Source organism: Tachypleus tridentatus, chromosome 5 (genome assembly GCF_004210375.1).
Source record: "Tachypleus tridentatus isolate NWPU-2018 chromosome 5, ASM421037v1, whole genome shotgun sequence".
Classification (NCBI taxonomy): Eukaryota; Metazoa; Arthropoda; class Merostomata; order Xiphosura; family Limulidae; genus Tachypleus; species Tachypleus tridentatus.
The window spans coordinates 56181154-56325332 of NC_134829.1; the positions used below are offsets into that span (position 1 = coordinate 56181154).

Genomic DNA, 144179 nt, shown 5'->3' on the forward strand with positions numbered 1-144179 from the left:
TTATCCATAAGTTTCTTCATGTCATCTGCCTTAGTTGTTGATGAAAGAGGCTTACAAAATAAAACAATCTTCTTTCATCTCGTCGTTCTTCACATAGCACACGAATACAACAAGCTGGCTTAAATTGGAAACGTCGGTGGTCTCGTCGAGTTGAAGGCTGAATGTTGCTGGTCTTGAAATCAGATCTGCAACTACTTGAGCTAAGGAGTCGTCGCTCATGTCATCTATTCTGCTGCTGATGGTGTCATTTGAAAGAGGAATTTGGGATAACTTATTTTCAGCAGCTTTTCCCAGCATGATGTTCGCCATCTTCAACGCAGCTGGTTTTACGAGTGTTTCACCAATGGTGTGTGGTTTGCCCTGCTTTGCGATCAAGTACGCAACTTCGTACGATGCTGTGAGGATCGGTTTTTCGATGGGTACAAAACCGAGAACAGACAAAGTAGCCTTTTCGTCGAACCTGGCTCTCTTAACCTTGAATTCAGCAAGCGTTGTGTTCTTGTATTTCCCATCTCCATGCAGCTTTAGGGAGTGTTATCTTAGTTTTGCCGATGCTAGACTAGAATTGCTCAACTTGGCATTGCAAATCATACATTGAGGACGCTGACTCCCATCATGTTCCGTTATACACGTGAATCCATATTTTACATATTTGTCCAACCACTTTCTGTTTTTGCTCAACATAGTTAGTATGAAGGGATTGAAAGATTAGGAAAAAAATCACAAATTACACACGATTACTACAGTCTCAAGTCGACTACTAAGTGCAGCACAGATATTAAGGCCAAGTGATTCTTTGTTAAAGAATGTGACAGGTACGTATTTGATTCTCTTTAAGGGTCTGTAATTAAATAAGATTGAATGCTGTAAGACATTATGCTTTGCATGAGTAATAACTATATTATAGTGAATAATCTACATGAAATTACATACTTCTTGGAGAGGTGGTAAATGAACTAGAGAGCAAATGTCACAATTCTGATAATAGGATGAAATTTATTTTTTAAATATTTCATTGCATAATGTAGAACTTAACACTTATATAATATTACAGTTTGGTTTATCAATGTTTATTTGTAGGTCTTCATAATAAGTCACCATAATTACATTTTATATGTAATTCTAAGAAGTTGTAAAGATATACTTTGACCCGAGTTAAAATATGCCTAATGACACAATATTTACTGGTGTATCAAATGACTGCATAATTTTGTTAGATAATTCAAACTTATCTACTAAGAGAATATTCATGAAATGAACTTGTTGCAATGCACATTGTTTCAACAAAATACACTAGAAAGTGCATTACAATTGTCTTTAGCTGGTTCAGCATTTAGCAGTACTTTGTTTTGTCTTCCTTTATAAATAAACTAATCATATAAATGCACACACACATAATGATATATATTAAACTGTGAAACACAATTATTTATTTGCAACTGAAAGAAAAATAAACTACACTTTTAACTTAAACTCTTATGTCCAAGAGAAAACACGTTTTTTTGACTGACAGATTAAGTCATCGCTATTATTGAGTAAAACAAGTTATGAAACACATTTTCAACAAAAACAAAGCATACCAGTAACAATAACTTAACATAGTGATAGATGGGGAAAAAATATTCAAAGTACTTTTTTTATTCTCAACGTCCATCTTCTTTTCTCGGTAACAAACTGCATGGCTAATTTCCATTTCCATCTTCTATCTTTGTTTCAGCCAGCTTTAAGCACATTATAAAAAATAATAATAAAGACCATTCAATAAGAAAGATATCTTTGAAATTACCAAGAACCACTGCTAGTTCGTAAACAAAACTTGTTTCAATTTGTACTATTACTACTTACAGCTGGTGTATCAGAGAAATATCTTTAAACACTAAATATAAACAGATATACATTCAAACAAACATGTGTCTACAGTGTGGTAAACTTATTACCAGGTAAGAACTGTCATCTTGGCCAATGTTAACACTTAGCCAACATAGGTTGGACTTAAACCCGTAAACTAAGTTAACAATATGGAAGTTTTATTCTCAAGCTGTTAGAGCTGGGGCATTACTGGTATTTGTTAATCAACCAATCAGTGATCCTGTGACACATAAAGATTGGTTAAGTAATCAATGTAATTCTGATTGCAGATGATAAATCAGATCATTCCAGCTGTTCTTCAGTTAGGATGATTTCACAAAGTTTAGTACAGTTGTGCTGAAAACGTGGCAATGAATGATCATCTGCCCATGTGATTGTTTTTTTGAAAACTTGAACTACAAACTACTAATCTACTTTGCTTGGCCTAACCAATACTTGTATATCTTCATGTCCTTTCACAATACAATTTTGCTGTTCTAAATTAGCCATCTATAATCCAAGCATAAAAAAAAACTAAAATGATCCACTTGTACTCTTAGGTGAAGTTGCGGTAAAACATATACACGAACAGTTCATGTGACTTTTTGCACAGGCATGTGCAAAACTTTAGGTCACAACTGAGTGACTAATATTTACACCACACGAAACTCCCAATTGTCGGTTGTAAAATCTATCAGTGGATCAAGTTTAAAAAGAAGTATATTTTTAATCAGTTTCCATAGTTTTGGGTGCAAAGAAATAAAAAGGTAGAAAATCAGTATTAGAGATGTTACATCTCAGGTATTTCTTAATGGATTGCTTTGAAATTTGGTATGTGGGGTAAGAGTCCAATAGAGTACATCCACTATAACAATTTGTATTACCACAATTCCAGGTGAAAATTGTTAAACTGGCACTCATGTTAATAACAGACAGTGTGTACTGCAGGTTGGTTTTGGTTTTTTTTCTGCATAACACTACCATGTGTCTCAATACATTATCAAAAACAGAAATCTACCTTTTGTTTCAGTTCTTCAATTTCCCTCCTGGCATCTTCAAGCTGTTGGTTTGTTGTGGCTAATTCTCTTTCTATTGACTCCTTCTCCAGTACATCAGGTGAAGCAACACTTAGCTTTTCTTTAAAATATCTAGATTGTTTTAAGGAACTCAATCTGACTACACTACACATCCTTCAACAAAAAGGTGCTATGTTTTATAACATAGCTACATCAAGCAACACAGCTTCAGATGCACAGCATATCCTTTAACATCTTACATCAACCAATGTTTAGAAAAACTATTCAGATGTTATGTCTATAATTTCATACATCCACAGGGAGATATATCAACATTAATTTATCCTTCAGTCTACTTCAAAGGTGTTGCATTGTTTGTTGACGAGATAAAGTTAGACAATGGTGGGGAGAATTGTAACATTACAGAATATAGTTTAACTACAAAAACAGGGTACACTTTTTAAAGAATATATCACGAGATATGGAAAAAAAAAGTATATAGATATGTAAATACAAAAAAACATTGAAAGCATTAATAAAAATATATACACATTTAGTAATTTGTTTCTTGTTTTTTCTTTGGAAAAACTTTCTGAAATATATTTTTTTATTATGATAACAGTGGATGTGAAGAAAACTTTAACAAAGAGAACCATGTTGGTTTACTGTGAAAAAGATCTCAATGAATATAAAATTATAGTACCACAAAAATCTACCTAAACTACAAAATTATACAAGAAACCTTAAATGCTTGGCAAATAAAGGTTATCAAATCATCTGAAATTATTACTACTTGTACTACATTTAAAAAGTAGAAGTATATATTTTCCTATAAAAAATATCTTGTGGATTTCAAAGTGCAACCACAAATGACAACATACACAAATTAAATAAGTTAGTATATGAACTACTTTAAAAAGGATACTTTAAGGCATCTTCTGGTTTCTCTGGTTCTTCGTATAAGCTAACCAAAACTGGAAAACCATAAGGCATTTTTACGTTTCAGTAACCAATGAATCCAAACAATTTTTTCACATTATATAAAACATGCTTCCACTTTAATTTTCACTAAGCATTTTGATAACCCTGCAACATAATCATTTTACAACTAACCATGCAATTAAATACCACATTGGAAATTGCAATTCTACATGTCCCAAATGAATACAAAACTAATCATAAATGTGCATGCACAAAAGGAAAGAAAAATTGTGGACATGTGATGAAACTGTAAAACAATCAAATTACTAAAATCCAGGTGGAGTTACAATATCTGAAAACAACACTGAAACGTTATTTCAAATATGAAACTCATCAAAATAAAAACATTTTTATGTTACATAGTGAAATCCTAAAATCCCCAACAACTTAAAGAAATGCCACAAGTAACTTCTGCACCACATCAATGAGAGGAAAAACTAGAGAATATATTGAAAAAATCATTTTAAAAACAGTATTTGAGAAAGTTCTATTCTATTTGATTGTCAACATGGTTTCACTACGGGAAAATTTTGCTTTTAAGTCAACAAGGGTCAGGATGTAGATTTGATGTACCTGGATTTTCAGAAAGCATTTGAAAAGATGCCACATAAAAGGCTTGTAAAAAATTGTCTGTATAGGTGTGAGGGATAAGTTAGTAATTTGGATGGAAGAGTGACTTGCTGAAAGGAAACGGATGATTATTATAAATGGAGGTCAGTCAAACTGGATTAATGTTACAAGTGGAAGGTACCTCAAGGCTCAATCTTAGGATCATTACTATTTTTGATTTACATCAATGACAGGCACAGAAGAATAGTTGATAAATTACTTACATTTACAGATGATATTAAGGTCTTGGGTGTCACTGGCTGTGAAGAGGATGCTGCTGGTTTACTAAAGGATTTAGATCGTTAAATGAGTTGGGCAAATAAATGGCAATGAGTTTTAATTATGATAAATGCAAGATATTACAAGAGGGTTAACAGTGTCATGAAAGAGAGGAATCTTGGTGTAACAGTTGATCAATCTCTTAATCTCTCCAAGAATTGCATCTCTGCTAATGGTAGGATTTTAGGTTTTATCTACAGAAATATTGAACACAAGTCTAAAGAAGTTATAATTTCATTGTACAGGTCATTGATTAGGCTACATTTGAATACTGTGTTCAGTCTTAAGTTCCTCACCTCAGGAAGTACAACAAATTACTGGAAAGTGTTTGGGAAAGCATTACTAGAAATGGTGACTGGAATGAAAGAGTTGTTAAATGAAGAGAGGATGAGATCTCTCAAACTGTTTTCTCTTGACATAAGAAGAGTTACTGGAAACCTGATTGTGGCATTTAAGATTGTAAAGGGAACTGACAGAGTTGATGAGTCATCTTTTTCAAAATTTAACTGTGAGAATAGTAGAATTAAAGGACACAAGTATACATTTTGGCAGGGTAGGAGTCATCTTAAGTTACGACAGTTTTATTTTTCTAACATGGTTTTTGGTCTTTGGAATGGATTGTCATCAGATGATGCAAAGGCAATAAATTGAAATGAATATGAGAAAAAAATCTCAATAAGCATACAAATGATAAGAGTTTTTGTTTTAGTTTAAAGTGTGAAACAGCCAAGATGGACCACAATTATATGTAATGTTATGCATTTGGCTATACGTTTATAAACAGAAACAAAAGAGAACTCTACATTTAGTCACGAAAAAAGAAAATCCTTGACAAAACATCTAATTTTTCTCTAACAAAAACAATACATACTGATAATTAATAATCTTCAACATGACACAAATATTTTCACTTCACAAGAGAAATGTTATTGTAATGCTTTTAACATGGTAATCTATAAGCTTAATTAAAGTTTAATGTTAAGTCATTGGAGTTTATTTTATATCAAGGTTATTGATATCTACATAAAAGAACAGTAAAGAGGAAAATAATAATTAAAATAAAGGATACCATTAACCAACAAATAACTCTGATAAATGTCAGTGATGGTTAATTAACACATAAGATGATGGCTATGATAAAGGGAACTCATAACTAATACAACAGTGATAATTAATAAAGGATACTGATAATTATAAAGAATGAGTAACATAAACAATTAATAAAGGATACTGATAATTATAAAGAATGAGTCACATAAACAATTAATAAAGGGTACTGATAATTATAAAGAATTAGTAACATAAACAATTAATAAAGGATACTGATAATTATAAAGAATGTGTAACACAAACAATTAATAAAGGGTACTTATAATTAGAAAGAATTAGTAACATAAGCAATTAATAAAGGATACTGATAATTATAAAGAATGTGTAACACAAACAATTAATAAAGGGTACTTATAATTAGAAAGAATTAGTAACATAAGCAATTAATAAAGGATACTGATAATTATAAAGAATGAGTAACAAACAATTAATAAAGGATACTGATAATTATAAAGAAAGAGTAACAAACAATTAATAAAGGATACTGATAATTATAAAGAATGAGTAACAAACAATTAATAAAGGGTACTGATAATTATAAAGAATGAGTCACATAAACAATTAATAAAGGGTACTGATAATTATAATGAATAACATAATTAATAAAGGATACTGATAATTATAATGAATGAGTAACATGAACAATTAATAAAGGGTACTGATAATTATAAAGAAAGAGTAACAAACAATTAATAAAGGGTACTGATAATTATAAAGAATGAGTAACAAACAATTAATAAAGGGTACTGATAATTATAAAGAATGAGTTACATAAACAATTAATAAAGGATACTGATAATTATAAAGAATGAGTAACAAACAATTAATAAAGGGTACTGATAATTATAAAGAATGAGTAACAAACAATTAATAAAGGGTACTGATAATTATAAAGAAAGAGTAACAAACAATTAATAAAGGGTACTGATAATTATAAAGAATGAGTAACAAACAATTAATAAAGGTACTGATAATTATAAAGAATGAGTAACAAACAATTAATAAAGGGTACTGATAATTATAAAGAAAGAGTAACAAACAATTAATAAAGGGTACTGATAATTATAAAGAAAGAGTAACAAACAATTAATAAAGGGTACTGATAATTATAAAGAATGAGTAACAAACAATTAATAAAGGGTACTGATAATTATAAAGAATGAGTAACAAACAATTAATAAAGGATACTGATAATTATAAAGAAAGAGTAACAAACAATTAATAAAGGATACTGATAATTATAAAGAAAGAGTAACAAACAATTAATAAAGGGTACTGATAATTATAAAGAATGAGTAACAAACAATTAATAAAGGGTACCGATAATTATAAAGAATGAGTAACAAACAATTAATAAAGGATACTGATAATTATAAAGAAAGAGTAACAAACAATTAATAAAGGATACTGATAATTATAAAGAATGAGTAACAAACAATTAATAAAGGGTACTGATAATTATAAAGAATGAGTCACAAACAATTAATAAAGGGTACCGATAATTATAACGAATAACATAATTAATAAAGGATACTGATAATTATAATGAATGAGTAACATGAACAATTAATTAAGGGTACTGATAATTATAAAGAAAGAGTAACAAACAATTAATAAAGGGTACTGATAATAATAAAGAATGAGTAACAAACAATTAATAAAGGGTACTGATAATAATAAACAATGAGTAACATAAACAATTAATAAAGGGTACTGATAATTATAAAGAATGAGTAACAAACAATTAATAAAGGGTACTGATAATTATAAAGAATGAGTAACAAACAATTAATAAAGGGTACTGATAATAATAAAGAATGAGTAACAAACAATTAATAAAGGGTACTGATAATTATAAAGAATGAGTAACAAACAACTAATAAAGTATACTGATAATTATAAAGAATGAGTAACAAACAATTAATAAAGGGTACTGATAATTATAAAGAATGAGTAACAAACAATTAATAAAGGGTACTGATAATTATAAAGAATGAGTAACAAACAATTAATAAAGGGTACTGATAATTATAAAGAATAAGTTACATAAACAATTAATAAAGGATACTGATAATTATAAAGAATGAGTAACAAACAATTAATAAAGTATACTGATAATTATAAAGAATGAGTAACAAACAATTAATAAAGGGTACTGATAATTATAAAGAATGAGTAACAAACAACTAATAAAGTATACTGATAATTATAAAGAATGAGTAACAAACAATTAATAAAGGGTACTGATAATTATAAAGAATGAGTAACAAACAATTAATAAAGGGTACTGATAATTATAAAGAATGAGTCACATAAACAATTAATAAAGGGTACTGATAATTATAAAGAATGAGTAACAAACAATTAATAAAGGGTACTGATAATTATAAAGAAAGAGTAACAAACAATTAATAAAGGGTACTGATAATTATAAAGAATGAGTAACAAACAATTAATAAAGGGTACTGATAATTATAAAGAAAGAGTAACAAACAATTAATAAAGGGAACTGATAATTATAAAGAATGAGTAACAAACAATTAATAAAGGGTACTGATAATTATAAAGAAAGAGTAACAAACAATTAATAAAGGGTACTGATAATTATAAAGAATGAGTAACAAACAATTAATAAAGGGTACTGATAATTATAAAGAATGAGTAACAAACAATTAATAAAGGGTACTGATAATTATAAAGAATGAGTCACATAAACAATTAATAAAGGGTACTGATAATTATAAAGAATGAGTAACAAACAATTAATAAAGGGTACTGATAATTATAAAGAATGAGTAACAAACAATTAATAAAGGGTACTGATAATTATAAAGAATGAGTAACAAACAATTAATAAAGGGTACTGATAATTATAAAGAATGAGTCACATAAACAATTAATAAAGGGTACTGATAATTATAAAGAATGAGTAACAAACAATTAATAAAGGGTACTGATAATTATAAAGAATGAGTAACAAACAATTAATAAAGGGTACTGATAATTATAAAGAAAGAGTAACAAACAATTGATAAAGGGTACTGATAATTATAAAGAATGAGTAACAAACAATTAATAAAGGGTACTGATAATTATAAAGAATGAGTAACAAACAATAAAGGGTACTGATAATTATAAAAAAAGAGTAACAAACAATTAATAAAGGATACTGATAATTATAAAGAATGAGTCACATAAACAATTAATAAAGGGTACTGATAATTATAACGAATAACATAATTAATAAAGGATACTGATAATTATAATGAATGAGTAACATGAACAATTAATAAAGGATACTGATAATTATAAAGAATGTGTAACATAAACAATTAATAAAGGGTACTGATAATTATGAAGAATGTGTAACATAAACAATAGATTTAACAAATATTGACAAGATTTTAATGATCAAAATAATTCTCTCCAAAAAACAAGATTACCAAAAGGTAACATGATCCACTTATTACTAATTGTCTCATTAATGCTTAAAACAGCTTCAGTTTGAGAAGTTTGGCTAACTAAAGAATTCCAGCTTTGTTTGTTTGTTTTGAATTTCACTACACAAGGGCTATCTGTGTTAGCCATCCCTAAATTAGTAGTGTAAGACTAGAGGGAAGGCAGCTAGCCATGACCTCCCACTGCCAACTCTTGAGCTACTCTTTTACCAACGAATAGTGGGATTGACCGTAACATTATAACACCCCCTTGGCTGAAAGGGCAAGCATATTTGGTGCGACCCTCAGATTACGAGTTCAGTGCCTTAACCACTTGGTCATGCCGAGCCATTCCAAAGTTGACAGCTAAATTTGACTGTTACATACAAAGGTTAAAGATTATAAATTAAATGCAGCTAATTAAAATAAAAAAAAGCCATCATTCAGATGTTAATTACCAGTAATGATGTGCTCATAAAATACATTTCTTTCATCAACACTGCTTTTACTTGGTCTCTTAACAACCTTAATCAACAGAAATTCTTTCACTGCATAAACAACTGATGAAAATAATTAACTTCTCACTGATGATTTTTTTCAGATGCAGAGTAAAGGAAAAGATTATAATTTATATAAAATATAAGAGTATTTTGTTTTTCTTTGGTTTCTGACTCTCACACAAAGCTGAATGATATCCGTAATTTAGCAGTGTAAGACTAGAGGGAAGGCAGCTGGTCATCACCACCCACCACTAACTCTTAGGCTACTCTTTTCCAACAAGTAATGGAATTAACCATCACATAATGATGCCCCATGGCTGAAAGGTTGCACATGTTTGGTGTGACAGGGATTTGAACCCGTAACCCTCAGGTTAGAGAGTAAAACTAAATTTACACCAGGTGAATTTTAATATATTCTTGCCCTTGACAACACAGATGGAGTCCAAAGCAACCACATACACTACAATACATACATCACATACAAATGTTTAATTTCAACTCTAACTATTAAGTATTTACACCAAGCACCCTGGAACAAATCAACATTTCAGTAGCTTATGTGGAACTTTATCAGGCTTGTCTCAAGGTGCATTGCCAATGTCTTTAGTTCCCTCTAAAAGTATGCAACTATGATGAAATATTCCTAAGGCTTACCTGTGCTATACCCTTATAAGTTTTGGCTGCATGAAAGACAGATGTATAATGCAATTCTATGAAAAACTGAGTTTGAATGTACATTAAATCAAGTTACACCTACAGTGCAGTGAATAATTTAATTTTATAATGAATAGGTTTGTTCTGAATTTACTTACTGGTTAAATATATTTTACTACAAGTTACAAATTTTGCAGTACTTGTTCTGAAAACAAATCTTACTTTAAAGTAATAAAAAGCAATTTTACAATGTTCGTACTTTTACAAAACTCTTGAACCCAGGTTATGTCACTAGAACAAATGGCCACAAAAATAATAGTGAAATAGAAAAAAGCTATCAAAATTATTTTTGAACTGAAACAACAACAGTTAAAGAAACATTATATATCACAATGTTCTTTTTGACAGCTCTTAAAACTTTTATTCCAGAAGTAAGGTTTAATATAATGAACCAGGTTATTTTTTATCTTTTTATAGAACTCAAACCTACACAACAGGCTATCTGTTTTGTACCCACCATGGGTTTCAAAATTTTAGAATTATAGAACTTTATAGTTACTGTTCCATTAGATGGAACTAGTAAGGTGAGAAGCAACATCTATCAATCACAAATTATAATTTCAAATACAGTAGGTAACCACAGTATAAATTATGTATTCTATAGAAGGGTAAAGCAGTTTCTACCAAAGGATAAATATTTTCTATATATTCATATCTTCATAAGATATAGGAATAATTTTTAAAATATTCAGAGTTTTGAGTCGTGGAAAAATGACAAAAATTCTGAAAGAAAATCAGAAAAACAAGAATAGGGTAAGAGAAACTGCCAACTATTTCAAATGATTGAGTGTAATGGTTGTAGATACAGCCCGTACAGATATCGTACAACCACTGGATACAGTTTTGAGTCATCAGTGTCTGTGGATCCATCTGTGGCTAAACTGTAAACACTGTTAGTAAGCATGCTTGAAATCATTTTGTCATCTTCACAACCCAACATTTGTACAATGGTTGTAGTTTTGATTCTAGCACAGCCATATTTTTTTGCTATATCAGAGTCTGGGAACATTTTTCTGAATAGATGTCCTGCATGATCGGCTACAGCTAGGGGTAAATTACGAGCAATGACAAATTGCGTAAACATCACTTCTGCATTTATGGTTTCATATTCTGAATTCTTATTCATAAATGTCGTTATCGGCATTGTTTTTGTCTTCGCCTCAGCCTTCTGTTGGTGAGATGCTGATTTTGTATGTCTGGAACAATCATTTATCCCACCATGCACCACAGAAAAATCAATGTGACAAACTGTACAAAACGCATGACTGTCACTGACTTTTGACGCAATGACTGGATATTTTGCACTATACTCTTTCCTAAATTTTTGATTTGCAGTTTTAGTCCTTTTAGATTTGCCAGAAAGAAAACAATCTGGTTAACGTGGCCTCTTTTTATCCATTTTGTGAACAATCGCATTGATATTTCTATACTGCTTAGAAAACGAGAAATACCCATCTACGCAAGAGCTGATTGGCTGACAAGCACTGACGTAACTATGGATTCCCCCACGTACCCTGTATGGAGAAGCACCACACTCAAACTATTGGTAGATGTCAGAGATGCAAATATTTTTTTATTATTTCAAGCACAAACATGATTATCACAAGTAGCCATTTGGACTATGTCTTTTATTTATTATCAAAATATATTTGTATCTCACTAGAAATTTTCTTTTCACCCCTTTCAAGCCCTGGGGGAAAATTTTTTCACTTTATTGTATAGGCCTATATAATATATAATAATTTAGGAGTTGCAACAAGTTGTAATATTTGTCTGTATGAGTGTATAGTCGTAATGTATACACCAAAATCGTAATGCTTGGCATCTCTGAAACTGTATACTGACTACTGAATTTGTTACTGAAGAGATGCCTGTACGTTTATTTTTAATTTCATGCAACTCTACACAAGGACTATCTGTCATTCCTAATTAAGCAGTGAAAGACTGAGGGAAGGCAACTAGTCATCACTACTTACTTCCAACTCTTGAGCTACTCTTTTACCAATGAATAATGGGATTGACTGAACCCTTATAATGTCCCTACAGCTAAAAAGGCAAGTATGTTTTGTAAGACTGGAATTCAAACCCTCGATCCTCACTGTGAGTTGAGTGCCCTAACCACCTGGTCATACCAGGCCATAATGCCAGGACAGCTTGTTGAAAAATTAAAGAAGAAATTTGAAGTCTTAATTGAAGTTATTGAAAAATCTTCAGTTCTTTTTGAATAATTTTCACCCCTGTTCTAACACTTATTTTTGTTTTATCATTTTTAAATACAAAGATACCTGAATTCCTTTACTTAAATACTGATACTTCTAACTCACTGTAGTTTAACCAGATGCAAACATACAAACATTTATGAACACACATGAAAGTATTTGACAATAGGGATCATGATAAAACAAAACTGTAGCCATAAAAATTACCAATTTAAAACTACCTTTAAAATGTCTCAATATTAATGACTATCTAAATGCATTTCTGATAGGTACTCAGCTGCTTTGTATGAAGCTATCTGTGCTTGTTTACCATGGGCATCAAAACCCAGTTTCTAACAGTGCGAATTTACAGACATACTGCTGTGCCACTGGGAGGAGCATCACACAAAGCTGTCTTGATTTTCTTTCTGCCCCCTCAACACTGGTTTATGTACCCTAACAATTCTGTGTCTACTCTCCACCAATAGTATTGTGCCATCTGTACTAACACAGCTAGCTCCCTCTGCTATTCCAACTCAATCCACACTTTGGCAGGCTCTAGAATAACAACAAAAGGATAAGGTAGGAAGTGTGTGAGTATAGGTAAGTACCAATCAAAGATACATTTTAAATGTTAAGAAAATGTTAACTTCTGATATAGTCTCACCTCTTCCTACACAAAGCTAGAATCCCACACTTCAAAGGTGAAGGGACCACTCTAGGCAATCAACATTGAAACCAAGAATAAAAGCAACCATTCAGAATGGATAAGTATGCTCCAAGATGACACTAAAACAATTGCACAGGGTATGCACTACCTCCGAAGCAGATGAGCTCTTCACTCTTGAAGCAGGAAAAAGGATTTGCACAAGTGCAATTCATTTGGAGGTACAATCTACAGTAAAATATAAATTGAATGAACTGTATAGATACCCAACATATTCCAAACATATGAGGTTCCATAACTCTTCCTCAGGGTTAGGTTGAAAATCAAAACAGATAAAAACAAATATATTGTAACAAAATTAGTGTGGGGCATATGAACCATGACACATATGCTTATCAACTCCAATTGTAAGTCACAGAATGTCATATGACAACTAACCAGAATTACAAAGAGGAAATTAGCATTCAACCAAAACTGGACAAACTTCAAAACCATCATATGGGCAAGAAGTACAACAAAGTGCACACCAATACAACAATTTTGTTATCCCAATCACAGGACCCTGCATAATCTACTCTTGCTCCAACTGAGAGTTGTCAACTTGGCAAAAAAATCTTAACAGTAGAAATGGAAAGAGGGAAACCAGCTTTGCCTTCATTTCACTAAATGGAAAATTTCAAGTATAAATAGTAAATTAAATTTCAACAATGCACTTAGGAGGAAACTTGCATGGTCCACCATCACAGTAAATGGAAAATGATAAAATAATAAAAAAAAGGGTGAAGTAAACGTGGCAGGCTGACCAGAAGAAAGTCACACCAGAGAAAGCACAATGGGTCTCTGCAAGCCCCTATTTTAAAAAGATGACTGACCCTGATTTATTCAATCAAAGAGTTGGCAGGAATGGGCAGAAATCCCCTTCTGCTTTACTTATGAAGCCCATGAGTGATGGTCCACCATTTATTGGAACTTTCTGATATCTAGAAACAAATGCATACAATACTGAGTATGACACCAGTAGTTTTATGGAATACCCTATCTCTACAATGAGCATCATAGTTTAATCAGTAAACAGTGCAAGTTTGAGGCAAAGCACACATGCCCAGGCAATATCCACAATGGAGTTGGATCCCATTATCAGTGGTTAGAAAAAATAACGTCCTTGAAAAGAAAACCAAATGCAAGGAAGCAATAAAACTTACCCCAGTCAAAAGCAAACAGATGTGTGTAGGAGAGAGATGATATTCACCAGAAATGAAGATACAGTCAGGTCATGTAGAAAATAAGCAAAGATATTTTGAGTATTCCATATTCCAGTCTGAATAATCTCCAATGGACAACAAAGGCAAGCAGCCACAGAAAGGTTGTAGAGATGGCAATCTTCCATAGATATATATGTCTGAATATGCCAGCCTACCGACTTAATGAACCCAACCACTGAGGTAATGGGAGAGAGCACAGTAAACAGAAGAGTTCCACGGAATAAAACGTTGGTAACATGAACTCCGAAAGAAAGCAATATATGTCACATAACACAGTAAAGGATGAACCAAACAAAGAAGCCAATCAGGACAAGAATAGGTGGAAAATGGACGGTAAGGAAATTAGTGTGAAAGCCAAACTGCCTTCATAGGTAGCAAGGACAGGTTAGGATATTGTATAAGATGAATGGTAGAGGATGAAGATAACATTGATGGAATAGATATGTGATCAATGAAGAAGGAATAAGTAAAATAGAAGATGTTTAACAAAGCTGCCGAATTGCTAAACATGATCAAATTAGACAAGTCTTTGTCAAAAAACATGGTGATCAATAGGGAAAGATGAGAAGTGGAAGGTTGGGAAGGACAGAAACTATATCAAACAAATAGAAAAGATTGAAGGCAAACCATCGCCTTCCATAAATAGGTGTGGATGAAGGCCTGATGGAAGTAGAAAGGAAAGATGCAATGTGTGGAGTCAGTCCCTCAGCTGGTGCAAGACTTGACAAAAGGAATGCATGAAGACAAAAAGTGGTTGTGTTTGTATGAACAATGTTTGATTGAGGTTGATGAAATAGAGACTGAGGCAGAGGTAATGGCACAGGAAGTTGTACAAGTCAGAGCAGTGAGAAAAATAGTTGTGTTGGCCAATATGGAGCCATAAGTAGAACTAGACATGGAGTGGTTTGGATTAGGGATAAAACTCTGGAGAGGAGTGAAATAGAAGGGTAAGCATAGAAGTAAAGACTCCTCCTATCTTGATTGAATATATTCACTCTAGAGTTAGTAGGTAGAACAGGAGACCAAAAGAAAAGAGGTTTGATGTACCAGTGGGTGGCAAAGGCATATATATATATATAAAAGATATCCCCAGCAAAGAACACATCTAATGAAAGACGTGGATTAAGAGACCACTTTAGAGGTAGAATCTACTTGGGCTAAGATAATCAATCTATAACCAGATTCAAAGCACCAAGAACATGGCAAACTAAGACAAAAATGCAGTAAATGCAGGTTCATAAAAAAAAAGAGAGATCCAGGACATGAAAGCACAGACACCTGGAGTTGGTACAAGTTACCACTGTGGTGTTGGAGTTTATCAAAACCACCTTCCACTGAATGAGAGAAAATGGGACAAAACTAAAATATGGTAATATGGAGAGAGACTAAAAATCTCCCAACCTAGTAATGAGTCCATGAACAGATGTAAATATAGATAAGGTAGAAGAGGTACCCATGCCATTGTTTGGTCTCTGTTTAACCACCAAGCCAGGGTAATCCTAATCCAGGAATGAAGGGTAAAAATGGAGGTCCAATTATTTAAAATCGAAGTTCCAGCGATCTAAGTGTCTATTAAAGGGAATACATAAGAGCCCAACCCATTGAAATGAGATCTTCCTATATTCCCCAAAAAAGACAGAAATTCTAGAACTGGAGAGAATTTGAAGTGAGGGCCTTGTGAACTGCTTGCTCCATATTCTGAAGATGAAAAGGAGGTGGTTGGGCCCAACTGAATCAGAAATAAAGAAAACCTCCAAGTGAACAGGGAATTAAGTAGGAATTAGAATTCAGAGGAGAAAATCAAAACAACACCAATTAAGAATCACTTCTCTTTGTTTAATATAATATATGAATCATTCCTTTCTCTTATATGCGTCTTTTCAATGTCCAACAATACAGTGAAAGTGCCATGACATTTCAGTTTGATATACCACACTCAAAACTGATATTCCTTTCTCAAAAATCCCAGTTAAATGGCACAAAATTATTTTCCCACTTTATTATGAGCATATTGCAAACATATTTTCTAATAGTCTGTTCATGATACTTGGAATGGGCATGGTTGATGCCTACAGCCTAGCCAACTAGATTACTTACATAAAGTGCACTGCAATTTGAGCTGGTGTGAATTCTCTCAATACAGGTTTGATCCCTAGGACTGATCACGTGACCATTTTTATTTCTATACAGTTTTAATATTATAACTTTCATTGCACATTAAGTCACTTGTACACAAAAGATCTGTTTTTAATTAAGTATTTTTATTAGAGGTTTGTCCATAAAGATACACTTTTTTATCAGTTCGAATGCAAAATGATTTTCATGTCATGATTAAAAATACGTTTCTCTATCTCAAAAACATTTTTTCAGTAAGATTTGAAATTTTTTCTGCAATTTTCTCTGTACAAGATTGGTCAATTTCATCATCCTTGTAACCACAATTTTTTTTTTTAAATTGCAATAAATAGAAATTATTCTTTCTTTCTAAAATGACTTCAAATTGTAACATTTATACTAAGTAGCTTTAAACTCTTAACAGTAAGATCTATTTATACTTAAAATTCATTGTTTTATTGCACTTTGAACCACATCTAGATAATAGTACTATTCATGCTATTATCGTACAAGTTGTAAATCATCTGAGGTATATGTGGTTATTGAGTCACATTATACAAGAGCTCCACACAGCTGTTCATGCTTTGTCTCATGAACATTTTTTATTATATTATTATCAATTATTTTACTTAAGTTAAACATATTTTTACATTTTAGGTTCTTTTATAATTATAAATAAAAAATGAATACAAAGAACAAGAAATAAAGTACTTACCTAAGCCTTCTTTTTTTAACCCTACTTTTTTGTAGTAATGGTAACAGTACACTAAATTTTTATGTAATTAAATAATACACCAAAAAAACAGAATAATAACATGTAAAAAGCAGATAATGTCCAGAAACTATCACAATTTTTCTGGCTTTTTAACAATGTAACAACATTCATTACAAAATCATCAAACTATTCAATGTGTTTCCCACAAGAATGAAGCTTGTACTGAAAATGAAATTAATTTTTTGTACATTATTTGATAAATATCATTGGCTTACTGTTGGTTAACAATAATAGAGTATTAAACATAAAACTACTGACAAATCCTGAAAGAAAGAATCTAGCAGGTGGATATGGCAAGAGAAGTCTGATTTTCTATTTAATGGCTCTGTAACCAAACAAAATTTAAGGCTATGAAAATGATGCTTTACCTGAGCAATAACATTACAATAAAAACTTGCATTAAGTATCCTACTTCTTAAAAGGGTTGTAAATAAATTAGAAGATAGGATGCCTAGAGATAAAATGTCACATTTCTCATAATAGGAAAAATTAAGATGTTAATATTACCCTTTAAACTTCAGAACTTTAAAACTTGTATAAAGTATGCTCATGGAGAGAAATTACTGCTGAAAAGCCATTAGATATTTTCTTCTTCAAAAAGCTAAGGAAACCATGTTGTGAAGAGATTGATGAGGTCTTACCAAAGAAATAAACTAGATTAATTAAAAAAGGAATTGTAATAACCTTGCTCAGTTGCAATATCTTCAAGTCACTTCCTCTGGTTAATTGATGGTTGCATTATTTTGGTATTTCTAGCAGTTTTGAAGTTCCACTTTATGTAACAATTAAATATTAGGGTTTGAAGATGAACAAGAGTGCTAATAGTATAGAAATATACCATTTACCTCTATTGTTGTCATTGGTGGATGTCTTTACAGAGAGTTAAAACTTTTAGTGCTGGATTTAGTGGTCACAATCTTTCAAAACAAAGGTTCAAGACAATATTTGCTAATAAAATTCAGTACTAATTAGCAGGAACTGCTAATTAAGTCCAACTAACTATTATGTCCCTGAGAATAAACTTCCACTTTTCATTGGGAATCTCACCAGTGCTGCTTCTTGTAGAAACAGAAGAGTATGATCTCTGAAGAGTAAACAGGAAGAAACAAGCAGTAACGATAAGTGTGAACAGTGGAAGATGCTGAGCAAGAGCTGACAAAACACTCAACCACATTATTGATATAAGGCCCTGAACTGAAATACACAACTCTGAGACATAAATGACTACCAACAACATGGGCACTGTGTGGATAAATCAAAAATTGTAGATTACAAGTAGAATATAGGAAAAGGAAGCAGAACGTGCTCAGCCATACAAACAGGAAAGAAACACACCAGAAATATAGTAAAGAAAAAAATTACACCATACACTGATTAAAAGTAGTGTTATAAGTCACATTAGTTAACAATTACCACAACAAATTTATCCAGATAGAACAAGAATTACTTGTTAGTAGTGGTAATGACATGTACCTTATAAATTACAAGAACATACCTAGTTAATCGAGTACTTATTGATATCAAATTCACAAAGCATCTAATTTTACCCACTCCTTAAAGTACATAAAAATACAAACCAATAAAACTTAATGAGAATACAGATTGAAAATCAGTATGTAACTTACAGTTTGTATAAATTAACTTACATGACAGAGGACACAAATATCTGACTACCCAAAGTCTGAGCTCTGACAGTACTTAAAACTTCTGTGTGTAGAGGGTAGTCACAAAAAGCCACACCCACCATGTGTGAAGCATACAAATAAAAAAACTGACCACTAGAGAACTAGAAGCAATATCAAGAAGGGAGATGACCAACACTGAGGCACAGTAACTGGACCAAGAAAAGAAAACTAATACAGTCACCCACATATCAAACACACTGCAAAACCAGTACATGCGTCGACCAAAGACCTTTTTAACTAGATGTAAAAAGAAAGTAAAGCTGCTGAAGAAATGCAGATTGTGACAGACCGTAATTAAGAGGTCCCAGAAAAAGAAAATCCAAATAGTATTCTCCCTCAGAAAAAATGTCAAGTGGAAAAGAAGAAATCATGAGATAAACATATGAATCTATCTCCTTGTGAATTAAGGCCTGTGTCTCCTCCACAATTCCTTTATCAGTAGTGTTTAGAGTATAACAGGAATTTCCATATTCAATACACACAGAATTGCACATTCATACTAAGATCTTTTAGAATTCAGTAACACAAAACAATTGGTAAAAAGAAATGTGTGAACACACACACACAATAAAACAGTTGTAAGTAAGAAAAGGTACATACCTAAACAATCAAGAAAGGGATGATTGAATAAGAATAGCAGATGGAGGTAGCTGCACCAATGTAGTGCACTGGTCCACTAAGTATGATAAACTTTTCACCAATGTAGTGCACTGGTCCACTAAGTATGATAAACTTTTCACCAATGTAGTGCACTGGTCAACTAAGTATGATAAACTTTTCACCAAGTGCACTGGTCAACTAAGTATGATAAACTTTTCACCAATGTAGTGCACTTTTCACCAATGGTCCACTAAGTATGATAAACTTTTCACCAATGTAGTGCACTGGTCAAGTATGATAAACTTTTCACCAATGTAGTGCACTGGTCCACCAAGTATGATAAACTTTTCACCAATGTATAAACTTTTCACCAATGTGCACTGGTCCACCAAGTTTGATAAACACTGGTGGTCAACTAAGTATGATAAACTTTTCACCAATGTAGTGCACTGGTCAACTAAGTATGATAAACTTTTCACCAATGTAGTGCACTGGTCAACTAAGTATGATAAACTTTTCACCAATGTAGTGCACTGGTCAACTAAGTATGATAAACTTTTCACCAGTGTAGTGCACTGGTCCACTAAGTATGATAAACTTTTCACCAATGTAGTGCACTGGTCCACTAAGTATGATAAACTTTTCACCAATGTAGCACTGGTCACTAGTGGTAGTGCACTGGTCAACTAAGTATGATAAACTTTTCACCAGTGTAGTGCACTGGTCCACCAAGTATGATACATTTTTCACCAATGTATGATAAACTTTTCACCAATGTAGTGCACTGGTCAACTAAGTATGATAAACTTTTCACCAATGTAGTGCACTGGTCAACTAAGTATGATAAACTTTTCACCAATGTAGTGCACTGGTCCACTAAGTATGATAAACTTTTCACCAATGTAGTGCACTGGTCAACTAAGTATGATAAACTTTTCACCAGTGTAGTGTGGTCCAGTAAACTTTTCACCAATGTAGTGCACTGGTCAACTAAGTATGATAAACTTTTCACCAATGTAGTGCACTGGTCAACTAAGTATGATAAACTTTTCACCAGTGTAGTGCACTGGTCCACCAAGTATGATAAACTTTTCACCAGTGTAGTGGACTGGTCCACTATGATAAACTTTTCAGCAATCCTAATATACAATATTAAGACAGTTTTGTGTGAGAGACACAAGACTGTATCAAAAGATTCCTTTCATGCACTAGTATATACACACACCAAAGAGATGATGGGCATATAATTGGACTTGAGAGTAAGTTGTTAGAGATCCTGATGAGTAATAAAATCAAACTGGGTATAAACACATCCATTGCTTGGTATTGCTGGTGCAGAAAAATATAACTTGTAGAAAGAAAATAATTAGATAAAAAATTTTATAAAGACAATTAGCAATCAATATATATGTTACCAAGTTAGCTGCAGTAATATAAAGTTTTAATGCTGGGAAAACAGCAATGAGTTACTTTAAAAAAAACAACTTACTTTAGCTCAGACTACCATAATTATAGTGATTCATCAAAGTAGGGATAACATTTGTTTAAATATTACATAACTCTGTATTTGTGGTTTTGATTTCCTTATATAAGAATTTTAAGACTAAAATTTCTATATATAACCAGGGTATTAATCTTTATGTGGCATACATAGTTGTTGTTTTATGCATCGTTCAACAATAATTAATGTTTATTTTAAGATAAACATTTTTTCTCTCTAGTCTTCTACACAAGTTTTTTCCTACCTTTGGTAATTGCATCCAGAACTCCTCCTTTTTCCAAATATTTTTTGAATTCTTCACGTTTGGAGTCCTGTGGCTGAGTAAAAGCCTGAATGAAATAAGATTACAAAAAGAATGTTATAAACAACATTCTAATCTATAAACCTAGAATTCTGTGTTGAAAACTGCTGATAATCATATTGATGCTGTAGTTCTATATTATGAATATTCACCATGTTTTTCAGATTATAGAATTCTGTCAATTTTTCTGATAAAGGTGGAATATGAAACAGAAAAGAAGCAAGCAACATGTAACACAGAAACGATTGTTTGTTTCTTTTTGAGTTTCACGCAAAGCTACTCGAGGACTATCTGTGCTAACTGTCCCTAATTTAGCAGTGTAAGACTAGAGGGAAGGCAGCTAGTCATCACCACCCACTACCAGATCTTGGACTACTCTTTTACCAACGAATAGTGGGATTGACCATCACATTATAATACCCCCATGGCTGAAAGGGCATGTTTGATGCAATGGGGATGCGAACCCGCAACCCAGAGAAAAGAAATGACATTCATTTGATATAAGAGCTTTATAACTAGTCATTATTTTCTGTATATGACAGGTTATTGTTATTAGATGTTCGGTACTACAAATACAAGAATTCTCATAAATAAATCAAGTATTATGTATTGGTAAGCTGTTAAAATTTTAAAGGTGTTCTTATTTATTATGTAAGTAAAAGGATAATCCATTTTCATTATTGTTGTTGTAAGTTTATTCTTTTGAAGTATCTAACGAAAATATTCCATAATCCAATCCAAGTAATAACAAATTACTTTATTTCTTCCTTCACACATTTAACATGTTTGAAGACTGTTTAAACTTGTTACAATTACAGCCATCCTAGATTTAGTACACTAATGCAAAAATAAACATGTTTGTACAATAACACTCACATATATATAGAATAACTAACATGGGCACAAATATACTATTATCTAAAATTTGGAATGAACAAAAACACACAGACCAATTATATCTTCTTAATCATATTTAAGCAACTCAATAAACTTTGCATTTATTATCTACTCTCTAATTTACCAGAAAACATGACTTCAAATTTTTAGAACTTTCTAGGTGTTCTAGGCCTATCTTAATATTTTTTTAACTCCCTGTAGTTCCCTCTAGCTAAAAGAAATTACATTAAAAATATATCTTAAAAAATTATTAGTTTTTACACTGAGGAAGCTTATTTTAATTTATGATTCACAATTAAACTAAGTTAAAAGAACATTGTGAGTTAGTACTTTAATTTTGACCAAAACATAATGAGAACACCCAATCTGCAATTCCATATGTTATAACTACTTTGTTTTCAATTTTCTTATTTAATGTTATTTGTATCACTAAGTAATATATGCAAGTTTGCCATACTGAATTGGTTTCATACACTTAAGAGCAAAATACTAAATGGGCTATCTGTGCTTTGCCCACCAGAAGTATCAAAGTCCAGCATCTATCATTACAAGTCCACAGATTTACCATGGTACAAATATGGGGAGATGTCTTGATCCATTTTGTTTGCTAAGTTTTAATATGAAGTTTCAATATTCACAGAAAATACTTTATACAATGATAGAAATGCTCTTTAATATATTTCAGAATAAATTATTCCTCATTAACTTGTAAAGAAATATGAAAAATATTGAATCACTTGTTACTAATTAAATTAATATGAGGTCACATACTTTGTAATTCTACAACACAGATTATGAAGTAAAAAATCAAAAGATTTGAAAACAGCAACTGTAAGTATATTGTTCTCAGCTGTGCTGGAGTAGATATTTTTGGTAAGTTAATTATTGTGTATATGGATGACTGAAAGATTTAGTGTTACCAAATTTTAAAATCTACACAAAAATATACAAAACTTTCATTATACAATGCACAAAAACTTTACTTTGAAAAATGTACTTTAAATATCCTTTTGACAACTCTGAAAAACAAAAACAAAGGTACCACTGCTTTGTATGTGCATTCAAAGTTCACAATGACTTAATTACCAGAGTATTTAGGCCTGCTTTATTTCATTCTTTAACCAGTTAAACATTCTCAACCATCACACAAAATATGTTATCAAGCCAAACAAACTTAGTCCTACCAGGTGTGAAATACTCCATAAATTATAAAACCATTCTAATCTAATGTTTAGCACGTTTCTGTGATCTCTTGTTTATTAGTTAATTTTTAGTGTTATCTTAATGAATAAAGTTTCATGATATGTGTGTGTGTATATATATATGTATGTATGTATGTATATATATATATGTATATATATATCCACAATATGCCAATAAATAACTTACAAACCTTGAAGGAGAATCAGAATGAAGTAATGTATGGTTTTAATGAATTTATTCATTCATTAACTTTATTAATAAAATTTTGTAACACATACATAGAAACAGATGTTATTATCAAAATACTTTACAATAAACTAAAATGAAATTTCAAAAACACTGTATTATAAACAACAGAGGCAAACAAACAATAAGTGTCTTTCTTGAATGAAAATGACAAATCTTTTGTACAGTGAAATTCTGTGTATTAGTCAAGATTAGTACCATGGTAGTAACTTATAAAAACATAGCATAAAAGCTTTATTATTATACTTGCACAAAATGTTAACAGTTGTCAACAGCATTATGAAAACTACCAGCTAAGCAATTTAAAAAAAATGAACAGTTCATTTGAAGTTTCATCACAACTTTAACCGGGTTAAAAAAAAAATCATACTTTAATTACAATAAAAGACAATTATTATTCTGTTTTTAGAGATAAAACTGTATCATACATTTTTCTATTTGGTTCCATGAAGTATATAGGATATTGTAACCCTACCAACATTTGTAATAATTCTAGGACTTAACTACACCAACAAGTGGTCCAGTTAAACTTCACAGGCATAAAGAGTTAGCTTGATAAAGTAGGGTGATTAGGTTTAAAACAATTATAAATTGATTTATCTGCACTGAAGACATGTTAAACACTAGTATTTACAGTATCTCTTACATGTTCAAGTAACACTAATAATCAACATTGACAATAAGCATGAATGGAAAAATACACCCAAACTGGCCATATATGCTTAACAGATCATTACATAGTTAAATTATTGGGAGAAAATTCACTGACTAGTTAATTTGTGTTTTCACAAAATACTAAATTATAATGTTGAACTTTCTTCAGTGTAATTGACAGAACCTTACTCAGTCAGCTTTCAGACATTGTATAAATATTTATTTTGGGTGTAAATCAAAACAGGCAGATATGACATACTTGTATTTCCTGCTTAGGTAACAAGAAATAGCATTACTATTCTTAGACTAGAGATTCCCAAAGCATAGTGACACAATCAGAGAAAGACTTCATATTTCATGTCGCACATATCTACTACTAATAATAAAATGTGTTTCATGAGGTGAAGAATCCAGTTGATATAGTTGACAAGTAGGTTTACTTTCTGTGATATTGAGAAAGAAAATGGTGGATTTTCCTTCTCAAGACATTTTACTCTTTCTGTGCTATTGTTTTGGTCACTGTTGAAGATGACTAGAGAAGGTCAATTGGAAATTTAACCTCTTCCTCCCACCTTGGGAGAGGTCAAGCTGAGGCTGAATTCATTCCACTCAATGTAGTCAATTGCAAGATATGAAAGAAGCACATGAAAGTACATGGGTATTGATCAAAGTTGAAGACTAAGGAAATTTGTGAAAAGAACCACTAAATTATTGTTTAAATGTGATTATATTCTAACTTACATAGGATGCAATTATATAGTAAGATTGCATTTGGTGTTACTTAGACATTAAGCAGTCTTAGAATGAATCTTAATAAGAAAGAAGTACTTTATGGTTCAGTCTTATGACCTTTTTTCTTTCTGATTTACATCAATAACATAGATGAAAGATTGGTCAATAAATTACTCAAACTTGTCAATGATATTAAAGTCCTGAGTGTCATTAGCCATGAAGAGGATGTTGCTGATTTACTAAAGGATTTAGTTTGTTCAGTGACTTGGGTAAATAAATGGCAGATGACTTCTAATTACAATAAATGCATGTAGGTTATCATAATTTGAATTATAATTTGAATAGGAATAGCCTTAACAATGTCATGAAAGAAAGAGATCTTGATGTAATGATTGACCAATCTCTTAAGCCATCCCCAAGCAGTGTTCTGTTGCTAGTGGTAAGGCAAATAGGATTTTAGGTTGTATGAACAGAAATGTTGAATACTGGTCTCAAGAAGTTATAGTTTCATTGCATAAGTCACTGATTAGGCTACATTTGGAATACTGTGTGCAGTCTTGAGCTCCTTAAGAAAGACAATAACCTGTTAGATAGGGTTCAGATGAGGGTTACTAGAATGGTACCTGGGATGGAGGGGTTGTAATATGAGGGAGATAAAGAACTTTAGAACTGTTTTGTCTTTAAAAAAGAAAAGCTCAGAGAATCTGATTGAGGTGTTTAAGATTGTAAAGGGAACTGACAGTGTTAATGAGTCATCTATTTTTCAAATTTAACAGTAAAAATAATAGGACTAGGGGACAAATATAAATTTTAAGACAATAAGAGTCATCTGAAGCTAAAACAGCTTTATTTTTATAACACAGTTGTTGGTCCTTGAAAGGGTTGCCTTCAAGTCCTGTAAAAGCAGTAAATTTAAGTGAGTCTAAGAAAAAACTTGATAAGTATATGAATGATAATGGCTGTCTTTAAAAGTTTTTAAAAATTAATTTATAGAATAGTTTTTAGTTTAGGAGATGACAGCCAAATATGGACCAAAGGTCTCTTGTTGTTCCAAAACATCACATTAACCCTGTGTTATAAACATAAATTCATCACTTTGGAGATAATTTTAAAGGTTTTTCAAAGTTAATTTGTAGGGTGTTGAATAAGTACATCTAGAAACAGTGAAAGGTTTGCAAAATTCTGTATAAACTTGTTTGATCAAGGATACTCTATTAGTCGTGCACAACAGTTTATTATTTTGAAAGATTGAATTAAGCCACATTACGTCATGTTCAGCAAGTAATATTCAACTGTCAAGTACAGATATATGTACAGCTTAAAAATCTTAAAATATCTTATTTTCTTACATAAATTAAAATGAATTAAAATGATTCGCTACAACTGAGGAGTAAGCTTCGCTGGATTTTAACTGAGGAGAAAAAAACTGTAGTCGATTATTGATCTGTTGGAGGTTCTTCATATGTATATATTATTACATTTACATCATTCTTCAGTGGATAGTAAAATTATACGGACTTGAAACTGACAGTTAAAGGAAGCACTAGAAATAATAATTATTTGGACTCTTCAGTTCCAGATTCCAAGCAATCACAATCTGCAAATTGTTATTGAGGTGGAATACAATTCATTCAGTAATAACAATCTAATAACATATATAAAATAGGGTTAGCTATTCTTCTAGAAATACTTATAAGTAAAATTAAGTGCCTAAATTAGTATTTACGTATCTGATCGATGTGTGACTTAATATTCATTTTTAGTTAAGACTAAATCGTGTAGAAGACTGATCGTGAATTTTATGCAATACTGAAGGGCATTTTAAATCAAAAATGAGCATTATTATGTATTTAACCTATAAATACAGCGTTCAAACATTGTAACATACCGCCATTGAAATATATACATACCACAAATTAAACCTAAAAACATACCCTGTAAGATGTCATTTTTCTTACGATAACGATACAGCAAATCCACAAATTTCCCGCTTTTAACTTTTATCGCCATCTTCTGTTTTGTAACTCAAACACAAAGCAGCTAAGTTAATAATATAATTTTCATTTCAGTTTAAATATTTCATTTCAAAGGGAATAAGAATCATAAATATTGTGTATGTGGATTCAACAGCACGAACTATGTGTATTTTAAACCAACAGCAGGTATGAATTTCAAGTCAATTTTATACTAGTCTCAGAATGCTCGCAGGGCGACTATACATACAATGATAATGAAAATAATCCGTCTTTACAAAACTCCGTTGTTTAAGAGATAATAAACTCTTCAAAGGCTTCAAAAATAGTCTCCTGATTCCTAAATGGGCCTGGCATGGCCAAGCGCGTAAGGCGTGCGACTCGTAATCCGAGGGTCGCGGGTTCGCGCCCGCGTCGCGCTAAACATGCTCGTCCTCCCAGCCGTGGGGGTGTATAATGTGACGATCAATCCCACTATTCGTTGGTAAAAGTAGCTCAAGAGTTGGCGGTGGGTGGTGATGACTAGCTGCCTGTCTTACACTGCTAAATTAGGGACGGCTAGCACAGATAGCCCTCGAGTAGCTTTGTGCGAAATTCCGAAAACAAACAAACAAGATTCCTAAATGTTTTATTCCGGAAAAACAGCTACAAGTGCCGAAAAAGGTGATAAACAGTTGGAGATAGGTCAGGTGAGTATGGTAGATGTTTAAAAGTTCATATTTCAATTCTCCCAATTTTGAAATAGTAATTTGTAAGGTGTAGGGTTTAGCGTTACCTTGTAGCATAATCAGTTTATGCCTGTTTACCAGTGATGGCTGCTTGATGGTTAATTTTCGATGCATTTTATCAATTTGTTGGCAGTAAGATCGTGCTGTAATTGTGTCATTTGGTTGCAGAAAGGAGTAATGGATAATTTTTCTCTGCAGACTACAATACTGTTGTCATTACCCTTTTTGGATACAAAAGCGGTTTAGGGGCATGTCTTGGAGATTCACCTGCATCTAACCATTGTCCTTATCTCTTCCGGTTGTCATATAGGATCTACATCTCGTCGCAGGTAACGATTCGCTTCAAGAATGACTCCCTCTTGTTCCTAATTAGTTTTGCCTTTCCGTCAATTCTAATGGTACCCATTTGTCCAATGTTTTATATCTTTCCAATTTCAGACAGGTTACGAGAAACAGTTGCACTGAAAACTTCTAAGTCTGCTGCAGATGACTGAACTGTCATTTGTGGATTAGCTTCCGCAATAGTCTTTAATCTTTCCTCATTCACAACAGACTGAAGCCTTCCTCTGGATTCATTCTCGAAGTTTATATTCCCACAACAAAATTTCTGAAATCAATCCCAAATAGACCATTGAAAAGTAGTCCCTTGTCCAAGCGCTAAATTGTTGTTTTTAGAGGTCTCGGCTACATTTTTTCCCAATTTAAACTCATAAAAAATAAGTATTCTTAACTCTATTAAAGACATAATCTTGTATAGGATTCCAAAAAAATACAAAAACAATTATAATACATCCTGGCATGTCAGACAAATGAAAAGAACAGTACTTTCTTCAATAAGGGATAGCATACAGTAATTTCTTCAATACTGGATAGCATACAGTACTTCCTTCAATATTGGATACAGTCATTTTACTGTATTCAATTTATCTCAGTCGCAGTCATTCTTCATCTAAACGAAAGTCGGCCATTTCATATGAAACGACCAAATACTTTAGTATTTCATTTCATGTTTATAATATTGTTAACTAAAACTAATCTTATACTACTACCCAGTACTACCACTAAGTTCATTTACCTGTACTGAAATTAATTTCCATGTGGTACTAATAGTCTCGTAGCTACAAAATTAATTGTTTCAATTGTACAAAAATATATAGACATATACACACGTATATATATATATATGGCCAAAGTATGTGGACACGGATTCTAATTAGTGGTTTCGGCTACGTCAGCCACACCCATTGCTAACAGGTACATAAAAATCAAGCATACAGCCATGCAATCTCCATAGACAAACATTGACAGTGGAATGGGTCGTGCTGAAGAGCTCAGTGACTTTCAACGTGGTACTGTACCAGGATGCCACCTTTTCAACAAGTCACTTCGTCAACTTTCTGCCCTGCTAGAGCTGCCCCAGCCAACTGTACGTGCTGTTATTGTGAAGCGAAAATGTTTAGGAGTAACAACAGCTCAGCCACGAAGCAATAGGTCACACAAGCTCACAGAAGAGGGACCGCCGAGTTGTAAAGCGCATAGCGTGTAAAAATCGTCTGTCCACAGTTACAACACTCACTACTGAGTTCCAAACTGCTTCTGAAAGCAATGTCAGCATAAGAACTGTTCGTCGGGAGCTTCAGGAAATGGGTTTCTATAGCCGAGCAACCGCACATAAGCCTAACATTACTATGTGCAATGCCAAGTGTCGGCTGGAGTGGTGTAAAGCACACCGCCATTGGACTCTGGAGCAGTAGAAATACGTTCTCTGAAGTGATGAATCACACTTTACTATCTGGCAGTCTGACAGACGAATCTGGGTTTGGCAGGTACCAGGAGAACGTTACCTGCCTGAATGCATAGTGCTAACAGTAAAGTTTTATGGAGAAGTAATAATGGTCTGAGGCTGTTTTTCATGGTTTGGGCTAGGCTATTTAGTTCCAGTGAAGGGAAATCTTAATTGTGTGCTTCTAACTTTGTGACAACAGTTTGTAGAAGGCCCTTTTTTGTTTCAGCATGACAATGCCTCCGTGCACAAAGCGAGGTCCATAAAGACATGGTTTGCCGAGGTTGGTGTGGAAAAACTTGGCTGGCCTGCAATGAGTCCTGACCTCAGTTCCATTGAACACCTTTGAGATGAATTGGAACACCGATTGCGAGCCAGGCCTTCTCGCTCGACATCAGTGCCCGACCTCACTATTGCTGGGCCCGGCATGGCCAAGCGTGTTAAGGCGTGCGACTCGTAATCTGTGGGTCGCGGGTTCGCATCCCCGTCGCGCGAAACATACTCGCCCTTTCAGCCGTGGGGGCGTTATAATGTGACGGTCAATCCCACTATTCGTTGATAAAAGAGTAGCCCTAGAGTTGGCGGCGGGTGGTGATGACTAGCTGCCTTCCCTCTAGTCTTACACTGCTAAATTAGGGATGGCTAGCACAGATAGCCCTCGAGTAGCTTTGTGCGAATTTCAAAAACAAAAACAAACACTATTGCTCTTGTGGCTGAATGCGAGCGAATCCCTGCAGCCATATTCCAAAATCTAGTGAAAAGCCTTTCCAGAAGAGTGGAGGCTGTTGTAGCAGCTGAGGGTCACCAACTCCATATTAATGCCCATGGTTTTAAGCACATATGGGTGTGATGGTCGGGTGTCCACATACTTCTGACCACGTAGCGAATATCTGAGTTAAACGGAATATAAATATCATTCATAATTTGTGATAACGATACAGTCTATATGTAATATCGGAATTCATAAGTTTAATTGCAAAATTAATTCAATAATATATTGTTAGAAAACTAAAAAATAAAAAGAAGAACCAACATTTCAGAGGGCGCATGAAGCAATATATAGAAGTTCGAGAAAATAAAAGCCGTCGTAAATGCAGACATTTTGTGCATAATGTAGCAACAAGGATTCAAAATATACATTCTTGTATTTATGAGGTATGCAGAGTATTAATGAATAATTAATAATGAAGTTAATTCAGTGTCAGTTAGACAGTAAGAGTTATTGCAGAGGCCTGGCATGGCCAAGCGTGTTAAGGCGTGCGACTCGTAAACCGAGGGTCGCGGGTTCGAATCCCCGTCGCACCAAACATGCTCGCCCTTTCAGCCGTGGGGGCGTTATAATGTTCGGTCAGTCCCACTATTCGTTGGTAAAAGAGTAGCCCAAGAGTTGGCGGTGAGTGGTGATAACTAGCTACCTTCCCTCTAGTCTTACACTGCTAAATTAGGGACGGCTAGCACAGATAGCCCTCGAGTAGCTTTGTGCGAAATTCCAAAAACCAAACCAACTACTTCAGACGTGAAAAACTTAATATTTCTTTTGCTCATTTCGTAGAAAATATTTAGGGCAAACTGATATTATATAAGATGATATTTTGGTTTTTGTCTGACAAAACTTGAAAATTCAGTTAATACTTTATTGCTAAACATTTATTGTTACAGAGGGGCGGATTGTCCCTTTAGTGCAGTTTATCGTTTCCTAGTTAGGTTTGATTCCCTGCGATACCAAAAAATATGCTTTTAATTAAGTAAATAATTTGATATCAAAAGACATAAAGATTAAAATAAAAGAATTTTTTTAAAGTTTATGGGTAATTGTTTGTTTGTTTTGAATTTCGCGCAAAGCTACACGAGGGCTATATGTGCTAGCTGCCTTCCTTCTAGTCTTACGTTTGGTCTACTCTTTTACCAACGAATAGTGAGCTTGAGCATAACATTATAATGTCCCCACGGCTGAAAGGGAGAGCATGTTTGGTGTGACGGGGATTCGAACCCGCGACCCTTGGATTATTATGTACCCATAAGTGATTAATAAACAAAGATGTCGGACATTCTTTATGTTACCTCACACAGTACGGGGGTATAAACAAACCGAGGTCGTATTTCTAAAACACGACTAGAATTAAACATGTTAGCTGTTTTTTTTTTATTTTTAAATTTAATTTCTTATGTTAAAAAGAAATTGTCGGTTCGAGGTTATATTCCAAACATCTACAAAATTAGGTTGTTATAAAGTATGTGTTTTTCGTAAAGCAAAGCCACAACGAGCTATCTACTCAGCCCACCGAGGGGAATCAAACCCCTGATTTTAGCGTTGTAAATCCGGAGACATACCGCTGTACTAGCGGGAGGCAGTTATAAAGTAAACAAGTGCTTTTATTATTCCAATACCAATCAAACCTCGGTCCCCAAGCGAAGGTATTTGACATAACCTTAAGCTGATCGTACAGGTGACGCATATTTCAAGTGTTTGCCTTATCAAATATCAATGGTGGGTTGCGCTCTAGTCGTTATCATAATGGAGTAACAGGGTTCGATACTGGAAAGGGAATCTGATAAATGGTTTACCACATCCAAAGAAGGCAGCAGGATCGTTACTTACCCACTATCAGAACGGGGAGGTAGTGACGAAAAATAATGATATGGGACTCTGTTGAGGTTATCAAAACTGTTTATTATACATTTACACTTGCTCGAGATGTTAGTTTTCTCTATCAACAGAAATTGTTTCACGATATCCTTGAATTGCATATACATATGTGATAACTTATCAATACTAAAACACAGACCGTTTTATAAATACAAGAGGCCCGATAAACTGATTGCTTTTATTGTCTCGATTGTGGAAATTTCTTATTTTTAGATTGACATACACATATTTAATTGCTAATAAAAACTGATTTAGTCTTTAAAAAATACGACCAGATGTGTTGAAAAATAAAACAAAACTTCTAATTCGCTTCACACGTAAAGATTCGTCGTTAGATGCCTTAATATTTATTTAAACTTATTTTATCAATTTCGCTTATTGTTACATTTTAAAAGTTAAAGAGGAGTAAAGAACTTTAAAATGAACCCTTCTATAGGGTTCTTCAGGTGTTCGTTAGATTTCCCTAATCGAATATTTGATGGATGAAAGTTACTTAATATTTCATAAACCTAGTTTTCAAGTAGAACACAATTCATTGAAACGTTTCTCATAACACTACCTAGTCCACGAACATGAGAAAGTCTTCATATTTTGACTTAATATATTTAAATTGATGATCTTACGTAAATTTAGCAGAATTTCCCAGATGTTTGTGAAAGCGTGATGAATACGGGTAAATGTTTTCCATACGGAAGTTACTAATTTTCTATTGGTTATGCCTTAATATTAAAAAAGGTGAATGTTTTCCATACGGAAGTTACTAATTTTCTATTGGTTATGCCTTAATATTAAAAAGGTGAATGTTTTCCATACGGAAGTTACTACTTTTCTATTGGTTATGCCTTAATATTAAAAGGTGAATGTTTTCCATACGGAAGTTACTAATTTTCTATTGGTTATGCCTTAATATTAAAAAAGGTGAATGTTTTCCATACGGAAGTTACTAATTTTCTATTGGTTATGCCTTAATATTAAAAAAGGTAAATGTTTTCCATACGGAAGTTACTAATTTTCTATTGGTTATGCCTTAATATTAAAAAAGGTGAATGTTTTCCATACGGAAGTTACTAATTTTCTATTGGTTATGCCTTAATATTAAAAGGTAAATGTTTTCCATACGGAAGTTACTAATTTTCTATTGGTTATGCCTTAATATTAAAAAAAGGTGAATGTTTTCCATACGGAAGTTACTAATTTTCTATTGGTTATGCCTTAATATTAAAAAAAGGTAAATGTTTTCCATACGGAAGTTACTAATTTTCTATTGGTTATGCCTTAATATTAAAAAAGGTGAATGTTTTCCATACGGAAGTTACTAATTTTCTATTGGTTATGCCTTAATATTAAAAAAGGTGAATGTTTTCCATACGGAAGTTACTAATTTTCTATTGGTTATGCCTTAATATTAAAAAAGGTAAATGTTTTCCATACGGAAGTTACTAATTTTCTATTGGTTATGCCTTAATGTTAAAAAAGGTGAATGTTTTCCATACGGAAGTTACTAATTTTCTATTGGTTATGCCTTAATATTAAAAAAGGTAAATGTTTTCCATACGGAAGTTACTAATTTTCTATTGGTTATGCCTTAATATTAAAAAAGGTGAATGTTTTCCATACGGAAGTTACTAATTTTCTATTGGTTATGCCTTAATATTAAAAAAGGTGAATGTTTTAAAGACCGAAATGTAGTACCAGGGAAGAAATATAAAAAAATCATCACGTTACAAAGAGAAATCGTACAATATCTGAGTTTCATGAAACACGGATGAGGCCTGACCATTAAGACAGACAATTTAACTAATATACTTGTAGATATCTGATCTTAAAGTGCTAGTGAAGAATATGGTTCGAATTTAAGTTATTTTTCTAATTTTTGATTTTTCGAGAACTTAGTGTATATTATCGAAATTTTTCTTCATTTTCAATAGTTATAATAAATGACGCTAGTCTTCAATGATAGTTTCTTATACCTACGTCATAACATAATAACAATCTATTAATTATATGTTTGTATAAAGTAATATTCTTCCAGTAGTCGTCGTAACTGATGAAAGTGTAAATGGCCAAGTTACAGAAGTAAACACATACAAAAAAGCTAAACTTTACGGTTACGGGCCATAAAAAGTCGTAATATTATTACAAACAAAAAGTAACAAAGTTATATATTTATGTCTTCACGTATAGGGTTGAAACAAGGTACAAAGACAGGCATGAAAAAATTGAGGTGCACTGTGACAATTACTCCTTTCCTTTTGTCGCAGTTGAGATTACGCATCAGTGTTTATTTCTTGATGAGTAACGTGGTCTGTAGATGTCGCTGTTCACGGTGAAGTAGTGAGAGGACATATCGCACTGCACTTTTTGTGGCCAATCACAAGTCAATAGAGCTTGATTAAAAAGCGTTCCATCCGGGCACAAGAAGTCATGTTGTCTTTTGTTTAGCTCACAGACATGAAATGCCTTCAATAAATAAAATGTAATGTTCAAACGTTTTAACCAAATAAAGTCCAAAATTGTAAGTATGAACAAAATTCAATCAAATTGTTTATTTATTATTATGAAATAGAAATAGACAACAAAACATTTCATTTGTTCAATTTAATAAGGTAAAAGTTGTGAAACTCGTTTAAAATTATTTAACAAGGATTAACACAATCAATGTAATAATAAAAAAAAAACTCGGTTTGTTTGTAGTTAAGTACAAAGCTGCACAATGGGTTATCTGTACTAAGCCCACAACGAGGTTTAGTGTTATCAAACTTCAGATTCTTTAAAAGCTGATATTTTCTGCGTTTTTTTCTCTGTTAGAGCAGTGATGAGAGGCCCAGCATGGCGAAGTGGGTTAAGACGTTCGACTCGTAATCTGAGGGTCGCGAGTTCGAATACCAGTCTTCCCTCTAGTCTTACACTGTTACATTAAGGACGGCTAGCGCAGATAGCCCTCGAGTAGCTTTGCGCAAAATTCAAAACAAACAAAAACAAACAAGCAGTGATAACTGACCAAATTATTAATTTGGTACAAAGGTTTACATATAATACAGTTAATTAAGAACACACAGATCTTGATACAAACATATAATTCACATTAAATATAAAAAAAAAACTGTAATTTTACCTTACATCCTGTCTCTACATCTGCATAGTAACCAGGTACTTTGTGATCTCGACAGCTGAAACTGGTAATAAGAGTTGGTAAAATGTGATGCTGACCAGCTAAGTGAATGCCGAATATTTTAAGCTGTGAGCCAGCCCTATATCTATTACTCAAGTCACCGAATTCTTCCAAAGTCGCATGGTTTTGGTAAGAATGTTTGTTCGCCAGTTCTTCAGAAGTTGCGTCGCTGATCGGGGTCATATGTTCATCAGGTGTAGTAACTGATAAAATTTCTGTAAGAATCTTTTTAGAAAATGGATGGCCTAGGCTGATTATGGACACTGGGGAACGTTCGTTTTCATCATTTTGTGGACTCCTAATAACTTTACCTAACTTTTCTGAAAACTCATCTGCGTTACGCGAGGGGATTTTGATTACTAACGAAGAAGCATCAGATGAAAAATGTGCTTTGGAGTGCTGAGACGGAATGGTCGAACTTGAAATCGAATATTTTTCAGAAACGGGAAATTCTCTCCATGCGCTTGACGAAGGAGAATATTTCAAAGTATGAATTCGAAAATTTGATGTGTGTCCTTGTCTTTCCAGACTCTCTGTTCGACGAGCATTTTCCAATAAATCTTTTAAAGCCCTTTCCAAAGAGACAGATATTTCCTGTACTTTTCCAGTAGAATAGGAATTAGATGAATGAGGTTCTTCTGGTATGTTATTTACACCTGTAGAAGGCTTAATGTTTCCTTGTCTGACGTGGTGAACTTTCTTGTTCACAAAAACCTCTCGTTGATTTGTACCTGACCAATCGTTACCATTGTGCCTATTTTTTATTAGTACGTTTTTAAGGTTTTCTATCAAGCTACTTGGAACTTGTATAGCTTCATAACCATCTTCCAAATGGTCAGCAGATGCGTGGTTTGTCTCTCTCAATTTTCTACTACGGTGCTTTATTGTTGAGTACGTCTCAAGCTGGTAAGGCTTAGATTCAATTTCTTGTAACTCAGAGAACTGACTGTTACGGTTATTCTCTAGCTTTAGGCTATTTAAATTTTTAAAGTGTGAGGAAAATTTTGACTCTCTTGGGTTACTGTTTTTCTTGCTGGAAGACATCTGGAGATGTGGCTTAAGTATAGGTCTCCAAGATTCTTCATCTGGTTGTTGTTTCTACAGTTGTCCAAAAATGATTAACAATGAATGAAATCGACCTTTCTTTACGAAACAAACTTTGTCCTAAATATTGTAGTTTAACACATGTAATCTACTTAGGCCTTTCAATTTTATTTGCACACTATATAAATAATTTGATTTTTCACTGCAAGGAGGTTTAAAATAGACGTTTTAAGAAAAATAATGTTTGAAAAGAAAAGAAAACAAATACAATCAAATATTATAATAAAATTATACATAAATGTTAATAAGAATATTCTATTGCTGTACATTTTACCGCGGGACTTTTATCTTCAGGTGCTTTTCTCGAGCCTTTAATTAGTGTTGATGAAAAAATGATATTCTTGTATGATGTGCGTTTGATCATGGTTAAAGTTAAATATCGTTCATTAATATCTAAGATAATTTGTAAGCCTTAAAATATTTCAATGATTTTTAAAAGTTCTACTCTAACAACATTTAATGTTAAATAAATAGCTAGAGTTGTAGATAGATTGAAGTGATAGATATAATACTTACGAAAGATGAGAATGTATCTTACCCTAAAAGTAAGAACGATGTTTATTAGAAAACTATTTAGTGTTAACCGTGCCTGGATGTTTGTTAAAAACTATTCAGTGTGAAATGTGACATGTGTGGGTTAAGGCGTTCGACTCGTAATCTGAGGGTCGCGGGTTCGATTCTCTGTCACACCAAACATGCTCGCCCTTTCAACCGTGGGGGCGTTATATTGTGACGGTCAATCCCACTATTCGTTGGTAAAAGAGTAGCCCAAGAGTTGGCGGTGAGTGGTGATGACTAGCTTCCTTCCCTCTAGTCTTACATTACTAAATTGAGACGGCCAGCGCAGATAGCCCTCGTGTAGCTTTGCGCGAAATTCAGAAAACAAACAAACTTATTATGAAGCCAACTACTATGGCATGACTTTGTTAGAAATTCAGCTAGTTTTAATCGTGCAAAGATCCATTCAGATTCAGTCCTGCTGTAATGGAATCTGATGATTTTTACATTATATGAACTATTAAGAGTTTGACTGGTTTGGTTTGTTTTAAATTAAATACAAAGCTACACAATGGGCTACCTGTGCTCTGCCCACGACGGGTATTGAAATCCGGTTTCTAGCGTTGGAAGCCTGCAGATATACCAATGTGCCAGTGGGGGGCAAGCTATTAAATAAATAAGGACACTCACCTCTGCTTGTGATGTTACGGCAAGGTAAAGACCTGGAATAAAATAGTAGTACATTTGGAAAGTAATATATTTTTAAACTGTTTCTTATCTAACTCGACGTTTTATTAAAAACAAACAAACAAACAAACCATAGTACAATAAAAATTTTACATTTATATCTTGTAAGCATTAGCCAAGAGGATTCGATATATAATTATTGTTATTTAGGGTAGATATATATGGCACATATCTTATCATTATGTATGGCAAATACATGGTATATATATTTTATTATTATTCATGGAAGTTATGTCGTACATATTTACAATTTATTTTTCTTTAATTCTAAGTCCGTAGATATACTATTGTAATATTGAGAGTTAAAAAATGGCAGTAGTGCTATTATTACCTTGTATTGCCAGATGGTTACCCTTCCAATTACTAACCAAGCCCGAAATTGGGTGTCTACGGGTATCAGATGAGATCTGAATTTTTCCAATGTGGTATGAACAATCAGTATATGTGAATTTTATCTAATTTTTACAATGTTAACAATACTCGACGCGTAAAATACATTGAAAATATTATATCAAAGCTACTTCATGGAGGTTAGGCTTTCATTATATATATGAAGGTGGATAATACTCGTGTTTATTCATTTACAAAGAACTAACAACAAACAGTTAACAGCTGGTTGATAATGCGAAAGAAAACCATTTATGAGTGGTTTGATTGTTGTTAAGAGCAAAGCTTTAAGATGGGCCGTCCGTGTTCTGCCCATAACGGGTATCCAAGCACGAATTTTAGCTTTGTAAGCCCGAAGATTTAGTGCTGGGGAGGGGGTCGTTATTAATGACAGTATATGATTACAGCAAAACCTGAAGAGAAATAAGAAACGGAAACTCACCCAACAGACATAAAGGAAGAAAGCAGTGCATGACGGGAAATATTTCCAATGAAGATGCTATAAGAGAAATAATTCAAGCTATAAGAAATGAGAACTTTATCAACAACATGTTCACAGTAAACTCTTCACGAAATGCTACAAATTACAGATCGTCAAACTAGCAAACTTAAGTAATGCTGTTTCACTTTCCCAAAACTCGTTACCGACTCCATTAACAAACTGTTTATCGAACGCTTGAAAGTATGGCTACCATAAACAAAAATAAACAAAGGCTACAATAAAAATATATAAAATTAATATGTAATGGTTCTATTTCAAGTTCTTGTATTCAACTATTTCAAGAGTATACAAAGATAGTATATTTATGATGGCACTATATCTTGTAGAGTTTTTTGTTTGCTATTTTAAATAAACTGTAACAGTGAATAACACCGATTGTTAACCATTTTTTTACGTTGGTACAATCTATAAACGTAAGTATACTTGAGAATCAAATGACTTACAGTTTTCTGTGTCCCTCAAGGTGGAGTGAAAATCAGCTACACTAAAGTATCGACGTAAATGGATTAACTCTCTTTCGTCAGGTTAAGTGTGAATTCGAAAAGCACGTGTGTTTTTATATCTTCGTACTTCTGACCAATCTTCTTCTGAAATGGGTCTTAGGGTCACTCACTAACTAGCGCTTAATGAGCACGCACCGATGGTACGCACAGAGTCATCAATAGAGATCCGTTTTAATGATACAAACGCACGCTCAAGCCATGTGTATCCATTATTTTTAGATGCATATCTTTACTGGTTTGTTTTTACCGATTGTTTCGTTTACCCATTGTGATGTTGGTTTCATATTCGTTTCCTGGCACCTTTTAATTGTATGCTGCTCTGCTTGAACTGGTCAGAAAGGGAACTGGTCATAAAAAGAATGTGAAACATCACTTCAACTGATTCCATTCAAAATGGAATATCGGACAACTTTCTATGGCATCTGGCGAACTGGGTTAGAAAGAACTGTTTTTACTTTAATCTAATGTAAAAGAATTAGGCTTAAGTTCTAGGCTTCAATGATAGATTTTTTTTTTTAACAACACAACACCCTCTTGGTACAGTTTTTGCTTTCATGAACTCGTAGAAGCCATTAGTTACTGTCAGGTGTTGAATAGTCTTTGAAACTGACCTTTAGTTCTATTCAAAGCACTAGAAACTACAGAAACCTCTATAACAATGTTGGTATTGAAATATATCTATTTATGTATGTAAATAAACTTACTGTTGTCAATAGTGGTTCCAATCAAATTTACCTTGCCCATCCATAATGACTGGGTTTTTGAGTGCTTTTAATTTTTTCAAATATGGTTGTTTCGATATGTTGTTTTTATGTCATGACATTTCAAATTTTAAATGTTAATATCATATTATTAATATTGTTGCAACTTGGTAATTCAAACGTAAGCTCAAAGGCTCATAATGATAAAAGTGGAGTTTGATCCTTGCGATGAATAGTATGTAGACATTCCATTACGAAAAGTTGGAATTAGCAACATACGCCAGCAAAAAGAAATTTGGAATTTATATTCACACTTTTATTCCATAATATATTCGCACTTCAAAGGTTATTTATAAACAACAGCAGGCCCAGGCATGGCCAGGTGGTTAAGGCACTCGACTCGTAATCCGAGGGTTGCGGGTTCTAATCCCTGTCACACCAAATATGCTCGCCCTTTCAGTCGCAGTATGAACAACAGTAAATACTGGAGCTGTGTATTTAATCGACAAGTGAAATATAAACTATCTGTATGAAAGATATAAGTGATGTATTTCTACTACTTGGGTTTCTTTCTACAATTATCTGATTACAGAGAGTTTTTACATCAATGAGCAAATATAAAAATTTCAAGTAACTAATTGATAACTCTTCTTGTGGAGGTTTATGTTTTTAATTAAATGAAACATTTAAAACTACATTGTTTTAGCTTTCATTTTGTTAAAATTCTCTTTTGAAACATAGTTAAAATATGTTAATCTAGTTAGTTTAAATTTCGCGCAAAGCTACCCGAGGGTTATCTACGCTAGCCATCCCTAATTTAGCAGTGTAAAATTAAAGGAAAGGCAGCTAGTCATCATCACCCACCGCCAACTCTTAAACTAGTGTTTTACCGACGAATAGTGGGATTGATCGTTACATTATAACATCCACACGACTGAAAGGGCAAGCATGTTTCATGTGGCAGGGTTTCGAACCCGCGACCCTCGGTTTAAGAGTCGAGCGCCTTAATCACCTGGCCATGCAAAGCCGGTGTTAATCTATAAATCATAGAACTGTTTTACACTGTCCGCTTCAAGGAGGGATTCAACATATTAAGTCATTTTAAATTTTTACTTGTCATAAGACACATTATAAAGAATTGACCATAAACTCAGAGAAATCACTCATTTTCCATGTAAAATACATGAAATGCTGGAGATATGTTTTGTTCACATTTTTTGCGATTTTTTTGTTGTTGTAAGTGAGGAATTACTGAAGCCACAATTTTTTGCATATATATTTTTTTATAAAAATGTTTTTAGAAAATCGGCATGATTACTGGTAATGAAGGTGTCGGTGGTGTTAACCATGATTACTGGTAATGAAGGTGTCGGTGGTGTTAACCATGATTACTGGTAATGAAGGTGTCGGTGGTGTTAACCATGATTACTGGTAATGAAGGTGTCGGTGGTGTTAACCATGATTACTGGTAATGAAGGTGTCGGTGGTGTTAACCATGATTACTGGTAATGAAGGTGTCGGTGGTGTTAACCATGATTACTGGTAATGAAGGTGTCAGTGGTGTTAACCATGATTACTGGTAATGAAGGTGTCGGTGGTGTTAACCATGATTACTGGTAATGAAGGTGTCGGTGGTGTTAACCATGATTACTGGTAATGAAGGTGTCAGTGGTGTTAACCATGATTACTGGTAATGAAGGTGTCGGTGGTGTTAACCATGATTACTGGTAATGAAGGTGTCGGTGGTGTTAACCATGATTACTGGTAATGAAGGTGTCAGTGGTGTTAACCATGATTACTGGTAATGAAGGTGTCGGTGGTGTTAACCATGATTACTGGTAATGAAGGTGTCGGTGGTGTTAACCATGATTACTGGTAATGAAGGTGTCAGTGGTGTTAACCATGATTACTGGTAATGAAGGTGTCGGTGGTGTTAACCATGATTACTGGTAATGAAGGTGTCGGTGGTGTTAACCATGATTACTGGTAATGAAGGTGTCGGTGGTGTTAACCATGATTACTGGTAATGAAGGTGTCGGTGGTGTTAACCATGATTACTGGTAATGAAGGTGTCGGTGGTGTTAACCATGATTACTGGTAATGAAGGTGTCGGTGGTGTTAACCATGATTACTGGTAATGAAGGTGTCGGTGGTGTTAACCATGATTACTGGTAATGAAGGTGTCGGTGGTGTTAACCATGATTACTGGTAATGAAGGTGTCGGTGGTGTTAACCATGATTACTGGTAATGAAGGTGTCAGTGGTGTTAACCATGATTACTGGTAATGAAGGTGTCAGTGGTGTTAACCATGATTACTGGTAATGAAGGTGTCGGTGGTGTTAACCATGATTACTGGTAATGAAGGTGTCGGTGGTGTTAACCATGATTACTGGTAATGAAGGTGTCGGTGGTGTTAACCATGATTACTGGTAATGAAGGTGTCAGTGGTGTTAACCATGATTACTGGTAATGAAGGTGTCGGTGGTGTTAACCATGATTACTGGTAATGAAGGTGTCGGTGGTGTTAACCATGATTACTGGTAATGAAGGTGTCAGTGGTGTTAACCATGATTACTGGTAATGAAGGTGTCAGTGGTGTTAACCATGATTACTGGTAATGAAGGTGTCGGTGGTGTTAACCATGATTACTGGTAATGAAGGTGTCAGTGGTGTTAACCATGATTACTGGTAATGAAGGTGTCAGTGGTGTTAACCATGATTACTGGTAATGAAGGTGTCAGTGGTGTTAACCATGATTACTGGTAATGAAGGTGTCGGTGGTGTTAACCATGATTACTGGTAATGAAGGTGTCAGTGGTGTTAACCATGATTACTGGTAATGAAGGTGTCAGTGGTGTTAACCATGATTACTGGTAATGAAGGTGTCAGTGGTGTTAACCATGATTACTGGTAATGAAGGTGTCGGTGGTGTTAACCATGATTACTGGTAATGAAGGTGTCGGTGGTGTTAACCATGATTACTGGTAATGAAGGTGTCGGTGGTGTTAACCATGATTACTGGTAATGAAGGTGTCGGTGGTGTTAACCATGATTACTGGTAATGAAGGTGTCGGTGGTGTTAACCATGATTACTGGTAATGAAGGTGTCGGTGGTGTTAACCATGATTACTGGTAATGAAGGTGTCGGTGGTGTTAACCATGATTACTGGTAATGAAGGTGTCGGTGGTGTTAACCATGATTACTGGTAATGAAGGTGTCGGTGGTGTTAACCATGATTACTGGTAATGAAGGTGTCGGTGGTGTTAACCATGATTACTGGTAATGAAGGTGTCAGTGGTGTTAACCATGATTACTGGTAATGAAGGTGTCAGTGGTGTTAACCATGATTACTGGTAATGAAGGTGTCGGTGGTGTTAACCATGATTACTGGTAATGAAGGTGTCGGTGGTGTTAACCATGATTACTGGTAATGAAGGTGTCAGTGGTGTTAACCATGATTACTGGTAATGAAGGTGTCGGTGGTGTTAACCATGATTACTGGTAATGAAGGTGTCGGTGGTGTTAACCATGATTACTGGTAATGAAGGTGTCGGTGGTGTTAACCATGATTACTGGTAATGAAGGTGTCGGTGGTGTTAACCATGATTACTGGTAATGAAGGTGTCGGTGGTGTTAACCATGATTACTGGTAATGAAGGTGTCGGTGGTGTTAACCATGATTACTGGTAATGAAGGTGTCGGTGGTGTTAACCATGATTACTGGTAATGAAGGTGTCGGTGGTGTTAACCATGATTACTGGTAATGAAGGTGTCGGTGGTGTTAACCATGATTACTGGTAATGAAGGTGTCGGTGGTGTTAACCATGATTACTGGTAATGAAGGTGTCAGTGGTGTTAACCATGATTACTGGTAATGAAGGTGTCAGTGCTGTTAACTCAGTGGCTTGCGCATCATAGTTTTTTGAAACGATAAACGATAAATTTCAGTTTCTCTGAAATAAATTTTCCTTTATGAGAAGAAACGCGAAAATAAGAAACCTTAATTTATGCGTATGAAAACCTCATTTCAGTCAATCCCCTTGTAACACAGCGATATGTCTGAAGGCTTATAACGCTAAAATCGGGGTTCGATACCCATTGTGGGCACTACAAATATAATCCGTTGTGTAGATTTGCACTTAACAACAAACTAAGTTTTAGTCGCGTTTAAAATTTCAAAGATATTTATGAAATCATGTTGAAGAGACGTTAGTTTTTATTGTAGTCATAATTTTTGAATTTCGCGCAAAGCTACGCGAAGGCTATATTTACTAGCCGTCCCTAATTTACCAGTATAAGGCATCTAATCATTACCACCTACCGCCAACTATTGAGCTATTCTTTTACCGACAAGTGTAGCATTATAACGCCCTCCTGGCTGAAAAGGCGAGCATGCTTAATGTGATGGGGATTCGAATCTGCGACCCTCAGATTACCAGTCAACTACTCTAACCATCTGGCTAGGCCTGTTCCGTTATTTTTTGTCCTCTGGATTTGTTTTTAAGCACAGTTGAAACAAGCCATAACTGTAATTATAGGCTTAACGTTAAGAATCTAATAACATATTACTCTTTGGCTCAAAATATTATTAGCAATTTTCTTTCTTTAAGAAAATCTATGTTTCATAACATCTGTTTGTTTGTAATTAAGCATAAGGCTACACAATGGGCTATCTGTGCATTGCCCACCACAGGTATCAAAACCCGGTTTCTTGCGTTGTAAGTCCACAGACATACCTCTTTACCACTGGCTGACATGTTTCACAAGAACTGAGCCTGGCACAACCTGGTGGTTGAGGTGCTCAACTCACAATCCACGCCATTGAACATAACCATCTTTTTCAGCCGTGAGGGCGCATTATAATGTACAGGAATCCCTTCACTTGTCAAACAACAGAACAGACTGCTTAATCTGGTTATTCTTTATTTGTTACCTAATATCATTATTGTGTTTTCGAAAATACGTTTTTATTTAGCCTTTAGGTATTCACTTGTTTGTTGTAAAGCACAAAGCGATTCAATGGGCTATCGAACCCCGGATCCTAGCCTTGTAAGTCGGCAGAAATGCCGCTGTGCTACTAGAGGACCCCGTTTTAGATGACGTATATTTGTTTGATTTGTTTTCAATTTCGGGCAAAGCTACTCGAGGACTATCTGCCGTAGCCAGCCGTCCCTAATTTAGCAGTGTAAGACTAGAGGAAAGGCAACTAGTCCTTACCACCCACCGCCAACTCTTGGATTACTCTTTTACCGCCAAAAGTGTGGTTGACCGTCACATTATAACGCTGAAAGGGGAAGCATGTTTGGTGTGATGGGGATTCGAACCCGCCACCCTCGGATTACGAGTCGAGTGCCTTATCCACCTGGCCATGCCGGGCCGTTACATATAAAGTGCTATAAATATTTCGTTTGTCATTTTATTGTTCTTTAGGCCAAACTACAAATTTACATCGTAATACAATGCAAACTGTTCTGAAACAAATGTAGACAAATTTCCTAAAATTGTGAAATCAGATTTGTACACAGAATAAAAAAATAAAATATTTAAATTTTGAAAAACGTGAGAGATGGTTTTCTAGAATCTTTGAGTTTGATTTGTTTTGAACTTTACAAAAAGTTGCATGAGAGCTGTCTGCGTTGTCCATTCTTAATTTAGCTGTGAGGGACTAGAGGGAACGCTGATCTTTGTGCTACTTTTTATCAACAAATAGTGGGATTGACTGTCTCAATAAAACGCTCCCATGGCTTAAAGGCGAGAGCATGTTCGTTGATAAGGATTTGAATCAGCAATCCTCAGGTTGAGAGTGAAACTTCTTAACCACCAGACCTGGCCAGGCCCATGTTTGAGCTACTGATATAAAAATAAAAAAAGTCTTTGAATTTAGAAAATATCATAGATTCCTTCTCTAGGGACGTTGAAATAATGGCATGTTTGTACAAAAAATAATACCGTTGAGTTATTTAGTGTGCATACTTAATCAAATTGCGTTAGGTGCTAAGTCTGTAAGTAAATAATGATTGGTCGAATACATAACAAATTAAACTTCTGTTGGATACAAATGCAATATAGTGAAATCATATTGGTTACAAACATAACAGCTTGAAATGGTATTAGTTACAAATATAACAACTCGAAATCCTATTGGTTAAAAATATAACAACTCGAAATACTATTGGTTACAAATATAACAACTTGAAATACTATTGGTTACAAATATCAAATTCAAATCCTCTTGATTATGAATAATAGGTTTTGGTCTCGAGAAGAGATGCTGGGGAGGGAGGGTTAGTGCCCTTAATATTTTGGTTGAGTTTAGCAAAGGTAGGTTCTTTTATTGGCCTTCCTTATACTATTTTAACAAAAACTGGTTTGAAATATTAAGTTTGGTTGGTTGTTAAGCACAATGCCTACTATCGGTATAGGAAACTCTTTATTGACATGATCCACAGAGTTGCCACTGAGTCAACAAAGGTCAGAACATTAAATACATTACCAAACTTCTTGAGTAAACCCTTACTGAGTGTGCGTGTGTGTTTTATTATAGCAAAACCGTTTCGGACTGTCTGCTGCGTCCACCGAGGAGAATCGAAATCCTGATTTTAACATTTTAGATCCGAAGGCTTTCCGCTGTCCTCATTGAATTCTACATTTTATTAAAAAAGGCTAACAGTGCTGTCTCTGTGCGATGTAACCTTTGAGTGATTTGCAACTGTGTGATATTAGCTCTGAGCTTGACCTCATGTGATATAGCTCTGATCTTGACCTCATGTGATATAGCTCTGAGCTTGACCTCATGTGATATATCTCTGAGCTTGACCTCATGTGATATAGCTCTGAGCTTGACCTCATGTCATGTGAGCTCTGAGCTTGACCTCAGGCTTAAAATTGGCTGTCAACATTTGATAATGTGAAGTAGACAACGTTTGCTAATGTAGAGTATAGAACGTTTGGTATAATGGAGTAGGAACTTTCTGGTAAAGTGGAGTTGACAATATTTTGTATAGTAGAACAGACAACGTTTGGTAAGGAGAGTGAACAACGTTTACTTAGGTGAAGTAAATACAGTTTGGTAAAGTAGAACAGACAACGTTTGGTAAGGAGAGTGAACAACGTTTACTTAAGTGAAGTAAATACAGTTTGGTAAAGTAGAACAGACAACATCTCGTGAAATGGAGTCGACAACGTTTAAAATAAATTGAATAGCTAATGTTTGTTAAAGTGGAGTAGACAACGGCTGGTAAAATGAAATAGACAATATTTGGTAAAGTGAACTGCATAATGTTTGTTAAAGTGAACTAGACAACGTTTGTTAAAGTGAACTGCACAACGTTTGGTAAAGTGGAGAAGATGATCTTTTCTTTTTGGTCTTTTCCTTCTATTTTAAGTTCCTTATACTTAAACTATTATTTTCGTCATTGCTAACATTGCTTTTAACACGACCTCAGGAGCTAAGGGGTGTTTACCCTAAAGGTTTTTAAATGTTAAAAGTAAGTCCAATTTGGAAATTCCCAAAGATGGTGGTTTGAATGTATCTTTATTTATGTTTATGTTTGTTAGTCGATAAATGTTTTTAGTGAAATATAACAACTTGGAGTATATTCAGTGTGTATCAGTAAAGCTACATTCTTAGCATCATTAATTAAGCAACTGCTAACCTTTTATACTATCACCTTTCTATGTTTAGCTTTCAATTAAGATATGAACAATTTCACTTGTGATTCGGTAGGGTAGGTTAAAGCATCACTACAGTCAGCAGTGGGATGAGCAGACAGGAACACTTTGAAAGCAGCTACTGATGTAATATTGAACTCAGCTTGCTGCACAATATCTACAAAGGTGGTTCTAAACGTTTCCTGAATATCTCTGTATGTCATTTGGAGACTTCCATGTATTTTGTTCTTGGCCGTTAAGTTCGTGATGCACTGAGAGGTTTCAGTCACCTTTCCACTTCAAATCACTGTTGGCAAAAACCAACACTAAAAATGTCCAAACAAATTCAGTTCAAATTAAGAAAAAACGGCAGGGGTACTTTGCTTGTTTTTCAACAAAACTGTTCCCCAGTGGCTCGTGAGGGACTAGTTAAAAATATCTTATTAGACATATTAAACCATTTTTTTTGTTTCACCACCTGCAGTGAAAGAGGTTTTAATATGGAAGAAAAAACATATATTTAATTGATATTTTAGAATTATATTACAAATAAAAAAAATTCTTTCAAATTTATCTCTCGGTGGGACACCTGATAGTTTACGGACTTACAACAGTGAATTCCGGGGTTCGAGTTTTTGTGATGGGCATAACAGATAGCCCAATGTTAATTTACGATATAAAATTACGTATACACACTCTTAAAGGTTTTAGCTACCAAACTTTGATATCATAAACAATAACACTTTCAGTCTTGAGTAATATACGTCATACTTTTGTAGTAATCAACTAACTTGCACTTAAATTATGAGATCCATGAAAAATACATACAACACAGTCGTGGATTATTACAAAACAATGGTATAAAAGTAATTGTTGCTGTTAATATATTTATTTACACTATACTTAGATTTTCAAAAAATAGCATAGTTTATGCAGGGGATCTTTTATTTCTACATTAACAAAATCTACTTGAAGGTAATGCACACAGTGACAAGTTGTTGAACTTTATTTTGGCTAAAGTGCAAACTATGTGCTAAAGTGGAGTGAACGTTAGATACATATTCTTAGTTTATAATATTTACAGAGCCACAATTCGGGACTGAATCCCTGTGGTGGTTTGGCGTTGTTATCCCATTTTACATCATAATACTATAATTAAACTCTTACTTATATGATACTAGAAAAATGTTTTTATTACGTGACGTGCAACCCTAATTTTGCAACATTTTTTATCCTATGTGCATGTAGATCCGCAATAGGGATCACGATTTTTTTTGTTTTAACTCCGTTTTCTGTCACGGAGAACTTTATTTTTTTCCATTCTCAGGGTGCAGATATAACGTTGTAATAAGTCACGCGGATCTAATGCACTGGCGCAATGGGTAATCAGCTAGTTGCACTAACAACAAACAAAATTAATGAATAAACATCGGAAATGACAATATTGTTCTACACAAAAACTTAATGGAACACAAAAGCCTGAACAATAAAGTTAATGCTACTGTTGTAAAGTTGGATATGGGTTTCGACTCGATCGTGCTACAAGATGGAATTCAAGTATGCTTAGATTACTATTAGACATCAGCAGACAAAATTAATTTTAAACTATTGTTTAAAATGCTCCAAGTCTTCCTAAAAATTCTGAACAAAGGTTCTATGTGGTTTAAATGTTGTAATAACAAAAAACTTCCAGCTGTTCCACTCTTACCCTAACTCTAAAAACAGTTGTGATGAATTAACAGTAATATGTTTAATGAATGGAAATAGGTCGAAACTAGTGCTCAATGTTTAGTAAAACAGGAAATTCCAACTTATCCCTGGTGAGAAAATTACGAGGTATATTTATAGATTCATAAAGCAGAACCTCCCACCTGTTTGATGCCACAAGTTGTTGCGAGTCGCTAACAGAACGGAAGCGATCGAGATTTTCCTCACATTAGGGTTAATAAGTAATTTAGATATTGTACTTCAGAGGGCGGACGGTATAAATAATAATAAAAAAAAAAAATACAGTGAGCCCATATCACAATTATGTATTAATAATACACTGAAATGTTCATGTAAGAATCTAGAAATTAATGCTGTTTATATGCAAACACAACTACCTAATTAACAAAGTTCGAAGATATAGTTAACACTACAAACTGTATTATTTCTTTGTATTTAATGTGCGACGCCATTTTACATTATTGTTCGTTCTGAATATCAGATACGTTTTTTTGTTTTAAATATATACTTCCTGGTGACGCGATTATAAAACATGACACTCACCCACACATACCTCACAGATATATATGTTTTTTTTACACACCTGTTTTATATAAACAAAGAACGTTGATGAATAATAAACTGTATTTGTCAAAGAAACACAGTGGGAGTGACGTTTCGACATATGGCGCTGTTGTCCTACTTCTTGTAGCAACTGTTAAATTAACAGCTTATTGAAAATAACTCACTTTCTTTTGTTAGAGTCGATCTTCAGAATTGTAGGTTTGGTACAATATACGTCCAGTTTATAATATTTTAATATTGTGCTAAAGTAAGGAGGCATGATCAGTATTGTAATTAAACCATGGTTCTGAGGCCACCCTCTCGCATCTCTTTGTATATATTTTATAATGACATTGCTACTTCAGCCAACATAGAAATATGGTTATATATAAATGTTTCTTTGCTGTTAAGCGCAAAACTGCATAATGGTTTGATTGTGTTCTGCTAAAAGCAGGCATATAAATCAGATTCATAGTGTCATAAGCCCTCTAATTCACTGCTGAGCCAGCAGGGGGTAGAAATGAGTGTGGTTGGTGACGTCGTTTTTGGTATAATAATATTAATGAAAAAAACAACAAACGAAACCTTTAATCATGGGCGTCCGCAAGAGGGTGCAAGAGGGGTCCTTTTATCCCCTTGCATTTCACAAAACATTCCGCATGCAATGGTGTAAACTTGACATCGTAATAAGACTGGAAATTTGTTTGCGTTTAAGAACACGTTATGTTTAGTATGCTGACTTACACTGTAAGATCTACTCTCAAACATACACTTTTTGAAACCTCCATCCGAAAATATATTTAGGGGCACCTATGTCGATAATTATGGAAAAATCAAACTGTATCCCTGTTTAATTATCGTACGTTGGTGGGTGTTTCATAACCATTTTTAAATTATCATTAGTTGGTGAATGTTTCAGATCTGTTTAATTCTCTTAGATGGTGAGTGTTACAGAACAATTCTAAATATATAAACCTGATATTTTTTTAAATGCGACTCGAGACTTTATATTTTTCACTTTTGGGGTCAAAATCCATTTGTGCTTAAAGTTAGGTTATCACTTTTTATTATGTAATATGGTTTCTCCTGATAGCAACGTCAACGAATTTGTTTATAGTCTTATGAGCAATTCACATGTAAACTTGATAACATTGTATATCTGTTATCTTTTCAACTATGAGCAATTCACATGTAAACTTGATAACATTGTATATCTGTTATCTTTTCAACTATGAGCAATTCACATGTAAACTTGATAACATTGTATATCTGTTATCTTTTCAACTATGAGCAATTCACATGTAAACTTGATAAGATTGTATATCTGTTATCTTTTCAACTATGAGCAATTCACATGTAAACTTGATAACATTGTACATCTGTTATCTTTTATGAGCAACTATGAGCATCTTTTCATCAACTATGAGCGATTCACATGTAAACTTGATAACATTGTATATCTGTTATCTTTTCAACTATGAGCGATTCACATGTAAACTTGATAACATTGTATATCTGTTATCTTTTCAACTATGAGCAATTCACATGTAAACTTGATAACATTGTACATCTGTTATCTTTTCAACTATGAGCGATTCACATGTAAACTTGATAACATTGTATATCTGTTATCTTTTCAACTATGAGCGATTCACATGTAAACTTGATAACATTGTATATCTGTTATCTTTTCAACTATGAGCAATTCACATGTAAACTTGATAACATTGTACATCTGTTATCTTTTCAACTATGAGCGATTCACATGTAAACTTGATAACATTGTATATCTGTTATCTTTTCAACTATGAGCGATTCACATGTAAACTTGATAACATTGTATATCTGTTATCTTTTCAACTATGAGCGATTCACATGTAAACTTGATAACATTGTATATCTGTTATCTTTTCAACTATGAGCAATTCACAAGACTTATTTTTCAAGTCTTTTCAGTTCTTGTGTAAAGTTATTTGTTCGTTTATTTATTTTAATACAAGTTACAGCTTTTTCAGTAAGACTAGTTCTTAGAAAAAGTACCACGATTCGATCACTGGTGCCATCATTATCAGAAATTTTTTTTTTATGTAAACGTCCCCTTCCCCCAATATAATCTCAACGAAAACGTATTGCATTTACAAAATGTAATATGTATTTAAAGGCATTTTCATTCATGTGCCCTCCCCCAAGTAGCTCAATGAGGACTTAATACGCTAAATCTTGGCTTTGACACCTGCAGTTGGCAGGGTAAAGATATTCTATTGTGTAGCGTTGCACTTAAAACAACCGTTTATTTGTTTGTTTGAAATTAAGTACAAAGCTACACAATGATCTGTCTGTACTCTGCCCACCACAGGTATTGAAACCCGCTTTCTAGCGTAGTAAATCTGCAAACATACTACTGTGTCCCTGGGAAGATGGCTAAAACAAACGAACAAACAAAAATATTCTATGTAAAACTACTTGCTTCCTTGTGGGTTTTTTTATGTGAACGCCTCCACTTTAACCCTAACAAAGCATAACGCTGTAGTTCGCCTGAAACATACACATTAGGCTATTTGTTACTTTAACCCTAACGAAACATAACGCTATAGTTCGCCTGATACATACACATAACAAAAACATAACGCTGTAGTTCGCCTGAAACATACACATTAGGCTATTTGTTACTTTAACCCTAACGAAACATAACGCTATAGTTCGCCTGAAACATACACATTAGGCTATTTGCTACCGCTGAACCAACATATGGGGTATAACACGTGAACAAAATATTTGATGTTTAGATTATATTTGTGATGTTTTATTCTGCACTGGGTTGACTATTCTAATTCTTGTTTTTTTAACAGCGTATTTTGTTATTTTACTTTTTTCTCTTCGTATATTTTTGTTCCACATACAAATAACGGAAGACATCACGAGGAACGCCACTCAGTTAACTGACTCAGTAATGTTGATTTGCAAAACGTTCCGAAAGACATTTCGGTTTACTTATTACCATACATAAAAGTTGTAACAAAACAGGAGCGGGTAACGATTAGACTTTTTCGTTTATTGCGCAGGCTCGACATTTTGTTACCAAGCTTGTGCACGTGAGAGTGACGCACTTCTTTCCTGATTGCGTATGTATATATTTCACGTGAGTGGAGTAAAAAGAGGTAGCGTGGGCTCTTTTATTCTTCAGAAACGATTGTGTTTTGTTTTGTTTTGTTTTGCGACGTTCAAACAGGTTTTCTTACATCAGGAAAATACTTTCATCTCTCCAAAACGTTTCTGTAGACGGGTAAAGATGGCAACACGTAAGAATCGTTTATATATTTCCATGTGGGTCATTGATTTATTAATCAATATGTTACATTTTACAAATTGTTTATTAGTTTTACTGTTTAACCTGTAACTGTATTAATGACACGTTGGAGATAACACACTGATTTTAAGTGAACCAGAAATTATTAGAAGAACATTTGAATTGTTCAGAACCTGACAGAGTTTCTGGGTTATTTAAAACCCACATAATACTTTGTGGTGATTGCTTGTGGTACCTCTTTCACGAATGTTTAGAGTAATAAACACGTAACTCTAAAAACTTTACCATTCATATGGTTAAATGCCTCTAATTATCTAAGGCTAATGAGTAACTATTTAATAATTTAGTATCTAGTTATAAAAACGAACTAATTAATAAGTCAGACTTTGGTAAAAGTAAAGGCTCTGACAATAAGATCCAATCGTTACAACCTTACTTAGGAATATTTACTCTCTTGTTCCACCTAAAAATTTAAATCTCCTATTAATTACAGTTTAATTCTAACTTTTCGATTTAAAAGTTGACTTTAAAAATCGAGTTTCATTTTCTATTAATTTTAAAAAAATGTCTGTCCTGTTACACGGAATCCTCGAGTTTAAGAAATACACACAATTACCACTGTATCCGTATGTTCACTTGCCTTGACCGACATGGTTTGTTTTGTTTTGAATTAAGCACAAAGCTACACAATGGGCTATTTGTGTCCTGCCCACCATCGAAACCCAGATCTTAGCGGTGTGAGTCCGAAGATGTGCCAATGAGGAAGGGGGAGGCGGACCAACGTGGGATCCGGTGCTAAACTGCAGTTTAAGTGTTAATACACACCCCTAGAAACAGTGCCAATCCATCTTTGTTTATCCCCAGATACACCATTTGCAACTGGGAAGTCTAAAGAAATTGGGATAACGTGTCTTGCTAAACGCCAAGAAAACAATAATCGAACAAGCCTTGTACTCGCAACCTCCCGTTTGTTTGGTTTGAATTTCGCCCAAAGCAACAGGAGGGCTAGCGGTCGTTAACTTAGCAGTTTAAGACTGGAGGAAAGACAATTAGCATTACAGCCCACTTTTGGGTTATTCTTTTATCAACGAATAGTAGGATTGACTATCACTTTATAACGTTCCCAAGACTAAAAGGGCAAGTATGTTCGGCATGACGGGGAGTCGAACCCTCAACCTTGACATTACGAGCGGAGCGCTCTCGCCAGTTGTCCATGCCATCTGACTACCAGTCCGAAACAGGTCCCCCTTACAACAGTGTTTTTTTGTATCTCGGGAATATGCTCGAATTCTCCCTTTTAGTAAAATGTGTATTTATTTTTTATCAGGGATGGATACAAAGGGGGGGATGCATCCCCCCCACTAACCATACCAAAATTGTGTAGGTTAATGGGAAATCAGAAATATAAAGTACTGATCATCTCAATTATAATATTTTTGCTGTATATTTACTTGTAACATGTTATTTGGGAATATATGAAAGTTCATTGTAACATGCACTATGTTGTGTGATTCAGTATAGTGCTGTACGATTACTTGTAACATGCACTATGTTGTGTGATTCAGTATAGTGCTGTACGATTACTTGTAACATGCACTATGTTGTGTGATTCAGTATAGTGCTGTACGATTACTTGTAACATGCACTATGCACTATGTTGTGTGATTCAGTATAGTGCTGTACGATTACTTGTAACATGCACTATGTTGTGTGATTCAGTATAGTGCTGTACGATTACTTGTAACATGCACTATGTTGTGTGATTCAGTATAGTGCTGTACGATTACTTGTAACATGCACTATGTTGTGTGGTTCAGTATAGTGCTGTACGATTACTTGTAACATGCACTATGTTGTGTGATTCAGTATAGTGCTGTACGATTACTTGTAACATGCACTATGTTGTGTGATTCAGTATAGTGCTGTACGATTACTTGTAACATGTACTATGTTGTGTGGTTCAGTATAGTGCTGTAAGATTACTTGTAACATGCACTATGTTGTGTGGTTCAGTATAGTGCTGTAAGATTACTTGTAACATGCACTATGTTGTGTGGTTCAGTATAGTGCTGTAAGATTACTTGTAACATGATATTTTATAATAAAATCAATAAATGACAGTTCATAGTCATATATGTTTCGTTTCTTTTGTTTCTAAATTAATTCCATGAAGTTTCCGTTTCAGTAACAAGGAAAAGTTTACTTGGGGTCGGGTTTAAGTCGCTGTTACTTAGTCGATCATCCCCTCCCAAAAAAAAATCCTGTATCCACCCCTGTTTTTTATATCAACTTGTAAAACTAAATTAACTTGTATAATTAAATTTAGCTTTTTTTAAATTTAAATATCACGTAAGTTGTATCAGTCCATTTTAAATTTAAATTTGTAGACACGCCAAAATTATGTATTGATATCCGATTAATTTTTAATATTTGTACCTTTTATATTTTAACTTTCACTTATTGTATTCCTTCTGAAAATAAGATTAAACGTATATATCTATATCAAAGATAAATTAAGTAAACGGTAAGCATAGGAACTTAAGTTACTTTGTGTCAGAGACAGAAGGGCGGGGGACGTTATTGTTTGCCCATTTCTGACCACACTTAAAATATGTCTCTTTTTATGAGAAAGTTGTAATGCTATTAGTAGTACTTGTAAATACCACAAAAACAACTAGAGTTACACACTACTGATTCTAAGAATTTGTAAGTCACATGCTGAGCGGTTATTTCCCCGAAGATATATTGTTTAATTCTAGCTGAGTGACGTACGTACGTTTTACTTTTAGCCCAACAATGCGTTTATTGGCAAAGGTGTTGTAGTTGCGTTCTACTGTACGTTGTTAAGGTTATGTCTTAAATTATTCGTTATTTTAAATATTTTCTATTACAAATTGATGTACAGTATTTTTTTAGCAAGAAAGATAATTCGGAAACCTAAATTATTTAACATACTCCAATAGTAATTATATTGAGTGATCGATATTATGTTTTTAAAGGCTGCACGGATCACCAACAGTTAAATAAATCCTTTTATTCTGTTTATTTCGTTTCTGGCCACAAATTTCCACATCCTTGAAGGGGAGGCCTCGTTTTGAGCAAAATCCATGAATAACAAGGGATATTGTATCTTAAGGTTATTGTTACTGTATCAACAAGCCCTAAACATATTCGTTATCCTTGTTTGCTTCTAAGAAACAAAGGTTATAGAACTTATAGGTAAAATGTAATCTTCTATTTTTATTAAAACATGAAACGATTCTTTCTATTTTTCTTTCCAGTTTCTGATGGTTTTGGGGGATGAATATTTACGATATTGATGTGTGTGTGAAATACAAAAATTTATACTAATATATATGTTGATACGCGTGAATGTGAAATAGTAGAAAAATCCAAACCAATACGATGCTTGTGAGTGTGAAGACTAAGTCTGTACTTACACGATGTTGACGTGTGCGTGTGAATTAGGATAAACTTATACTTTGACATTCGTATATATCTACGTGTATGAAATAAAACTAAAATAAGCCTGAGTTTCTTATTAGAATTGACAGTATTAGAATGATGTGTTAAAATACTGCGTAATGGAAACAACATGAGATGCTAAATACGTCTCTTCTTTGTGCTTATAAATTTCGACCCAACGTCTATGGGTATTACATGACGTCATACACGCAGTGGATCACCCACACGTTTTATCTTATATGTAAATTACCTTTCTTTGTATATCTTTGTTATCAATAGAACGGTATTATAGTCAATGTCCTGGTTCAATAAGTAAGATTGTTTTTGTCTTTACCTGTGAAGTTAATTATTAATTAAATGTGTTCATTATGCTTTTAAGAATCTAAATGACAAAACGCTTAACTCGCTACCCTTCTAATAAAATAAGAAAATCGGTGACCCGCGGTGGGTCAACGATACGTTTATGAACTTACAACGCTAAAATCCTGCTTTCGATTCCCAGCGGTGTACGCAGCAGATGGTTCAGTGTGTCTTTTAATTTGAAAAAAACAAACAAACAAGAATGGTGTGGACATTTGTTTTTATTTATTCTTTGTTATTTTGTGCTCGGTGATAATTGTAGGTTTCGGAAGAACATTTGTGAAAATCAATCGATTAAAACGCACAACTTTAACGTCATGGAATCTTCATTTTTTTCAATCAATATCGACGTAAGAAATGCAGTAATATTCGATAATTTAACCTGTTCGGTGCCACGGACGAGTTAATTCGTTCTGAATAATACCTAACTTCAACTCTAGATGACAGCACCATACATGCATTTGACCTACTTAGAAATTGTTTCACTTTCGATCCAAAATGAAGAAGCATTAGAGTTGTATTGTAGTAGCTGAAATACTTTGCAGTCAACAGGTTAAACCTTAAATCATTGCCCGAGTATGTTCCAAACCTTTCAGCTGTAATTCTAGATTTTGTACACATTGCATTCATAGCTGACTCAGTAGACCCAGCATGACCATGACCAGGTGGTTAGAGAGCTTGGTTCGTGATCTGAGGGTCGCCCTTTCAGCAATGGAGCCATTCTAATGTGATGGTTAATCCAACTATTCGTTGATTAAAAGAATAGCTTTAGAATTGGAGGCGGATGGTGATGATTGGCTGCCTTCCCTCTAGTCTTACACCGCTAAACAGTCATGGCTAGTATAGGTAGCTCTCTGTAGCTTTGCTCGAAATTTAAAACAAAGAAACGAAGAATCTAATGATGTTCAGTGTTGGATTGAAAAGAAATGATCTGAAGCCTTCGTAACTCGCATTTAAACATTAAAACTATTGAACTGCTTAATGATGTATGAATTTAGTAATCATTGTACGAGATCACTCATAGGTGGATGAAGCAGAACTACTTTCGGTTAATGTATTCTTCCTCCAATCTATTTTAGTGAAAATAATTACATATTAATGAAGTTAAATAAGTACAAACATAAGGAAGGACTGCATTGAAAACAGCAAATCTAAACATCTGACTTGTTATATAATTTATTTTAACTCAAACAAGCCGGAACGAAAAAAATCTTTATTAACTGAAAAGTGTTTTGTTTATTTGCTTTTTGAATTTCGAGCAAAGGTACACGAGGGCTATCTGCGCTATCCGTCCCTAATTTAGCAGTGTAAGACTAGAGGGAAGGCAGCTAGTCATCACCACCAACTCTTAGACTACTCTTTTACCAACGAATAGTGGGAATGACCGTCACATTATAACGCCCCCACGGCTGAAAGGGTGAGCATGTTTGATGCGACGGGGGATTTGAACTTGTGACCCTCGGATTATGAGTTGAACGCCTTAATCCTCCCTGATCATGATCCATCTCAGAGTACAAACTACAATGCGGGATCTTGTCAGTTGATGCTCATGCCGGCACTAGATCCATCCCAGAGTACAAACTACAGTGCGGGATCTTGTCAGTTGATGCATCGCTTTTGTTTAACTTATTTCAGTTTGTTTTTGAGTTAACAAATTATAGAATTAGTCTGAGGTTTGGATTTTCTGTTTGTATGTGAAATTACTTGAAGCCAAATAAGTAAACAAACAAAATCGTGAGGAAGGACTGCGTTAAAAACGGCAAATCTCAACTGCTGATTACTTATTATAACCATAAGTTTTTAAGCCATAAACTAATCGTATTAAAATTAAACAAAACACGCTCCATATTTTTGAAAAGATCCCAGAGTACATACTACAACGTGGGATTGTAAAATGTATTCTAGGTTGTGGAGGTGACTCGAAGGTAGGACCCACATTGTGGTGGAAGTACATCGTCTATCAGTCTTAACCTCCAATTCGCTGGTCACATAAGAGGACTAGAAATTATGAGAGCGAGATGTGGATGCTGAAGAAAAATTAATAAAAATGTATATTTAATGATTATAATGCTACTTTGTTTGGAGCAATACAAGTAATATCGACGTTGTTTTAAGTACCTCTAAAAGCTATTATATTTAATTTCATGTCCATAGTGACATAGTATTTACAATACACCCTTGAATAGACTCGGATTCGGATTCGAAACATGGTAGAAATTCAACCAGGTAGTATGTGGTATCTATAAATTCTTTATTTCTATGGCTTTATAAAGTAAATACTGAATTTTTAGGTTTCAATTTGTTTCGTTTTCATAAATATTTTTCATTGTATTTGAATATTCGTCATTTATTTCCTGTTTCCCCTCAACCCTCAGGGATCAAGGGTACGTCTCCGGTCTTGTATCGCTATGTTTTCTTTCTTGACACAAGGAGTAGCCTTCCCAGAAGAAAATCACTGTTACGTCATCCACATATAACATTACAAGTGTATTCTAGAAATTTCTATAACATCTGGTTCGCTGTGTATGTGTTTTTAAAAAGGACGTCACTTATGACTTTAAGTAAAGTATAACTTGTTTTCCAGAGACTACGGTTGTTGTAGCTCAGCCCGCCTTGTTCGGAGAGGCACCCTGCCAGACGACATGTCCGAATTGCAGAAATACTATAGTTACAACAGTACAGAGAGAAAGTGGAGTCTGCACGTGGATCGCTGTTGTCGTTGTATTATTGGTTTGGTGAGTATGATGGAAAAAAATGTCGGATATTTATAAACGCTCTCTCTCAGAAACCCACATAACAAAGAGAGACAAGAGGTCCATGTGTTACTAACATTATTTAAGGGACTTTCTAATATATTCAGTACGTTACCCACAACGAACACATATCTAATGTAATCGATTACGGTGTCAGGCTAAATACTCTGGTCGAGTGCACGTAATAATTTGCTGGTGCCTGTACTTTCTTTTGTCGAAATCTGAAAAACAATAATAAGCGGATCTCGTCGAAACCCACTTCTTTTTGTAGTGTCGTTGGGATTTTTTCATCATGATATATTAAGATGTAACCCTCCCACACTTTTAACACAAGTTGTACGGTTATACTGTAATCGTATTTTAAAGATATATTATTTTCAATTTGCTACTTATTAACTTGCAAGATCAAATCATTATAGACGGTGGCGAAAATATGGAAATATTCCTGCAAAACGTATAAACAGGTAAACAAAAACGATAAGTGGAATTTAAAGATAATCGAAGTAACTGGGGTGTAGGAATACACGTTTCAGACAAAGATAAATAGTCACAAAACTACAAGTTTTGAGTGCCACCTACAAAGATAGATTGAATAATAAACAAGGGTTACTACTCGCGTGCAAAAATCTGATAACCCTAAAAAATCACTAATTACGAATGAAAAGAGATAATAATTATTAAAAAGACATAATGAATCTGCTTTACCTTTTACGGTGGCTCCCCCTGTGTTAACAATAGTGACACATTTAATATAGAGACTCTGGTTTATCTTATAGTATTGTACGAACATTTATCAAACTTATACCAAGAAAGTCATTGTCAACTGTAACCAAGTAATATCAATCTATTGAATTTAACCTCTAATCGCAATTCTGACCCGGCATGGCCAGGTGGGTTAAGGCGTTCGACCCGTAATCCGAGGGTTGCGGGTTCGAATCCCGGTCGCCCCAAACATGTTCGCCCTTTCAGCCGTGGAGACGTTATAACGTGAAGATCAATCCTCTATTCGTTGGTAAGAGTAGCCCAAAAAGTTGGCGATGGATGGTGATGACTAGCTGCCTTCCTCTCTAGTCTTACACTGCTAAATTAGGGACGGCTAGCGCAGATAACCCTCGTGTAGCTTTGCGCGAAATTCAAAACAAAAAAGGCAATTCTTTACTGGCCAGCTTTATCAACACGTTGTAAAACGGTTGTGTTATTAATATAAAATTTTCCCCTAGTACAGCGGTAAGTCTACGGATTTACAGATATGCTAGTGTGGTTTTGCTCTAACCCCCCCCCCCACACACACACACGCGGGGGGGGCACATTGTGGTAAATAAAACAAAACAAACAAAACTTTCTATTTATGAGACACTTGGGAAAACGCAATTTATTTTGAATAACTTCTGTAACTTTCTTTCACTTAAATTACTGTTAATGTGTGTTCCTTATAGTATGGTATTAATAACAATATCTCTTTTCATGATAGTCAGTTTGAACAGCATCTTCGTATCTGCTCGGACCTCTTTTGAAGTCAAGTTTGAAACCTTGTGTAACAGGGTAATATTGTTCTAATGTTCTAAGCATCGAACAGGTATCAATTGCACTTTGGAAGATGAAAAACACAACACTATAATATTTAATTGTTTAAATCATTAGAAAAAAAAAACCCTTTACATTTCGTATATATGTATATATTTATAGTAACCAATGTTTCACCTGTGCGGCTTCCTCAAGATTAATATGGAAGACAAAGGCGAAACGTTTAAGATATATCTGTAGCATATAATTTCTATATTTATTTTAACTAGAGTTTCGCTTTTGCGATTTCTTTAAGGTTAATATACAGAGGACAGGCGAAACGTCGGTTAAAATAATATATACAGAGTAAAAACGTCGATTTCCCTAAAATTGTTAAATGTTATTGGCTTTTTCTTTCACTTCGTTTGCGTTTAAAGATCAAGGATCATATGTTAAATGAAACGTTTTAATCGCTTATTTAAATTAGATTCTTCGGTTAACGAATTACCAAATAAACATCCCATCAAGTTCGTTAATCGTATTTAGACTCGACCTGTGAGGTGGAAGTTCCTAATTTTCATTGTTTTTCGTGCAGTTGTCCATGTTTTTTCATACCACTTGTAATCGACACTTGTAAGGATTCTCGTCACATGTGTCCAAGCTGTAACGCTACTGTTGGGATTTCGAAAAAGATTTAACTCAACTGAAGATTTTCTATACGACGTTTCTGACGTGCGTAACGACAGCAAACTTTAGGAAAAGTTTTGATTTTCTTTCAATTCATGTAGAATTTTGTATAAGAATTTAATTTTACTTATAGGCTTAAGAAATCCATGAAAATTTTAAAAGAAAAGAATCGTGTTTTTTTGTTTCTAAACGTGTATTTTGTCTTTCTGTGTACATGAAATAAATTATGGAATATTTTTCTATAAGTTTCTAATTGAAGTGTTCTCACCACTTACCAAGAGTGCCAAGATGTCTTCGATAAAAATTAAATAATGTTTGTTTTAATTTTAAGTGTTTTTAGGAATAAAACCACGTGACACACGACTAACACTAGGTTGTGTTGTGAAAGGTTTCTAACAAGTGTAGTGATTTAATACTTTACTTTGTGTGTGTGTGTGTGTGTGTGTGCTATCATTCTAATTAAATCTATAGTCTTATTACTTTTGAAATGTATAGATATCATTGATTTTACATTTGTAATTAAACTGTGTTTAATAACATTTTGTGTGTATGTTTTTATTAATATTAGTTATCAGTTTTTAAATAATTAGTTTCTTATTTAACGACTAAAATTAAATCAGTTTACTTTTCACGCTTTTAAAATGTCCACTAAAACTGTCCAATGTAATATATTCTCAAATTGTCTGGAAAGGCTGTTATCATTTCCTAGTCCATTAGAAACAACTGTTACTGTGAACTCCTATTACAAGCTGGCAAATCGTTCTTGTAATTAATTAATTACAAGTGTAACAAAAGGTAAATAGGAAATTAGGAAGGAAGAATGAAACACCGAAAAGTAAGGAAACCTGGCAAGAAAGGGCGGGATAATATTACAACACTTCATTGTTTTTGATCCAACTAAACTTCACGTGGGTGTGGCCATCGTTTGTCCATTTTTACTCTGATCGAATCATAGACTTGTTGTATCATTATCTAACTCTTTCTACACACTTAACTAATTTAAAAACTTCAAAAATTGGCGATTTTGATACTATTTTGTTGACCCACTCCTTACCAGTCAGGTAACTATAATGTCACCCACAACCGTATATGACTGTTGGAGCTTCTTGTCTATTTCCAACGAGCTCATGACTGTCGTTAGGGTCAGCTAATCTGATTATGTACATATGTCCGTACTTTGTTGATGAAAGAAAGTTTACAATAGAGAAAGCTTGTAAAAGGCTTTCTCATCGTAACAACTGTTGAATGAATATTATCCATTATTAATATTATGAATATTAAAAAGTACAAAATCACTTTTAAAGTCTGAATTTTCAATTTTTTATCGCTTTTTAAAAGACTATTACGCAGAAATCCCCTCGTTAGTACAGCTGCAAGTCTACGGATTCACAACGTTAAAATGGGTGAACTTAGCAGTTAGCCCTATGTGACTTTGCTATAACACACACACACACAACGCAGAATGTATTGAACAATTACAAGTTTTTTGTTCTTTAATCTTGCGCAAAACTACACGAAAGTTATCTGCGCTAGCCGTCCCTAATTTAGCAGTGTAAGACTAAATAGAAGACAGCTAGTCATCACCACTTGCCGCCAACTCTTGGGCTACTCTTTTACCAACGAATAGTGGGATTGAGCGTAACATTATAACGGTTCCATAGCTGAAAGGGCGAGTATGGTTGGTGTGATGGGATTCGAACCCGCATCCCTCACATTACGAGTCAAGTGCCTTAACCACCTGGCCATACAGCCGTAGGAGAGCATTGTATTTCTTTTCAATTACTTGAAAGGGAAATAATCATAGAGCAATAAGAGAAAGCTTTTAGTAACGTGAATGTGACAACGATAATTTTAATCACGAGGAGAAACGTTTCACAATAATTTGTATTATCAAATGACAGTTGTGCCTATCGGTATGTACGTGTAATTTAACACGTTCCACTCAATGAGCTGTTAGCGCTGAGTGCAAAGCTGGAAATGTCAAACCATTCCAAGCTACTTTTTATCACTTGAAATCGAAATAGTTGGAATGAAAAAAAATAAATAACCGTTTTCCTTATGACGCAGAAAATCGGGGCTGGATCCTTGGGTAGGGCATAACTTAGGTGGTCCACTCTGTAATATTTGCTCCTCAGCGAAACAGATCTGTTTTTAAACATGGACGTGAACAATTACAGATATTTACGACTCAAAACTTGATTATTCAAATTTCTCAAAAATAGCACCAAACGGCGGCATGTCTGCGGACTTATTACACTATAATCCGGGTTTTGATACGTGTGGTGGGCAAAACACGATAGCCCACTGTGTAGGTTTGTGCTCGATTATAAACTTACTAACTTAGATTTTCTTCACATTAAATGAATTATAACTGGATATATCGTAATGGAAACCGCATTGATCATTACATATACTAGGCCATGATATTCCACCGACATGATTTTTACACTACGCTATGCTGTTCCACCGACATGATTTTTACACTACGCTATGCTGTTCCACCGACATGATTTTTACACTTCACTATGCTGTTCCACCGACATGATTTTTACACTACGCTATGCTGTTCCACCGACATGATTTTTACACTTCGCTATGCTGTTCCACCGACATGATTTTTACACTACGTCATGCTGTTCCACCGACATGATTTTTACACTTCGCTATGCTATTCCACCGACATGATTTTTATACTACGCTATGCTGTTCCACCGACATGATTTTTACGCTTCGCTATGCTGTTCCACCGACATGATTTTTACACTACGCCATGCTGTTCCACCGACATGATTTTTACACTTCGCTATGCTGTTCCACCGACATGATTTTTACCCTACGCTATGCTGTTCCACCGACATGATTTTTACACTACGCTATGCTGTTCCACCGACATGATTTTTACACTACGCTATGCTGTTCCACCGACATGATTTTTACACTACGCTATGCTGTTCCACCGACATGATTTTTACACTACGCTATGCTGTTCCACCGACATGATTTTTAACACTTCGCTATGCTGTTCCACCGACATGATTTTTACACTTCGCTATGCTATTCCACCGACATGATTTTTATACTACGCTATGCTATTCCACCGACATGATTTTTACCCTACGCTATGCTATTCCACCGACATGATTTTTACCCTACGCTATGCTATTCCACCGACATGATTTTTACACTACGCTATGCTATTCCACCGACATGATTTTTACACTACGCCATGCTATTCCACCGACATGATTTTTACACTACGCCATGCCATTCCACCGACATGATTTTGCTACACCATGCTATTCCACCGACATGATTTTTACACTACGCTATGCTGTTCCACCGACATGATTTTTACACTACGCCATGCTGTTCCACCGACATGATTTTTTACACTACGCTATGCTGTTCCACCGACATGATTTTACCCTACGCTATGCTATTCCACCGACATGATTTTTACACTACGATATGCTGTTCCACCGACTTGATTTTTACACTACGCTATGCTGTTCCACCGACATGATTTTTACACTTCGCTATGCTGTTCCACCGACATGATTTTTACACTTCGCTATGCTGTTCCACCGACATGATTTTTACCCTTCGCTATGCTATTCCACCGACATGATTTTTATACTACGCTATGCTATTCCACCGACATGATTTTTACACTACGCTATGCTATTCCACCGACATGATTTTTACACTACGCTATGCTATTCCACCGACATGATTTTTACACTACGCCATGCCATTCCACCGACATGATTTTTACACTACGCCATGCCATTCCACCGACATGATTTTTACACTACGCCATGCCATTCCACCGACATGATTTTTACACTACGCCATGCCATTCCACCGACATGATTTTTACACTACGCCATGCCATTCCACCGACATGATTTTTGAAGATCCATGAAAATGGAAATTTATTTTTTATCAAACGTTTAATAAATTTAAAGAAAAACAAAAAAATATAATAGGACAGTCATTGCTGTGAAACTGTTTACATCTAAGCCACGAAACATTTATTATTTTTTTAAGAAGTGTTTTTTGTGGCCAAACGTAAAGCTTAAGGGCTTACAACGTTAAATATTGGTGCTCAGTACCCGCGAGGCCGGCATGGCCAGGTGGTTAAGGCACTCGACTCGTAATCCGAAGGTCGCGGGTTCAAATCTGTCACACCAAACATGCTCGCCCTCTTTTAGCCGTGGGGGCGTTATAATGTGACCGTCAATCCCACTATTCGATTGGTAAAAATAATCCAAGAGTTTGTGGTGGGTGGTGATAACTAGCGGCCTTCCCTTTAGTTTTACACTACCAAATTAGGGACGGCTAGAGCAGATAGCGCTCGAGTGGCTTTGTGCGAAATTTAAAACAAACAAACACACAGTATCCGTGATAATCACAGAACAGATGGCCCATTGTGTAACATTTCACTTAGATACTTGAAACACCAAGAATCAGCGGGTGAGCAATAACACGCTACAAGCTCGATTCTAATAAATTTAAAATAGTTCTATTAGTATTATTTTCTGATGACCAGTGGCTAATTATACCATATTCAAACATCGTATTTACGTAGAACGTACGTAGCCAAGTTCTAGAAAATAGTTATTGTTTATATCAGAGTTGCATTTTGAAAGTTTTTTCAGAATATACATGATGTACGTCGATCATGTCCAAACTAAATGAACTATATTGTAATTCCGTTTACTTGTAGGTCAGGTTAACCTTTATCATTAATGTGGAAGAGAAATTATTCATGTCAGGTAGCGCAACTTTTACTGTAATGCTATCTATGTAGTCCCCTAGTGCCACAGCGATATGGCAGTACACAGATAGCCCTTTGTGTATCTTCGAGCTTTAATAGCAAACAATAACTTTGTATGTAACTAACACTTCTACGCCATCTATTGGATGGTACTATAAACAAAAAATCCATAAAATCATTTACAGTTAGGGTATTCAAAGTTCAAACAAATAGTAAAATAACTACGCCATGTGTATGAACCACATTTCTTCATAAGAGAACACAGTTTTAAATACAAATACTCTCCACGCAACAAAAACACGACTGTACGTGAGGGTTTGATTATATTTTAATTAACGTAATTTGTAAATGTAGTACTGAGAGATTAAAGTTCTATATATTTTTTTCAATGAGTTGTATCACGTTTAATATATAAAATAATAAAGTTTATATTAATAAAATTTATGGAAAGTTTGTGCTCTGTACATCGAATCACTCTGATGTAGTGACTTGTATGTGAATAAAGAACATAAACCGAACACTTTTCTTACTTTCCACGAAAAAAATCCTTTAGAAAATGTTCACTTTTCTTAAGTTTTAAATTAGGTTATGATTGCTACGATTAGTAATTAGTAGCATAAACAGGACCCGATATGGCCAGGTGGTCAGGGCGCTCAACTTTCAATTTGAGAGTCTCGGGTTCAAATTCCTATCATACTAAACATACGGCCTAAGAGTTGGCAGGGGCTGGTACTGACTATCTCCTTTAACTGTAAAGTAGGGATGGCTAGCGCAGATAGCCGTCCTGTAGCTGTGCGCGAAATCCAAGGCATAAACAGTGGCCCGTATGGCTAGGTTCCTAAAATAGCTAAACTAATTATTCTAACTGTTCTTTCTATTTTAATTGTATGCAACTAAATAGCAGACGAAATAACAAGAAACAAAGTATACCTAAAAAAAATTAATAATTTATAAATTAATAAAAGTAAATAGACGGTAAAAATGTGAAAAGTGCCACAAATAAAAGAGCATAACATACGTTTAGGACAAAAATATATATTTTCACTTAAAATGATTTGTTTTTTTTGTTTGGAATTTAGCGCTAGCCGTCCCTAATGTAAGACTTTAGCGCTAGCCGTCCCTAATGTAAGACTTTAGCGCTAGCCGTCCCTAATGTAAGACTAGAGGGAAGGCAGACAATCATCATTACCTACTACCAACTCTTGGGTTACTCTTTTACCAATGAATAGTGAGATTGACCGTCACTTTATAACGCCCCCACGGGTGAAAGGGCAAATATGTTTGGTGTGACGGGGGTTTGAACCCGCGACTCTCGGAATGCGAGTCGAGTGCCTTAACCACCTGGCCATGCCGGCGCCCATTTCTGTTTTAGGAATAAGTAAATAGACGACTAAGATAATAGAACTTTTCTCTCTCACATGGGACAAACCATAACAATAACAAAATTGTTTTTATTTCTTATGTAGAAGTTTAATTAATTAGCTGAACACCAACCAAACTAGACCTAAGGGAAATCTTTAATATTGTTAGAAAGAACGCTATTTTTCATATAGTTCTGCCACCATTTACCACACGCACCAATATTATTAAAATAAGTTTCTAACTTTACCTCTTTACTAGTGATATTTGTCTTTCAGATTTTCTATTCAATATTATTACACTCTATTATATCTCCAAGAGGTAATCGGTCTGAGTAAACCAACCGCCCACTTGATAAAGTAATCAACCATATCAAAGCTACACACAAAAGTTCACCAAGGTAACAGATTATAATAGTACTTGAATGTCAAAGCGTGGGCACAATCAGTTTAGAGAAATATGCTTACCAGAACGTTAACTACAAGCTTGATACTTTGAACCCCAGTTTTTCTACGTGTTAACATAAAGTTGGATCTTGTGGTGTCAGTATCCCAAGCTGTTTACTTTCTTATTTCGCTGAATTCACGAAATTGACTATTCAATGAGAGAAGAACACGTAACTAGATTGAGACGCTAGAAGAGAATTCTATCTAACATACAGAATATTTGTGTAGACAGACATTTACATCGATAACGTCCTTACAATCTTCCTACAGAAAGTAATGAATTATGGGTAATTTAGCACGATAGGAAACCGTACTATAAAGTTGTTGCAATTGAGTGAGCCCTCCCACGATGAATTATTACCCGAGTCACTTGGCCACTTTTATACGTAAAAAAGGAAAAAAAACTAGTCTTCATACAATTTTATAGTACATAATACATCTGATATGTTTTACCTAAAATTAAAAAAGAATCACAGGTATGCGCGCGATGGAATATCTGTAGGTTATATATAGAAAGTTGGATATAGTACGTCTACTTAGTAACTTTCTGATGTTCTACTTACTGACTATTGAGCCGTTTAAATTCCCTCACAGAAGAAGTTCTGGTACAACTGCATGAGTTAAGACACTATGTACTATTTCCAGTGATATCTTAATCAGTAGATCATTATGACCTTTCTTCCAGGAAAATCAAAATAAGTTTCATTGAAAGATGTCTGGAAGATGAACATAATATTTAGGGACAACATTTTAAAACCACCCATTATCATTCCTGCAGCTATCAAGCTTTCGTTCAAACTAACTCAGATTTACTGTCCCCACTACGTCAGAAGGCAACCTATTCCATACATGAACCACTGTATCTGAAAAATAAAATTTTCTTAGCTGAAGACGGCCTCTACCTTGCCTAAATATATATTTGTGTTCCCTAGTTCTAGAATTCTTGTTGTTCAGCATTTAAAATGTTGATGCATCAACATGATCAGTTCCTTTAACTTCAATCAGATCCCCTCTAAAGCTTCTTTTTTCAATAGAAAACAATATAAGGATCTTAATCTCCCCTCATATGACAACCCCTCTATCCTGGATACCATCATGGCAACCCTTCTCTGAACCCTTTCCAATGATTCAATGCTTTTCTTGAGATGAAGAGTACAAGACTGAACATAACACTCCAAATGTAGCCTAATCAGTGACTTATACAGTGAAAGTATGACTTCTTTAGACTTGCGTTCAATATTTCTGTTGACACAACCTAAAATCCCACTATTTGTCCTATCACTTGCAACAACTTGAATGGTTTTAGAGACTGATCAATCATTACATTTTCTTTCATGACACTGGTAAGGTTATTCATATCCAAATTATAAGTATAATTCAAGTTGTGATAATCCACACGTAATATCTTGCATTTATCTTATATAAAACCAATCTTCCATTTAGTTTCCCAACTTACTAAATGATCTAAAACCTTTAGTGAAACCAACAGCAGCATCTTCATAACCAAGAAAGTTGACATCATCACTAGATATAAGTAATCTATTAACCATTCCTTCCTCTATGTCATTGTTGTAAATCACAAAGAGCAATATCTAGTGACATCATCACTAGATGTAAGTAATCTATTGACCATTCCTTCCTCTATGTCATTGTTGTAAATCACAAAGAGCAATGGTCCTAAGGCCGAGTTCTGAAGTAAACCATTTAAAACATTAATCCAATTTGACTGAACTCCATTTATAACAACTCTCTTCTATTCAGTAAGTTAATTAAATTATCTCCTAACACGTATAGAGATGATTTTCTTCAAACTCTTTTCATGTGGAACTTTATGAAGGACTGAAAGTCCAAATCCACCAAATCTACACTCTGTGTTTCATCTACATACAAATCTACTAAGTCTACACTCTGTCTTTCATCTACATATGCAATAACATTTTCAAAGCATGTAAACAGATTTGTAAAGCACGAGTTCCCTTAAGAGAAACTACGTTGACCATCTAATAAAATTGCAAACTTTGTTAATTGATTTTGCAAAGCACCTTCAGACTTTTCAAAAATGTTCCGAAATCAGATGTAAGACTAACAGACCTATAATTACTGGATAACTTTTATTACCTCTCTTGAAGATAGGAGATACATTAGTTAATTTCCAATCTGTTGACTCTTGTCCATTATTCAAGGACTTGCACATAATTGTGGCAAGTGGCTCATACATCCAGTTTTTGACTTTCTTTAAAACCCTCGAGGAAATATTATCTGGCCCATTATCCTTATCACTCTCTAAGATTCCTAATCGTAGTTTAAAAAGTTCAGAATTTATGCAATTGTCTTGTTCAACTTGTTTTCATTTATCAATTGCTTAAGATGAAGAATACTGCTTAAGTCTTCAAGAGCAAAAACTGAAGAAAAATGCAGAATTTAATAACTTAGCCATTATTTCATAATCATCATATAGAAGTTTTCCTTTATCATTCTTCGACGGTCTTATCCTCCATCTTAACATTTTGTTTACCGTTAATGTGTATAAAAATTCTTTATTGTATTTTTTTTAATTTTTCAGCCATATTGTTTTCATGCATCAGGTAGGACATTCTAATTTTTTGTTTGACCAACTTTCCCAATCTTCTAAATCTTCTATAATACCAAAACTTTTATTTTTTTTAAATCTTTGATCTCCTGTAGTTTTTTAATACTGAAATATTTTTCTTTATTTACATTTTTCTCAGTGTCTCCAAGTTGTCCAATTTACAACAGATAATTCTTGTTGCATCTCTTCAAAATTTGCTTTTCTGAAATGTGGAATCAAAATATTACTATTCCTGATTTCCGTATGCAGCAAAACGTCAAATCTAATACATCAATGATCACTCGAACCTTGGTATTTCCAAACTTCCACCTTCTCAATCATTTCTATACTATTAGTTAACAATAAATCTAAAATAGCCTTTCTTGTAGGAAGTTTCCTTGACTAATTGGTGAAGAAATCCATCTTGAATAATTCTAGAACATTTTTCCCTCATTGTTTAACTTTAACATTTACCAACTAATGTGTTTGAAATTAACATCAGCCATAATTATGATTTCATTAACAGTTGAAATTTTAATGTCACTGTAAAGTTCCTCATAATTTCATAAGGAACATCTAGTTGTCTTTGTAACAAATTCATACTGAGGACTTGATATCCACTAACAGAAACCCAAGTGGATATAACCTGCTTGCTATTATCTTTGTTATCCTGAGCTTCAAAAGGATGTAACTCACATATGTAGTGACCCCTCCCCTTTCTTCACTATTAGATAACCTATTATCACGTATTTCAAAGAACTTTTTCTCCTCAAAATCATCTACGTTTAACCATGTATCAGTTATCTCTATTATATAAAAATCTCCTATTTTTACAAGTTCCATAACGTCATTTACTTTATTTCTAATAATTCTAGCACTATAATAATTTGAAACTTCCCTAATCAATGGCCCTAGCAAACATGTCAAACTTTTTACTACTTTCCAGTTGCTTTATTAGTATATACCAAAATGGTTGATGATAACAGATGCAACGCTTGAAGTAACGACGGTACTTGCGAATATGAATGAACACCAGGAATTCACAAACGTTTCTAATTTAAGAGGGCGATGCAACCGGAGGCGTTACTAAGTATTTAAAAGATTCATGGCTCCGGCCCAAACCTTTCGGGAAAGTTCGACGTTTCACTGTGATATAGAACATGGTTTTTGTATTCTTATTTTTCAAGAGCACCAAATGGATTCGGGGTACGGACCTTGTTTGTTGGTGTCTAGCGACGCTTCCAATGGCAGCACTTACCATCCTATCTATCAGATATGGAAATCTTGTGAGGAGAATTAATGTTATTAAGACTGGAAATGGTTGCTTATACCTCTAAAGATTGCAATGCTACTGGGATCCTTGTTGATAGATTACTCTGGTGGAACTTTGACAGAGTGTTTATACAAGGAGCAACTCGAGAATACTTGTTCGAATGCAAATGTGAAATGTAATTAGTTTTTATCATGAACTTCTGAAACTTCCACGAGTAGCTCTTTCTCATCACTATAAGATATAAATCAGGCTTTGATAAATCTTGAGGTAAAAATTCTTGTTTCAATTATTCCTCCTGTATATAGCGGCACGGAAATCTGAGTGTCGCGGGTTCGAATCTCCGTTACAACAAATAGTAGGATTGACCTTCACGTCATAATGTCCTCTCGGCTGAAAGTTAGTCATCACCAGCCACTGCCTTCCCTCTAGTCTTGCACTGTTAAATTAGGGACGGCTGGCGCATATAGTTCTCTTGTAGCTTTGTGCGAAATTCAAAACAAACGTATATATATTTCCATGTTTTTTTTTGTTTGTGAAACCAGTACTAGTGTGTAGAATGGTTCATAGATGGCAATATTATACCGTGATAGTTTCATTCCTGACATTTGTGGCTGGGAGTATTTGTACTGTTCAATATTATATTTAAACGTATGTTTGTCTGAATGTCTGTTGACCTTTAGGGATCATCAAGAATATTATTCCTGGCTGAAGAAATTCTAACGGAATTTTATGTTAAAATTCATATTGGTATTATTTATTTTATGACATCACGTGGGTGGATTTTGAGTTAGACGAGATTGAAAATAAAATAAAGCAATAAACAGATGTAAAATGTAACGATATTTAAGTTATTTAAAATACATACGTTCCTATTAGTATCTGTAGTTTTTCTAGAAAGGAAAAGGTCACTTAAATTTCTCTTTTTATGGTGGTGACAATATTATCAAGTTGAGGAAATTCATATAGAGTTAGGGTAGAGAAAATAATAAATGAAATATAAGGTTTTGGTCAAATATGGTTAATATTTATTTAGAAAATTTTAGAGGTTACGCAAATGAAATCAGAACGTTTTCAGATGAAGAAAGACGTTTTTGAATCTGAACATGAAAGTCACTTTGCACTTGGAGTAGTTACCATTTTGACTATATATTCACGGATGAATTTTTAATCGTTCTCTCGATGGGACAGGAGTAATTCTTCAACGTTACAATCAGGGGTATGATCCCCTAGCTGATTACAGCAGATAGCCTGATGTGGATTTGCTATAAAAACCTACTTACATGAAAACTTATCAAAATACTTGATTAAAAATCTAATTTGTTTTACCCAAAAGACTTCTAACCTTAACTAAAAGTCTTCCAAATTTTGTACAAATATACAAACTATATTAAAAGTTATAGCATAGAATTTCTGGTAGTTAGTTTGAAGTTACAAGGTCGGCCACATCAACCGACCTCGTGTGAAAAGTTAATGATTTATTAACGTCACATGTCAGTTTTATATTTAAAAGCTTCTACTTTTCGGCTTTTCCCTCAAAATTAAGCTTTGTTCCTTTGTTTTATCTTCAATAGGTATTTGTCGTACTTATAAGTTTGGTTTTGATTTTATTTCTAAAAATGAGTTTTGAAAATAAAAGAAAGAGATAAAGCTGAAGTCTAAGTTTTATAATTTGTTGTAAAAATTGGGAGGCTCTTATAAAAACATTCTGGTGAAACAAAGCTATTTATACAGACCACAACTAGAAATTCGCTAAGTAATTAATACAGTTAATTTAACAGATCGTTTGAATTTAGTTTGCACATAGTGCATACGAATTACGAATAAGTAAATTCTGAAACGAAACTGTATAATGATTTGAAAATATTAATTTATCAAACGGATACTAGCTTAAGAGATTAGGTTAACGCAAAATCCATTTACTAAACTGATAATTATCGTAACCAAATAAATATGTTTTATATATTTAACAACCTAACCGATCTTGTTGTGATAATATTACTAAATAAAGAATAGAGTAAAAGTTTTCTTTGGCACTATCAAGTATTCATTGTCGCTTCAAAAATGTGATAACAGAATATGCAAAATCTTGTATAATTTGCCCTACTCACGCGTATTAACCAACGATTCTTTATTTGTTTGTTTTAGATACTCGAACAAGGGCTATGTGCATTTGAAATAAGACTAGAGAAAAAGGATTTATTTAGCCTCACAGTTACCAGTTTGTTCTCCGATATATTGTTAATTTTTTGTATGATCAACACAGGAAATAATTTACATTTAAAGTATGGAATGACCCCCAGGACTTCACTACTGATTATTTCTTGTCATACTTTGCTACTTTGTCTGTTTAATGCTATTACTTATTAAGTAGTAATCTAAACCAGTTATGTTTTTATATCAATGATACATCAATGTGTCGAATCTTAATAGTGGGAAGAAAAACACTTAAAAACAAGTATTCAAAAGTATTGTCTGTAATTCAAAAATTTTCTACTGAAATTAGTCTTAGCAGACTTTGGTGAAATTAGTCTCAGCAGACTTTGGTAAAATTAGTCCTAGCATTCTTTGGTGAAATTAGTCTCAGCAGACTTTGGTAAAATTAGTCTCAGCAGACTTTGGTGAAATTAGTCTCAGCAGACTTTGGTAAAATTAGTCTGATCAGACTTTGGTGAAATTAGTCTTAGCAGACTTTGGTCAAAATTCTTCTTCCTGATTGTTTTAATTTTCTTTAGTTTGCTCATAGATGAGCAAAAGACATAAAATATAACACACTGAACACTTTCAACATCGGTCGTTAACTTAATATGGAATGTTAGAAAGTGGTTTATCTTCTGTTGTGAAAATGGACAACAGTGTCCACTTTTATGATTAAGTACTTCTCTGAAATTAATATTTCAGTTTCAACTCTAAACTACTCTTTATGAAAGCCACAAACGATTGAATTATGGAATTTGTCCATCTCTATATCACAGACTGATTTTATTATGAAACAACGGATTTCGTAGCAGATGAACTAGTTTCAAATTCATGTGTTTGTTTGTTTTGTTTTTTTTGGAATTTCGCACAAAGATATTCGAGGGATATCTGTGCTAGCCGTCCCTAATTTAGCAGTGTAAGACTAGAGGGAAGGCAGCTAGTCATCACCACCCACCGCCAACTCTTGGGCTACTCTTTTACCAACGAAAAGTGGGATTGACCGTCACATTATACGCCCCCACGGCTGGGAGGGCGAGCATGTTTAGCGCGACGCGGGCGCAAACCCGCGACCCTCGGATTACGAGTCGCACGCCTTACGCGCTCAAATTCATGTGATACCACACAATATTTTCCACATTTAGACTATGACAATCAGTTTCTAAGTGTGATTGTCTTTCTGAGTGGTTGTGTTCCGTTTAGTCAGAAATTAAAAACCAAAGACGCTGAGAGTTTAGTTTTAGTAAGTTTGCTATAAATAGAAATACACTACAATTATAACGTATTTTAATCATAAAGTGCGGTCCGCAAACCATGGACCTTCGAATCCTCAGCCACGCACGTTAACCACCAGACTACGCTCTCTAGTTGCAGAAGCATGTAGAGAAAATGAGTGTGAGCTCTGTTGACAGATTATTCTAATACCAGACAAATGATGTTGTATTTAATAAATTAGGAGAGTAAAGGCCTTGTGTAATTTACTGAACACGGTCTTTCAGAAATCGAAAATTTGTATATTTAAAATTAAAAGTTCATAATATTAGCAAGTTTGAACCTAAACGTTTGACTAACAAGAGTTATTCTAAGTCCAAATAATACGTGAATAGTGTGTATAGTGAAGGGTTTTCCAGAGTGTTTGTATGTTTGTGTTTGAATTTCGCGCAAAGCGACATCCAAGATATGTACAAATGTAACTTATGTGCTAAGTTTAGTAAAGGATGAAATCTCGTGTATAGGAATTCATTACACTTGATATGGAGATGTTTGATATTGTAAGAACTTCATGGAAATTGAAATAAGATCAAATCAGTTTGTTGATTGAGACTTAATTTTATTAAACTAAGTGTTTCAATTACGATGTAATAATTATAATTAGATTATTATTGTAAATTGAAATACTTTATGTCGTCCATACCATTGAGAGGTTTACGTACAGCATTTAAACCCCCGAGAAAAAAACAACAAAGTTTTGAGTTATTTATTGCAAGACATTTGGGGTCAGAAACTTGAGTTGATTTCTTCCTAGATTAGGAACTTCTAAAGAGTAGCTAAATAAACTTTTGGGAAACTACAGTCGAGTATCCACTGTAGTCAATTGTCACAAACAACTGGATTACCTGCTAAAAATGAAGATAACACGTGAACGAGCTTACTCTAAAATAAAGAAATTTTGATATGAGTTTACTCAACAAATTGTTTTTGATATAATTTATATTTAAACTGAAGCTCTGAATATGGAAAATCCTGCAGCTCCAGTACTTACTAATATACTTACGATAAGAACTGAATACACGTACTTACTAATATACTTACGATAAGAACTGAATACACGTACTTACTAATATACCTACGATAAGAACTGAATACACGTACTTACTAATATATTTACGATAAGAACTGAATACACTACCACTTCAAATTTCACATTTTTAAACCAATTTTGGTTACGATATCTCGACTACATTTTTCAACTAAACATTATTCATGAGTTTTTCTCTCATTTAAACCGGATACGATCAAACATAAAATTCACGATTTTTAATCGTTAATAATTGGTCATTTCTAGATATTTTCTTAAAAAACAAACACAGGCTTCCAGACCTTCGTATTTCATGAAAACACTCACACTGGGCTATAAGTTCCCTTGAAATCCTTTCATGACCAATGCCAAAAGGGAGGTGTATTAGAATGAGCTATTTCTATAAATAAATTATAAGTTCCAGCATCGATTGTTTTGAAAAAAGAGAATCTTAGATATCCGTTTACGTGTATAAAATAATTTCCGTCCAACTATTGTTAACAAATTTCTTTAGAAAATGATCCACAAATTGATACAGAAAATGATTCTTTTCATGGTGTCTCTGTCACCTATATTTCACTATTCATCACAAATTTATTTCATGCTATAATAACGCTATCGAGGCCAATCATTTTAAAACCGAAAGAAACAGCGTCGTATAAAAATTCAGAAAGGAGAAATATTCTTTTCTGTTGGTAACAAAATCAAATCTCAGTATTGACATTTATTGAAATACCTGATGTGTCACATGGAGTTCACTAAAGGAAGATGTTAGCAAAGCCACAGGTTTACGATACGATTCTGAAAAATACCTATAAAAATGCAGCTTTTGCCAAACTCAAAAGGTAATATAAGGATGGATAGAAAATCTAAAATGGGAAGTTTGCAGCAAAAAAAATGACACGAGATACAGAAACGTGAAAATTATGAAGTTATTCAAATAGTTCTCTTTATAATTATAATACTGAAATATATATAAATGTCAGTTGTATTATAAACTGTAGTTTGATGCCAAATTTATTAACTACATTGAAAATAAAGTTGTCTAATTAAAATTTGGAGGTACCTCAGTAAAAAAGGCCCATTTAGTTCACAGTTTACTTATATTGTTTCTAGAAACTACTGTTAAACAAATGACTATTTAATCTAATAAAAATTACATAATGTAAGTCTGTAGTAGAAAAATAGGATAATTCATGGTCAAATATAAACATGTATTTATTGTTTAAAGTTCTATATAAAGGTTAGGTTTATTTTTTAAGTGTTTAACATCAACGGTTAGAAAATATTTCAATTGACCTGACCAAGTACACAAAAGAAACAAGAGTTACAAAAAATGATAAATTTCAATCTGTTTCATAACAAAACTATATGAACTATGAAAGTTCCACATTTATTATATTTTCATTATTAGTTGTGATCATTTTCCAAATTTCAACATGGGCAGATGGCTAAGGCATTCGACTCGTAATCTGAGGGTCGCGGGTTCGAATCCCCGTCACACCAAACATGCTCGCCCTTTTGGCCGTGGGGGCGTTATAATGTGACGGTCAATCGAACTATTAGTTAGTAAAAGAGTAGCCCAAGAGTTGGCGGTGGGTGGTGATGATTGGATTGCCTTCCATCTAGTCTTACACTACTAAATTAGGGACGGCTAGCGCAGATAGCTCTCGAGTAGATTTACTCGAAATTCAAACCATATTTCTAGTACAGTTTAACAGCAAACAACGGTGTAAAACAACAGAGCACGCACGTAAGCAGTGTGTGCGTGCACAAGAGTGTTAAGCCTTATTCCCTCTTTTTCTAGTGTGACAAATTAAGCTTATATAATTATAACGCAGCTGCTTATGGTATTTAATGTTTGGTATATAGTCTACGTTTCTCTGATGAAGTATTAACATTACGTAGTTCGAAACAGTCCCATGGAGTGGTTTCTGTACACTTTGTGATTGGAATCCTAAGGTCATGTTGCTACTGTTATGTTTAGTAGGCCGGATAATTTACAGCAAGTGTCTGTGACTTGGCGATAAATTTCAACAATAAACAAACAGTAACACAATCTACATGTTTTGAAGTAATAGATTAAAATAAATCAAACGTATATTCAAATGTTTATTACACTTTTGATTATCAGAGTTATATACAGAGTTTTAAATAATTGTCTCTTTTTCGTCAAAATCCACAAAGACTGGTTAAATTACTTTAAAACATAATTGAAAGACGAATTCTTCTTCCCTGCTTTGATATTACAATACAGTCTGTCATAATTTCCCTTTAAAAATTACCAATATACGCTCTTTATTGCTAAAGCCACAATCACGCAGTATAGATTTAAACGACGCGTATTTGTACCCTGACAGAAGTCTAGAACATTCTACACCTATTATGATGCAATAATACTCAATTAAAAAAAGAAAATTTCAGAAACTTCTAGTAACATGATGCAATATTATAACAATCGCTAACTCATAACAACTGAACGTGTATGCTACACAACGTATGACTAGTAAACAATGAAGGACCTTCCTAACTATACCAGTATAGAGCACCAGTAACGATGTGGTCCTTGTCTATATTCAGATACCCGAAGTTAATTTCCTTGTGTTTTTTGTTTCGCCATGTTATTGTGCTTTCTGTTTGCTTCATAAATATAATAGCTCAAAAATGCCTCAAACATCTTCTTGTGTGCTTGGATGTTTTAAGTGAAGTGGTCATTAAATCTAGAAATTTATAGAAAGAGGTTTCATGCATTCAGAAGGGACCAGTGAAAACCGAAGAAAGAAAATCTTGTTTGTGAAGAACATTTCATGGTTGACATCTGCCTATGTTTAATAAAGTTTTCAATAATCATGCGTTTCATTTAAAAATTTGTCAAAATTATTCTCGCTTTTATAACTTTTTGAAATTTTGAGTAAAGATTTAAAATTTTATTTTCAATATACACCTTCCCAATCACGTCCCCTTTAGCTCAGCTTAAACTTCAAAAATGCTAAATATTTATCTATTAGCTCACAAAATGACAATATTAATGTCACAGGATATGATGTAATTTGAATAACAGTTATTGATGATATAATAAAGGCTAGATTCTACTCTGTTACTTACTGATGAAGTGTAGTGTCTTCCTGCAGTTTTGAACATTCAGAACTGTGTCTCTGTTTTGTAAAATTAGAGAAGAATTAGCTTTGTTAAACTACAGAGGATTAGAGCAATAGATATTGTACGTGTAGTGACAAATATAGTGATTTGTGTTGGATTATCTCCAAATTAATTGTGTGTTAGGATATGATGGAGCATCCAACATGGCCGGCGAAAGATCTGGTGCCCTAAAACAAATTAGAAATATGCAAAGCAAGGCCTTGTACACTCACTGCGCGAAGCATTTGCTTAATCTTGCTATTATAAATTCATGCTCAGGTCCACCAATACAAGTTAAAGGAATAGCTGATTGGATATAATTTTCACCTAAACATGGGGGAACTATTGAAGACAATATTTCCAGCATCCATCATCACGCCATCCACTACATTACACCATGGATTGAGAAGATTGAAGATCTAGAAAGGTTCTGCTCACGTCTTCCATTGTTACATCACATGTGTGAGATCATTATGTAGGGAAGTGATAATTTTGAAAAGTTTAATGACAATTGAGCTGCTGAAGATAAGAAAACCACCATGGCTTATTTAAAAAAAAACTGAAATCTTTTGAATTCATTTTTTCAAACAGCTTCTGTGTTTTTATAACAGTAAAGCCACATCGGGCTATCTGCTGTGTCCACCAAGGGTAATCAAACTCCTGATTTTAGCGTTATAAATTCCTAGACTTACCACTGTCTCAACAGTGGTCTCTAATCTCTAACAGTTTTACAACGTTCCCTTTACCATTTAAAAGTAACTTCTATAAATTTTGTCCAAACTAAGACAATGGTTTTGATTTTTCACTGATAGAACAATACTGTAAAGAACTAACTTCACTAAGAGTGCACCTACATAATTATTTATATTGTACCCTCAAACACTGCAGTAATATTACAAACAAATCTGATGTTAATTTTTAGGCTGCCAAAACTGGTTCAACGACAGGACCAACATGTAAATAAAGAATATAGTTCCGCGAAGGAACACTGTAATCTTTCCTCCAGGTTTGATGCACGAGTCTTGCAGCACTTTGGTTGCCTCACTTCACCCTATTGATTGTATCAAGACTCTTCTTCCAAAGTCTGATGTAGCTAGCTATCAAAAGTGTTGGTTCATCAACATTAGGTCAGCAAAAGTTGGAAAGGCAGACTTTTTATGGTCCAGTCATGCAGTTACTTGATGTGTGTAATGTACAACAAGCTGGAGTCATTTAGGCACTTTACTAACGTTGTCTCACATGAGGGCCTTGGATTTTCAAGCAACTCAAAGTCATAACTGAAAGCTACAAACTGAAAAGTCATACACAGTCAGGACGTAAAGGAAAAACTTTCTGAATAAAGACGTAAGTCACATATCATGATGATAGAATGTGTTTTGGAACTGAGTGATGCTGTACAATGAAGTTGTATTTTTACTGAATTATTAAATTCACATTTCGAGTGTTTGAAACCATAAACCACTTCACTGGTGGTAAAGTATGGCATATACTACAACTACAAGCAGATTCCCTTTTTCTCATGAAATATTAGTATTCGAACACACTCAGTATAAGACTAACATACTTGATTACATATTCCATACAATTCTGTACTTGTGACAACACAGCGTGAATTCTATTAACATTGGTATCCGTGTGAATGAACAAATTCAACAAAGACGCATTAACCCAGAAGCTTAGGACAAGGCATACTTCAATAAGTAAAACTTGTCTTTATCCGTCTATGTAAATAAAAAGCAAACGTCAGTCCTAGTTAGCATGAACAGTGACCCAAGTATCTCAAAGTGAATGGCCACAAAATGGCGATAATAAGACATCGAACCTATACATAGGCACACTCTTCGTTTGTTATCAGGTAGTGGTAAGTTCTTGACTTCTACAATCTTCACAGAATAGGTGAGCACTCTATAGCTACCAAATATGTGACAGAGTAACTGTCCTCCTGTTGACTTAGTTGTGTACATTCCCGGATTCAGTATCGAGATTCACGTATCAGAAAACCATTTTCAAGTTTTCCTTTGTTTCTTGAAACATGCAACCGAAACAAATATTTAATTCACACTGTAGTTCCATCAACTCCTCAAACGTTGCATGATTGTTATACTGATTGAACGGCATGATGCAAATGTTTGTCACCTTCTCCTACAGTGCTGAAAATATCTTGTTTTATCATCCATTTTCATCTGTATTGGCGGATTTAAGGTTGTGTGGGCCCAGGGATTAATAATTTTTGTAAGCCCTACATTACATGTAATTTTATATAGAATAAAATTATCAATGGACTCCCGTTAAGACCATGGGTCCTGGGATTGACCCCATCTAGTTCCTACATGAATACATGAATTTGGTTTGGTTTGTTTGTCCGTCTAAGTCCTTACACAATTAATGTGTATTAGTAAGTTTGTTCTTACACAACCTTAGCATGTAACCCTTTCTTTCCATAATCTAAATGCAAAAACTGAAGGCTGTATTACTATGATCTTTAACATCCGCTCAAGTTTAACACTGGTTATATTGTTGGTCTGTAAGTAAGCTTCCATGGGAGTTACTTTATTAGATGTGTGTCACTTGTAACAGTGTGATGAAATGTAATCATTTTCTCTCCTAGTCGATCACCTCACTCCAAAACACTTCAGCATACAACTCATACAAATCACTAATTTCAAGTGTCTATGTTACATTAAGATTGTTATCATCCATTAGATGCTGTAGGTACTTTGGAAGAAGCTTTGTTTGTTATAAACAATAACACAGTTACTATTATACCAGAAATAACACAGTTACTATTATACCAGAAATGCACAAGATCTCTGTCACCTTTGTCTCTGTTATCATACAGCTGACCATTCCAACTTAAAGCTGAACGATCAAATATTTCCAGTTACAGACAAACACTGATAAAATACCTGCAAATGGACGGATCATTGTCGAAGATTAACTCCATTGCACCTGAATAGGCGCGTACCATTTCGAAGGCTAAAAGTGAACCATTAAAGTTAATCAATGTTTTGCACTAAACTGCTAGTCGTTCGTGCACATTAAAAAAAGAACTTAAAACGTGAAACTTACTAGACGAAAAGATTTTGTTTGTTTAATTCTATCCAAGAAAAATGTTTAAAAATTACAAATTTGATACTGGGTTGAGTTCAATGTGCTCTAAACAGAAGTAATACTTTTTGTAAGTTTCCAAAACTGTTTCTAAATTAAATACGACACTTGTAGCCTTGGAAGGAAAGTCATGATAATTTTGAACGAAATATCACGAAGTTGACCACTTAGTTTGAATAAAAGTGCAGCGTTATCGATATTTTAGTCGATTATTGTTTCTTAACCTCTGTTGTCATGGTTTGATGTAATTGCTTATATCATAATTTCTTTTAATCATAGGCCAGTAAGCTAAATGCGTGAAAACATCTTTTTCCATTACTTTCCACTACAGATGACAATATGGCTTCTATTCAGCAGAGATACATGTTGCTTTTTTTTTTTTTTTTTTGAATTTCGCGCAAAGCAACTCTTGGGCTATCTGCGCCAACTATCCCTAATTTAGTAGTGTAAGACTAGAGGAAATGCACCCACCGCCAACTCTTGGGCTACTCTTTTACCAATGAAGAGTGGGATTTACCGCGAATTATAACGCCCCCACGGCTGAAAAGGCGAGCATGTTTCGTGCGACGGGGATTCGAATCTGCGATCCTCAGATGACGAGTCGAACGCCTTAACCCACCTGGCCATGCCGGGCCGTGTAGTTAGTTATCCATGGTATAATGCCAATGTAGTTGAGTGTGTTATCACTGTTTGTTGCTGTTATCGGACCACAGCACGAATCCATATAGGTAACTACATCAACCCAGGCGCATCATTTTGATAAACCTGTCGTATGGTTTACTTTATTGAATTTTGAGAAAAGAGTACAAATTACAACTTACTTTTAAATGATATTAACTTACAGCTTTGAATCTTCGAAACTGTTTCAATTAAAATGATTAATTTGTATATATTTTAATGATTGTTTTCAAGTATTCTTGTATTAAAGCGTTTATATAAAAATTAATTATATGAATTTGTAAATTTCAATTTGGCTTTTATCTGACTGTTTTTATGATCACTCACATATCAATAAAAACCAAGAATGTAAATTTGATAGAAGCTGTTAACAAATAACTTTTATTCTCGCAATGTATCACCAAGCTACATGTGGCCCAGCATGGCCTGGTGGGTTACGGCGTGCGACTCGTAATCTGAGGGTCGCGGGTTTTCATCCCTGTCGCACCAAACATGCTCGCCTTTTTAGCCGGGGGGGCGTTATAATGTGACGGTCAATCCCACTATTCGTTGGTAAAAGAGTAGCCCAAGAGTTGGCGGTGGGTGGTGATGACTAGCTGCCTTTCCTCTAGCCTTACACTGCTAAATTAGGGACGGCTAGCGCAGATAGCCCTCATGTATCTTTGTACGAAATTAAAGAATAAACAAAACTAATTACACATTTGGGGAAAGTAACACTGTTTTATTTCAACGTTCATGTGTGATATCCAATGTTCTTGGGTCCAGTTCTGGTCATCACTTGATTGTTTTGCTGGAGAACTGCAGTTCACCTGCTACACATATAAATTGAGTAACACTTCCATCTATTATACCAATGCCTGAACCCAGATTAAAGACAGCTGCCTGTGATCGGTGCATTAGATTATTGAGATAAGGTTAGAGTTTCTCCCTTACATTCATAGCTAACTACTGAGCATGTGTCACAAGACTGTTTGTGCTAACTTACCGAAGTGGTGGTTTTTCGCAGACCGTCTGAAAGTTAAATATCTACTAAAATCTCAACCTTATGCTCAAGTATTTTGTCATCATACACCATATGATACTGAGCCTGTGTTTCTCTATACTAGTTACCATGATGCTACACTCGCATAAACTGGTAGCCAGATTTAACTCAGGCTCTAACAGGTTAAACCATCAGGTACTGCAGCAACTATTACTCATTGTCGACCTTCCTTTATCTGTTGTGCCATAAGTATGAAAGTGTGCAAATCTAATAGTCCTGTTTAGCAGTAAAATAAAGACAGTCATGAAACTAGTGACTTCTTAAACCAAAATTAAAGATGGGGTTTCTTCCTTTGAGTTCCTAGCGTCTTCAAAAGTTCAAATCTAGCTGCCTCTATGGCAACTGTGTCAGGAAATTCACGTTGTCTCATAAAGAACCACAGCGAATGAAACATTGTATAGCTTGCGACACAGAAGTTAGTTATCAACATTTCTTTGAGCATCGGTGGGCGTCATGGATCATGGACGCTGTCTTGGAGTCAAGCCCACAGAGTCAGGTGTCCTTGTTGACTTCTTCTCCTGTTACAGTGCATGGTTAGAAACTATTTCTTTAAGAAATAGATCTTCTCTCAAATCCACGTGGTACCACCTGGACTTCCTCAGTATTCACTTGATACTTTTGTCAATAAGCATATCATTGGAATTCATGAAAGACATTCTTGGGAATCAATCTTCTTTAAACAGTCCATGTAAACGGCCATGCTTACATGGCCTTTGAGCTTTGAATAGAGATTTCTCTGTACTCCACTGGGTTGAATCTCTGGTTCATCTACAACTATGCACATGTCTTGGGAGATTTCTCTGTACTCCACTGGGTTGAATCTCTGGTTCATCTACAACTTTGCACATGTCTTGGGAGATTTCTCTGTACTCCACTGGGTTGAATCTCTGGTTCATCTACAACTATGCACATGTCTTGGGAGATTTCTCTGTACTCCACTGGGTTGAATCTCTGGTTCATCTACAACTTTGCACATGTCTTGGGAGATTTCTCTGTACTCCACTGGGTTGAATCTCTGGTTCATCTACAACTATGCACATGTCTTGGGAGATTTCTCTGTACTCCACTGGGTTGAATCTCTGGTTCATCTACAACTATGCACATGTCTTGGGAGATTTCTCTGTACTCCACTGGGTTGAATCTCTGGTTCATCTACAACTATGCACATGTCTTGGGAGATTTCTCTGTACTCCACTGGGTTGAATCTCTGGTTCATCTACAACTATGCACATGTCTTGGGGGATTTCTCTGTACTCCAGTGGGTTGAATCTCTGGTTCATCTACAACTGTCTTGGGGCTTCTCCTTGCCTACCCCTTCACATATTGGTTGTTTCATGAAAGGACTCACAAAAGTAAACAAAAGACAGCACTCCTAGTTACAGTTTTAGCATTCCAGATAAGTTAATATGTTAAATTGCTTAGAAGGTTCCAACTCTACGATATACAGCTTTAAATTCTAGCATCATACATAAAGAGATTCGAACACTATTCTGTAATTTAACTGATGAAACATCGAACCTTATAAATAAGAACGTATGAAGAGTATACTTAATATACTCATTATCTGGTTGAGTTTCAGTTTCAAGTGTTTGTAACTTGCTCTAAAGTCTAAACGAAAGGCAACATTAATTATTAATAGGTAATTCACTTTTTGACAAGTAAAACAAAGTTTTATTTAACAACCAAAATAAAAAAAACAATCTTTATATAATAAAAATGTGGTTATCCATTAAAAGAAGATATTTACCAAAATCTTGGAAGTAATTAAACATTTGTAATAATTTTAATATTAGTATTAGTAATATTACCATTACCAACACTAATACTAATGGTGACAATAAACTAATATACATACGTACAATTTAAGAACAACAAGAAATCTGTAAATCCATTTTAACCACCCTATCCACCACGCTTAACTCTAAAATAAAATATTCAAAGCTGACCCTTAAAGTTAACAATCAATTATTAATCAAGCCTTCCTTCAAACTCTCTTAAAGTAACAATTAAATTGACTGAATCTATTATATCTCAGGACAACTGCAGCAAAGGCCAACCACTAGGTCTTTTTGTTTCTTAAGAAAATAAAGCTGTTTTAGCTGGAGATGACTTCTACCTTGCTAAAATTTATATTTATGTTCCCTAGTTGTACCATTCCTACAAGTAAGTATGAAAAACGAGTTACACTAATACTGTTAGTTATCATTACAATCTTAAACACTTCAATCAATTTCATCTAAGTCTTCTTTTTTCAAGATAAAACAATTTCACATGTCTTAACCACTCATTACATGACAACCTTTCCATCTACGTATCATCCTCACAGCTCTCTGAAACTCTTTCTAATTAAGGAGCCCAACACTAATACTCCAAGTTTAGCCTAACCAGTGAAATTATAAAGTCTTTAGACCTGTATTCTATATTTCTGTACACAGAATTAAACCTCTTATTTGCCGTACCACTAGCAACATCACACTTCTTGGATGGCTAATAGATTGATCATTGTACCAAGATCTCTTTCTTCCATGATAATTATAAGGTTATTCCCACCTAGATTACACTTATAATTCAAATTACAATAACCCATTTACAATATCTTCCATTTGTTATAATTAAAACCCACCTACCATTTATTTGTCTAACTCACCAAATGATCTAAATCCTTTAGTAAATCAGCAGCATCCTCTTCTCAGCTAGTAACACTCAAGACCTGAAGTAATTTAATGATCATTTCTTCATCTATATTATTAATGTAAATCAAAAAAGAGGAAAGGTCCTAAGACTAAGCCTTGAGGTACATCACTTACAACATTAATCCAGTTTGACTGAAAACTTAATTTTTAACAACTCTCTGATTTCTTCTGTCTGGGCACTTTTCTTTCTAGTTAGCTAACTTATCCCCCACAAATACAGATATATATGTATATATATATATATATGTTTTACACATTTTTATATGGCACCTTGTCAAATGCTTTCTTAATTTCCACATGCACTAAATCAACACCTTCACCTTCATCTACTTAAACAGTAACCTTTTCAAAGGTTTCAGAAGATTTGCAAGAAATATTTTCCTTCAATGAGACCATGTTGATTATTCAATAAAATTCTAAGCTTTATTAAATTACTTTTCAAAGCAGTTTTTTTTTGTAATTAGGCTTTCCATAACTTTTCCAACAACTGATGTAAAACTGCTGGGAAATGTTTTATCCCCTGGAAATAGGAGTTATGTTAGCTAACCTTTTACCTTTGGCACTTGCCCACTATTCAATAACTTATAAACAATAACAGTAAATGGCTCATATATCGAATTCATCACTTCCTCCAAAACCCTTGGGGAAATATCTCTGGCACAGTTATTCTTTAAACTTGTTTCATAACAAGACCAGAACTAACGTATTCATCTTGTTTCACTTTGTTTGCATCTGTCAGTTATTCAAAATGAGAAATACTGCTTAAATTTTCATTAATTAAAGCCCATCGCTAGTACAGTAGTATGCCTACGGATTTACAACGCTAAAATCAGGGATTCGATTCCCCTCGGTGGGCTCAGCAGATAGCCCGATGTGGCTTTGCTATAAGAAAACACACACACACACACACATTAAAACCTGAAAAAATAGAATTAAATAATCTACCCATCTTATAATAATCAGGTACAAGCCTTTCTTTATCATTCATCACAGGTCCTACCACCATCCTAATAATTTGTGTACCTTCTGTATTTAAAGAAATCCTTAGAGTAATTTTTTCACATTTTAAGCCAAATTTTTCGTACATCATTTTTGATGTCCTTAATTTTCGGTTTCACCAATTTTATATTTTAAATCTCCATTCAATTTAAATTTCTTAAACTTATGGTTCTTTTCTTTAATTTTATCTCTCGTACTCTTTGTGAACCAACCTGGTTTTTAACTCGCAGCTGCCTCTTTATTTCTACAATGAACATGTTAATATGGATATATAAAACTTTTCCACATTTCATCAGTCTCTCCAAATAAGTAAGCTGCTCAGTTCACAACAAATTTTGTTGCATCTATTCAAAATTTACTGTTTTTGAAATTTATAATTAAGATATTATTCCTTATCTCCATATGCAGCGAAACATTGAACCAAACAGAATAATGATAACTTGCACCTAGATGTTCTGCAGACTTATATGCTGAAAAGTGGGTTTCAATTGGATATCGAGCAGGGCATTTTACTCTAATTTTTCAAGACAGAACTAAGGATTCAGGGCACTGTAAAATAGAAATGGAGTACGGACTCTGTGCCTAACCTCTGATCATATGTTTTCACCACTGAATCCTTGTAGATGTTTTTGCTTGGTGAGTGAATAATCAATCTGAAGCATCCGTATGTTTTGGAAGGAGAACACGCAAGTATTTTGTTTAAACTTTAAATATTGTATAATAAGAAAAACTTCTATCTTTCTGCAAATATTTTATTTCTTCAGTGTCAACATTTTGTTCTTAAAACTCATTGAACGTACAAGTAAGATGTTAAAATATTTATTTTCATGTTTCTTGTTTAAACATTCAATATTTTTTGCCAATTACCGTGCTAACACTTATAAGTCTTTAGCTCTCTTCTGCAGATAAAAAAAATGTTCTTTCCATTTTTTAATTTTCCAAATTCCTTAGGAATATTTTAAAACCTAAAGCAGAAATTTTCAAATCTGTGGTGTGGCGAAATAAGAAATATACAGTTAGTTTGCAAACAAAGGTATTGAAGTGATATTGTCATAAAAATGTGCTTTAGTAAAGATTGTGTGTAATACTAATTAAAACTATGAAAACAGCAACCAAAGTGTTTCTGGTTATCACAACTTATTGGAAAGACCTTTAATTAAAAATTAACTAGGCTTATTTTCAGCTTATTTACCTAAAATCTCTAACAATTACACACATTTTCCTGTCATTAGAGATTACTACTCTGATCTTCAACTTTTTTACATAGTAACATCATTTAGAACTTTCCAGAACATATATTTCAAACTTGTTTAAAAATCGTTCAACTGCAAACGTCTCATTCTTTTACCCTTAAGTCTTGTTCTATGGATCTAATAATTTTAGTAGTTAATGTAGATCTATCCTTGATTGGTTGTTATAACCTTTGTTCATATCATCTTGTCCCACCTGATGGATGTGAGGAAACATCTTTATAAATCAATTCAATAAATCAAACAGCTTGACTTTTATCTCGCTCATGAACAGTGACATCTTTGGTATCTATTTTACCGAATTTTCATTGCGAATATTTTGATATGTCTATATTTTAATCTTTGTGTTTAGAAATAAGCATTAAAAGGTTTTTTAGAGAAAACGTATCAATGCAGATACTTTCTTTGTGGTTATGTATCGTATTATATGATTCATCACAACACCAAGAATTTTCTCACATAAGAAATGCACGTAAGTCACGTCCATGCTACAAAAGCAGTGTTTTCACTTCTTAATATTGAAACATTTTCTACATTTCTTCATAATACGTTTGTCAAGACTCTTCTGAAGGTTTCAAAGCACTGGACATGGACTAACCTTATCACATGATCCAGTGAAGTCATGCTCCACTACCTATAACCTCATGTAAACAGCATTTCTTACCACATCCTTTTCAGGCCTTAAAACAAATTTCTGAACAGTATTTGTGAAGAGATTCAATAAAAAATACAGACACGTGCAGTCTCAAGACATTTTAGAGTAAAAGAAAGACATTAGGTTATCCTTTACCAGGGGTTTATGAATATTTACATAACAAAAACTTCACCCCAAACACTTGTTATATTCTTATTTATTATATTTTATTATATGGATTATATTTTATTCATTATAAGATTTTTTATTGTTTCACAAACTGTTTTGTATAACAGATGTAAACATACTGGGGTACTGACTGCTTAAGTCGATATGATATGAAGTGGATGAATATTCCTCTGTTAAATGTGTACGAGGACTGTGGTTTTATAAGATAATAAATTAAACTGTATTTGTGTGTATTACAGGACGAGTAACATGAGAAGTTACGTTATATGTAAAAATGTAAAACCTTTTAAAAACGTTTCTGTACAGTGGGAGAAGATTTTTGAAGATATTGGCTTTTGATGGGAAAACTAACATCACATACAATGTATCATGAAAAGTGTATGAAGGAGACACATTAAATGTATCATCACATACAGTGTATCATGAAAAGTGTATGAAGGAGACACATTAAATGTATCATCACATACAGTGTATCATGAAAAGTGTATGAAGGAGACACATTAAATGTATCATCACATACAGTGTATCATGAAAAGTGTATGAAGGAGACACATTAAATGTATCATCACATACAGTGTATCATGAAAAGTGTATGAAGGAGACATATTAGATGTATCATCACATACAATGTATCATGAAAAGTGTATGAAGGAGACATATTAAATGTATCATCACATACAATGTATCATGAAAAGTGTATGAAGGAGACATATTAAATGTATCATCACATACAATGTATCATGAAAAGTGTATGAAGGAGACATTACATGTATCATCACATACAATGTATCATGAATGTATGAAGGAGACATATTAAATTTTAAAAGTTTAATTAGAAAATTAACAATCAGTTCGTTATATGTTCAGAACACAGTGTGTGTGTATTGAGTTTGTTTTTTAATTGGCTGCTGCTTATATAAGTTGCTCTAAAGCGAAAGGTTTATGAAAACTTGTTAATGCAATGCTTGATAGCATTCCCTCATAATATAAAATGTCTTACCGTATTTTCCGCCTAATAAGCCGAATTTCTGGCCCTAAATGTTGGACCTGATTTTTGGGGGTCGAAGCTACAGATATATATAAAAGCCTTGTAGACATTTTGTCTAGACACGTGCCTGCTACTGGCTTAATACAGTAATGACAAATTGCATGCTAATTTTCATCTGTGACCTTTGACTAAAATTTGTACAAGAAATTAAGGAAACACATACCTTTAAAATGTTCAAAACATCTGTTCATTTGTGCATCATGTGAATAATTAACACCCTTTACTTTCAATGTTCATTGCATAAAATAAATTCTTAGCTATATTAAAAGGAAAGATTAAAAATACGTAAAATAAAATGGTTACCATTTAAATGTCTTTAAACACGTTTCTTCTGAAAACCTGAAAACTGACATTTTCACAGTGACTTTTAACCTATAGCTGCAGACCTGTTGACGCTAAAGGCTTCACACTTGGTATACTTATGTTTTACTATTGTATCTGTAATGTGTGATGAGGTAAAAGTTGGTAAGAGGTTTGGGTTTTATTAAATGATCATTAATTAGTCCGTGTAGCATATGTTCTAATTCTGGGATACTCGTTCGTGTCGTAGTTTGACCTGAAATTATTTTTCAGACGTTTTTCTCAGTTCAGACTAGTTCTAAACATCCAATAAAATTTGGACATATTTTCGAGAGTCATGTTTCTATGGTACTTCTTTCGTATTGCTTTATTTTTTAATAATATGCGAATTATCAACAGTAGCAATGTTACACAGTATGTGTATAAATACGCCTTTGTACCTATGTCAATATATTTTCGTACAAAAAATTATAGTATGAAGATGTTTTATTTTTTTTAAAGGCCTAAACTTATATAACAGTACGTGAAGGGTATTGGCTACAAGAAAATATTTTCCGAAGTTGCATGACGTTAAACCGATAGATGGCAGGACACACTAAAGTATTTGCAGTTGTTGTGAATAATAGTTGTTAAAAGTTTATCCTATTAGTGTTATAAAAATCTCAGGAAATGGTTATTGCAGAGTGAGATTATAACCGTTATTGTTATTTTATGTGGGAAACTTTCACTCATAGAATTAGGTATTCAAACACAACCCTTAACAACTGAGTGAGTGACATTCTGTATCAGTACTTAGAAAAGCGATATAACAATTTTCCTTGTAAATTGATGTAAAAAAGTGATACCGATTTACTGGTTACGATCTAAATATTTTCTGGTTGTTTGTTTTTATTGGTGATCTATGTAGGGCCTCATGCTTAGCTTGCTGAATGACGGCAATATACAACAGAATTTTTCAATACGGCAACAGGCTCATGGTTTATTTATTTTTCATTAAATTCGATCCACCAGTGTTACAGCAGTATGTCCGCAGACTCACATAACTAATAACCGAATTTCGATACCAATGGTGGGCAGAGCACAGATAGCCCTTTGCTCTGTTTTTGATATAATTCTTAAAATTAATTCAGAATTGCTCACAGGATTATGAAATCGTTTAAAATAAGACGTTATGTTAAGTAACAATCATTGTATCGCATAGAAATTTTGTTCATTAATATGGAACACACTAAAATAAAGTATGATAAAGTTAGGTAGTAGAAAAACAAAAATTACAAAGTATAAAAATAAAGGGTAAGTTTGTTTCTGAAGTTAGGCCTACTTGTGAAACCGTGTTGTACCAAATGTGAATAACAAATGCAGTAATTTATTATTGTAATGTGAAAGTATATGGCATTATTTATACCAAATAATCCAGAAGAACCTCATCAGTATGTTATACAAGTATTTATGTATATGTATTATATTGGTATAATTATGTTAAAACCTTTTATTTGTAAGTCTAATCAGTCATACGTTATTGGAAATGATCTTTCTTATTAATTCATTATGTACGCTCAGTAAGTTTTGCTTGTTTGTTTGTTTTGAATTTCGCGCAAAGCTACTTGAGGGCTATCTGGGCTAGCCGTCCCTAATTTAGCAGTGTAAGACTAGAGGGAAGGCAGCTAGTCATCACCACCCACCGCCAACTCTTGGGCTACTCTTTTACCAACGAATAGTGGGATTGACCGAACATTATAACGCCCTTACGGTTTAAAGGGTGAACATGTTTGGTGCGACGGGGATTCGAACCCTCGACCCTTGGATAGCCGACATGGCTATGCCGGGCCATAATAGTAGGTGAAAACAGTTTGAAAATTAAAGGTAGAACCCATATATTCTTATCAAATTTACATATTGCTGAATTTTAACTTTTTCAACTAATTTAGTTGTTTTCTAAATTTTTAAAGTAAATATATTGCAAATAAGTTTCACTCTTTAAAGATATGGCCAAGCGCGTAAGGCGTGCGACTCGTAATCCGAGGGTCGCGGGTTCGCGCCCGCGTCGCGCCAAACATGCTCGCCCTCCCAGCCGTGGGGACGTTATAATGTGACGGTCAATCCCACTATTCTTTGGTAAAAGATTAGCCCAAGAGTTGGCAGTAGGTGGTGATGACCAGCTGCCTTTCCTCTAGTCATACACTGCAAAATTAGGGACAGCTAGCGCAGATAGCCCTTCTGTAGCTTTGTGTAAAATTAAAAAAACAAACAATCCTGGGGCAATACCCACTATAGAACTGAATTGTGTGTGTAATACATAAAGTTGTTGTTAATTGTTTTAACATTCAACACAAGTTTCGACTTATGCTTGTTATTCATCAGACAAGTTTCCTAACTCTCTCCATTATCAACTACCAATGGCTTCAGGTCTTTTACATCTGTGCATCCCAACTCATTCTTAGGAAATGAAACTGTAAGAGCTTTCTTCATGTTTTCAACATTGTCCGTTATCATCCGCTCTTTGTAGTTTTGATAGAAAACACTTTTAGCGGTTAATTTGAATAAAGCATTTTTTGGGTCTCAGAATTGGCGACATGTAAACTGCTTACAGTCCAAGAGTATAGAATCGGGTTCAAGCCCCAGTTGTGTTTCACTGCTGTAGATGATGTAGAGAGCTGACATCTATCAGTCACTCCAAATGTCAACAATGGTTGACACCTTGGCCACATTTTCTAGGTCAGATTTAATTTTGTTCTTAAGAGTCGATACTTTTGTTATATTTTTCGATGTTAGACATTGCCATTGAGAGATATTACCATCATATATCCTTAGAGAATATTTGTTATCTGAGTGAAATATTGTAGCTTTTACTAACAAACCTGTAACGGTACCTTACTTGCTAATAATTTGTTATAGGTGACGTGTCACTCAGCTCTCAATCTCCTTAAAGTTTGGCTTATTTCGAATTTCGCGCAAAGCTACATGAGGGCTATCTTTGCTAGCCGTCCTTAATTTAGCAGTGTAAGACTAGAGGGAAGGCAGCTAGTCATCACCACCCACCTCCAACTCTTGGACTACTCTTTTACCAACGAATAGTAGGATTGACAGCCACTTATAACGCCTTTACAACTGAAAGGGCGAGCATGTTTGGTGCGACGGATATTTGAACCCGCAACCCTCGGATTACAAGTCGAGTGCCTTAACCACTTGGCCATGCTGGAGCCTCCTTAAAGTATTAAACAATTTCTTTATGAAATTCACCACTGTCCCTTTTTGTGGATTGAAGTATACAGAACACATCAAAGTTTAACTGTATTTATCACCCCAAAAAGGCTTAAAAATTCAAAATAAATCGTAAATCCCAATAAACAGTAAATCGAATTATAAGTAGCTTCATATATAATGATCACACAAAATACTGGGTAATATTAGGCCTAGCTGGTTTTTTTATGATTATCAGGACCTAAGACAAAAAAAACTAAAACATAAATTATTTGGACAAGATAAGCTTCTGTAAAGAAGGGTAAAATAGAGATATTTTAATGTTTGTTTTTGGATTTCGCGCAAAGCTACTCCAGGGATATCTATGCTAGTCGTCCCTAATTCAGAAATGATGGACTAGTAGGAAGGCGGCTATAGTCATCACAAATCCCCTATATCTTGGTTATTTTTTTTAACCAACTAATAAAACACTCCTGCTGTTGTAAGTGGGAACATATCCGGTGACAGGAATTCGAAGAGTTTAATGTACTACTTTATAATACATAAAACTGCAAAGTATCATTGACTTTACCAGAAAACATATATAGAAAGATTTCCAAGAACTATTTTATATGAGATATCCAGTGTTAACGTTCTATGTTGACGTAAAAGTAAATACTAAGAAAAGCATTTACGAAGGAAAGAAACCGTATCAACTCACCTCTTAGGGCGAATACGACAAAGATGCCAATTAGAGCTTGATGCCTCAATTATTATTTTCTTTTAAACCAGTTCAGTAGCGTTTTGATTTATGCTGTACAAGAAGGTTTGATTCGAACTGTACCATTTGACCAGAAGACAACGACATCATTTTGAACAATAAATTTGTCACTTCTTTCACTAGGTCCAGCATGGCCAGATGGTTAAGGTATTCGACTCCTAATCTGAGGGTCGCGGGTTCAATTCCCTGTCACACCAAATATGTTCGCCATTTTAGCCGTGGTCAATATCATTATTAGTTGGTAGAAGAGTAGCCCAAGAGTTGGCGGTGGGTGGTGATGACTAGCCGTCTTGCCTCTAGTCTTATACTGCTAAATTAGGAACGGCTAGCGCAGATAGCCTTAGTGTAGCTTTGCGCGAAATTCAAAACAAAACAAATTCTGACACCAAGCATGCTCGCCCTTTCAGCCGTGGGGGCGTTATAACGTGATGATCAATCCCATTAATTATTTGTAAAAGAGTGGTCCAAGAGTAGGCGATGGGTTGTGATGACTAGTTGCTTTCTCTCTAGTCTTACACTAATAAATTAAGAACTGTTAGCGCATTCCTTATAACACCTTTACGGTTGAAAGGGCGTGCATGCTTGATGTGACGGGGTTTCAAACCTGTGACCCTCAGATTACAAGTTGAGTGCTTTAACCACCTGGCCATGTCGGGCCGAAGAGGATGTGCATTAAAAAAATAAGGAAAAGAAATCAATAAAAATAAAACGAAACCATAAAATCATTACATTAAAACTCCATTAACGTGTAATTAGTAAAGTTACAAATTAAATTAAAACGCTATTATTGGAAAAGTCGTTTAAAAATGACATAAAAGTGGACATAAGAAAATAATATAACAAATGCGAACAATAAACTTACAGTTAAATGTTATTAGGATATATAAAAACTAACACAATATACGTACGTATATTTACAATGGTCACGTCTCTTCCGCTTGGTCAAGTCTCTTCCGCTTAGCTGTTTTTGTCCTTTTTCATTTAAAGCTACTCAGGAGCTATTAGCATTAGCTGTTCACAGTTTTAAAGTAAGAGTCAGAGTTTGGACTACTATGATCGGATAGTGGAAAAGAACTGAATTTGATCGTACAAAAGAGCAGAACACGGTTTATTTTGATGGTAACGGAATGAGAATCCTAGATCCGCAATCCGGCTTGCTCCATATACATGACCATTGGACCGTTCTCGGCCGTTGTTAATAAACAGGACTGCTATGATATAATGTTCGAAATTAGTTTCTGTGGCTAAACTATTAAAGTTAAGTTACTAAAACATAAATTACAATTAGTCACAAACTCAAACCACTGTTTGCTCCATTAAACTAATTTTTTCTAATCGATAATTCTGACGTCTTTTTGCCTCATTGATATCACTACACAACAAAGTTTTTGCTTCTTTAACTCTGTTTTGGATGTTCCTTATAGGTTTTTGGCTGCTGATCACGAAATTCACATCCATATTTGCCCATCACGTACCGTTTCATCGAAATCTTCAGTTTTGCTACAATGGAAAAACGATATCAGGGCAACTGGAATCCGTCAATGCTTGCTGACTACTGTTGGACTCTGCAACGTGATGCACCGGACATTGAATACAAACGAAAATCAGGAGCAAAACACTTAATTATGTTGAACTTAATAGCGAATTAGAAACATAAATGCGATTAAATACGTTATTGCCGGTAAATAGTTAACTGTCTATTTCTCAGAGTTCCTACGTGATGAAGCAAAACCAAAACTATATTTGTGCATATCCACCAGGTACCTGTCACAATCAGCAAAACTTTTCAGGAAGCTAAACTTTTCAAAAAAAATTGTTGTGCAGTGTAATTAGCTGTTTGTTTGTTTTTTGAATTTCGCACAAAGCTACACGAGGGCTATCTGTGCTAGCTGTCCCTAATTTAGTAGTGTAGGACTAGAGGGAAGGCAGCTAGTCATCACCACCCACCGCCAACTCGTAAGCTACTCTTGTACCAACGAATAGTGGGATTGACCGTCACATTATAACGCCTCCACGGTTGAAAGGGCGAGCATGTTTGGAGCGACGGGGATGCGAACCCGCGACCCTCAGTTTAGGAGTCGAACACCTTAACACGCTTGGCCATGCCGGGCCGTGTAATTAGCTGTTTTTAGTTTCCCATTAATTACGTAATCGAATTTACATGACAGACCAAGTTTAAAACAAAAGTGATTATTTTACTCCTGTTTATAGCTTTTAGTGATAAATAATCAAAACCTGTAGTTCACGAATAATTCAGACTAAGGGGAAATTTGAGGTTTGTTTGTAGTTACGCTCACTAGTGGTATCGAAATTCATTTTCTATGCGTTGTGAATCCACAAACAAACCTGTGTGCCACTGAAGATGGGGGTAACTATTTTATGTGTAGTATTCAAATAACTGTAACTGACTTCAACTTGCTTTAGCCTCGTTTTTACCAAATTGAAGGTAAATTTTCAATATATCGTAAGTGGTAATAACTTTCCAATACCCGATAACTGGAACTAACTCTAGCTCAGCTTACATAGTGTGTCTTAAAACATGATGCTCTTAGAATATCTTGGCTTGAAACATTTTCAGTAATTCTTCAAGTAATTTTGGCAACAAAAATATCAAAGAAACAACAAAATAAAACACGAACTATGATTAGAATGTGTCGTGTAAAACTTCCTTGACAATTTTAGGACAAATTACCTGTTATATTTACATCCTTTCAAAGGTCCAAAAACAGATCAGCTGCAACTGAAACAAGAAGTTTTAGTAATAAATGTAACCTCAGATATCTAAAGTGACTTTATAAAAAAATTCTTGTCGTAGGTTACCTGTACACGATTCTCCAATAGCACAGCGGTAGCTCTAAAGCCTTATAAAGCTAAAAATCGAGTTTCGATACCGGTGGCGGGCAAATCAAAGATAGGCTATCGTGTTGCTTTTTACCTAACTGGAAACAAACGAAATCTTATGTATGATAATTGTGCAAAAAACGTTATCTATATTGCCTTTAGCATAAATATGGAAATCCACAGAGATTTGAGAGGGGGAAGATTACACGGCTAACATTTCGAATAATGTAGTCCGGATGTAGATATTTTGGTTTAAAAGTCAACCACATAACTATTATTATTCTCGTACCCCCAGGGGACAAGGCGGCATATGTCTGTGGACTTATAACACTAGAATTCGGATTTCGATACAATTGGTGGGCAGAGCACAGGAAGCCCATTGTGTAACTTTGTGCTTAACTATAAACAAAGTTATTGTTCTCGCTGTAACTGCTGCATTTTTTATTTATATCGATTTTGAAATATAGTTTTCATTCACTTGGGGTCTGGCATGGCCAGGTGGTTAAGGCGCTTGACTCGTAATCTGAAGGTCGCGGGTTCGAATCCTCGTCCAACCAAACATGCTCGACCTTTCAACCGTGGATGCGTTATAATGTGACGGTCAATCCCACTATTCGTTGGTAAAAGAGTAGCTCAAGAGTTGGCGGTGGGTGGTGATTCTAGCTGCCCTCCCTCTAGTCTTACACCGCTAAATTAGGGACGGCTAGCGCAGATAGTCCTCCAGTAGCTTTGCGCGAAATCAAAAAAAAATTCCACTACGACTCACGACGAGGTTTATTGGGTCACGAGCTGTTCTTGGAGCTGATTCATCCGTCATCGTTCGAACTCAATATGGCGGCATTATTGGCGAATCAAGTATAATTCATTATAATTAGCTGCTGTTAAAGATGAAGAGATTCTTATCAAGCCACACACTTCAGCAGACTTCAACAGATTCTCTTGTATACCTGAATATTGATTTCCTGCATCATGTTTAAGCCATATAAACAGTGTATTGTCGCTACCAATAAGGTTAATAGGATTCTGGATAGTATTTACAGAATTACTGAAAATAAAACAAGAGATATTGTTTCACTGTACAGATCACTTATAAGGCTTCGTTTAGAGTATTGTGTACTGTTTTGGACTCTCTTCCTCAAGGAAGACATTGAGAGTATTGTGTACTGTTTTGGACTCTCTTCCTCAAGGAAGACATTGAATTGTCGGAGAAGGTTCACAGAATAGTCACTAAGATGATACTTGGCCTAACAGGACTGCCTTATGAGGAGAGACTAAAATTCTGTACTTGTTTTTCTAGAGAGGTGAAGGGTCAAAATCACAACATTCATGGAAATTCATCATGGACTTGATAAGTATGTGGTCTAACGCATCTGCTACGATCCAATTTCTTGGATTATACCTGAAGCAGTCACTGTATTGGGGTGTGAACTGGTAGGAGCTTTCAAACTTTTGTTTTGAGAATCTTCGCATGAACTTCAAATTCTCGTTCATTAACTTGCTAATTGAATCATGACATATGCCAAGCTTCACTTCAATGTTTCTTGTAGCCTTCGCTTTGCGGACGAGCGCATTGCTCCATATCGGATTGAAGAGTCGTTTTATTCTGTACAAGACGTTCTGTTCTGAGAGCCTTTCTGCCTGATGTCTTCTTTTCTTTTTTGAAATGCTAATTTGAGATCTTTTAATAACCTCATTGATTTTTCAGTACAAACAACCACGACTGGATTCTTGGCGGTGTTCAGCTGGTAAATGGTCAAAGCGACAAGAACTAAAATACATACACATACGGTGAACGTCATCGTTCAAACACAGTGTAATTAAACTTCCACATTTTTTATAGTAGCGCCACCTACCACTATCACGAACAAAGGAAATTGGTTGGTTTGGCTTGTTTTGCATTTCGCGCAGAGCTACACGAGAGCTATCTGCGCTACCCGCCCCTGATTTAACAGTGTAAGACTAGAGAGAAGACAGCTGTTATCATCACCAACCGCCAACTCTTAAGCTACTCTTTTACCAACGAATGGTAGGATTGACAGATATTATAACGCCCCCACGGCTGATAGGGCGAGTATGTTTGGTGTTGATGAGGATTCGAATTCGCGACCCTTGGATTACGAATCGAGTGCCTTAACCACCTGGCCGTGCCGGGTTCAAACTGAATAGCTAACGTTTATCATCATAACCGTAGTCACTTTAATCTAGGTCACTTTGGTTACATTTGGTTAAACTTTGCTTTTTTTATTTTACCTTACTTTTAAATTACAGCTTGTGAAAAGACGGATTATTTTATATTATATAGTCTGAAGTTTTAAACGTAAGTTATAAATTTGTTATTTTCACCAACTCATGAATCTTTGTGCATTAATACGGTTTCATTGTTTTACACACTATATAATATAAAAAATAACTCTTATGATTTTAATGGCTGAACATTGACCTGCACGAACTCTGTTTTGACCCAACTGGTTAAGGCGCTCAACTCGTAGCCTGAGGGTTATGGGTTCGAATCCCCGTCTTAACAGAAATGCTCATCCTTTGAGCAATGAGGGTATTATAATATGACGTTCAATCCCACTGTTCATTGGTAAACTAGAAGCATAAGAGTTGGCGGTGGGTGGTGATGATTAGCTACCTTTCCTTTTACTGCTAAATGAAGAACAACTAGCGCAGATGACCCTCGTGTAACATAACACGAAATTTAAAGCAAACCAAACTCTCTCAGGATAATTACGTTGAGAGTAAAATCAGCTGATAGGAGGATAAGTATATTAGAATATGACCATTAGTGTCCATCTTTACAAAGAATTCACCTAACTGTCTGACCAAGATAAAACAAAATTTACTGCTACTTTGCTTAGACTTACATCACAGCTTTATTAATAGATAACCTTTTGTTACAGTGATGGACTATCTGTGTTCTGATCACCACGGGTATACCATTCCGGTTTCTAGCGATGTGAGAACGCTGTGCCACTGGTGGTCTAGTTTTAGCGAGAAAGAAACCAACAATGACAACTTTGTAACCATATAACTTTATCTGGTGAATGTTGTACAACATGCCCCGCTCTGCACCAAAAGATAGCCTTTAGTTTTAGTAAAAAACAACAACAACTTTAGAACAAATTTCTTTCTTTATTAAATATCATAGCACAATCCACTTCACTATTTATGATGTGAATAGAGAAAATGATAGTATTAGAAATGTTTTCGTTTTTTGTCTTTCTCACGTTTCCTGCTACGCATATTGAGTATCTTGGTCATTTGAAAAGCGAAAAAAATCCCGAAATGATATCGGTTTGATAAGGTTTGTGACTATATAGATACAAAACGCAAAACGAGTAATGATTAATACCCATATAAGTAATACAGAAAATGAAAAAGAGGCAGTGAAGTGGAACTTCTTTCAAACGCGGGATGACACGCATCACGAAACGTTTTGCTCTGTGATACTCCGTATCGAAGCGCCGAAAGTCAACGACGTCCCGGCAAAATGGTTGCTAAGTTCTACCTTGTACGGCAAATAAAAAGTATTACAATTGTAAACAGCCATAAAGGCAGAATCGGTATAAATATAGAAAAACGTAGCCAGCTAACCTAACAGTAAGAGAAACTCATCTGCCAGGACGCTGCTGTGTCTATTTCCTTTGTATTGAACGGTATAAAAGAGAGATGAACACTCTAGGAAAGGTAGGCTTAGCTTCACAAGGTGAAGCAAAGCTAACGGTTTTTCAGATAATTTTCTAGCTCAAACCAAGAATATTTCTGTAGAGTATATTGTACGAACTATTGTAAAATATTTTTTTTTCTCTTTACAAAAAAGCTTAACATGTTAAACTACTTTACAGGTTTAACAGGTTAACTAACGTCTTTACTTTTATTTCCACTAACGTTGAGACTTAAACATATGATTAAATCAAAACGTTTCATGCAACTTTGTTTATTGTTAAGTGAAAAGCTAAACAATGGGCATTCTGTGCTGTGGTCACCACGGGTATCGAAACTCGGTTTCTAGCGCTATAAAGTCCGCAGAGTTACTGATGTGATATTGGGTGAATTTTTCTGTGAAAAGAGTTATATTCTTTTAATTCGTTTGCGAATAAATATTTTGGGTTAGTGTAAGTAAAGACGTTTGTTGTACGTTCCAGGTAATTCTTATCGGAGTCTGCGTTGGGTTTGTTCTGACCCAAGACCAGAATATAGACTTTGATGGAGACAATGGCGGGAGTTTTGTCGATGGTCAAGATTTTGATTACGGCACCAATGGCGGATATTCAGACGTCGGACAGGAAGTTTTTGGGCTAGACGAGACAGCCCTTCATGAAACTGCAGTGTTACCCGAAGGCCATGTCATAAATCGTCGCTCGGTCGACAGCGACTTTCAGGAAAGTCGTGCTGAACGCGTGCGACGATCGGGATACGGCTTCGTGGGTCCCGTCCATACTTACGTTAAGACCGATTACCATGGAAACTTCAAGTGGGGAGCCAAACATCTCGTCGGAAGTAAATTTGGCGGTGGTAGGGGCGGCTATCATTAAACGAATCAGTTTCATGTAATAGATAATAAAAAAAAAACCTTTGGAAAACTTCAGCGAAGACCCCATGTGAGAGAATATAAACATTCAGTGAAATAGTTTTATGTTTTCAAGAAAAGTTTCCTATCATACGACCTCTGAAGATTGTAGTTATCATCCCAGTTCATGTATTGTTATTCTAATTGTGATACAAGCGACATAATATGTTGATTCAGTGGCGGATTTAGAGGTGTGTGGCTAGCTGTTCCTCTTTTAATATTGTTTAAAAAATTATATCAGATTTTTGAAAATGTATTACTGAATGCAAAAATATGTTTTTAAAAATATAACAAATTTTTTAAACAATACAGAAAGGGGAAGTGGTCACGAAGTACCCTAAATTCGCCCCTGCTATCTGATATGTGTTCTTATCTCTAGACTCAAGATCTCTAAACGAATTACATATAACACGTCAATAAACTGTTATCACGTGAATAACACAATGTTTTCCTGGTTTCCAAGGACTCCACGAGCACTGATTTTTGCATATGCTGGTTTGTTATTTTCTTTCTTCACGAGCGGCCTGTGTGAGAATAACTTCTATTTGAAGGAATTGTTGCTTTTATATGTTTTGATTAAAATCTATTATTTGTTATAAAAATATTTGTTGTATTTTGTTAGGAAGACATACAGAATGAATTAACCGTTCATTCATTCACCTCTCTTACGAGAAAAATTACTCAATCCAGCAAGTAACGTGTGTCTATATGTATATACAGGGTGGCCCGTAATATCTGAGGTATCCAGTGTGTCTGTGTGCTGTCCCTCATTCTCGCTGCATAATATTATGTGACGCCATGTTCTGTGTGACATTTTCAAGTGTAAATAGGCTTACATCGGCCATATTTCTCTGAAACAAAAGAAACAGATTTATAATACATGCGTAATTTAATATAACATATTATCAAATGGATGGTTAGGGACTTACGGGCCACCCTGTATATATATCTGCTCATAAAAGAAAAAAAAAATCCAAAGCGATTCCGCTTTTTACTAGAAAAAGATTCACATTGCACGCACTGGTGCTGCCATCTCTTAAGAGATTTGTTTAGCTTTTATAAACGAAGGTGAAGTGGACAACTAAGCCTCCTTTTCGTGATACACGACTTGAACGAAGAACTAATTGTTCGCTCTATTTATTTATTTTCATTTTACACAGAATTTGTTTTGTTTACCAACATTCTATATTATATTAAGTCAATATAATAATGTTACTTATTCACTCCATAACATTGAAAGATAAAACTAAGAACCCACTTTGGGTTTTTCCGTCAGTACTTAGGGTAGGTTTACAATTACCCCATATTCAATTAATTTTTGGTCCAAAATAAGAAGTCACTACAAAAAATACATAAATATTATTATAATTAATTTGACAACTAGAGATAGATAATCGAAAATATAAAGTAAAACCAATTATCATTTCATGTGTTTTTCTTATAGCAAAGCCACATTGGGTTATCTACTCAGCCCACCGAGGGGAATCGAACCCCTGATTTTAGCGTTGTAAATCCGGAGACATACCGCTGTACTAAGGGGTGGCTTATCATTTCATTATATTTTCATTCTCACTTCACTAAAATGGTAAAAAAAAAATTACTTTCATTATAAAATATCTGTAACTCAGCTGGTGAACTTCTAACAAGTTTGGATCACTTTCAAGCTATCCCCCATCGTTCCAGTATACTTATTCTTACGTGTATATATATAATTTTATTATTGGTGCACGTTCAGTCATCTGCTTACGTAGCTGTAGACAAACACGCTTGTGATATGATCTTGAACGCAACTGTTAGGAAAGTTAATACGTCGACTTTTCCGTACACATTAACATTGCTGTTAACGACGTATGACGCTTTTAAACCAGTCTCAATTATGTTTTGAAAAATAAAATAATTCTGCAACATTAACCCAGTTTTCGTGTAACGATAATTTAACTCGAGTACTATATTTTACTCGCTAGATCCACGTTTGATGACCGAAAGTCCTTGTAAGAGGAACCAGAGCGAAAAGGTAAACGCCTTTGTTACGTGACTTTAAATATTAATAAATTGTTAAAAGTGAGAGGGCGCCACTGAGGCTTTAATAACTGTTTCCCCAAGAAAAGTTTTTTTATTTAAAAGTTTTCGCGAAAGGCTAAATTAGCACTACCCACCTACACACAACCGTCCTTGTTTTAGATTTGATAGACAAGACGGAAAGCAGCTGGTCACCAGCGCCACCTTCAATTCATCAGTAAAGCTTTCATAACCGTAAAAGAAGTTGAAGTATTCCGATGAAAGCACACTTACAGCCCTAAAGTGTGGAACACAATCGGTCGCGAACTACAGATCTTTGGTTTCACAGCCCAAGCACGTTAACCACCAGGAAACTCCTATGGCCTACTGATTTGTGTACAACATTATCTCAACACAGTATATACATATAGTTACTTGTATTATTGTAAGATATGAAAAACAAATAACGAAAATAACTAACATCTGAAAATAAGAACGCGAAATATGGAGATATAATACATGACAATGAATCATTTCGGACAGTACAAATTACGTATCTTGTACAAGTTACTTTGCAATAAGTAAAAACAAAATCGGTTCTTATCATTAGATTTACTTACACATCATTTTCGGACAATAGTAAAACGTAATAAATGAAACGGAAAAAAAAAAATGAATGATATAAAAATTCCGGTTAAATAACACATTTCATGTAGATTATTATTTTCTTACAGTGACGGATTTCTAACTCCTAGTGACACAGCGGTACGTGTACGGAACAATAAAACTAAAAACCGGGTTTCGATACTCTTGGTGGATAGGGCATAAGGTAGACTTGCTCTCAAGACCAAGTAAACTTATTTCGACGAGTAAAGGACTATGAACTATTAAGGCTTAAAATTAACATTTCTTTCATTTTAAGTTGTTTAGTGTTTTAACTGTTTCTATCGTAGTCGATTTTTTAATAAAAAATTTTCATATTAAACTAACAGAAAGATGGAGTTACTGTAGCTTTCTATTTTTCTTGACAATGAATTAATATATTTAGGTGAGCATTTTATTACGCCCTCAGCGGCAACTCTGAGGGCTTATTAGTTAAATAAAAAGTAGATTTTGATATCTGTTGTAGGCACAGCACAAACTGCCCATTATGTAGCTTTGTGCTTAATAAATAAATACACAAATAATTACACCTTACTGACTGATATACCTCAAGGAAATCAGTGTTTGAAAGAGCAATCGTTGTGCGCAGAAAGCTTAACTTAGTTTAATTATGAAATTAGAAAAATACTGAACATGTCATCATAAGCTACTGACCTTCATTGTACGGGGAATGACATACGAGAAGTAGATAAGTTTTCAGAAAACACTGCTTATGTGTTAAGGTTTTGTATGTGAATTTATTTAGTTGTTTATAGACACATAGAGAATCGATACTATAACCTTGTTGAGTAAGGAGCTGGGACTAGTATAACAGAGTTTTGATATGGACACTTGGAGTATCGATACTATAACATTGTTGAGTAAGGAGCTGGGACTACTAAAACAGAGTTTTGATATGGACACTTGGAGTATCGATACTATAACCTTGTTGAGTAAGGAGCTGGGACTAGTATAACAGAGTTTTGATATGGACACTTGGAGTATCGATACTATAACCTTGTTGAGTAAGGAGCTGGGACTAGTATAACAGAGTTTTGATATGGACACTTGGAGTATCGATACTATAACCTTGTTGAGTAAGGAGCTGGGACTAGTATAACAGAGTTTTGATATGGACACTTGGAGTATCGATACTATAACCTTGTTGAGTAAGGAGCTGGGACTAGTATAACAGAGTTTTGATATGGACACTTGGAGTATCGATACTATAACCTTGTTGAGTAAGGAGCTGGGACTAGTATAACAGAGTTTTGATATGGACACTTGGAGTATCGATACTATAACCTTGTTGAGTAAGGAGCTGGGACGAGTATAACAGAGTTTTGATATGGACACTTAGAGTATCGATACTATAACCTTGTTGAGTAAGGAGCTGGGACTAGTACAACAGAGTTTTGATATGGACACTTGGAGTATCGATACTATAACCTTGTTGAGTAAGGAGCTGGGACTAGTACAACAGAGTTTTGATATGGACACTTAGAGTATCGATACTATAACCTTGTTGAGTAAGGAGCTGGGACTAGTATAACAGAGTTTTGATATGGACACTTAGAGTATCGATACTATAACCTTGTTGAGTAAGGAGCTGGGACTAGTACAACAGAGTTTTGATATGGACACTTGGAGTATCGATACTATAACCTTGTTGAGTAAGGAGCTGGGACTAGTATAACAGAGTTTTGATATGGACACTTAGAGTATCGATACTATAACCTTGTTGAGTAAGGAGCTGGGACTAGTATAACAGAGTTTTGATATGGACACTTGGAGTATCGATACTATAACCTTGTTGAGTAAGGAGCTGGGACTAGTATAACAGAGTTTTGATATGGACACTTGGAGTATCGATACTATAACCTTGTTGAGTAAGGAGCTGGGACTAGTACAACAGAGTTTTGATATGGACACTTGGAGTATCGATACTATAACCTTGTTGAGTAAGGAGCTGGGACTAGTACAACAGAGTTTTGATATGGACACTTAGAGTATCGATACTATAACCTTGTTGAGTAAGGAGCTGGGACTAGTATAACAGAGTTTTGATATGGACACTTAGAGTATCGATACTATAACCTTGTTGAGTAAGGAGCTGGGACTAGTACAACAGAGTTTTGATATGGACACTTGGAGTATCGATACTATAACCTTGTTGAGTAAGGAGCTGGGACTAGTATAACAGAGTTTTGATATGGACACTTGGAGTATCGATACTATAACCTTGTTGAGTAAGGAGCTGGGACTAGTATAACAGAGTTTTGATATGGACACTTGGAGTATCGATACTAGAACCTTGTTGAGTAAGGAGCTGGGACTAGTATAAGAGAGTTTTGATATGGACACTTAGAGTATCGATACTATAACCTTGTTAAGTAAGGAGCTGGGACTAGTATAACAGAGTTTTGATATGGACACTTGGAGTATCGATACTATAACCTTGTTGAGTAAGGAGCTGGGACTAGTATAACAGAGTTTTGATATGGACACTTGGAGTATCGATACTATAACCTTGTTGAGTAAGGAGCTGGGACTAGTATAACAGAGTTTTGATATGGACACTTAGAGTATCGATACTATAACCTTGTTGAGTAAGGAGCTGGGACTAGTATAACAGAGTTTTGATATGGACACTTGGAGTATCGATACTATAACCTTGTTGAGTAAGGAGCTGGGACTAGTATAACAGAGTTTTGATATGGACACTTAGAGTATCGATACTAGAACCTTGTTGAGTAAGGAGCTGGGACTAGTATAAGAGAGTTTTGATATGGACACTTGGAGTATCGATACTATAACCTTGTTGAGTAAGGAGCTGGGATTAGTATAAGAGAGTTTTGATATGGACACTTGGAGTATCGATACTATAACCTTGTTGAGTAAGGAGCTGGGACTAGTATAACAGAGTTTTGATATGGACACTTGGAGTATCGATACTATAACCTTGTTGAGTAAGGAGCTGGGATTAGTATAAGAGAGTTTTGATATGGACACTTGGAGTATCGATACTATAACCTTGTTGAGTAAGGAGCTGGGACTAGTAAAACAGAGTTTTGATATGGACACTTAGAGTATCGATACTATAACCTTGTTAAGTAAGGAGCTGGGACTAGTATAACAGAGTTTTGATATGGACACTTGGAGTATCGATACTAGAACCTTGTTGAGTAAGGAGCTGGGACTAGTACAACAGAGTTTTGATATGGACACTTAGAGTATCGATACTATAACCTTGTTAAGTAAGGAGCTGGGACTAGTATAACAGAGTTTTGATATGGACACTTGGAGTATCGATACTATAACCTTGTTGAGTAAGGAGCTGGGACTAGTATAACAGAGTTTTGATATGGACACTTGGAGTATCGATACTAGAACCTTGTTGAGTAAGGAGCTGGGACTAGTACAACAGAGTTTTGATATGGACACTTAGAGTATCGATACTATAACCTTGTTGAGTAAGCAGCTGGGACTAGTATAACAGAGTTTTGATATGGACACTTAGAGTATCGATACTATAACCTTGTTAAGTAAGGAGCTGGGACTAGTATAACAGAGTTTTGATATGGACACTTAGAGTATCGATACTATAACCTTGTTAAGTAAGGAGCTGGGACTAGTATAACAGAGTTTTGATATGGACACTTAGAGTATCGATACTATAACCTTGTTGAGTACGGAGCTGGGACTAGTATAAGAGAGTTTTGATATAGACACTTAGAGTATCGATACTAGAACCTTGTTGAGTAAGGAGCTGGAACTAGTAGAACAGAGTTCCGATATTTGCTCCAGATGTCCAGGTGACTCTTACTAGTTAGGTCGGTCGGTTTGTGATTTGTGATCAGGCCATTCGGCTTGAAGTGTATTTCGTATTATAGGTTGTTGGTAGGTGTCGTGAGTTTTGGTATAGGCTGAGCCTCACTGTAATTTAGAGACCCTTCACGACCATCAGATTCACTGAAAATTCTACGTATTTAACTTCGTACGAGAATAGTCTAGGCAGGCCATTTAACTGGTTTTAATTACTGTAATTAAATACACAGTATTGTCTGCACATTTTGTAAACTTAGTGCATTCAAATACAGAAAAGCAAACAACAACAACAAAACATATCATACAGAAAACATGTGTTTGTTTTACCCTTGTAGCAATTATGCAGGCATTTTAAACAGAGTGACGCAGGTAATGTTAACACAGGTAGTGTTCGTTATAAAATTTCACATACGAGAAATGTGAATACACAGAAGGCAACTACGCCATGTTTATGTTCTACAACTTTATAGCTGGTTAGAAGAAAAACCATGAAATTAACAAAGTTCCTCATTAAGGAACGGAGGAACAAGTTGTAACTATTTATATAAAACCTGAAAGTAACTCAAATAATAAAACTCTTACTGATATCAAGGTAAATCAATTTTATTTTAAAATTAATATGAAAACGAATTTATAAATGATAAATATTCTAATTATTTTCTCTTGCATTTTATCAAACTATAATATATGGACTCATGAAATGTAAACAGAAGAATTGGATTTTGTTTTCTTTTATCAAATTGATTATTAAACAGGACTGTACATAAAAGTTAGGATAAAATAATATTTTAACATTATTTCCACTTGATGGGCTAATTGTTCCATGCCATACAGAATGTATATTTCAACACTATGGCAACGCTTCGACGACCCTGTAGACAAGTTGAGCGTGTCATAAGGGTTCTGTTTGAATGAACATACTGATCAAACTTAGGGTCTGAAATAAATGTCATGGTATCCCGTTCAGTGTCTTAACTATATAGAAAGAAACTAGAATATGGTAACAGTATATGCTAGAAGAAATCAGTTTAATAGCATTCCACAAATAAACCTTGATCAAAACTGTGTTTAACACTATTTGTTAAGTTTTGTTGTCACCCCGCAGCCTAATAAAACATAGAAAATAGTCAGCAGAGCAAAGAGTTTGGATAACAGCTTTACGTGATGCTGGTTGGACTCTCTGACAAATAGCTACAGACTTGGAATATTTCCCAAACACTGTCAAGTAAACCCTGGATCGTGAGACAGATAGATTTGAAACTATGAAAGGAAGAGACAGAACACATAAACTCAATGATACTGGTGTTAAGTATCTTTGTTTATACAGCCATCAGGACAGAAGGTTTGTTTGTTTGTTTGAATTTCGCACAAAGCTACTCGAGGGCTATCTGTGCTAGCCGTCCCTAATTTAGCAGTGTAAGACTAGAGGGAAGGCAGCTAGTCATCACCACCCACCGCCAACTCTTGGGCTACTCTTTTACCAACGAATAGTGGGATTGACCGTCACATTATAACGCCCCCACGGCTGCAAGGGCGAGCATGTTTGGCGCGACCGGGATGCGAACCCGCGACCCTCAGATTACGAGTCGCACGCCTTAACACGCTTGGCCATGCCGGGCCCAGGACAGAAGGAGGACTACCACTGATCTAAAGCATGAGATAAACAACCATGTACCAAATGGACAGAAAAGTGTCCACATCTACAGTATTCAGAAGACTCAATAATAATGGAATATTTGGTTCTGTATCAGTTAGATAAACCTTGACTATCTACAAATATTGTTAATAGACTGAAATATGTTAAAAAGTACATAAACTGGACTGTTAATGATATAAAAGTGTGTTGTGGACAGATGAGTCGTAGTTTAAAATATTTGGTTCAAACTGTAGGCTGTACTCAAAGAAATGTGAAAGATACTTTATCTCAATGCATAGTAACTATCATGAAGCATGAGGGACGCCGTGTGATGGTGTTTTCTGGTTTTCACAAAAACATTTACCGACGTCTGACTGCCTCCATTACACTTTTCTACCTTTTAATTTGCCGAGCTTGATTTTGCAAATTTATTTATTTCAGTCAGCTATGAAATGTGAGTTTAGGGTAGACACTAGGGTAGTGGTATTTGCCCATACTTTTTGACGGCTATACGCCAGTTAACTAATAATACTCACTAAACAATATAGAGAAAACCTGTATTGTATCAAAGAACGACATGTAATAAGCAGTTGAATAGTTAACTATATCAAATAACAATACACAGTAAACTATGTGTAATACGTCTTGGTGGTGAACATACAGGCAGAATAAGAAACAAAACGTGAAGTGTGAGACCATTCATGGCACTTACCTCTACCGTGGAAAATGAGAAATACAGGTTTTATTCATTCGTTATATATGTATATATATAAACCTTCATATATACCACATTTGTAGTCACAGAACTATGTAATGTTTGATTCAAATTTGTCGTAAAGCTACACGAGGTCTATCTGCTCTAGCCGTCCCTAATTTATCAATGTACAACTAGAGGGAAGGCAGCTAGTCATCACCACCCACCGCCAGTTCTTGGGCTACTTCTTTTTTACCAACGAATAGACCATCACAATATAACCCTCACATATCTAGAAAGATAAGCATGCTTGGTGGTTCGAGCTCCCTAACCGCCTGACTATGCCGACCTCTATCTAATATAGTCTGAACTAACTTTGTACACATTTTAAACATAATATTTTGATTTTTTTTCCACTTTACAGAAATATCTTTTGAAGTTATTTTTCAAACTATATTTCAGTATGTGAGTGAAATCACTTCTGTACAAAATTTGTACGCGTAAATAAGATAAAACGACCTAAATAAAAATTAGTGATTGATACTATAACGTTCCAGGTAGATGTCGCCACTAGTACTTTTGCGGAATTTGAATCATCAACAAGCTTAGTGTAAAAACAACGAACGCTGTTGCCAGCACTCAAGAGATAATAGGTAATCCTAAGTATAAAAGCCATTTCAAACAAAGGTTACGAAGTATAACTCGTTATGGGGTGAAACATTAGACAGAATGCCTTTTAGAACTGAACTGAGGCAGGTTATAAATCAAGTACTTATCCCAGGTTTTCATACAGTCAAAACATAACTATGTATGGACGTACAATACTGAATGTCTCCTACTTCACAGGTTTTCATACAGTCAAAACATAACTATGTATGGACGTACAATACTGAATGTCTCCTACTTCACAGGTTTCCATACAGTCAAAACATAACTATGTATGGACGTACAATACTGAATGTCTCCTACTTCACAGGTTTCCATACAGTCAAAACATAACTATGTATGGACGTACAATATTGAATGTCTCCTACTTCACAGGTTTTCATACAGTCAAAACATAACTATGTATGGACGTACAATACTGAATGTCTCCTACTTCACAGGTTTTCATACAGTCAAAACATAACTATGTATGGACGTACAATACTGAATGTCTCCTACTTCACAGGTTTTCATACAGTCAAAACATAACTATGTATGGACGTACAATACTGAATGTCTCCTACTTCACAGGTTTTCATACAGTCAAAACATAACTATGTATGGACGTACAATACTGAATGTCTCCTAGTTCACAGGTTTTCATACAGTCAAAACATAACTATGTATGGACGTACAATACTGAATGTCTCCTAGTTCACAGGTTTCCATACAGTCAAAACATAACTATGTATGGACGTACAATACTGAATGTCTCCTACTTCACAGGTTTTCATACAGTCAAAACATAACTATGTATGGACGTACAATACTGAATGTCTCCTAGTTCACAGGTTTTCATACAGTCAAAACATAACTATGTATGGACGTACAATACTGAATGTCTCCTAGTTCACAGGTTTCCATACAGTCAAAACATAACTATGTATGGACGTACAATACTGAATGTCTCCTACTTCACAGGTTTTCATACAGTCAAAACATAACTATGTATGGACGTACAATACTGAATGTCTCCTACTTCACAGGTTTTCATACAGTCAAAACATAACTATGTATGGACGTACAATACTGAATGTCTCCTACTTTACAGGTTTCCATACAGTCAAAACATAACTATGTATGGACGTACAATACTGAATGTCTCCTACTTCACAGGTTTCCATACAGTCAAAACATAACTATGTATGGACGTACAATACTGAATGTCTCCTACTTCACAGGTTTTCATACAGTCAAAACATAACTATGTATGGACGTACAATACTGAATGTCTCCTACTTCACTGTAATTGCATGTCTATTATTATTTTAACAAGAGATCCCAGAGTTGTGTTTGCATATAGATTACTACTTTAATATAAGTGGTTTGTTTGTTTTTGAATTTCGCGCAAAGCTACTCGAGGGCTATCTGTACTAGCCGTCCCTAATTTAGCAGTGTAAGACTAGAGGAAAGACGGCTAGTAATCATCACCCACCGCCAACTCTTGCGCTACTATTTTACCAACGAATGGTTGAATTGACCGTCACATTATAACGCCACCACGGCTGAAAGGGCAAGCATGTTTAGTGTAACGGGGATTCGAACCCGCGACCCTCAGATTACGAGTCGAGCGCCTTAACTACCTGGCCATGCAGGGCCGGCAAGTGATAAAACCCATCTTTTCAATGTTTCAAAACATCGAATCAGCATTTGTTGGTCACGTGAAAGAAAACCAAAATGGCAACTAGAGATTTTCAGCCAGAGGTCGTAACCTTCATAAGAACTAACAGAGCAAGAGGGAATTCTCAATAGCCGCAATTCATTTGTTTTATTTGCGTTGCCTTTGTTTTTTTTTTTTAATTTCGCGCAAAGCTACACGAGGGCTATCTGTACTCGCCATCTCTAATTTAGTAATGAAAGACGAGAGGGAAGTCATCATCATCCACCGCCAACTCTTGAGCTATTATTTTACCATCGAATAGTGGGATTTTCTGTCAATTATAACGCCCTCACGGTTGAAAGGGCATGCATGTTTGGTGTGATGGGGATTCGAACCCTTGATTCTCAGATTACGAATCGATCAACTTAATCACCTGGCCATCCCACGCCTTGCCGAGGTACTTGAATTTTTATAAAGCAGGATTAAAGGAAACTGATCTATGTGTCCTTTCTATGTTTTCCTTTTCATTAGTCATATTTTTATGTGCGCGAGCAATACCAAGCATGGTGCGCGTGTACCAGGTGCTGTTTAATATTCATCAGATGGCAGCACGATCGTTAGAAATATGAATTTTTGTTTAGGCCTCATTAGAGTAAATTAAATTATCAAACCTTGGTCATGGTCAAATCAATCAAACGAAAGGATCTCACTTCCTGAGTCCACAAACGTAATTATATCTCAATCGGTCAAGTGATGATGGTCAAATTTGTACTTGAATAAAAGAAAACGAAATACTCAGAGACGTCCTATGCTATGTTGCTATTAAAAATCGTTGTGATAATCCCTCTGTTTACTGTGCCAATCTAAAGTCCCCCCCCCGTTTCACTGAGGTATTCAAAGATCCCCTTCATGAACCACAGAGCTCTAGCGTACAGATCAAACCTCTCCATTATTTCCAACTAGTTATATCGTTACCACAATACCCCATTAGGATAGGCGTCCGTGGGGTATCTGAGCGTGTCTTTCAAGGTTGATCTCAGTTTTAAAAATGGCTCCTCATGGATTCGGGGTTGGTGGCATGAGCACAAAAGTTGATATCAGATTAAAGTTCAGACACTGTAAATCTATTCTTGAGAAATAAGCATATTTGGGCAACTTCCGGACGCATTTTAACCCAGCTTGAAATGATAAATACATAACGATAGGAGGCTATGTCACATAAATATGGTTACCTCGCGGGTTACTCCGAATCAGTTTGTTAAATATGGTTCTGCTTGCTAGAAAAGTGTGGAAGGAGTTCGCGGACAAACAAACAGATAAATTTCGTTTGTTTGGAATTAACCACCTACATAATGGGCTCTCTGTGCTCTTCCCACCACAGATATCACACTCGGATTCTACCCTTGTAAGTCTGCAGACATACCACTGTGCCACTGGAGGACAAAGAAATAGATTCACACAAAAATTGAATTAAGATATAAGTTATAGCTGCTGAGATGTTTCAAACAGTAATTACATTCATTTAAATATTTATGATGTGAATGACGTGTCGCTTATTCACAAACAATCATAAAGATGTTATTCACTTTTTTACAGGCACTCAAATTATTATCATTCTCGGATTGAGTTAACAGTAAAATTATATTTTTTGAAACCAGTTTTACTTGAATACCAAAACCCATTATTTGTTGGAGATAAATCACGACTCGGATGAGAAGTAACTCCAAATCAGACATTCTTTATGGCTTCATGTTATTAGACTACAGGTTTAACGTATCAACCTAGTCAAAATTTCTATTGTTTATCTTTGAATTATTACTTAGATGAACTTCTAACGAGCAAAATAACTGAGAGAGATATACAAGGTGTGTAATTACACAGTAATTTAAGATTTCTAAACTTACTTTAGAGACTTCATTTCTGAAATTATTCAACCTAAACTTTACTTTGAATTTATTCTTCAACCCAAATATCTTGAAAGTTTTTGCAAAGTTTGAACACGAGTTTTTAAGTGAGACATTCTAGTTTCAATACATGATGACAAAAAGAAATAGCCTTGTTTTCTTCTGTCTGCTTGATACCTTCTTTAAAGATAATTATCGTAATACGAATATATGTACTTGAGAATAAGAAACAAGACTTGGAAACAGCGCGCGCTCCTGAAACACAAAATGCTATTGAAATTTTAAACTCATATTAACTCACAGTTTGTTTTTATTATACGTTACAATAATGTTCCAGTTTGGATAGAACGCAGGGAATTATGCTTCATTCATAGTTAGCCAATACATTAATATTGATTAATGTAAATATAATTACGATTGTACGTACCTTCCAGATATAATAAAATACAGAAAGTTTGCTGCCATTTTTGATATTACCCTAAACTTAATAGATGGCAGCACGATCGTTAGAAATATTAATTTTTTTTTATTTTTTAACATAATACATTGCTGGCTAAAATCTTAAAGCCAAATGAACATAAAGAAAAAATATGCATTTTGCGTTGTTAAACTCAACCATTTATTTGAGTAGAGCTTCGAGAGATGAAAATAAGAAAAGGGAAAATAAAAACAAACTTTTTAGCATTTAATAGGGAAAATTTTCTTATAGCACTATCACAAGAACTATTAATGTTATTTTTGTCTTAATCATAACAGGTGACAGCACTAGCGTTAAATATACATTACAAACGTAACAGGAGGCAAAACAAGCATTACAAAATATCAAAATAATATTTATTTGATTCATAATTTTGCGCTAAGCTACGTAATGGTTCTATACATAACCAACCTGATATACTAACAGTTTTCAGCTGATAGACCAGCCAACAGTAAACCATACAATTGGTGTCTGATGTGATAATGTGATTTAGCTGGCAACCTAACAGCGCATTTCCATGGATCCGTTTTATTGTACGGAGCATGTTTTTATGCTAAAATCCGGGGTTCGATCCTTTCGAGGGAACTCTTTAAAAAAAACCCAATGAGACAGGGTTAAACCTCTAGGTTTATAGGGCTACAAACTGTGTTTAGATACCTGTGGTGAGAAGAGCAGAGCTCTCCCATTGCGTAGATTTGTATTTAATTAAAGAGAAACAAACATTAAAGATGTGAAAATACTGAAAACGAACCCCGTTTGGCAGCACACAGTGAAAACCTTTATATAAATCAACCAACAGTTAAAATACGTTATTTACGTGTTTCAACAGTGTGAGAAACAGAGAATTTACAAGATTACACTACGTAAATAGTCTCGAACCCAAGGTTCATTTTATTCGAAAAGTTAAAGAAAACAACAAGATTCTTGGTGTGGGAGCATGATACAGAGAAGGTATTAAAGGTTTACGACGGAGAGTAGCTTTTAATTTATTATTGTTTATGAACGTACTTGTTAACAAAAACATGCTGCCACGCCAAGAATCATGTCGTACAAAGTCGCAAAAAAATATCAGCCTTTTTCTCTTATGTTTACACGTCTTTAAAACTATATATTAAGCAGATTTAAAAATAAGATGTTACTTGTTAAACATGATTTCTGGCCTAATGTCATCGATGCAATCAGGAGGACATTTAATAAAATAAATGTTCAACAAAAAAGTGAACTAAAATCAACATTTCATTAAATAAATTAAAATGTTGTATTTATCATATATCTTTGATTTATCATGTCATGTTTTTCATAAATTAAAAAAAAATCCATTCACAGACCATTGATTAAAATTAATCAAATATTACAAAAATCTGAAAATTGAATAAATATTTGTTTTTGAATTCTGAGCAAAACTACACGAGGGCTATCTGCGCTAGCCGTCTCTAATTTAGCAGCTTAAGACTAAAGACAAGGCAGCTAGTCATCACCACCCACCGCCAACTCTTGGGATACTCTTTTATCCAACGAATAGTGAGATTGACGGAAACTTTATAACGCCCCCCACGGATGAAAGGTCGAGCATGTTTGTTGGAATGGGGATTCGAACCCACGACCCTCAGATTACGAGTTGAACGTCTTGCCCACCTAGCCAGGAATAAATGTAGTTGAGAAGATAGGTGTATGCCAAGTTCAGTGTGAAAGTGGTCGTGCATACATTGGTCAAACTAGAAGTAACTTGAAATTTAGACTAAGCGAACATAAGAGAAATTTTAAAAACAAAAGGGAAAAATTCTGCATTTTCTAAACGCGTAAATAATACTGGATATATCTTCCAGATAGATAAAACGGTTATTCTGGTTGAACGTTGTGACATGACATTAAGAAATAAAAGGGAAATCATAGAAATAATGAAACACAGCTCAAACAACTTGGTCTTAAATAAAAATTAAGGGTTAGAAAATCAGAAAGTACGTAGGTGGCGCGATCATCTATCTTTTCTGAATTGCAAACCTGTAGTGACATGACCATGACCTTTGTACTTATATAGCACACACTGACTATTTTTCATGCACTTTATGACGAGAAACCCACTGGAAAAAAAATGCGTATCAGAACGACTGACATGAGTATTAACATTTTTATATCTAAGCAGAGAACAACGTTTCGAACTTTTTAAGTCATCTTCAGGTTAACAGTTGAAGACTGGGCGAAACCACGTTGATATATGACGAATGACGTTGTAAGCATTTTAAATCAATATCTGAATGTTAGAAAACATTTTTCGTTTGTGGATTTTAATAATTTAAATGTGTACACAAGTTTTTAAAATTAAAATTAATTATATTATATTAAATAAATTAATTATATAAATAATCGTATTTCATTACAAATACTAAAACATTTTAAAATTTAATTAAACGCTTTCTTAATTCTTTTTATCTCTGATTAAATTTTATTCCATTCAAAATTAACCAATAAACTAAAATGATTTGAATTTAACGATCATTTTGGTAAAACTGTTACAATATCGACGGATTATAAAACTAAAGTTGGCGATCCGAATTTTCAGTGGACTCAGCGCGGATGATCCGTAGGGTATCTTTCTCATCAATAGAGAAATGATATTTTACCACGCACTTTTTGGCGGAAGTTGTTCTGTGTGAAACTCTGCCGTTTCAGAACTCTCAAGAATATGTTATTAAGTTTTCTGACAAGTTTATGTTCACTAATTGTTCTCATTATCTACCACAAAATAAAGCAAGACTAAAAAGGCTGATGATACGTTTAGAAATAAATATCTAAATAGAACTTTGTGTGTGTAAAATACAAACAATAATTATGTGTTGTATTGTAAAATATTCCACACCGACAGTTTCCTGATGTTAAGATAAAACGTGAGAAATGTTACAAGTTTCTTTGGTTAATATTTTAAACTTCTAGAGTTTAAAGATAACTGTTCACACAGCTGTGTGTAGGAATATACTCTTGTTACTTTAGAAACAACTGTTTGACAGTTATACAGTCATTAAAATGTATGATCCGGTTATATTTGGATAATTATGCATGATAAAACAAACCTCATTGTTTATGATTCAAACCTTTCTTATTAGAATCTTAAATAATTCGTTCTTTATATAAAATGTAGATATCTTTGTAACTTTCCTTCACAACTTAATGTTTTAAAATCTAGAAAGTGATCTTAACGAGACAGATGATACATATAAAACAAGTATTTCATGTTCTTTAAGTTGTGTAGAGAGTATTGTATCAAAAACAACTAATTATGATTGGCACTCACAATCCCTCACTTTTTAGTTGTATTTTGTACGTATTTTATTAGAACTTGAACAGGCCTAACTTTTGATTATTTTATTTCGTAGCACGATCTAATTAACTGGTTTTAATGAAGAAAACTGTCATAATCACGTGTAGCACGTGACTGTAACATTGTTATACATTATCAGACTGACTTCGTTCTGTACATCCAAGTATAAATATCAGTTCTCTGGTGAGGAAACATAGACAAAGAAGAACCGAAGAAAGATGAAGGTGAGTGTTCTACTGTACTCTTTATAGAAGATTTATGTTTACTTTAGTGGTTATCGTTATGGGATTGTGAAACGGAGGGATTATGGTTCGCGTTCCGTTACATTAAAAAAGAGTCCGGTGCTTTGGTTTGTTTTTAAATTTCGCACAAAGCTACTCGAGGGGTGTCTGTGCTAGCCGTCCCTAATTTAGCAGTGTAAGACTAGAGGAGAGGCAGCTAGTCAACACCACCCACCGCCAACTCTTGGGCTACTCTTTTACCAACAAATAGTGGAATTGACCGTCACGACTGAAAGGGCGAGCATGTTTGGCGCGACGGGGATATGAACCCACGACCCTCAGATTACGAGGCGCATGCCTCGTTGATTTGTAGGTACTTTACAGGAGTGGTTGACTTCTGTTGATTTTTGCAAAATTCTGAGTCATCTAGCTTTGAAAGGATAAGTTAGAACGATGACAAATAATAAAACTTAATGGACATTTGCTGAATGTCTGATTGTGTGAAATGTTTTGAAAACCATGAAATTTTATAATTTATCATAAATATATTTGTTCATTTATGTAAAACCCTTGAGTGTCTTTGTTGTTAAAGATACATTACAGTTTTACGAAATTTTATGAAAATCGTATTGTATAACTGTGTTACTGGTTTGTACTAACTTATCATGATGTATATAAATATATGTGTAACACGATGCATCATAACGTGTGGATAACTTAACTTACTAGTGTATTAACAGTTTCGGTAATTTTGGAAGGGATTATGAAGGTATATTATAAACAAATAAACGGTCATTATAAACATGTTAATAATTTAGTTTTTAACCTAATATTTGTTTTCCTTCAACACTCCAGACCCTCGCTGTGTTTAGTGTTACTGTCCTTCTGTACTCAGTAGTTATTGGTGAAGAGGACATTAAATCTTCTGACAGTCAGGAGCTCCAAGCTGAAGCCACAGGATATGGTGGAGTATATAGTGGAGGTTTAGGGGGACTTGGAGGTGGTGTAGGAGGACTAGGAGGTGGTGTAGGAGGACTTGGAGGTGGTGTAGGAGGACTTGGAGGTGGTGTAGGAGGACTAGGTGGCGTAGGAGGACTTGGAGGTGGCGTAGGAGGACTAGGAGGTGGCATAGGAGGGCTTGGAACAGGGTTAGGAGGTGGTACAGGAGGTTTCGTAGGCTTGACGGTTCTTGCTCTTCCAATCTCTCTTGTAGCAGTGGGCGGTGGTGGATTACTTGGTGGTAGAGGAGGAGCTGGTGTATATGGTGTTGGAGGACTGGGAAGAGGTGTTGGAGGACTGGGAAGAGGTGTTGGAGGATTGGGAATAGGTGTTGGAGGACTGGGAAGAGGTGTTGGAGGATTGGGAAGAGGTGTTGGAGGATTGGGAAGAGGTGTTGGAGGTATAGGGGGGCGTTATGGAAAAGGAGGAATTTGGTGGGACTAAAGGTTTGTTTTAATTTTTATCCTGATCTGAGATATTCATCGTGTTTATCACTTAATTTTCACATTTTCTGCTCTGTTTACTGATGTGTAATAGCTTAATATTGCAAAATGTTATTTTATTTTGAAACACCAGAATCGTATTTTATAATACAAAAATAAAAATGTTGTTGTTATTTCTAAGATAAACATTTCAAACAATGTATAAAGCTTTTCTGGAATCTTTTATGAGAGACAGATACATTTAGTTTATTGAGGTAACTGAAGTGCTCACACTTGTATCACGTTTGAACTGTGACATATTTACTGTCTTCAAACGCAAAGAGAAATATTGAGAATAAATATTTTTAACGTACGATTTTTTTATTTTTCAGTTTTCTTCCTTTACAAAAGGCCCAAACCATCAAGGAACGTGAAACATTCACAATGATTTTGAAGTGGACAATACTGATACATTGTTTTTATATCTAATATTGTAGTACTGTTTCTCCATTTGATGCAAATACTTTTGATGAGTTGATTTCTTTAGTTATGTTGTGATATGTCTATTATATAGTAACAACCTGTATCAGTAAAAGATTAGTGGTATAGATATGTTCTTTGAATAGCGCCTTACCTCCATTAATTCTTTGACTGAGTTTCTCCAAAATCTAGAATATCTAACTTAAATAGATAAACATCTAATATCAGGAAGCTTTTCTTAAATTTCTGTATAATATTCCAATGTTGAAATTAAACTCATTTCACTGTGGCACAAGGAGTTGTCTGTTTCTCTGGCACAACAAAAGTACCACCATTCTTTAATAAATAGGTAGACTGACCAACTACATTAAATAAACTAAAACATTACCATACATTCCGAGACGGGTAGACTGACCAACTACATTAAATAAACTAAAACATTACCATACATTCCGAGACGGGTAGACTGACCAACTGCATCAAATAAACTAAAACATTACCATACATTCCGATACGGGTAGACAGACTAACTACATTAAATAAACTAAAACATTACCATACATTCCGAGACGGGAAGATTGACCAACTACATTAAATAAACTAAAACATTACCATACATTCCGAGACGGGTAGACTGACCAACTGCATCAAATAAACTAAAACATTACCATACATTCCGATACGGGTAGACAGACTAACTACATTAAATAAACTAAAACATTACCATACATTCCAAGACGGGTAGACTGACCAACTACATTAAATAAACTAAAACATTACCATACATTCCAAGACGGGTAGACAGACTAACTACATTAAATAAACTAAAACATTACCATACATTCCGAGACGGGAAGATTGACCAACTACATTAAATAAACTAAAACATTACCATACATTCCGAGACGGGTAGACTGACCAACTGCATCAAATAAACTAAAACATTACCATACATTCCGATACGGGTAGACAGACTAACTACATTAAATAAACTAAAACATTACCATACATTCCAAGACGGGTAGACTGACCAACTACATTAAATAAACTAAAACATTACCATACATTCCAAGACGGGTAGACTGACCAACTACATTAAATAAACTAAAACATTACCATACATTCCGATACGGGTAGACTGACCAACTACATCAAATAAACTAAAACATTACCATACTTTCCAAGATGGGTAAGACTGACCAACGACATTAAATAAACTAAAACATTACCATACTTTCCAAGATGGGTAGACTGACCAACTACATTAAATAAACAGAAACATTACCATACATTCCAAGATTGGTAGACTGACCAACTACATCAAATAAACTAAAACATTACCATACTTTCCAAGATTGGTAGACTGACCAACTACATCAAATAAACTAAAACATTACCATACTTTCCAAGATGGGTAGACTGACCAACGACATTAAATAAACTAAAACATTACCATACATTCCGATACGGGTAGACTGACCAACTGCATCAAATAAACTAAAACATTACCATACTTTCCAAGATGGGTAAGACTGACCAACGACATTAAATAAACTAAAACATTACCATACATTCCGATACGGGTAGACTGACCAACTACATCAAATAAACTAAAACATTACCATACTTTCCAAGATGGGTAAGACTGACCTACGACATTAAATAAACTAAAACATTACCATACTTTCCAAGATGGGTAGACTGACCAACTACATTAAATAAACAAAAACATTACCATACATTCCAAGATTGGTAGACTGACCAACTACATCAAATAAACTAAAACATTACCATACTTTCCAAGATTGGTAGACTGACCAACTACATCAAATAAACTAAAACATTACCATACTTTCCAAGATGGGTAGACTGAGCAACAACATCAAATAAACTAGAACATTACCATACTTTCCAAGAAGGGTAAGACTGACCAACGACATTAAATAAACTAAAACATTACCATAATTTCCCAGATTGGTAGAGTGACCAACTACATTAAATAAACTAAAACATTACAATACTTTCCAAGATGAATAGACTGACCAAACAAATCAAATAAACCAGAACATTACAGTATTTTTCAGATACAATAAAACCGCTACTTGTCTTTCTGTTATGTGTAAATTGTCCGATATGATGAAACAAGAATCGTAATACATCAGTTCCATTACTTTTAACATGTTAAAAACAAATACATTAATTAAGTGTATATATTCTATATGTGTATTAATGGCCATTATAATTGATAGACAATTATCGTTAGGTTAAAATCTTCATGAGTGATGGTAATTGATAGACAATTATCGTTAGGTTAAAATCTTCATGAGTGATGGTAATTGATAGACAATTATCGTTAGGTTAAAATCTTCATGAGCGATGGTAATTGCCCAAGTGTTACAATTACTTCTAAACTCATCCTGTTGTTTGACGGTAGTCATTTCTTCGGTTTCTTCTTCAAATACGGGTTTGTAACTCGATCACACCGAAAATGCTCGTTTTTTCAGCAGTGAGAGCGTTATAAAGGTACGGTCAATTCCACTATTCGTTGATTAAAGGACAGCCTAGGAGTTGGCGGTTAGTGGTGATGACTAACTGCCTGCTCTCGAGTCTTACACTGCTAAATTAGGGACGACTAGCGGAGATAGCTCTCGTGTAGCTTTGCGCGAAGCTTTGAACAAACCAAACCTCTACAAATGAAAGGTCAGACGTGGCCAAGTGTGACTGACAGGTAGAGATTGTTTGGCGACAACCAGTCAGTGCTCACCATTTAAAATAGTAAGATTAGACTGAACTTCAGCAGAGATTTCTTTCTCTTCAGTAATCTCTGAGTAGTTATGTGTCCATCTTCCTAGTTATATTTAAACTATAAAATTTACTGTCTCAATAATTTATAAAATAAACAAAAACACTTTCGTTCAGTCTTGAAGTCGATTTGTGCGTCATTTAAAAACTTTAAACTAACGGTGGCGCTTCGTTCGCGTTTTTTTCCTTGAAGAACTTGTTTTTTTTTAATAATTTCAGTAAACCACATGTAAATACCAACCTTGGTTTAATTCGTTCAATAACATTATTAGAACCAGTACTACTTCTTCTGTGATAGCTGTTGTCAAACTAAATATAGCTGATAGTCAAATTCGAGCTCAGACTTTCATGCGTTATTAGAGAGACAGTGAGCCACACTATTTAATGCTGAGACCCCGACATGTAGAATATATATCATATAAAGTGTTAGGCTAGTTCAAGTAATAAAATAATGTTATATTATATTCTTATAAGTTGTTGTTCTGTTTGAAAATATAATTTACCAAACTACCAGGAATCGACTGATCGACTTACTTCTTAGTCTTATCACAAGTAACTTTATGTCAAACTGAATTCTATTGTTTAAAAAAAAGTTAACGATTATAAAATCGCGTTCATTATTTTGTTATTTACACGAGAAAACGACATAAACTGAAACAGAAACTGTGGGATACGAAACGGTGAATAATGATTGGTTTACGAGGACCGAAGGGAATAGACTTACCGACAAACATAAAATGTTACTTCATTTAGTTAAAAAAAAGTATTCTTGTTACTCCAATGTTGTAAAAACTACTCGTTATTGAAACGAGTGTGGGTAAGTTTTTGCCTGGGAAGTTGTTTATTGTTATTCAGAACAAGGCTTCACGAAGCCCAATCTGTGGTCTGCCCACATGGGCATTGAAACGCGGTTTCCCGCAGTATAAATCCACAGATGTACCTCTGTGTCCCTGGGGACATCTGGGAAGACTTTACTTTAGCATTCTCATGTAACATGACGTTTCTAACAAACTAAGTTCTTTGTAGAGATGATTCACCCAGAAAACGTAGGTAGCTGGTATATAACTATCGTTTTTAGCTATTTATTTATAACTAGAGAAAATTATTGTCCATTCCAAACATATTATGTTTACCCTAAAATAGTCATAACAACATTAATTAAGAAGATAAATTTTAACATATAAATATTGTTTTTGGTATTATTTTATCATTACACAGTAGTGAAGAACGAGTCGTAGAAATAACGTATTTTGATTGGTTATTGTTAACAGAAAAACTATCGTCTACAAATCTAGAAATAAATTCAGTGTTGTTTGTTTATTTTCATAAATATCTAGGGCTCAGAAAAGTACTGAACCCCAAAAGTAAGAAACTAATGTTGAATCGTTCAAACTAATATATAATTCTACGCATTGTTACAACACGTAAAGACGAGGTTATTAAAAGATTATTTAAAATATTAGCTTGTTATTTATGAATTATTTTGTTTTAGAAGGCTTGTATATGAAATAATTATAAACATTATTAAATAAAATATATAGAATGGCAAAGTTCTATAAATTGAAATGTTTTGATTTAAAATCAACAATTCTCTAGAGTTTAATGGTTACTATCTTTACCATTTTTATATAGAATCTATAAAGCTTCAAAAATAAAGTTAATAACATAATTCACCATCGTTATTACAGACCTTACCTTTCTTAAAAATAATGAAATATTTACTTGTATATTTCTAGCATATTGTTAAGTAATGTGTTGTCACACACAAACATGATACATGTTAAATAGTGTTGTCACATACAAGAAACGTGATACATGTTTGTGTTGAAACATACAAGAAACGTGATACATGTTATATAGTGTTGAAACATACAAGAAACGTAATACGTTATGTAAAGGGTTGTCGCATACAAGAAACATGATACACGTTAAATAGTGTTGAAACATACAAGAAACATGATACATGTTAAATAGTGTTGTCACATACAAGAAACGTGATACATGTTATATAGTGTTGAAACATACAAGAAACGTAATACGTTATGTAAAGGGTTGTCGCATACAAGAAACATGATACACGTTAAATAGTGTTGAAACATACAAGAAACATGATACATGTTAAATAGTGTTGTCACATACAAGAAACGTGATACATGTTTGTTTTGAAACATACAAGAAACGTGATACATGTTTGTTTTGAAACATACAAGAAACGTGATACATGTTAAATAGTGTTGAAACATACAAGAAACGTGATACATGTTAAATAGTGTTGTCACATACAAGAAACATGATACACGTTAAATAGGGTTGTCGTATAGAAGAAACGTGATACATGTTATATAGTGTTGAAACATACAAGAAAGGTGGTACATGTTAAATAGTGTTGAAACATACAAGAAACGTAATACGTTATGTAAAGGGTTGTCACATACAAGAAAATTGGTACATGTTATATAGTGTTGAAACATACAAGAAACGTGATACATGTTAAATGGTGTGGAAACATACAAGAAACGTGATACATGTTATATAGTGTTGAAACATACAAGAAACGTGATACATGTTATATAGTGTTGAAATATACAAGAAACGTAATACGTTATGTAAAGGGTTGTCGCATACAAGAAACGTGATAGATGTTATATGGTGTTGAAACATACAAGAAACGTGATACATGTTATATAGTGTTGAAACATACAAGAAACGTGATACATGTAAAATAGTGTTGAAACATACAAGAAACGTGATACATGTTATATAGTGTTGAAACATACAAGAAACATGATACACGTTAAATAGGGTTGTCACATACTAATTGCTAAGTGAAACAAACGATAGGGGACAACACAGCTGTTTCGCTTGAAGTCGTAAAACTTAACTGTTGTTCAATCAGGTCTAAGAGACTAGTCCATCATGTGCAATAGTAATTTGTATAACCACCCTACGTTGAGATATTTCAAACACTAATTAATTTTGTTTGAACATTTATGATGTGTACTTCGTGAATGACGTGTTTCTTTAATCATAAATAACAGCTAAAAATGATATTCAATTTTTTGTTTCCATTAATAAAATTACAGTAGTTTCGGATTCAGTTTCCAGTAAAATTACATGTGTTAAAATTATTTTTCTTTAATACCAGCTGTCTTTATTTGTTTCCGATAAAGTCACGACTCAGATAAGAAGTAACAGATAATAAAACACGTTTTATGATCTTTATGTGATGACACGACCGGTATAATTGAACAATATAGTTGGAGCACTTGAATATTAAGGTATTGGATTCTAACCTTGTTTTGACTTTCAATTTTTAATGTTATCTAAATGAATGTATAACAAATATTTATGTAAACGTGTCGGGAGATATATATGATCTTTATAAATGTAGCTACTAGTTTAATTTATACGCTTAATGAGGTATTTCACTTGTAAATCTATTTGGTAGAAACTCTAATTTTAACTCACAAGTTTTAAGTACAAATATTAAAATAGAGTTTGACATAAAAGACGCCCTTTTCTTGGAAAATTAAAAGACCCTTAAATACACATGTTGGTTATTATATGTTAAAACATTATTTTCTTTTTCTCTGTGAGGTGGAGAGTTTTACAATATATAGTCATCAAATACAGTGAAAATGTAATTTATATGCAGTCAAGAAAATACATTTCACACTCCAGATTTGGTATAATATTTGTTTTGATTTTTAAACAACAGGTGGCAGCATTAAAGATAGAGTTTGTTTTTTGAATTTCGCACAAAGCTACTCGGCTATCTGTGCTAACGGTCCCTAATTTAGGAGTGTAAGACAAGAGGGAAGGCATCTAGTCATCACCACCCACCCCCAACTCTTGAGCTACTCTTTTATCAACGAATAGTGGGATTGACTCTTGGATTGCGAGTCACACGCCTTAACACGTTTGGCCATACCGGGCCCAAAGATAGAGTTTAAATATTTGTGGTAAATCTATGGAAAGGATATATGAATTTTTTGAAATTATACGAAATGTCTGTGGTTGATATTTTAAACATCGATAATTTAAAGGTAAACGTTGCTAAAGTCGAGTTTGTTGGTTTCTCCTGCAGCAAGTGTGTGCTGGTTATATATTCTTTATTTTTCAGTATGGTGCAGACTGTAGACTTCACCATACCAAACTGTGTACCAAGGTCAGAACACCACTCTCATACTTCGCTATGAGATCTTTTTTCACCTCTATTGTGGCTCTAACAACTTTTCTTTTTGGTTTGCTACTTTCATTATCCTTATTTGACCCCATGGTGGCTTATTTAATCAGAATATTTAGAAAAACAACAAAGAAAAAAGAAAAACGAGAATGTTCACAGCAGATTTTAACGGGGGTGTGGTCTGAGCGACAGGTGAGGGTAAAATGTTTTGGGCAAGCTTGGCGTGGGACGAAAATTGTCGAAGGGTCATCAGTCGGGTTATTTCGGGCCACGACAGCTTGGTTCGGGAACCGAGTTTATGTTCGACAACCGATACATTTTTTTCTCAAACAATATGTTCGAAAACCGAATTGTTTGAGAAGGGAGTCGTTCGAGAACCGAGGTACCACTGTATTAATGTCATAGTCTTCTAATATTATATTTTTACCTTAGATTTTGTTTTCATTCCTAAACATATAATGTGGATATATTAACACTATTTAGACGGGGACATTTTTTAGAAACTGATAAATTAGTTTAAAAAATTTATTTTAACATTTTTTTTTATTGTTCGAAAGGTTTATGTTTTGAATTTCGCGCATAACTACTCGAGGGTTATCAACACTAGCCGTCCATAATTTAGCAGTGTAAGACTAGATGAAAAGCATCTACTCATCACTATCCAACGCCAACTCATGGGCTACTCTTTTACCAACGAATAGTGAAATTGACCGTCACACTATAACGTCCCCGCGGCTGGAAGGTCGAGCATTGATGTGACGGGAATTCGAACCCGCGACCCTCGGATTCCGAATGGATTGCCTCAACCACCTGGTCATGCCGGGCATGCTCGAAAAGAAACTATTATAATATCTAGAGATAATAAGGCTAAATGTTTCAACAATAAACATAAACAATCTTTTGTCAAATGCTTGTTGGCGGGAATTGTTCTGTGTGAAATTCTACAGTTTCAGAACTCTCAGGAACAAGTATTATGAAACTTTTCTGACAAGTTTTTGTTGGCAATTCTTTCTCATTATCTACCACAAAATAAAGCAAGACTAAAAAGGCTGAGGATACGTTTATAAATAAATATCTAAATAGAACTTTGTGTGTGTAAAATAGAAACAATAATTATGTGTTGTATTGTAAAATATTCCACACCGACAGTTTCCTCATGTTAAGATAAAACGTGAGAAATGTTACATGTTTCTTTGGTTAATATTTTAAACTTCCAGAGTTTAAAGATAACTGTTCACACAGCTGTGTGTAGGAATATACTCTTGTTACTTTAGAAACAACTGTTTGACAGTTATACAGTCATTAAAATGTGTGATCCGGTTATATTTGGATAATTATGCATGATAAAACAAACCTCATTGTTTATGATTCAAACCTTCCTTAATAGAATCTTAAATAATTCGTTCTTTATATAAAATGTAGATATCTTTGTAACTTTCCTTCACAACTTAATGTTTTAATATCTAGAAAGTGATCTTAACGAGACAGATGATATATATAAAATAACTATTTCATATTCTTTAAGTTGTGTAGAGAGTATTGTATCAAAAATAACCATTTATAATCCTATATTTTCTAATGGTTTTATAGGAACTTCAGCAAACCTAACTTTTGGTTGTTTTATTTCGTAGCACGGTCTGATTAACTGTTTTTTAATGAAGAAAAGTGTCACCACCACGTGTAGCACGTGACTTGATTCTTATGCATTATCAGACTGACTTCGTTCTGTACATCCAAGTATAAATATCAGTTCTCTGGTGAGGAAACATAGACAAAGAAGAACCGAAGAAAGATGAAGGTGAGTGTTCTACTGTACTCTTTATAGAAGGTTTATATTTACTTTAGTGGTTATCGTTATGGGATTGTGAAACGGAGGGATTATGGTTCGCGTTCCGTTACATTAAAAAAAAGAGTCCGGTACTTTGGTTTGTTTTTAAATTTCGCACAAAGCTACTCGAGGGCTGTCTGTGCTAGCCGTCCCTAATTTAGCAGTGTAAGACTAGAGGGAAGGCAGCTAGTCAACACCACCCACCGCCAACTCTTGGGCTACTCTTTTGCCAACAAATAGTGAAATTGACCGTCACGACTGAAAGGGCGAGCATGTTTGGCGCGACGGGGATATGAACCCACGACTTTCAGATTACGAGGCGCATGCCTTAACACGCTTGGCCATGCCGAGCCTCATGTAAAGGTTATTTAGTTCTGAAATACTATCGGATAGCTTCAAAATTCATGTTTAAAATATTGCACGTTTACAGTATCGTATGCACTGAGTTGAGTTTCATTGAATAAGGAATTGCTAACTGTTGAACTAAATATACACTTGCTGAATGTCTGACTGTGCGAAATGTTTTTAATACCATGAGATGGTATAACTTATTATAAATATATTTATTTATATAGAAACCTTGAGTCACTGTTATTAAAGTTAAATTATAGTTTTACGAAATTTTATGAAAATCGTATTGTATAACTGTATTACTGGTTTGTACCAACTTATCATGATGGATATAAATATATGTGTAACACGATGCATCATAACGTGTGGATAACTTAACTTACTAGTGTATTAACAGTTTCAGTAATCTTGGAAGGGATTATGAAGGTATATTATAAACATATAAACGGTCATTATAAACATGTTAATAATTTAGTTTTTAATCTAATATTTGTTTTCCTTTAACACTCCAGACCCTCGCTGTGTTTGGTGTTACTGTCCTTCTGTACTCAGTAGTTATTGGTGAAGAGGACATTAAATCTTCTGACAGTCAGGAGCTCCAAGCTGAAGCCACAGGATATGGTGGAGTATATAGTGGAGGTTTAGGGGGACTTGGAGGTGGTGTAGGAGGACTTGGAGGTGGCGTAGGAGGACTAGGAGGTGGCGTAGGAGGACTTGGAGGTGGTGTAGGAGGACTTGGAGGTGGTGTAGGAGGACTAGGAGGACTTGGAGGTGGCGTAGGAGGACTAGGAGGTGGCATAGGAGGGCTTGGAAGAGGGTTAGGAGGTGGTACAGGAGGTTTTGTAGGCTTGACGGTCCTTGCTATTCCTATCTCTCTTGCAGCAGTGGGCGGTGGAGGTGGTGGATTACTTAGTGGTGGACAAACCGGAGTTGGAGCTGGAGTATATGGTGTTGGAGGACTGGGAGGAGGTGTTGGAAGTGGAATTGCAGGAAGAGGTATAGGGGGACGTTATGGAAAAGGAGGAATTTGGTGGGACTGAAGGTTTGTTTTTTTTATCTAAATATCTAAAATACTTACCCCTAATTAGTACTTAATTTTCACATTATAAAGTAGCTATTACTTACATTCAATACGTATATTTCTTTCTTCTCCATTTACTGATGTTGAACAGTTCAATATTGTTCAAATATCATTTTAGTTTGAAACACCAGAATCGGGTTTCATATTCGAAAACTAATATTTTTATTGTTTTTGATATGATAGAACTTTCGAATATTTATAAAGTTTTTCTTGAATATTTTCTATAAGATACATAAGACTTATTTTATTGAGGTACCCGTAGTGCTTACAGGTGCTTCTCGTTTGATCTACGATATATTTAATGTTAAGTTTTCTTAATTTACACTAGAAAAGATTTTCATTTTTAATTTACAACTACAGTACCAATGATCACAAGAATTAAAATTCTTTTTACAAATAATGATATTTTCTTCTTGCACATCACGTGCTCTTACTTTCTACATGTGTTTAGAGACAATATTTTGAAGTCTGTGTTAACTTCTTTCTTTAAACCAAAATAGAAAGGAGAAGAAATATTTTAAACATCCATTGTTTTTTTTTCCAGCTCTTTCCTATAAAAAAGGAACAAGCTACCAAGGAACGTGAAATATCCACCCTGGTTCTGAAATTAAACATGTTAAGAAATAGTTGTTTTTTGTCTGATATTTGTTGTACTTTTTCTGTATTTTGATATAAATATTTTTGTTTAATTGATTTCTTTGTTGTTTTGTAATAAATTTATTACAAACATGTATCCATAAGAATTGATCGGTGTGCGTGTGTTTTTTGAAAGCAAAGCCACATCAGGCTATCTGCTGAGTCCATCAAACGGAATCGAACCCGGTTTTAGCGTTGTGAGTCCGCAGACTTACCGCTGTACCAGTGAGGGATGAGTTTATTGATTCGGATTTGTTTTATGAATAGTGACTTATCTCCACTTATCTTTTACAATACGTTTTTCTGAAAGCAAGAATATTTAACTTAAATAAACAAACATCTAATATTAGTAAGTTTTTGTTACATTTTTCTACAAGATTTAATTCGCTGAAATTAAACTGGTTCCACTCTGGTACAACGAGTTGTCTATTTCTCTGTCACAACGAAACCACTGCTCTTGTACTCTGGATGGGTACACTGACCACTATCGATAAAGTGTCAGACATGATAAAACAGAAACCATAATACATCAGTTCAATTACTTTTAACATGTTGAAAAGTAGAACGAATGCATTAATTAAACATATTTTATCATATATATTTATTTGGTTTAATTTACAAATAAAAAGTAGGGTGTGGCCACATGTAGCTGAGAGGGAAAAGGTTGTTTGGCGACATCCAATCAGAGCTCACCATACAAAAACAAATTTCATTGGACTGAAAGTCAGCAGAGATTTCCATCTCCACAATAATCTTACTGTTCATATCTATAATTGTGTGTTTGCCTGTCTGCCTCAAGCATTTAAAATTTAACAAACTTTTGTTCAGTCATGTGCATCCTTCATTAACTTTAAAGTTTTTCTCTTCCTTGAAGAACTTGATTTAGATATATTTCAGTAAACCATTAATAAATACTTATCTTGCCTTAGTTCATCCAATAACCTTGTTAGGACTAGTATAACTTCGATTAGCAATTGCCAAGCTAAATCTACCTGGTATTCAAATTAGAGTTAGAGAACTTGCTTTGACTTTCAAGTGTTATTAGAGGAACAGTCAACCATACTGTTTGATACTGAGAGCCTGCAATCGTTGTTTTTCCGGGAGCGAATGCTGTTAATTAGCTATCTTCTCTCTGGCCAGTGGTTCACGTCCATATCGAATGTGTCATATAAGGTGTTAGCTGAGTTCAAGTAATAAAACAATATTCAGTTACATTCATATAAGGTGTTCGCTTAGTTCAAGTAATAAAATAATATTCCGTTATATTCATATAAGATATAAGCTTAGTTCAAGTGACAGAATAATATTCAGTTATATTCATAAGGTGTTAGCTTAGTTCCAGTAATAAAATAATGCAGTTATATTTATATAAGGTGTCAGCTTAGTTCAAGTAAAAAAATAATATTCAGTTATATTTATGTTTAATATGGTTTAATGTTTTATATTATGTTCAATTTCGACTAACTTAACGTTTCTATCAAACAAAATGCTCTGTAAAGATGATTTCAGAAGAAAACGTAGTGAACTGTCAAATAACTGTAGTTTCTAGTTTTTATTTATAACTAGAGAAAAAAAAGTTTGTGATTCTGAAAACTATCATTCTTACATTTATTCTAAAATAATAACATCAGTTGTACTTATTGAAGTGATACACATTACATTTCATTTTACCTCAGACACTTTGTAGAAATTAACCTTTTTTTTTTTAACTTTATATTCGAATATATCCTGTACAAGTGTGTTAACCAGGGACGTGGTTATTTTTACTGATGGGGAAGCAAAACCTTTTATGGTGGATGATAAAATAATAAAAGATGTACAGGGCGACTATTAAAGATAAATTTAAGTACCTGTATTCGTTAATCACATTTAAGGTAAAGAACGTACAATTAAAGATAAAAACAAGACATATTAGGCTACTTACTTTATTTATATATTAATTCCATCTTCTTTCATACTACGTCTATTAATCTTTTCAAAATGTCTCTATTTCCTCTCACCTTTTCATTGTGTATTTCTATATTATTTTATGTTGTTTATTCAGTTGAAATTCCATCCGTTATTTTTGAAATCCAGCTAGGCCTAGTGTTGAAAATATATGGCTGGACGAATTTTCATATCTAATAATTTCCTTATGCATATTATTTAAATCATCAGATATACTAGTATTCCAGGTCCAAATTTCACTGTTAAATATTAAACACAGCTAGAAGAAAAACTTCTGCTAGTTAGGACAAGCAGTTAACCAACTGACATACTGGTTTTACAATGAATTTTCGAATGCACTGCTTTGTTCTTCCATTCAGGCTTAGATGCGGCATCGGTCTACCATTTCTTGTGATGCTTTCTTTATCACTAAAATTCTTTGTACTAATCGTGTTCACTAATAAGCTTTCAATGATACAATTACAATATTTCTTAATATATTTTGCATCTGTTTCCAAATCTGAAGAATGACACTTCACAAAAAAAGCTAAGCATACAAAAAACAATAACATCATTTAACAGAATGTCTGAAGAACCTGCACATCACGTGACATCAGAGGTAATAAACAGTTACGAGCACGAGATGCAAGTTACGAAAAAATCAAGTTTTCAAATTAATTATAAAATATTATTGTTTTTATTACATTTTATTTGTTTATTTTACATTTTAATTTAAAAATAGTAATAACGAAACGCTAACTTATTTATAATTTTTATTTCGCTTAAATTTTTAGTGCTTTAAATAATTTAATATATAGACTATAAATTGTTAATAAGATCCAATTTTGCGTGTATTTTTAAATAAGATGAATTGGGACTTCTCTTTTTATTAAAGAGGTCAATGTAACATTCAAGACTTTTTTTTTAAATACTGTTATAAGTATGATGTTTTTTATTAAGAAAATTATTCATATAAGAAATACTTATGGTTTAAAGGCTATATTATGTAACAAAATGTTTTTAGTTAGATATAAAGCCTTTTTTTAGCAGGAAAAATCTAATATCAACTCTAAAAAGGAAAAACTTTGATTACGTACGATATTTTAGACTGCTTCCATATGAATTAATTGCAAGTTCATAACGTCATAGGTACGGCATGACAAGGTGGTTAAGGCACTCGACTCATAATCTGAGGGTCACGGGTTCAAATCCCTGCCGCACCAAACATGCTCGCCCTTTTAGCCGTAGGGGCGTTATAATATTACGGTCAATTCCACTATTTGTTGGTAAAAGACTAGCCCAAGAGTTGGCGGTGGGTGGTGACGACTAGCTGCCTTCCCTCTAGTCTTAAATTGCTAATTTAGGGACGGCTAGTGCAGAAAGCCCTCGTGCAGCTTTGCGCGCAATTAAAAAAAGAAACAAACTGACGTCATACTTACCTGATACTTAAAAACTAAATGTTCTTCCAACATATATTCTAGAAACATGGCTTCCATTTCTTATATGGACCATACTCCTTTGTTGTTAACTTGAAATGTTTATTTAAGGGCATGGGTTTGTCCTGTGGTATAACTAGAGATTTAGGACCAGGCAAATATACGCAATACCACAGAATTTGACTTCAACATTAAATTGTAGGTGCGTTTTAAGAGTGACAGTAGATGATAAAAGTTATGGTTTAGCAGAGTGTTTGACATTTCTCTGATCAATGTGTGTGCGTTTTGTTATAACAAAGCCACATCGGGCTATCTGCTGATCCACCAAGGTAAATCAAACCCCTGATTTTAGCGTTGTAACTCCGTGGACTTACCTCTGTACCAGTTGGGGACTCTGTGATCAGTAGATCAACTTCGGGTCAACAATACATATCTTTAATAGCTCTGCTCTGCAGTATTTCCTTTGTAACTTGAGTTTCAGTTAAGCTGAAACTTAAAGTATTATGAACGCTTCAAACACTTATATTATGTCTAGATATGTCACATACAAATAATTAAACACGAACTACTAATGTTTTAAATATCCAGATCTCTATATATCTTCTCTTCAAAGTCATTTGAAAGTAAGGATAGTGAATAATTCGTTGTTTGTTTTCTCACAACCAATAAAAGCCTCTTTAAGGCTGTGAAAAATAATTATGTTATCTTAGAGACTTAAAGAATAGAACAGTATATGAAAACCTTGTTCGTGTAAGACCTGATTTATATCTATAAATAAAGAACTGTTACGAGACACCATTGATACTTATATTGATAAACTGAAGCAACATATTCGTATTTAAACATAGTTTTAACCCTTATGTTTAACGAATAAAGAGAAGAACACAATTGTTATGGAATGTTTGTGTCACACGTTTGTATAACAGAACAATGGGTATTTGAATATAGTTTTCACTAGTTTTATCTTATAACACTAGAGAGAAAGTAGCTAGTGAACAGCGCCGACCGCCCCTCTTGATCTGCTCTGATATTACACTGCTAAATTAGGTACGGCTAGCGAAGATAGCCCTCGTGTAGTTTTCTGCAAAATTCAAAACAAACCAATCAGAATTTGAGACCTGAAAAATACAATGATTTTGAAAAGTTAAATTCGATACAGGAATATAACAAAACGTCGTTAATTTAAATGTTTCTTTATTGAAGTTAGATAGTCTACTCTTTAAAGAAACTGAGCCAAAGAATTAATGTAGATAAGTCGCTATTCATAGAAGAAATCTATGTAGTTGTTTAGTCAACCGATCCTGGAAAGTGTTGTAATGTCTATTTCATTATTAGAGAAGGGTTTCGTGTGTTAAAGAAATGGACAACTTGTTGTGGAACAGCGAAATCAGTTTAATATCAGCAAATCAGATATTATACAAAAATATATGACATATATTCTACATGTCGGAGTCTCAACACTAAATAGTGTGGCTCACTGTCTCTCTAATAACGCATGAAAGTCTGAGCTCGAATTTGACTATCAGCAATATTTAGTTTGACAACTGCTATCACAGAAGAAGTAGAACTGGTCCTAATAATGTTATTGAACGAATTAAACCAAGGTTGGTATTTATATGTGGTTTACTGAAATTATTAAAAAAACAAGTTCTTCAAGGAAAAAAACGTGAACGAAGCGCCACCGTTAGTTTAAAGTTTTTGAATGACGCACAAATCGATTTCAAGACTGAACGAAAGTGTTTTTTTTATATTATAAATTATTGAGACAGTAAATTTTATAGTTTAAATATAACCAGGAAGATGGACACATGACTACTGAGATATTACTGAAGAGAAAAAAAATCTCTGCTGAAGTTCAGTCTAACCTTACTATTTTAAATGGTGAGCACTGACTGGTTGTCACCAAACAATCTCTACCTGTCAGTCACACTTGGCCACGTCTGACCTTTCATTTGTAGAGGTTTAGTTTGTTCAAAGCTTCGCGCAAAGCTACACGAGAGCTATCTCCGCTAGCCGTCCCTAATTTAGCAGTGTAAGATTACAGGGCATATGTTTTAGTTTATTTGATGTAGTTGGTCAGTCTACCCGTGTCGGAATGTATGGTAATGTTTTAGTTTATTTGATGTAGTTGGTCAGTCTACCCATATCGGAATGTATGGTAATGTTTTAGTTTATTTGATGTAGTTGGTCAGTCTACCCGTATCGGAATGTATGGTAATGTTTTAGTTTATTTGATGTAGTTGGTCAGTCTACCCGTCTCGGAATGTATGGTAATGTTTTAGTTTATTTGATGTAGTTGGTCAGTCTACCCGTCTCGGAATGTATGGTAATGTTTTAGTTTATTTGATGTAGTTGGTCAGTCTACCCGTGTCGGAATGTATGGTCATGTTTTAGTTTATTTGATGTAGTTGGTCATTCTGCCCGTGTCGGAATGTATGGTAATGTTTTAGTTTATTTGGTGTAGTTGGTCAGTCTACCCGTGTCGGAATGTATGGTAATGTTTTAGTTTATTTGATGTAGTTGGTCAGTCTACCCGTGTCGGAATGTATGGTAATGTTTTAGTTTATTTGATGTAGTTGGTCAGTCTACCCGTGTCGGAATGTATGGTAATGTTTTCGTTTATTTGATGTAGTTGCTCAGTCTACCCGTATCGGAATGTATGGTAATGTTTTAGTTTATTTGATGTAGTTTGTCAGTCTACCCGTATCGGATTGTATGGTAATGTTTTAGTTCATCTGATGTAGTTGGTCAGTCTACCCGTCTCGGAATGTATGGTAATGTTTTAGTTTATTTAATGTACTTGCTCAGTCTACCCGTCTCGGAATGTATGGTAATGTTTTCGTTTATTTGATGTAGTTTGTCAGTCTACCCGTCTCGGAATGTATGGTAATGTTTTAGTTCATCTGATGTAGTTGCTCAGTCTACCCGTCTCGGAATGTATGGTAATGTTTTAGTTTATTTGATGTAATTGGTCAGTCTACCCGTCTTGGAATGTATTGTAATGTTTTAGTTTATTTGATGTAGTTGGTCAGTCTACCCATCTCGGAATGTATGGTAATGTTTTAGTTCATCTGATGTAGTTGGTCAGTCTACCCGTCTCGGAATGTATGGTAATGTTTTAATTTATTTAATGTAGTTGGTCAGTCTACCCGTCTCGGAATGTATGGTAATGTTTTAGTTTATTTGATGTAGTTGGTCAGTCTACCAATCTGGGAAATTATGGTAATGTTTTAGTTTATTTAATGTAGTTGGTCAATCTTCCCGTCTCGGAATGTATGGTAATGTTTTAGTTTATTTAATGTAGTTAGTCAGTCTACCAATCTGGGAAATTATGGTAATGTTTTAGTTTATTTAATGTAGTTGGTCAGTCTACCAATCTGGGAAATTATGGTAATGTTTTAGTTTATTTAATGTAGTTGGTCAATCTTCCCGTCTCGGAATGTATGGTAATGTTTTAGTTTATTTAATGTAGTTAGTCAGTCTACCTATTTATTAAAGAATGATGGTACTTTTGTTGTACCAGAGAAACAGACAACTCCTTGTGCCACAGTGAAATGAGTTTAATTTCAACATTGGAATATTATACAGAAATTTAAGAAAAGCTTCCTGATATTAGATGTTTATATATTTAAGTTAGATATTCTAGATTTTGGAGAAACTCAGCCAAAGAATTAATGGAGGTAAGGCGCTATTCATAGAACATATCTATACCACTATTCTTTTACTGATACAGGTTGTTACTATATAATAGACATATCACAATATAACTAAAGAAATCAATTCATCAAAAGTATTTGCATCAAATGGAGAAACAGTACTACAAATATTGGATATAAAAACAATGTATCAGTATTGTCCACTTCAAAATCATTGTGAATGTTTCACGTTCCTTGATGGTTTGAGCCTTTTGTAAAGGAAGAAAACTGAAAAATAAAAAAATCGTACGTTAAAAATATCTCTCCATCTTCTTACGATTTAAAAATAGAATTTAGTAGAGGGTCCAAAATATGTAAAAATATGTAAGGGAAAAATAATATTATTTTTAAACAGAATTTTAATTTTTATTGGTAGTTTAGTTGGAAAGTGAAAATGAAAATATTTTCGAGTATAATTTAAAAAAAAACTCGGCATAAGCACATGATCATTACTCGAGATCTGAGGGTTTCGCGTTTGAATCCCGTTCATACTACACATGCTCGCTTTTTTAGCCTTGGGATCGTTATAATGATACAATCAATCCCACTCTTTGTTAGTAAAAGAGTTGACAGTGGGTGGTGTTGACTATTTGCCTTCACTTTAGTGTTACACTGCAGAAGTAGGGACGACTAGTGGATATAACACTTTAGTACCTTTGGGCAAAATTCGAAACAAAAAAACAATAATTTAACAAAAATTAGCACTAAATATGTCACAGATCAAACAATAAACAGCTGTAAGCACTATAGATCAAACAATAAACAGCTGTAAGCACTATAGATCAAACAATAAACAGCTGTAAGCACTATAGATCAAACAATACACAGCTGTATGAGCTATAGATCAAACAATAAACAGCTGTAAGCATTATAGATCAAACAATAAACAGCTGTAAGCACTATAGATCAAACAATAAACAGCTGTAAGCACTATAGATCAAACAATAAACAGCTGTAAGCACTATAGATCAAACAATACACAGCTGTATGAGCTATAGATCAAACAATAAACAGCTGTAAGCATTATAGATCAAACAATAAACAGCTGTAAGCACTATAGATCAAACAATAAACAGCTGTAAGCACTACAGTTACCTTAATAAACTAAAATTACCCATGTGATAGGAAGTACTCCAGAAAAACTTATTTGATATTTTAGTATAGCAATAACAACAAAATAATTAGTTTTATAAAACACGATTCTAGTGTAAAATTACAATATAACAATATTGAACTGTGAAACATTATTAAATATAACCGGTAAAAAACGAATGTGAACAACAGCTACATTGGAATGTAAACATTAAGTTATAATTACCGTGAATATCAGAAGAAAATTAAAACAAACCTCTAGTCCCACCAAATTCCTCCTTTTCCATAACGCCCCCCTATACCTCCAACACCTCTTCCCAGTCCTCCAACACCTCTTCCTCCACTTCCAACACCTCCTCCCAGTCCTCCAACACCATACACTCCTGCTCCAGCTCCGTATTGTCCACTACTAAGTAATCCACCGCCTCCACCGCCCACTGCCGCAAGAGAGATAGGAATAGCAAGAACCGCTAAGCCTACAAAACCTCCTGTACCACCTCCTAGTCCTCCTAACCCACCTCCAAGTCCTCCTATGCCACCTCCTAATCCACCTGTTCCACCTCCAAGTCCTCCTACACCACCTCCAAGTCCTCCTACGCCACCTCCAAGTCCTCCTACACCACCTCCAGGTCCCCCTAAACCTCCACTATATACTCCACCATATCCTGTGGCTTCAGCTTGGAGCTCCTGACTGTCAGAAGATTTAATGTCCTCTTCACCAATAACTACTGAGTACAGAAGGACAGTAACACTAAACACAGCGAGGGTCTGGAGTGTTAAAGGAAAACAAATATTAGGTTAAAAACTAAATTATTAACATGTTTATAATGACCGTTTATTTGTTTATAATATACCTTCATAATCCCTTCCAAAATTACAGAAACTGTTGATACACTAGTAAGTTAAGTTATCCACACTTTATGATGCATGGTGTTACACATATATTTATATCCTATACATCATGATAAGTTTGTACAAACCAGTAACACACTTATACAATACGATTTTCATAAAATTTCGTAAAACTGTAATGTATCTTTAACAACAAAGAGACTCAAGGGTTTTACATAAATGAACAAATATATTTATGATAAATTATAAAATTTCATGGTTTTCAAAACATTTCACACAATCAGACATTCAGCAAATGTCCATTAAGTTTTATTATTTGTCATCGTTCTAACTTATCCTTTCAATGCTATATGACTCAGAATTTTGCAAAAATCAACAGAAGTCAGCCACTCCTGTAAAGTACCTACAAACCAACGTACCGGACTCTTTTTTAATGTAACAGAACGCGAACCATAAACCCTCGTTTCACCATCCCATCACGATGACCACTAAAGTAAATATAAATCTTCTATAAAGAGTACAGTAGAACACTCACCTTCATCTTTCTTCGGTTCTTCTTTGTCTATGTTTCCTCACCAGAGAACTGATATTTATACTTGTATGTACATAACAAAGTCAATCTGATAATGTATAAGAATCAAGTCACGTGCTACACGTGGTGGTGACACTTTTCTTCATTAAAAAACAGTTAATCAGATCGTGCTACGAAATAAAACAACCAAAAGTTAGGTTTGCTGAAGTTCCTATAAAACCATTAGAAAACATAGGATTAGAAATGGTTATTTTTGATACGATACTCTCTACACAACTTAAAGAACAGGAAATACTTGTTTTATATATATATCATCTGTCTCGCTAAGATCACTTTCTAGATTTTAAAACATTAAGTTGTGAAGGAAAGTTACAAAGATATCTACATTTTATATAAAGAACGAATTATTTAAGATTCTAATAAGGAAGGTTTGAATCATAAACAATGAGGTTTGTTTTATCATGCATAATTATCCAAATATAACCGGATCACACATTTTAATGATTGCATAACTGTCAAACAGTTGTTTCTAAAGTAACAAGAGTATATTCCTACACACAGCTGTGTGAACAGTTATCTTTAAACTCTGGAAGTTTAAAATATTAACCAAAGAAACTTGTAACATTTCTCACGTTTTATCTTAACATGAGGAAACTGTCGGTGTGGAATATTTTACAATACAACACATAATTATTGTTTCTATTTTACACACACAAAGTTCTATTTAGATATTTATTTATAAACGTATCATCAGCCTTTTTTCCTTTTGTGGTTGATAATGAAAAAGATTAGCCGAAACAAATTTATCAGAAAACTTATGTAATATTTGTTCTTGAGAATTCTGAAACATTACATTAGATTTTACATAGCACAACTCCTGCCAACAACACGTGGCAAAATATTGTTTTTGTTTGTTTCTTTAAGGAAAGTGAAAGAAATTAATATCTTCACTATACAATATCGGGGATCGGACCTCTTATTTTAGCTTTATAGGTCCTAGAGATTATACTAGTTCCTCTTTAAACATTCCAAAAGAACAGTTAAAAAACAGATTATTTTAACAAATTGATCATTTTCCAAAAAGGTTACCTTTCTTTGTATTTATCTCCCAACAAAAACAAGTAACTGATGTTAGTAAGTCCACATTTTAAAATCTGTGTTAAAAACATCAAAGATAAAAAATAAAATTAATATTATTTTGAACTTGTACGATTGTACATATAATTTATTAAATACGTTTAATAGTATTTCCAAACTGAGTAGCAACAATAAATTATACTTTATTTGATAACAACGCACTTATTCATTCAGTTAGAAAATTTATACCTGACACGGAATTTAATACCAGATTTAATAAAAAAATAAGGCTTATGTAGACGAGTAGACATGTAAG

The 144179-nt window shown here is 34.3% G+C and overlaps 7 protein-coding genes across 9 annotated transcripts; 4 read left to right on the plus strand and 3 right to left on the minus strand.

The window, feature by feature from the left end:
• Positions 1-983: 983 nt before the first annotated feature.
• On the minus strand, positions 984-27322 carry LOC143251213 (c-Myc-binding protein). Its single transcript, XM_076502657.1, has 5 exons — positions 27265-27322; positions 21542-21626; positions 3790-3838; positions 2867-2996; positions 984-1721 (listed from the first exon to the last, which is right to left on the minus strand). The coding sequence occupies exons 1-5, from the start codon at positions 27277-27279 to the stop codon at positions 1683-1685; spliced, it is 318 nt and encodes a 105-aa protein (XP_076358772.1). The 5' UTR covers positions 27280-27322; the 3' UTR covers positions 984-1682.
• On the plus strand, positions 21837-62612 carry LOC143251212 (lipopolysaccharide-induced tumor necrosis factor-alpha factor homolog). Of its 2 annotated transcripts, XM_076502656.1 has the most exons (4): positions 21837-21846; positions 53197-53297; positions 59715-59865; positions 61982-62612. In XM_076502656.1, exons 2-4 carry the CDS (start codon positions 53288-53290, stop codon positions 62082-62084), a joined length of 264 nt encoding a protein of 87 aa, XP_076358771.1. In that variant the 5' UTR covers positions 21837-21846; positions 53197-53287; the 3' UTR covers positions 62085-62612. The 2 variants fall into 2 exon arrangements, with proteins under 2 accessions (XP_076358771.1, XP_076358770.1); XM_076502655.1 differs by lacking the exon at positions 21837-21846 and having other exon boundaries at positions 53131-53297.
• LOC143251211 (uncharacterized) lies at positions 33634-68902 on the minus strand. The gene is made up of 5 exons (XM_076502654.1): positions 68680-68902; positions 38812-38889; positions 37926-37957; positions 35577-36731; positions 33634-34921 (listed from the first exon to the last, which is right to left on the minus strand). Exons 2-5 carry the CDS (start codon positions 38840-38842, stop codon positions 34736-34738), a joined length of 1404 nt encoding a protein of 467 aa, XP_076358769.1. The 5' UTR covers positions 38843-38889; positions 68680-68902; the 3' UTR covers positions 33634-34735.
• A 33440-nt stretch (positions 68903-102342) lies between these two features.
• Positions 102343-104048, plus strand: LOC143251215 (uncharacterized). The gene is made up of 2 exons (XM_076502658.1): positions 102343-102563; positions 103022-104048. The coding sequence occupies exons 1-2, from the start codon at positions 102546-102548 to the stop codon at positions 103409-103411; spliced, it is 408 nt and encodes a 135-aa protein (XP_076358773.1). The 5' UTR covers positions 102343-102545; the 3' UTR covers positions 103412-104048.
• Positions 104049-119039: 14991 nt separating this feature from the next.
• Positions 119040-122654, plus strand: LOC143250301 (uncharacterized). Of its 2 annotated transcripts, XM_076500757.1 has the most exons (4): positions 119040-119161; positions 120387-120471; positions 121324-121913; positions 122282-122654. In XM_076500757.1, the coding sequence occupies exons 2-3, from the start codon at positions 120466-120468 to the stop codon at positions 121909-121911; spliced, it is 594 nt and encodes a 197-aa protein (XP_076356872.1). In that variant the 5' UTR covers positions 119040-119161; positions 120387-120465; the 3' UTR covers positions 121912-121913; positions 122282-122654. The 2 variants fall into 2 exon arrangements, with proteins under 2 accessions (XP_076356872.1, XP_076356873.1); XM_076500758.1 differs by lacking the exon at positions 119040-119161 and having other exon boundaries at positions 120309-120471.
• An 8340-nt stretch (positions 122655-130994) lies between these two features.
• Positions 130995-133350, plus strand: LOC143250302 (uncharacterized). Its single transcript, XM_076500759.1, has 3 exons — positions 130995-131155; positions 132049-132578; positions 133162-133350. Exons 1-2 carry the CDS (start codon positions 131150-131152, stop codon positions 132574-132576), a joined length of 534 nt encoding a protein of 177 aa, XP_076356874.1. The 5' UTR covers positions 130995-131149; the 3' UTR covers positions 132577-132578; positions 133162-133350.
• Positions 133351-140247: 6897 nt separating this feature from the next.
• Positions 140248-142886, minus strand: LOC143250303 (uncharacterized). The gene is made up of 3 exons (XM_076500760.1): positions 142790-142886; positions 141659-142170; positions 140248-140538 (listed from the first exon to the last, which is right to left on the minus strand). The coding sequence occupies exons 1-2, from the start codon at positions 142793-142795 to the stop codon at positions 141661-141663; spliced, it is 516 nt and encodes a 171-aa protein (XP_076356875.1). The 5' UTR covers positions 142796-142886; the 3' UTR covers positions 140248-140538; positions 141659-141660.
• Between the last annotated feature and the right edge of the window lie 1293 nt (positions 142887-144179).

Excerpts from the sequence above, each read along its gene's own strand:
- LOC143251213 (XM_076502657.1), bottom strand. Across the intron at positions 3,839-21,541 it reads TCTGGATGCAATTACCAAAG|TTTTGGTTAGCTTATACGAA; the intron begins GTAGGAAAAAAC and ends ATGGTTTTCCAG. Across the intron at positions 2,997-3,789 it reads AAACCAGAAGATGCCTTAAA|ATATTTTAAAGAAAAGCTAA; the intron begins GTATCCTTTTTA and ends AAAACAATCTAG.
- LOC143251211 (XM_076502654.1), bottom strand. The coding sequence starts at position 38,842 with ATGCACTGCTTTCTTCCTTTATGTCTGTTGG. Across the intron at positions 37,958-38,811 it reads TCTTCCTTTATGTCTGTTGG|GTCTTTACCTTGCCGTAACA; the intron begins GTGAGTTTCCGT and ends ATTTTATTCCAG. Across the intron at positions 34,922-35,576 it reads ATGTAGAGACAGGATGTAAG|GCATTTCATGTCTGTGAGCT; the intron begins GTAAAATTACAG and ends TATTTATTGAAG.
- LOC143251212 (XM_076502656.1), top strand. Across the intron at positions 59,866-61,981 it reads GTCGTTGTATTATTGGTTTG|TTGTCCATGTTTTTTCATAC; the intron begins GTGAGTATGATG and ends TTTTTCGTGCAG.